Genomic DNA, 131,279 nt, shown 5'->3' on the forward strand with positions numbered 1-131,279 from the left:
TTTGTACAATATACAACAAGTGAACAGATATCGACCAATAGAAAATATCCATTTAAAGTCCAAGGACACCACTGGACTTAACATGATAATTATTGGTCTATTCCTCCGCATCCACAACACCTCCCCTTCTTTTTGAAGATCCGGAGTTGATATCCGGATTTTGAAATTTTCTGGGTTCATCCTCCCCCACGAAATAATGTTGGGTCCTCATATCCCCAAGTTAAAATTAATTTGACTTTATTTAACACATAACTGTCAGATTGAACAGAGAAGTCACTGAAAGTGATTAAATAGTGGGGATCAATGTCGCTTGATATGAGGTCATCAACGTTTGATTCTTCTGGAACATTATCATGGGATTTGTTGAAAATCTCATTTGTAAACAGTTGATCACTGAGATAATCAACATCTATCAAAATTGTATTAGATTTCTGATCATCATTTGATGCATCTAACACATTTTCTGGTACAAGAGGATCTAGATAATAAGATTCGTCAGAATCTCCTGTTGTTGAATGATGAGGACCATTTGAAACAGCTGGATTCAGTGTACTGCACGATTTGTTCCCTGTTCCGTTGTGGGCGGGTACTGCAATTAATTTATGAGCATTTAATGAGAGATCTTCCTGTGAGCTGGGTACATCACTGTCTGTACACGTTTCAGGAACAGTGGGATTTGAACCCACGACAGGGAATGTTTCCGAATTTGACATTTCTGGACAACTGGGCGGATCATGAATAACTTTCTCGTTTACATCACTGGTCGTCCGGGATTCACAGAGGCTTTTATAAGTAGCTTCATATGTTCTGCAGTTGTTTTCCAGATCAGTCTGCAGATGAGAAATGAACTTATCAACTTCTGTTGCATTTCCGAAACATGGAAAATTTACCAACAGTGTGCGTAAATTTTCTAAAAAATTTAACTGGCTATTCTTGAAGCACTGCTGTTGTTGCTCAAGTAGAAGCTGTAATTGATCGGAAAAGGTAGTCATTTTTTTTAGCACCTGCAATGAAAATTAATTGTAGGAATGATGACCAATGTTGTTCAAGGACGCTGATGACAATCTGGATGCTGATTGGTCGGAACAACTAGCCTGAATCTCGTCCAATTACAAGGTTTAAAATTTTTCTACACCCCGTTGCCAATTGTTATGGCTTTATGTTGGGGTCGATTTTTACCCTGTGTTATCGATCGATTACAGTGACACGTAAACACGAACGGACGGCCTAGAGTCTCGATTGGTCCCACTTCCCTGTCTAGCCCAGTTAGTTGAGTCCAGAACACAAGTCACAACCTCTGAGATATGAATCATTATATTTCAAACATACTTTGTTTATATACCAATCAAGCACACCACATCGTACCATAAAATAGAAAACAACATTTTGTACAATATTCAACAAGTGAACAGATATCGACCAATAGAAAATATCCATTTAAAGTCCAAGGACACCACTGGACTTAACATGATAATTATTGGTCTATTCCTCTGCATCCACAACATTGGTAAACATTTATTGCACGGCCATTTTTGTATTTTTTTTTCGAGTGAAATTTTTTTTCATCCCCATCTTCCAATAATTTTCATTCTGTTTCGTCCAATCAAATAACTAGTTTTGAGTTCCTTATAATTGGTCGTTTATTTCATAAAATCGATATAAAATATGAGGATTCGGTAAACATTTATTGCACGGCCATTTTTGTATTTTTTTCGAGTGAAATTTTTTTCATCCCCATCTTCCAATAATTTTCATTCTGTTTCGTCCAATCAAATAACTAGTTTTGAGTTCGTTATAATTGGTCGTTTATTTCATAAAATCGATATAAAATATGAGGATTCGACGACAGAGCACATTTTCCTACAATTATGGGTGGTAGTAACATGCGGAGCGCGAGCCCCGTCGTTCCTCATGTTGTCACAGAAACCGATAACCTGTTCGTTCTTGAGCACATTGTATCTCGTAACGTCTCAATCACTTGACGAGCTCCATAAGAACTTATGAAACAGCTGCGTACTGTCATTATGTGGTGAGGGATTCTCATTTGCATAGAGATCGGAAGCCGTATATTAGATTCGTATGTTGGAGAAATGGTCGTGGAACACCTAGCGGTTCTTCACAGCCGAGTAGACGAACGAGGTAATTTGATTTGTGTTATTATAATTTTTCATTAAGGACTACCGTGAACACTCAATGTCCTTCCTTCATATTTTGTAAGTTACCGACTATCAAAATAACGTCAATATGGATACAACGTTAAGCAATGAAGAGGAAGAAATTGTTTCGATTAGCTCAGAGGAGTTCACAGAACGAGACAACGACAATGACGAAGACGCGTATGACAACAGACTTCATGATATTTGCAATCTTGCGCAACCACCACATGAAACTGCTGATGGAAGTACCTTGATTTTTGTCCATGCGAAGCCATGCTTCATTTATTTTGTGCCTACGACCCATCAACACACGTCCATGGAATCCACTGTCCCGTGTACGCAGCTATAATGGAATAATAGCAACGCCTTTGTTCATGAAACTCGGAACTGTTAAGAGAACGAGTAAAGGCCCTTTTCAGGGCCACCCACAATTTGATTTAAATTCTTTTGTTTCAATTCCTTATTTCCATAGCAAAGGTCAAGTGATCAAACCATCAAAATTCATTTAAGATTAATAGTCATTATGTGATTAGCGCCTACGTATTCGTAAACGTTTTTAAGCTTTCTCAAATATAGGGTTTAAGTAAACGATTTCGTATAGGAAATGTCATCTAATGAACACTCATCTATCTAAGAATAGTACATGCAAAACTTATTCAGAATGTTTCAGTGTTGTGTCATATAGTTAGGATAGGCGAATGTAGTACTACCAGTTCACTAGTACAACGACATCATTTCTATAGGAAAGGTCAACTGAACCAACATTGATGAATTCGAATTAAGCCTTAGTGATTAAGCAATATAATCAATGGAGATTTATAGAAATTTCGTGGATTAGATCATTAAAAGAGAATTTTGGAAAAAACTTATAACTGGTTTTAATAGTTGATGATAGTAATAACTGACGTTGAAAGGTGGTCAAATGTTTAATACACAATTAGTAAAGAAATTATTCATCGAAGTATTTCCATTAGTTTTTTACTTAACACATCGTATGTTATTTTAATAAAAGTTATATGCGTAGCAACATATCCATAAATCATCATGATAAAATGATGAATAGGGCATGCATAAATCACGCTAACCGTTAGCCATCGGTAAATGAAGCAAAATAGTAATAACTTCTCTCAGAAAATAGCAAACAATATTTGTCATTGGGTATTTTTCCAAACAGTAATTCTTAGTACAAAAGAGTTGTTTAGTTTTATCTGAATAATGGTGTCATAAATAAATGCAAGATTGTCAATTGTGTTATTTTGCTAATTCAATTAAAAGCGTTAATTGTTTTTAACTGTACATTCTTTGTAGTTGAGCAGTTTAAAATTATGACAAAAAGTACTTGTCTATGTAAGTAGTCATGTGAATCGATTATTGTGCTCGTCAATTGGGCTTAACAAGTTTTGCATGTAATGTCAACAGCATATTTGCAGTTTAAAAAATCTCCATATAATATTCTATATTGTTGAATAACAAGTTTTGACAAGGATTTGAAATATTAGTTACATTAAGTGTAAAAGTACAAGCCTACGGTCTGACAAAATAAATGTCAATCTTAATTATACAGGTTAATACGAACAAAGTCAGTTGTATCAAATGACATTTGGGTATACGTACGTTTAATGTTAATGTAATAAATAAAAGTCTACATTTATTTACCAAACTTCAAAATGATCAATTTCACTATATTGAAACATGGTGCTCTATCTTCAATTCACTCATGATATAGACATTTTATAAAACGTATAAATGTATCACTTTGTTCGTATTAACCTGTGTAATTAAGATTGACATTTATTTCCTCAGACCGTAGGCTTGTACTTTTACACTTAATGTAACTAATATTTCAAGTCCTTGTCAAAACTTGTTATTCAACAATATAGAATATTATATGGAGATTTTTTAAACTGCAAATATGCTGTTGACATTACATGCAAAACTTGTTAAGCCCAATTGACGAGCACAATAATCGATTCACATGACTACTTACATAGACAAGTACTTTTTGTCATAATTTTAAACTGCTCAACTACAAAGAATGTACAGTTAAAAACAATTAACGCTTTTAATTGAATTAGCAAAATAACACAATTGACAATCTTGCATTTATTTATGACACCATTATTCAGATAAAACTAAACAACTCTTTTGTACTAAGAATTACTGTTTGGAAAAATACCCAATGACAAATATTGTTTGCTATTTTCTGAGAGAAGTTATTACTATTTTGCTTCATTTACCGATGGCTAACGGTTAGCGTGATTTATGCATGCCCTATTCATCATTTTATCATGATGATTTATGGATATGTTGCTACGCATATAACTTTTATTAAAATAACATACGATGTGTTAAGTAAAAAACTAATGGAAATACTTCGATGAATAATTTCTTTACTAATTGTGTATTAAACATTTGACCACCTTTCAACGTCAGTTATTACTATCATCAACTATTAAAACCAGTTATAAGTTTTTTCCAAAATTCTCTTTTAATGATCTAATCCACGAAATTTCTATAAATCTCCATTGATTATATTGCTTAATCACTAAGGCTTAATTCGAATTCATCAATGTTGGTTCAGTTGACCTTTCCTATAGAAATGATGTCGTTGTACTAGTGAACTGGTAGTACTACATTCGCCTATCCTAACTATATGACACAACACTGAAACATTCTGAATAAGTTTTGCATGTACTATTCTTAGATAGATGAGTGTTCATTAGATGACATTTCCTATACGAAATCGTTTACTTAAACCCTATATTTGAGAAAGCTTAAAAAACGTTTACGAATACGTAGGCGCTAATCACATAATGACTATTAATCTTAAATGAATTTTGATGGTTTGATCACTTGACCTTTGCTATGGAAATAAGGAATTGAAACAAAAGAATTTAAATCAAATTGTGGGTGGCCCTGAAAAGGGCCTTTACTCGTTCTCTTAACAGTTCCGAGTTTCATGAACAAAGGCGTTGCTATTATTCCATTATAGCTGCGTACACGGGACAGTGGATTCCATGGACGTGTGTTGATGGGTCGTAGGCACAAAATAAATGAAGCATGGCTTCGCATGGACAAAAAATCAAGGTACTTCCATCAGCAGTTTCATGTGGTGGTTGCGCAAGATTGCAAATATCATGAAGTCTGTTGTCATACGCGTCTTCGTCATTGTCGTTGTCTCGTTCTGTGAACTCCTCTGAGCTAATCGAAACAATTTCTTCCTCTTCATTGCTTAACGTTGTATCCATATTGACGTTATTTTGATAGTCGGTAACTTACAAAATATGAAGGAAGGACATTGAGTGTTCACGGTAGTCCTTAATGAAAAATTATAATAACACAAATCAAATTACCTCGTTCGTCTACTCGGCTGTGAAGAACCGCTAGGTGTTCCACGACCATTTCTCCAACATACGAATCTAATATACGGCTTCCGATCTCTATGTAAATGAGAATCCCTCACCACATAATGACAGTACGCAGCTGTTTCATAAGTTCTTATGGAGCTCGTCAAGTGATTGAGACGTTACGAGATACAATGTGCTCAAGAACGAACAGGTTATCGGTTTCTGTGACAACATGAGGAACGACGGGGCTCGCGCTCCGCATGTTACTACCACCCATAATTGTAGGAAAATGTGCTCTGTCGTCGAATCCTCATATTTTATATCGATTTTATGAAATAAACGACCAATTATAACGAACTCAAAACTAGTTATTTGATTGGACGAAACAGAATGAAAATTATTGGAAGATGGGGATGAAAAAAATTTCACTCGAAAAAAATACAAAAATGGCCGTGCAATAAATGTTTACCCACAACATTGTTTTGGTTGTGTCTCCCATTGTTTTGATTTTTGTTCTTATGTTTGTGCATGATTTTTCTGATTGGTTGATAAATTGGATTGATTTCAATATGCTTGTTGATTGCTGATTGACCTGAGTGCCAGGCTTCTAAAAATTTTTAGAACGATGAAAGCTCCACGACCAAACCATCCAGCTCAGAGAACAAAACTCCACCTGAGCTACAAATCTTCTCCACCATCTCAGGGGTGGATATTGAATAAATTCCTCAAAAAGGGGTTATCAAATGTAAAGAAAATAATAGCAATAATAATAAGTTTGGGACATAAAATGAACATTAATCAGATTACGCCACCACATTATAAGATTGATTATTAGCTAGTTGTTGTTCACAAATATATTCTACAGTTTCTCTGAGTGGGACATTTGTGAACAGTGATGCTACGTCAAAGGAAATCATCGTCTGATCTTTCGTGTTTATGCTTTTAATCCTGTCAACGAATTGGGATACGTCCTTAATACTATGTTTCACCAGGCGATTATGGAGTGGTTTCAAAACAGTTACTAGCCACTTTACTACAGTATGATATGGGTAATCGTACATGTCCAAAATTGGCTTTAATGGGATATCCAGTTTATGTATCTTTGGCAGTCCGTATAATCTAGGTAAATTATTCTTAGACTTTAGCTACTATTGGACACATGTACAGATGAGTTTGTAGAGACCATCCTAGGTTCGATCCCCACTGGAGTTTTAAATCCGAACTGCTGAGGAGTCATACTAGTACTGAACAACTATTTAGTGCTTCCAGATTTCCAGTCGTAGTCATGTGAATTATCTAAGTCAACAATCTACAAAATCCCCCTATGTTAACAAAGTAAGCTTAATTGATGTTACCAAGACATTCAGCAATTGTTTTAGTTAACCAGTTTATGTAGATTAATTTGGTTTGAAAATAGTTGATCACAGGTTTATATCATTTAGAGAATCAGAAAGAACTTGAAATTCGTTTCGTTCTAGTTCGGAAATAATCACCAGAGTTCATCAACTACCATACCTGAGATACAGAGTATAGGTCTAGTTATCGGAAAAGAAAACTATCTGCATTTATACGGATTAATTAAAAGCTTATCATGTGTTTATAGGTCATTATTAAAAAGAAACTGGTATGATGTTGTAGAGTCTTTAATGTTGGTAGAATTATATAGAATCACTTTTCGATAACTAGTCAACTGCTAACGAACTAGTCAAATATCCAAAACTAATGGTTAAAATTAAAGATTTTGTAAAAAAAATCTTAGTGATTAAGAAGACTTTTAGTCTTGTCACACAGTGCTGTTTTGGAGATGTAATCAAAGAGTTATTTAGATAATGAACCAACTTTTTATCTAGCGAAGTTAATTCCACTAATCAAATAATGTAAAGTAGCGAAGTAACTTAATATTTCGTATACGAGTGATTTGTACACAGTACATTTAATGTTTATCATTAAATATCGTACATGAATTTCAAGTTTTTTTCAGAAAAATGATACTTTATTTAAGTTGTGTATAGTTGATATAAATGCCCTGGTACGGTCGAGAGTGAGGAGAGACTGCTCTCCCTCTCGAAATGCTCTCACATGGCCACGCGTATATAGCCTCTACCAGGGAAGTCCTACTCATTGCCTTCTCGTGGTGGTGGTGTTGTCTACGAAAATGAGAAGACGAAAAGTGAATGTCCGGCGCTTTAACCGGATCCCAAACCAGTGGTACATATGGGCTCCAGTATCCTGCGGTAACAAATGGCGTATGAACCAATCGTTGGTCACCGGCTACCATGGGACTGCATCTCCTCACGATGCTCCACTGCCTTGTGGATCAGACCTTCAGGTCAAAGGCTCAAGGTGTGTCCCGCTAAGAAAACCACGTGCCTCGGTTCGGGCATCCGGGCAGTATCACAGCCCTCACACATATCGAATGAGATTTGTGTGGTGCATATGTATTTGGTGCCTCCTTGTACCAATATCTATGTGTTAAAATAAAAATAATGATATAAAAGAAGAGAAAAGGATGACAAATTAACGTTTGTTTCTAATACACTTCTAATTCTCCCTTTGGAGGTGATTACAAGTGGGTACTTGATATAAATAACAACTAATGAAAAACAGGTTAACTCCTTATAAATATTCCAAGTGTGACTTATCGGTTAGAATAAAACAATAAAGAATAATAGCCCCTAGTTTCGTTCCTAATCCTTGCTAACCTCGACTATGAATGCAAAATTGTATATACTTTTTTTCTATTTGTAATTTGATAAACAAAAATAAATGTTTATAGTAGTTCTGATTCTCATAACTAGACTGTTATCTTTCCGTTTCTACCTTTTTTAAAAATCCTAGATCTCAACTTATCTATATTGTAATTTATAATTCATAACTTCATTCATGTTAATTAAATAAATTCCAGATAGCAAAATATGTATGAAATAAGAAACAAACAACCTGGAATTAGTTTACTTGTATTTTTAGAATCAATCATATTTGTACTAGCGATACTGTTGATGTAGAGACGAAATTCTTGACTGAAACGCCAATTAATAATGGTTATTCATTTAAATTCCATAAATCTCTAGAAGGGTTACAATACGATTACACCTATGTGTTATGTTCTGGAAAGGATAGTGAATGGTAACTTTTGGGATCCATCTATGGACCAATACTATTCGTATATTTTTATCGTATAATTGTTAAATAACTAGACTATTCATATTCATGTCCTTATCATGAGCTTTATTTTGATCTATGGACTATTATACGATTTACCATTCTTGAATTATGCCCACTCTATCAATTACTACCTCCCACATTCACAGCCACATTTGGTCAAATATTGTACAAATGTTGTTTTCTATTTTATTGGTACGATGTGGTCTGTTTGATTGGTATATAAACCCCGTATGCTTGAAACAAATGATTCATATTGCAGAGGCTTGGATTGGTGTTCTGGACTTAACTGGCTGGGCTAGGCAGAAAGCAGGACCAGTCAGGACTCTAGACTGCTCGCACGTGTTTTATACGTCACTGGTACGTTTGATAAATCACTGCTCTCTAATTGGCGGTATCGTTACGTTATGCATTAACAGGGCATACAGGCCACAAGTTATAACACTATGACACTTCTGGAACCCAAAAAGTGAGTTTACATTATGTTACCATTTAGATGTGACTCATACAGTCTCATGTTGAAATGGAGACTTAAATTAGCCATCAATCGGACATTTTATGCAACCCAACTTGTCATTATTGAAAAGACAAAGTTCATGTTTCACCAAACAGTACGTAAGCGATTGTGTCTATCAATTTACGCTGGCACTAACTTCCAGCATAGTCATCGCCGATGTGCCACCTGGCGTCATCCCTCTGCATCTCAAGCCTGGACTCAGATTGATCACATCGCGATCAGCTACCGATGGCGTAGTTGTATACAAGACTGCCGCTCCTTTTGGAGTACCTATCTGGATTCTGATCATGCCCTGGTCTGCGCCAATCTTACCTTACTTCTCAGTGGCCAATAAAGTGACCGCCACCAAAGGATTGACGTCAGCAAGTTGGTTGCAGCTTCTGTTGTAACTAAGTATCAAACTGAGCTAGGTTATAGGCTAGCTACCATTCCACCGAAAAGTATAGATGAGCATTGGTCGCAATTGCATGACACCATGAAAATGGCGAGTAAAGTGAGTTGTGGGTTCGCGAAATGTCCCACTTATAAGCACTGGGTTTCTTCAGGCTCCTTACAAATCATCGAGACCCGTCGGTCTACTCCGGGTGACCGTGAGTTTGACCACAAACGAAGGATGTTACGTGATGAAATTGGGCAAAGCTTGCGTGAGGACCGAGAAGCCTGGTGGTCGGAGCGTGCTAATGAGCTGGAAGCAGCAGCTGCATCTGGTAACTGCCGGCAGCTCTTCCAACTTATCCGAGCCACTGGGAGCAAGAAGTCTGGTGTGAGCGAGATAACCTGCGAGGATGATGAGATGCCAATCACTAACATCCATCGACGTCTTAGACGATGGGCAGAGTTCTTTGTAAAAAGTGGCCATAACTTCATTAACTGAAAGGATTCTTTCTGATTGTACCTTTCTTGTTCCCTCATTATTATTGTTTCGCTACCATACAATAATTTGTGGTCGTTATTGTTCTTTTTTTCTTTTTACATGCACATTACATTATTTATCTCTTCCCATTCTCATTATTATTGTGTGGCGCATATGGATCTGGTGCCCCCTTGTACCACTATTTATGTGTTCAGCTAAATAAGTAAATTTACATATATGTGCGGAAGCACGTACATGGAAAGGAACAATCGTGATCTGCAATTAAGGGTGGCGGAGCACATACCCAAATGGCTGCAGAAGCAAATGAATTCCAATGGTCAAACAAGATCACAGTATAGCAGACATCTTCCTCCATTGTGAAACATTTAGTTGAGACTGATCATAAGGTTGATATCAAGTCAGCCTTTGTAGTTTTGTACAAAAGCTTTCAAGGACTTATACCAAGGTTTATTGAAGCCTTGGCTATACGGAAACTGAAACTCCCTTTATGTGTTCAAAAACAATTTGTTCTAACCCTTAACCTACCCTGGTAATATTGATTTATTATCCAGAGTGGTTATCACATTGTTTTTTGTGTACTTTATTTTTCTTTGTTACGGCTTACCTTTAACCTGTCTAGTTGACATTTTATTCAAATAAATGTTCTTATCATGTATATGTGTGATCAGATGGTTCGAAATGTATTGCGCAAATATATGACATAATTCTAATGACCTTCGTCTTCTCATTGTATTATCGAAGTTTATCAAAGGGACTAATTGTTTTAAAGTATTTTAGTTAGTCATATTGTATATTTTATAAGAACACTTTTGTTGCACTAAATATTACTTTAAGCCCTATCTTATCAGAAAGGATTTACTGTATTTACAACTGAAATATACCAAACTGGTTTCTTTGATGGAATATACATACTCGCTAAATGATTATCAGATCATATTCAAATTCTACTTTTGTTTGTATTGTAAATGTTAGTTATTCAATATGAAATGTACTTGATCCATAGAATATGGTTTTGTGTATGCAACTAGAAAAATATTGTCAGGTTAAACAGCTGGAATTGTTTAATTTCAATTGCTAAGATTTTTACAAGTACAACTTTATATTGATTGTTTTCTGTATACTTAGTAATTAATCCTGTGAAACTATTGATTAAAATTTTAATGAAGTTCCGCAGGAACTTGGAAAACAGTAATAATTCTAAACAACACAACAAAATCCTAAGACTAGATAGTATAAAATATTGACCATCTTGGGATATTCTAATCTGACGAGCGTTATCATAAAGCCTTTATCGTAGTTCGTGCTTACTTCAGTTAGGTTAAATTTATGGCTAAGTAGATATCTAAGTTTTTTTCTGAGCAAACTGTTCAAACATGGATAGTTTACATACATCGTTATTAGACATAATTTTTATAAATATATTCTGTATTTATTGTTGTTGTCGAAACCTGATGACATTAACAGGAGAAGTAATGATGTCTTTATTAGTTGTTATGATTACAAAGTAAGTTGAAAACTAATTATAATAAAGGACATTGATTTAGTAACCAATTTATGCTCCCTTAATAATCGCTTACTAAAAAGAACTAGTATGTAATTACTGCTTCTAGTTTAAAGTTAATTTCTTTTAGTCAATCAATATCATATTTAGTATAATCTTCTAATTGTCTTTCTTAAAAGTAAACAATAAAATCAATTAGGTGACTTATAATCAATAATAGATCAATGATGGCAAAAAGAAGTCGACCTATAGTGATTAATTAGTTTTGTTTAGAGGTTATTTTTTTTTGTTTGAAAAATATGAATTATCTTACAATAACATAAACTAATTTAAATACAACACACACACACACTCACACAACTAATGAATTGTTCATTAGTACTGAAAAATAAATAAACATAATAAACTGAGAAAGTAGTATAGTTATTAAGTTCTCTTTTAGCTGGAGTAAATAATATTGATTATGTAACGAAGTTATTCAGAAGAGAAAAACTCACCTAGTATAAATACATTTATATGAATTGTTCAAAAGTGTACAAACAACAGACTTAATAACAATCATGAAAAGAAGATACAAGATAGATGTTAGGATCAATTAAATATTCATAATAACAAGAATAAAGTAATATATCTCTTAGACTTTGAATCGTACACTCTAAATGAATATTCTAATTGATGAAGATGATTATTTTTTAAATTCAGATTCAATTACAATATATAAGTAACAATTGAATATAATCTAACTTATTCTCTATTCATTCATTGAATTTATCAACAAAACAATATGATTCATATATGTAATGAGATATTTAAGAATAATAAAGCCTTACAAGATTCTTTAATTAAATCTAAACAACTATAGAATATGAAGAAGAAAAAAAGTAATCAGGAATAAAATATTTTTAAAAAAAAAGAGAAAACATTAATACTCTTATTAAAAAATAACTTAGAAACTAGCAGTAGAATTTTATTGATTAAATCTATATTATAAAGAAAATTTTCAAAAAGAAACTTTTAATAACTCTGATGATAAGTTGATAAATCTTACTTATAAATGATCTTCAATGTATATTGAATAAATAAATGAGATAGTACGTTCATTCTTTAAAATAGACATTCTGATACAAATCGGTTGATATATATATATATAGATCATGATTACAAAGTGAATATTTGTATTAGATCAAATCTAAATTCAAGTATTGCTAATTTGATGTGCATTATTTAGGTTAGTGGAACTGTAAATACACAAACACACACATATATATTTATTTATTTATGTACACAGCAGTGAAATATATATTTTATAAAGAATTTCTATATTAAAAAAAAAAAACGGGAAAACAAGGTTTTTTTTAATTTCTGATCAAGAATAAATAATGTGAAAATTTAATTCAACAATAAAATGATCTTCTTTTCACTTTTTTTTAATCCCATTGCAAAAACATTAAAAACAAACAAAACAAGAAAAGAAAAGCACTCGAATTGAACAATAAAAACACAGAATATGCTTTTCTTTTTTTCTTTCCAGTTCAAAAGTTTATTTATTATTTAATTCAGAAAAGTAAATCTAATCATTTTGATATGAGAAAAAAAGAAGAGAAAAGTAAAGTGAAGAAAACTTCATCTCTATGATTTGAATCGTTTTTTTTTTCATTTTATTCTCTCATTTAATTGTTCAATTTTTGTTGTTGTAATAAATAGAATAATCTATATGATGGATCAGTTAAGTTGATAAAACACAAATTGTAGACTATGAATGATTCATTTATATATATAGAATATGGATATGCTATATGATAGATAGAATTTCAATACACTCTTTATCAAATGCACAAATCTCATACATAGATACATACATACATACACACACACCTACAATCATTATTTATATAAACATATGTATGAAATAATAAGAAAAAAGGTTTTAGATCATTTGTGACAAGTTAACAATGATGAATAATCATTTAATGCTAAAATTCTTTATCCCAACCTGATGTTTCATCAGGTGGGATTTCATTTTGTTGAGGATATTTATCAAAATTAGTTGTATCATCTGGGCCAAGTATCTATGGGGAAAAAGTGACGGACAATTTTTTAAAAAAAATCAATAAAATGTATGTAATTATATTTTCAGCATGATAAAAAGTGACCAATTTTTTTTCAAATTGGTGAATAACTATCATTAATTTTATTTATTTATTTGACCACATAAATATTGATACAAAGGGGCACCGAATACGTATGTGCCACACAATTCACTTGATTTGTGTGTAAGCTGTGATACTGTTCGGGTGCCCAAACCGAAGCAGGTGGTTTTCGTAGAGAGCCACACCCCGAGCCTTTGACCTATAAGTTTAATCTAAAAGACAGTGGAGCAACGTAAGGAGATGCAGTCATATGGTAGCCAGTGACCAACGATTGGTTCATACACCATTTGTTCCTTCAGGATACTAGAGCCCATATGCACCATTGGTTTGGAATGAGAGTTTTCGAACTCTCATAGGTGGATTCTCCATATCTGTCAACCCAGTTAAAGCGTCAGACATTCACTTTTCGTCCTCTTAATTTTGTAAACAACGGTAATGCTGCGAGAAAGCACTGAGTAGAACTTTCCTGTCAGTGTCTTTATACGTGTGGCCATGTGACAGCATTTCGCGAGGGAGAGTTGTCTCTCCTCACCATCGGCCGTACTATTGTTCATTCTATCAAGAGAAATATTTTTCAAGAAACCGATTCATTAATGCAGTTCAATATCCAGTCAGTTCATGTACTTGCTTCTTGGATAAAACAAACAAATGTTCAGCAGATAAAAAGAGGAAAAACAAATTCCAATAAATGCTATTTTTGTTGACATCATGAAAGGTTCGATGTTAGACAACTATTGGAAACTTGGAGGCACTGCACGGCCGTTTCGTTCTAGTACAGGACTTCTCAACAGTGTGCATCCACGATCTCACACGCGGCACTCGAACCCAGGACCTTCGGTCTCGCGCACGAACACCTGGCCTCTGGACCACTGAGACAGTATTCAACGTTGTTAATGCCTAACTTCAACCAATCGACGAAATTGCGTAAACATTTTCCATTGTCAGGGGTAGATACTTGTTTCTACCTGACACGGATTAGCTCCACTGGTCCTGGGTTGGAATTCAGTTTATGGAATCGTGGATGTGCGCTGCTGAGAAGTTCTATACTAGGACGAAACGGCCGTCCAGTGCCCCCAGGGTTTTCAATGATGGTCTAACATTAAGCGATTCATGATCTCAACCAAAAACCTAACAATCTCTACAACCCCATACTGTTAAATACCTTTTTCTCTGCTTTTCAAATCTAATCACATAAGCCAGAATAGTAATGCTTCTAGTCCTGGTAGAATGAAATCTGATCAAAGAATGTGTGACATAAGTCGATCCCATTGATTTCGAAAATAAACGTGATTCATTTGTCCATTATTGCTTTATAAAATCTCACAGGTTGAAATCATGAAGCAATTGAAGCTAGACCACCATGGAAAACCTGGAAGCACTGGACGGCCGTTTCGTCCTAGTATGGGACTCCTCAGCAATGCACATCCACGATCCAACCCCCACGGGATTCGAACACAGGATCTACTGGCTTCACGCGCGAGCACTTAACCATTAGACCACTGAGCCAGCATCCAACGGTGTTAATGTCTAACTTCAACCAATCCACGAAGTTGCGCCACCGAACACCATTGTCTTCAGTGAGCTGATATCTCACAACAAACTTGGTCTGAAGTCCAACTTCATATGTGATAACTAATTATAGAGCTAAGTTTAAACCTTCAGTCTCTTGTTGAAAACCAGGTAGTGTTTTAATTAAGCTCCCGTTCTCAATTTATCCTGAGTAACTTCGAATATAACGAATAGTATTGAAGATAGATAAAATATTTTATACGTAATATCATTTATAATGAGTGGAGACAACTTACAGTAGGTTGTATAGGAGCTGCTAACGTACCACGATGCAAACCGATCCAGTCAAATCCTTGAAAATATCTAAATGTGTCAGTAAAAAAATGTAAAAAATTAATGATATTTTCATACTTGACAAATGATTTATACAACATATAGCTAGGTATTTGTTACGTCCGATCATGTTTATGGTAACAGTTTTCAAACTGATGGTTCAAATTATAAAGAAGTGCTCAAATCTTTCATCTGTGAGTAAAAGAGATAACATTATGTGACTACTAATCACCACCTACTTTGATGAGCGATGCTTACTAGTGCAGAAAGTGGAAGAAAGCTGTGGACGTTCAAGACAAAATGTATGGTCAGTCTGTTAAGTCATTAATTGTTTGTTTTAGCCATATTGGTCGATTCAAGCTACCTTGGTTGGGTCCGTGAGGCAACCGCGATCAGTGGATGAAGACTTTAAGTGACAAGGTTCAGAAGCGTTCATAGAAGGTCGGATATATCCAATTTTTATCCCCCATTCTATCTTAAATCCCGGTATCCATTCATACAGACTTCTCCGAAATTCTCGACACACTCAGGGAGTTGCTCTGATGCTGTCCGATAAAGTACCTATGGAATGGAAATCTCATGGACCCAGGATCATCAAAGAATCTTTCAAAACAAAGAAGTAGGGAACTACAGTGAATGATATCCAGTGCCCTGCATCTACCAATGATAGCAATGAAGACGATAAATATCAGTTTTTTGAGAAGCTTTAATCGATCATAGTGAAGTGCTCACAGAAGGACTTGAGCATCTTGATAGAAGACCTAAACACCGATGTTTGAATGGACAATTCCGGGTTAAAATGACCTCCACATATGAGGGGAAGCACAGAATACAATGGACAGCGTGCATGCAACTAGGCGATTTGGACTTTTCAGACGACTTGGCCTTTCTATCCCATACACACCAACAAATGCACGTCTAAACAATCAGTGTAACAACAGGATTCGCTGCATCAGTAAGTCTCAAGTTACACAAGAGAAAGACCAAGAACCTCATATACAACATGAAGAACACTAACCCAATCACACTTAGTGGAGAAGCTCTGGAAGTTGAAGAATCTTTCACATAACTGGGGAGCATCATCGATGAACCAGAAGAGTTCGATGCAGACGTAAAGGTGAGGATTGACAAAGCAAGGGTGGCATTTGTACACTACAAGTATTTATAAACAATTGTATACATAAGATACTCATTGTCCGTTGACCGGATACCATCAGCAACAACCCACTTTGAGAGAGAACAAATCAGCTTACAGTTGAAGAGGAAATTAGGAAAACATGTTGGAGGTGGATACGACATACATTGTGGAAATCATCAAAGTACATAATGAGTCAAGTTCTCACATAGAATCGTGAAGGGAAATGAAAATGCGGGAGGCCATAGAACACACTGCGTGGATAATTGGAAGTAGATATGAAAAGAATGAATAGCGATTGAGAAGAACTGGAAAGGATTATCGAAGATAGAGTTGAATGGAGATTGTTGGTTGGCGATCTATGCTCGTCCACGAGGGATAACTGGCGTAAGTAATTATGTAAGTAAGACTGGATATTCATTTGGTACGCTACACAGACTGGGATCACCTTATGAGAAACAGAGGATTCACGACCAGATAAAGACAACCGGAATTAAGGTTAGACAATAATTTATTCAACACAATTACAGGCAGTTTTCACTCAATGAGTTCGGAGTAGACATCAGTAGTATAAAGGAAATTACACATTTAATCATCTGTAATCTAAGTTGTTGTTTGCCCACATTCAATGACCACTTACATTAGAACTTCTACTACCATACAATAAAGACCTGCTTAAATTTAATGTTAAACATTGATAGTTTGTTTTATTATTTCAGTATCATTATAGATTAATCTTGTATGTAGCTATTGTAAAACCATTCATTTATTCATAGTTTTGAAAGAAATATATATATTTTTTGATTTTTAAGTATTGAAACTTACCCTATAGACATTGACTCTCATTGCCGTTTAGATTATTATTGTTTTACCTTTTTGAACTAAGACAATTATTCCTTTTCTTTCGATTAAATATTCAATGTGTAATGACGTACTATCATTATTAGCTTATTATTAATCAATAATAGATGTAATATGAATAACATTGTACTCTTACACAATGTATCATGTAGGAAATGATGTAATAAATTGGGAAAAAATTAGAGTCAATTTATTTTTCCACTTATATTGTCTTTTATCTAGTTTAGTAATTTTCAACAGTGTAAGACTTTTTTTAACCGATATTAGACAAGAACGATATCAATATAAACTTACTTTAATATCATAATTTATAGATAAATAATGAACAAAATATTTTTATTTTAATTGTTTCTCATAGTTTTATTACATCAGTTTACTCTAAGATAAAATATCTAATATCTAATTGACTGATACTTTCTAATAGTTTATTAAACTGATTATTTTGTCCTAACAGCTAGGGATCATTAATGGGAGAGTGATTTTTTTTAGTTTACCTATCCCCAGACTATTATTATTATTTAAACACATAAACAACGGTACGAGGAAGCACCAAATATGTATGCGCCACACCTCATCATTCGATTTGTGTAAGGATTGAAATACTTCTCGAACGCCCGCACAGAAGCAGGTGCTTTTCTTGGGGTGCCACTCTCCCAGCCTTTGACCTACAAGTCTAATCAACAAGACAGTAGACCAACGTTAGTAGATTCAGTCACATGGTAGCCAGTGACCAACAATTGGTTCATACTCCATTTGTTCCTTCAGGATACTAGAGCCCACACGCACCATTGGTTTGGAATGAGGGTTTTCCAACTCCGTTAGGTGGATTCTCCATATCTGTCAACCCGGTTTAAGCACCGAACATTCGCTTTTCGTCCTCTCAATTTCGTAAATAACACCCCCATCGCGAGAAGGTAGTGATTCAGACTTCTTTGATAGTGTTTGTATGCACGTGGCCATAAGAGAGCATTTCGGGCGGGGAGAGCTAACTCTCCCCACCCTCGGCCGTACCCAAGTTAGATTGGTTTAAACCGCATAGACAGATTATTTTACACATAGATTAGCATAAACAACATAGGAATTCGGAATAGATATCCATCAGTTAGAATTATCATATTTTACCTTAACACAATCACTTATGAAATTCATAACTAGAAGAAATATATTTCACTGAAAGTAGTGACACAACTTGAAATTAAAGAGAAAATGATTATTTTATGAATTGTCTCTTATATCTATCCTCTTTAATCAGTTTATTAGTTATTTGGGTTATAAACTCCTGTACATTATAAATACTATAACATAGTCAATAAGGTGAATTAGTGATATTGATTTTTTAAATCACTGATACTATTTTCGATTGCCTATAATAAGAAAATAAACTTTGTTTTATTTGTATACAAAATGGATAATTCACAATCAATGAGAATTTTATGAACATAATTTATAATATGCTTAAAACTACATATATAATTGACATTTTATTTCATATAACTGTTAATGACATTATAACTGAACATATGTGATAATTTAGGCCTAAATATAATATAATTACCGTTGAAAAGTGTGTTTTTAACTATCCTACTTTTGTTTTTTGTATAATCATCTTCGATACAATCATTCACAGAGTACCATTATGTGAATCGCTTTAAATGAAATAATCAGGTCTAAAAAAAAACACAGTTTGAATATGTCGAAGGCGATTTTTGTCCAGAATTGATATCATTTAGAAAAAAAAACTTATGAGCGCAGTTGTTTATGACTTTTTAATTTCTGAATGTTATGTAGTTGCGGTATTACATAGAATTAGACGCAAGTACTTCAATTGTCACAGTCAGTACGATATCCTTGGTGGTAGGTGAAAATTTTCGAATGTGTCAGCAAGAAATCAATAGTGATACAATGACTCAGTGATGACATTAGGTGAAAATCTTACTATATCAAGCATTTATTGATGTTCAAAATTTACTAACTGCTAAACTTGTTGATTCTGAATTTAATTTTGCTTGGGCTGAAGAAAAAAAGTTCATTACTGAGGACTGTCAAACTAGGAACAACCATTTATTTATCATTGCTTATCCGAAATCTATTAATTAAATCAATACGATATGCTAATAAGGTGTAATTATAACCCTGGGATTAGTCAAATTATTAATTATAATTAACGTTGTAATTTTCATGATATGAAGTTGGTACACATAGTAATTGAACAGAAACAGAAATTTCATATATATTATCACTCACTTATTTTGTTTAATATCGATTATTCCCCCTCGTCCATAGCCTAACCGTTCAGCTGGATTCTGTGCACATAAACGTTTAATAAGTGTAGTTGCAGTTCGACTTATATTCGATGGATCGAATTCAACACAATCTATTCCACGCAGAACAACATTATAAATTTTCATTGGATCAGTACCAGTAAACGGTGGACTGTAAAAGGGATAAAAGGTAGAGAGAACATTAAAAATAACAAAGTAACTTGTTAACGATAGGTACAGAATTTATAAACTATATAAGGGGACACAGATAAACATTTGAGAAACAGTTGGCATAAAATTACACAATATGTTCAAAACTTAGAAATGGCAATGAAAACGTCTTTGTTTTTCTAAAGAATAAAAATTTTCACTTGTTTGGACTATAATTCCAGTGAAAAAATGTTATTCAAAGAGTAAGTAAAGTATAAGATGTACACAAAATTGGATGGTCACTGAGTATTGATTAATGTCATACTTGTCTGGTCTCTTAATTGGTAACTGAATTTCATCGATCGAGTTAACATCTAACTAAATACTAGTCTGAGTTACTCGACATCTCATGCAATACGTTTTGATTTTACACAAGAGGTAGGAAACGTTGGAACTAGGTTTTGTGTTATTTAGCAATCATCAGTAAGGCAATTCTTCAATATGGAGGGGACTGACGCCCCATGTAGGCTTTAATCAGCGTCACTTAACTTCATAGTCTGAGACGTTACGGATGAGCTATTTGTGCCGCAGCTGACCTTCTGTGAAACAGGGATGTCTACAGCTAATTGATCACTAAACAGCCGAAATATAAATAAAAGGTTTGAAGATTTTATACTCACAACCAATTTTAGCTACTCCTTTGGAAAAGATGAAATCGTTAAAGAACAGTTAGAGAAGCAAAAAGTATATGATTAAACTATCAATTATCAAAACATAACAACTCATACAACTGATGGTGAGAGCAATTTTGAATCCTGAAACTAGAGAAGAAAAGATTTCAGGTACTTACTTTTACAACTAATTTCTAAAATGAAGTGAAAACAAATTGCGAGTCATTGAAATCCAGAAGACACTACTAAACAACTGTCTTTATCTTAGTTCACAGGCCTCATTCGCAGTGAGCACCTATGATTCCAAAAAAGCAATACATGAGATGTACATCTACCAATCTTATAGGTGACGTTTCAATTTTACATTCAGTTTGCGATATGACATACAATATTCGTTCAATATCACCATCAAGTTACTGAATCGTTTTCAACGTGTGTGACAAGTACAAGTATTTATAAACAATTGTATACATAAGATACTCATTGTCCGTTGACCGGATACCATCAGCAACAACCCACTTTGAGAGAGAACAAATCAGCTTACAGTTGAAGAGGAAATTAGGAAAACATGTTGGAGGTGGATACGACATACATTGTGGAAATCATCAAAGTACATAATGAGTCAAGTTCTCACATAGAATCGTGAAGGGAAATGAAAATGCGGGAGGCCATAGAACACACTGCGTGGATAATTGGAAGTAGATATGAAAAGAATGAATAGCGATTGAGAAGAACTGGAAAGGATTATCGAAGATAGAGTTGAATGGAGATTGTTGGTTGGCGATCTATGTTCGTTCACGAGGGATAAGTAAGTAGTTAATTTACGCGTTAAATGTTAAGGTCTATTGCTTTTTTGAAATGCTTTTTTCATACTTTAAAAGTCATCCTCTAATAAAGAATCAATGAAACACTGACAGAACAAAAAACAATCTGGATTAATTCACTTACACAACGAATTATAATTCATCAAATAAGTGTCCAGATAAAAATTAAGTAATAACAGATAGCTTAAGTGAAATATACGCTCGAAATATCACTCTTTATATTAAGAATACATTATCCAAAAAAACATCTGTTTATCTGCCTATATGCCTAACCGATTTGTCTATTTTTCATAAATCAATAATAAAGCGTAAATAAATAACAAATCAAGGGACTGGAAAATAATTGTTTTTCCACACCAATTGGCATTACATTAGCGAAGTATCGAAAAATGAGGGCAATTACAACATTTAGAAATATGTAGTAAGTAGTTCACAGTTATTACAATCGTAAACTTGATTCAGTCGTATATTTTTAAGTGATAGAGAAGACATACAGCTGAGTTAAATGTTTTTAATGATATTGAATTCTCTGAGGTAGATGATTTAATTGATTAAGTTTCACCATTGTTTTGAACAACTAGATCAGTGTTTATTTCAAGTAGAAATGAATTTTCAGCTATTTCACAAGTACTATTTCAGCTTATTTATATAGCTATCTATATCATTGGTTGTCTTCATAGATTTTAATTTGTTCTTACATTTATGGTAACTAATGTTTTTTCAGTTTACTTTAGACCATATGATTTTTAAGCCTTGAATCAACAGTAGTATCTCTGAACTACCGAGTCGAGATTCAGGAGAGTTTATCTTTTTAGCAGCAGTTATTTTCTGAATTTAATTATTAAAACAATATCACAATATATAAGAACTATGGTCTACATTTAATCAGATAGTTTCACAGCATTCGGGTGTCGAGTTGATGTAACACATTAAGCAGGGAGAATGTATTTGTAAAATTTCAGAGAATGAATTCCAAGTACATCTAACATTTCACTTGACAATCTGGTTCAAGCTTTTCAACGAAATACAATCAAATATCAAGATTATCAAATATAAATATGTATATGGTTCTCTGGTTAACTGTATACTAAATAGGTTATTCAATCACGTTAACACCGTTTAAAGTAAGAATTTACTTTAATGTGTATGAAACATGTGATTTGAAACGAGAATTATGTTAAAATAATAGATTGTTTGTATTGTGTGTAAGCGGATGTGAGGTGTGTAATGTAATTTCATTGACGATTTGTCGCTTTTGACGGGTGAATTTTTAAGAAAACATACAATTTTTATACATGATATGAATCAAATATGTCACATCATATTCTTTTTCAATGATACATTCAACAAACAAGTAACCATTGAAGTTGATCTGTTGGAATACTACTGACGTATGAATATTTCGAGGTCAACTTTCATTTGGAATAACTGTGTCAGTCTAGTTATCAGTATGAGTGTATGAATCTTAATAAGCGATAAATAAATATATCATATTTCTGAATTTATATGAAAAACAATGATATTATGTACTTCAATTGTAGCCAATTGAAAGAGACTGTGTAAAGGCACAATGTAATAAAACTGACATTTATGTTAAAATGCACTGATATTTCAACATCTGTCAAGATTATAGGTGCGCCTTATTGACAAGTATCAAGTAGCACAAAATCTAGGTTTACGGTATCTTGTCGACTATCTTAAATCACCTAACATATAAGTGTAACGTTTATGATTAAACCATTCTTAATATGAACTACTCACTTATTTGTGATACTGATATAAAATTTGTTTTTGTAGAATTAGACAAGATCGATTTACAAATGATATACTGTGGTGTGAAACATCACTGAAACTACGGGTTTTGATAAAAGTAATTCGACATTATGTTGAATAAATGATAAATTTATATAATGTGAAATACTGTTAATGTGACGTTAAACTTTGTGATTTGACTGATTCTTTCATAACAAGAAAAAATATACCTCATTATACTAGCTGATAGTAGGTAGACAGAAGAGAAAAACCGTATGAATTGGCTTTAAACCCTAATATATTTTATTGCAATTTTAAATTCCTGAGTGAAATCACTTTTTCCAAAAAATCATTTTCACCTTTACAGCTTATAGAGATTTCATGATTGTCATGTCAAGTGTGAGGCAGTTATTCACTGATGGCAGTGAGAGATGGTCGCACAATATTGTGAGTTGGTCGACAAACACTGTTGGATCCCGGTTCAGTGGTTTAGAGGTTAAGCGTTCGCGCGAGACAAAGGGCCTAGGTTCGAGTCTCATGTGCGGGATTGTGGATGCGCACTGCTAGTTTAGTCTCATTTCTTCTTACTGTCGGAAAACTAGGTACTTCTCGGTATATTAAAGAACAAAATTGCTAAGTAAACTGTATAAGTAAATGAAAACATATATACGATAATCCCAACACAAGCGCATAATAGTAAGAGGTTTGCATATCAAATTATATATATATATATATATATATATATATTAATCACTTTTATTTTAGTCCTATTGTAGTGAACGTGAACTCAGGTGGGGAAAACCAATTTATTATTAAATGGAAAATTACAGAGTTCTTTCGTAAAATGTGAAAAACCATACATTAAATACTTCATTTGCAAATCTCCTATCAATTTTCTGAAACTTCATCGTTCCGTCATTGCTATTACAATTACTTTTTGTTTACATTCCCGTTCCCTTCAGTCTGATCTCCCAAACCGTATGCTTTCAGGCATTTCATAATTGATTAGTGTTACATACTACTTATGTCGACAGACATAAGTAGCATACACTACACTATTATCACGTATGATACTATCTTCGCTTATTACACCGGAATTTTTATAACTTAAGCCATACATTAAGCCCAGTGGCTAGTTTTTTATTGCTTATACCAATCTCGAACATGTAAAGTAAAGCTCGGTACGTAACAATAATTTTTAACTTTATTAATAAAATATGTAAATTAACATTCATAGAGTATTGATACGTAACAAAAATAAGTTTACCTTCCCGTAAGTAATTCATAAATAAGAATACCTAGTGACCAATAATCTGCTGAATTATCGTGTCCTTTATTTAAAATAATTTCCGGTGCAACATATTCAGGTGTGCCACAAAATGTCCAAGTCTTTTTACCATGTCCAACTCGTTTGGCGAATCCAAAGTCACACTAAAATAATTCATAACAGGTATATTTAGTAACGCATTTTATATATAAAGCGTTTAATTTTCAATATATTTATCTCTGATTTATCCAAAGGATGAATGAAAAGGATACCATGTCACAAACTGTAGTGTTTCTCTCTGTATTTTCTAGTATTTAACTTCGGAATAATATGTAACTCATTTGTAATAGTACGTAAGTACATATAGTTAGCACTCATGTTTATTGAGTTCAAAGAAAGCCAAGACCGGTAAGATAATATTATATCTTAATAAAATGATCAGTTAGAAGTTTCAAAGAATAAGTCTATATTTATCTGTTCACTAACGGTAGTTATTCATATACGACTGAGAATCTAGAATTCAAATAACAATCAATCTTATTATCTGGACAGTATACCTACAGAACAATAATACTTTTTAGTTATATATCACTCGTATGAGCTTTATTAAATCATCTATCAAAAATAAAAAAAATATTTTCTTAAAGATATTGTCTAATTAATTAATAAGAGGAAACTTTAATGGTTATAGAAGCCTATATATTTATTCAAAATTTAAAATCCAGTTAACTTCTTTTCTAAAGTACTATTTCAGAATTTCAATGGAAATATCAATATCTTCCAGGATCAGTGTGATTTATTTATTTATTTGAACAGATAAATATTGGGACAAAGGGGCATCGAATACATATGCGCCACACCTCGTCATTCGATTTGTGTGTGAGCTGTGATACTCCCCGGGTGCCCAGACCAAAGCAGGTGGTTTCCTCAGGGGGCCATGCCCCGAGCCTTTGACCTACAGGTCTAATCCACAAGAGAGTAGTTAGTAGACGCAGTCCCATGGTAGCTGGTGACCAATAATGGGTTCATACGCCATTTGTTCCTTCAGGATCCTGGAGTCCATGTGCATCATTGGTTTGGAATCAGAGTTTTCCAACTCCCTTAGGTTGATCCTTCATATCCACCAACCCGGTTTAATCACCGAACATTCACGTTTCGTCCTTTCAGTTTTGTGACCAACACCCCCGCCGCGAGGATGAAGTGAGAAGAACTTCCCTGGCAGTGGTTATATGCATGTGGCCATGTGAGAGCATTTCGAGAGGGGAGAGCTAACTCTCTCCACTCTCGGTCGTGCCAGGGCATTTGTAAAAACAAAATGCAAAATATTCAAAACTACTTCATTTTACTGCACAGTTTGATATAACCTGGATAAATTAGTTAAAAATATTCTAAAACTGATTATTTATGTATTACATTACATAATTGGTCAGTTTATCGTACTATTAAATGGATTTTTGTAAAATATTAAGCAAGAAATGTATAGATTTTAAATTTTCGTAGGCAGGTTGACTCATCGTACAAGCTGATAACTATCTGAATTCAGTAGCTAAGTGGATAACGAGATAGCGATTGAAGCGAACAATACCGGGTTGAATTCCCGGAGTAAACATTATCTCTTGGATGCAGGTACATCCCGTTGACGAGTCCCAAATAGGACGAAATGCGCGTCCTGGATTCCACTGCTAGCCATCATTCATCTCTGCTTATTTGATTGATGTTTAACTATCAAATAAAACCATCTATTTTTTCCCCTACATTTAACACAAATGAAATCATTTAAAAAAAATGATATTTATTAAATACTTTTGTTAAAAGAAAACTTTTTAGTTATTTGATTTTTCCTGCCGATCTACTACTCATTATTGATTTTCAGATGAAATTAATTGAACTAAAGAGACATACACATACACACTCAGACTCACAGAGGGAGAGAAAGAGCATGAGATTGAGCTTATTCACTTACATTTTATATGTTTGTTTTTAAAGTTTATTATCTTCATTTTAAGATGAATGAAACAATTTTTAAGTCATTTTAATGAATTTATCTCTATTTATAGCATTATTATCATTATTACTATTATCATTTATAAATGGAAAACAATTAAATTTGCATTAAATGTGATTTAACTGAAAGATATATGTGCGACAAATTGTGCAATGATCGATCAAATTAATAAGGAAGAAAATTTTGTCAAGATTATATAAGTTTACTAAAGTTTGACAGAGAAATTAGAAATTTTATCTCAGTCACAATTGATCATTATCACCAGGGGCATTAGGATTGATTTAATAGATAAAGATGTATAAAATAATTGAATACAAGATTGTTTTATAACAAGCATTATCGTCAAAAATATACACTAAATAGTAACATCAAAGTATTAAAAAAAAGTGTTTGTCGGATATTCTGTTGTTTAATTATTTTAATTTTAATAACGGCGCCTAGATGATTAATTAATGCTTAGTTTCATTGGAAACCTAATTTAACTCATAGTATAAAGTTGGAAAGAATTTTACCAACTGATTAGTTCATTTGTATCCAAAAAGTACTGATCAAGCATAATCATCGGTTGATTAAATCTAAAGAAATTAAGATTACTGGTCGATTATTTTCTTCTATTCTGTAATGTTGTATAAGTATACACTCGAAATAGTCATCCAGATTGAACTAACTACTCTTCGACTGAATAATAGTCGCATTTTCCATTATAAAATAAATATTTCCAACCGTATTAAAATAAATGGGATGAACTTGATGTTGACTATTTACCAGACAGTGATTAGTCTTTAGATAAACTCCTGATTAATTTAAGGGTCGGAGTATTATATATATATGAACGAACCAATGAGGTTTGAGACAGTAGGTGTTGAATTTTGGTACGAAACTCATCCATAAATATAACTAAATAACATTTTGGCATTATAGTTGATATCGGTTTGTAGTGAAAATCCTAACTCTAATTCCTAACCTTAACCTCCAGCTTTAACTTATAACCTTGATTCTTCACAGTATCCTAGTGCAGGTTTATTCAGAAAGGTAATTACAAATAACAAAAATAGAAATAAAATGTAGTGAATCGTATAACCTCTAACATTTATGCATCGAATATCATTTCGGGTAAATATGTTATTAGCAAAAGCGAAAAGTAGCCCAATGTTCTAACAAGTATCAGTCTAATTTTAATTCGATTTGAAGATAAAATTTAAGAATTAGAAATAATCTTCAGGGGCTGATAGATTGGAATAAGTAATTTCCAAGATGCTCTTGGTGCCATTAAGTATAGCACTCCGTTGACGTCTACATAGATTATATCTACACATTGAGTTAGTGGTAGTTAATTAATTTGAACATTCAGATTTTAACCAACGGATTGTAAATTCAGAACTCGTTTCGCCGATATAAGTTTCGACAGATTAGTATTATCTGTAACCCACAAAAAACGATATGAGTCAGAACTAACTGCATTAATATATGTATGATAAGTTGGTCAAACTGCAAACTAGTTTATCCCCATTATTATGGACTTTAAATTGAAAATAATCACCTTGCGGATTGCTAATTTACACTAAAATAAATATAGGAATTATCAATTTACTGATAAAACCTACTTTCATTAAATGATACAACATTACAAGTATGTTTATCCATTTCATTTAAGAATCATTTTGTTTACATTACCTATCCAATATTTTGATTTCGTCTTAATAATTTCTAATAATATTATAAATCGATTTGAATAGTGATACTAATTTATTCCAACTCTTGATCTGTCTGTTTATCTACTAGAATGATAACTTTTCTATGTGTCGCTCAATTTCGTGGATTAGTTGAAGTTAGACATTAACACCGTTGGATACCGGCTCAGTGGTCTAGAGGCTACGTGTCTGTGCGCGAGACCGATAGGTCGTGGGTTCGAATCTCGCAGGGCGGGATCATGGATGCGCACTGCCGAGGAGTCCCATGCTAGAACGAAATGGTCGTCCAGTGCTTCCAAGTTTTCTATGGTGGTCTAGCTTCAACTGACTCATGATCTCACCTATTGAAATTACTATAATATCCACAAAACTGCTTCTGATACTTTACTATTAGTTAAAATGTATCATCAAACTAAATACATTATAAGATATATTCGGTAAAACTGGTTATGAAAGTTAAGAAACAAAAATGTGACAATATTTACTACAATATTCATTTAATACATAAATTCAATTAAAAATGAATAACTTACTAATTTCACATAACCTTTATGGTCAAGAAGTAAATTTTCTGGTTTTAAATCTCTATATAATATGCCTTGTGTGTGTAAATAAGTGAACGCTTCCAAAACACAAGCAACCACAAAACGTGTCATAACATCATCAAATCGACCTCTTGAAGAGTTAAAAAAAACAGGAACCATTTTTTAAATTGTATGTTTATATATTTTAAATAGATTATCTTTAAGATAAATTGACAAAAATCCCTATTTGGTACATTTATGTCAGATTTTATTCATTATCAGCAAGGTTCTAGAACTTATTTGAACTCGATCCATAAAATGATGTAAATAGAGACAGTATTAGTAAGTTATTCAGCCTAGAACTATGCTTCTATGGGATTTGAAACATACGTTTGATTACAGTAATGTAAAACAGTAGAATTTCGTTAAAACAAGGAACTTGGTAATAATGACAATGATTACCTCTAGGAAACTGATTAATATAACAAGTCGTCTACGCAGGCATCAAGTGATGACAAAAAGACTGAGCAAAATGAAGATTTTATTCACAAAAGACTCGTTAGTTGTACAGGATGACATAAACACGTTCATTTATTTTCCTAAGCATATGATAACTTATTTACTTTATGTTCGAAATAATCCAGTATTGGTATACTATCTATGTTTTATTCTTAGAGATAGTAACTAAGAGATTATGTTTACAATCGTAGAAAGATGTTCTATCTTGACCATTTTACCCCTAAAACATAAATTCATATAATTTGCTTTAGTAATCAGTCCAGCTATAAGAGTAATCACTAGTTCTCATCGCCGTAGAAAGTAACATTCACTAAATAATCACTTGACAATAACTACTGTAATTCCACTATTATTAGTGTTAAGTAAAGTTGATTCATAAATAATATTGTATTCCACTAGCATCTCTCACTTGGTTCGTTAATTTGTCTTATTTATAAAATATAAGATACGAAAGTTGAGTGGGGATCCTAAAATAAGTATAAGAGTAATTATTATCACATGCTAACTAGTGGCTAATATCATGATGTAATTCCTAGAGTTCTGCTGAGCACCCATGACCAGAGTAGTCTAACTGTGTCAGGTGTGAGACACTTACCCACCAAAGACAATGGAATATCGTTGCATTATCCCGTGGATTAATTGAATTTAGACATGTAAACCATCAAGTGCCTGTTTAATGTTCTGACGGCTAAACTGTTAATTTGGGAGATGAAGATTATAGATTCTACACCCGGTGTCTAGATCGTGGATCCACACTGTTCAGGAGTCCCATAATAGAATAAAGCAGCTATCCAGTGCTTACTAGTTTCCAATGTTTACCCAAGTTAGTTTGATTTGTAATCTCAATAACGTTTTGAAACCAACAGAAAGACAAAAACTTATTTTTCTTATTTGAAAGATATAGTAAATTGTTTTTATTTTTCTGAATATTATTTTGGATTAAACTCCATAAAAAATTTAGCACCATCGCTAAAAGAATGAAGTATTACGAACTGAAAAACAAACTAAGTAAAGCAAACCCTAATAACCTTCTTTTGAAATATTATTACTATTACTACTTTTTTGTCAATTAGACTCATCCAAGTATATCACCTCAAATGAATTATTGATAATTTACTTGACGAATAATCTACGTTAAACTTGGCAAAATGGTCAAAGTGAACACTGAATCAAAATGACCATAACACGCTTTATAAAATAATTATTGAGCTAAATAGAGTTTATTAATTGAATTCACGAGTTGAATAAAGCTAGATCACTATGGAAAACTTGGAAGCACTGGACGGCTGTTTCATCTTAGTATGAGACTTCTCAGCAGTGCGCATTCACGATCTCGCCCCACGAGATTCGAACCCATGATCTATCAGTCCCGCGAGCATCCAACGGTATTAATGTCTAACTTCAACCAATTCACGAATACAGTTAATAATCAACAGTCTAGAGAATCGTTGATTTGCAAAACAAATCTTTTTCCTTATTTTACATTCATATGAAAGCGTAATCTTGAAAAACTATTTTCCAATGAGATCACATGTAGATGTATTAGAAATAGTAGTAATACCTTTACATAATACTAGAAATTTCTTTATAGTACATAATTTTCAGCATAATTTCTGCAATATTAAAATAAATATCTCTCTAACATATATTCAAATTGTACTTAGTCAAAACATTGTATACGTTTTTAATAGTCAGTATCTTTCATCAGTATTTAATTATTTATCGCTTCATTGGAAGATAATGAATTAATGAGGCGATAAATAGTGAATGAAATTGCTTCTTACAACTCAGATCCACTTACACACAATACAAACAATCTATTATTTTAACATAATTCTCGTTTCAAATCACATGTTTCATACACATTAAAGTAAATTCTTACTTTAAACGGTGTTAACGTGATTGAATAACCTATTTAGTATACAGTTAACCAGAGAACCATATACATATTTATATTTGATAATCTTGATATTTGATTGTATTTCGTTGAAAAGCTTGAACCAGATTGTCAAGTGAAATGTTAGATGTACTTGGAATTCATTCTCTGAAATTTTACAAATACATTCTCCCTGCTTAATGTGTCACATCAACTCGACACCTGAATGCTGTGAAACTATCTGACTAAATTTAGACAATAGTTCTTACATGAATTCGTTATTTCTGAACCTTTAATGGTAGATTACAATGATGATTTGTAATAATCTAAATACATTCCCATCTGTTCTGATACAAAAATTAATAAATATCTTATTTAACCTTCACCTACTTTTTTATCGCCTATTTTTCTCTTTGCATTTTGCATTATCAATTCAATTAAAAGTAATCAGTTAGTTAATAATTGATTCTATCAAATAAATTTGTACTCTTGTTAATTATTAACACTGAATATTCTTTCTACAATGTTTTCATATATAACCTACTGTGAACTTTTCACATATCTAATTAATGACAGAACAACACTAGTCATAATCAGATGAATTATCAAATAAAAATTCTTTTAATCTAATATTAATTATACCGAGTTGAAATTCAACGGATCATATTTTCAGCATCAACTAATTTGTAATATAGAATCATCATCTAATGATATCGGTGGGTAACTACTACTGCCTCACTTTCGAAAAGATGATTGAGTTGACCTAGTATTAACTACCTTTTAATAACTTCTTATCTACAATCAACCCATGATGAAATCTAACTCCAAATGGACTACTATTTAACAAGGTGTTAGAAATAAATGTGTATATACTCGTCGCTTGATCGCCGAATAGTCTGCTCTTTAGTGCTAATCTAATTCTATAGCCCATGTTTCAATGCGGCCAGTATTCTGAATGCTCTATATTTTAGTGTTAGATAGCTGAAGTCATTCAGTAGGAAACCCTAAAAATAGGTTTTGTGTTCAGAAAAGTATGTCTGTAGTCTTGAGGGAACTGGTTTTTCCTATCTGATTCGAGCGTATATCACTTAGCCATACAGTTTGAGACATTATATAAAACCGCCTAACACCAGATATAATATATGCGGTGTAGAGTCATTCAGATTTATGGATACATTGCAACCTGATCAATAGAATGCAATCTGAACTAAGGGCTAATAAAAACCCACTACTGATTACTAATAGACTATATATATGTATTTGTATTTATATGTAGTATTATCTGTTATAAAAGAGATATTAACTCATAAAGAAGACAAATTTAACAAAATATTTACTCACTTATTTCGTAAAACTGTCCATAATTCACCACCTAAACAAGCTTCCAACAGCATGTATACAAATTTATTATCTTTATATGTACAGTAAAGTCTAAAATAGTGAAAGTATAGGAAAACTATGAACAAAGATTAGAAACATTCAACATTGAAAATATATGAATAACAAATATAAAATTGTGTATATCATATTGTAATATGTTATAAGAAAGCTTGTTTGTAATGTATGGGACAGTACTGAAACAGATTGATGTCATTAATAAATAACAATGCTAATCTATTATAACCTGTAATTTTTTACCAGTAGAAATCAACTGAATGAATAAATTCAATTTCCTGGACATTTTATTTTCGAAAATTTCCAGTAGTTCAGGAGCACTTTTAAACATTCTATTTCAAAGCTAAAACTAACTTATTAAATAGTAGAAAAAATAAAACTAAACGACACATTAAAACCTGAACAATCTAATCTCAGTAATTATTGATTCCAATAGTTGGAATCATGAGTCAATTGAAGCTAGACCACCATGTAAAACCTGGAAGCACTGGACGACTGTTTCTTCCTAGTATGGGACTCCTCGGCAGTGCGCATCCACGATCCCGCCCCCCCACGAGATTCGAACCCAGGACCTAAACAAAATCCACCTGTAATATAACTTGGATTTGTTGTTTTATCTGTGATCATTAGTGAAGACGGTTCGGTTAGTGTTACTAAGTAAGATTCTGGAACAGAATTTTGAATTGATTTTATTGCTAAATGTTAGATTTGATTATATAGTTAAAAGATTATCGAGTTACTTCATACAATGAAACTAATCAAAAATGCCCAATTTTTAAAGACGTCATATCATTTGACACAACTCTTGTTATGTGAGCACTTTGACAAGTGGTAAGTAATCGATATTCAAGATGTTAGTTATGCCAAGTAATATGATCATTAAGCTACTTTTTTTGGCATTGGATATTCACAGACAATCAGCATATATTCCTGTATCTGCTTGGTAGATGTCAACAAATGACAAAATGTTTCTCCTGATAAAATCACAATCCTGACCGTGGATAAATCAAGTTAAAATTAATACATATCTTACTGTCTTGACTTATTGTTAACAGGCAGTGAAATACTGTCGTAACCAATGGTTGGAGACTCTTGGTGACATGGCTCAGAATCGACCACAATGGCGTCGGTGTATACACTCCCTGTCTTCCCTTAAACTAAGAGATTAAAATCGCTTCACATCTTTCTTTCTACGAACCAATTTTTTTCTTCTTGTACTATATCTCTATATGCAATCTTTCTCTTACATATTTACTTCTAAAGGAATGATTTTTGTGTCATAATATTTTTTAAAATGTTCTCTGCACAATTATAGTTAGTTTTTAATGTATTTTTCAAACACATCGTATCCGTCTGTATCAATTTAACATGGAACATCATACTCAGAAAGCTTTCAAAGACTATTTTTCTTTTAGTAAAGAAAGTAAGCTGTTTCTATCATTTATACCATATATATATTTAAAACAAGAAATTCTAGTTATCATACACTTGGGTAGATTGGTCAATTACAGAAGAAAAATACTGGTACATTTTGATTCAAAACCAAGAGAGAAGCAGAATGTTAATGAATCATTATTTCGTCTACTTAGTATGTTTTTTCTCTCTCTCTAAACATAGCCCCTAGTTATTTCGTTATATTCTATACGCACTGTCTTGATTTTAATTGAATTAATATGATTTTAGTTTAAATCTCAAAGGGAAATAGTTAGTATCTTGACCTTAGAAATAAATTATTAATTAAAATTTTCATTTTAATCCTCTAACTGAAAAATTGGATTTCAGAAAAATTACTACATAAATTTCGTTGTCAATGTCTATATGAATTATTCTTAGACCAGTAATATTATTTTTGATTGGGATGATGAATCGATTAGTGCTAGACCACCATTGAAAACCTGAAAGCACTGGAAGGCCGTTTCGTCCCATTGTGGGACTCCTCAGCAGCGCGCATCCACGATCCCGCTCGCGGGATTCGAACCCAGGGCCTTCAGTCTCGCGCGCGAACGCTTAACCTACTGAACCACTGAGCCGGTATCCAACGGTGTTAATGTCTAGCCTCAACCAATCCACGAATAATATTGTTATTAAAAATACATATATCAATGTGTTAATTATATTCATTTTAAATTCCCAGGCTAAATATTCGGCTAATTGTTGTTTCAACTGAAACTAGCATAACCTAATGTTTTACTTTTCTATTCATTTGGTAGTTTCATAAAGTGTATTTTGAAATCTAATACTAGTTAGTATTATATCTTATTATTAGAGATGAATGACTGTAATAAATAGTTACAGTGTATTCCGCTGTATATATACATATTGTAAGTTGATACGTGTTTTAAATTGCTGTGATATCTGTACGTTAAATGCTTCCTACACTGACTTCTTAGTTGATATCTACATTTCAAGTACTCAACTCAAGTAAGAAAAAAGGAAATTATTTGACCTGAGATTTACTTTATAGTATGCTAATTGAATGACGTATAGGTTACAACTAGTAAACGTTTATTAAAATTTTAAGCAATTTAAACAGTCATTATTAGGCTTGAACATTTGTGACATAAAAAAATAGTTTGGACCACTTAACTTCCATATCACAGTTTTAACCCTATGTCTGTTCAGAATCAATTCATCCCCACTTGCATAATGATCGATAAATGATGTGAGTGGTATGAAGCAAGGTTGATAGCTATGGGATGACTTCTCATATTGATCAACCTTTTTAATCATGCTCATTTTCGAGCTAAACATTTTGTATATATAAGTGTCATTTTTCTAATTCGTTTCTGCCCAGTTTTTCTGTCTTGAGACAACCGTTTATTGAGACTTTAAGTCAATAAATCCGTTTTCAAAAACAGCCATTACTCAGTTAATTCGTTAATATCACTTTAGGTGTAACCGATTGTAAATCTACAGTCATATAGTTTTCTACAATTACTATAAAAAACATTCGATTTGCGTTGAGTGCAAAATTATGTCTGTAGCTCTCATAAAGATACATCTAATATGCCGTCACTTTTAATTTCGAGAAAGTATGTTTTGTTATTTTGAAATGATATCATACATGGACGTACATAAATTGAATGAGTAAGAACCGAATGAAATGAATAAGAATTAACAACTATTGAATACATAACTTATAAAACTTATAGATCCATTGTTAAGAACATTCAAAACATTCAGTAGTTTTATTAAATCAACTAAAAATTTTTAAAAAGTGTTTATTTGAATAAATCATTTTCAGTAATGAATATACTGACTTCACTATATTAGATAGACTGTAATGATAGAAAATAACAAAACACTTAAATTCAACTAATTAAACTGTCTAATACATTTTCTAGTTAATAAATTATCAGTAATTTTCAGAGAAGTCATGATATAACAGTTAGAAATAACCAGTTACACGGAGTAGTAATTATACGGACTAACAAATGGCAGATGGCACAAATGATAATTGAATGTCCAATGCCGTAACTATGTTCATAAATGCATATAATACACTGTTATATTTTGTATTTTCAAAGTATGGGGAATGTTTTATGATAGAGTTATTAAATGAAACAAAATATTTCTTTCATATAAAACAGTAAACATTTTAAAATTAATGCGTAAATCCACAATTATTACTTGCAGTTGAACAAAAATTCTAACTATTGTACACAATACGTGATATTAGCTTGAAATCGATCAGAATGATAAAGATACATTCATTCTTCATCTACAACTAAATCCATAGTTTCAATATTATCTCACAATTTACGTTTTCTGGTTTAATCATTGTTTCGTGAACTAGATTTTTTATGTTCCGTTTTCACTGTCATCGACATTATTTGATGACACTGTTAGCTTTGAATTTTTTAGTCTACATTCATCGTACTAATATGAACAGCGGGATTTAGGAAGAATGTACATTTATATCACATCCTATACTACTGAAGTTAAAAGATTATTGATAAATATTAAAATAAGTCAATGTTATTTTCAAAAATGTTTTATTCATATTCTGGATGAAATTCTATAAACTAGTTTTGAAAGGCCTAACAGTCTATTTGAATAATGGTCCAGTTTTAATTAGGTCATTTGCAAAAAAATTACTCCTTGATAAACCAACACTATTTGATTGACTTCTATGACTGTAAAGTGGTCAGTATCGATTTTTATTTCAATAATTCAAACAAAACATATTTTTCAAGGGATATCAGTATAGGGGTTGTGGAGATTATTAAGTTTTTGATAATAATCTCCACAACCCTTATACTGATAATTAACATGTGCTCAATAGTAACTAGCTTCGTGAAGGAATTCTCGGAGTTCTAGTGAGAAGCCGTGACCAGTGGAGCTAATTCGTCTTGGGCAGAGACAGGTATCTACCTAGTTACAATGGAAGGTGGTGACGCAATTTCGTGGATTGGTTGAGGTTAGACATTAACATCATTGGATGCCGGCTCAGTAGGTTAGGCGTTCGCGCGCAAGACTGAAGGCCCTGAGTTTGAATCCCGCAGGCGGGATCGTGGACGCGCACTGCTGAGGAGTCCCACAATGGGACGAAACGGCCTTTCAGTGCTTCAAGGTTTTCAACAGTGGTCTAACATCAATCAGTTCATGATCTCAATCAAAAAAATTTCAAAAGATAATTAGAGAACAGAAAGTTCCATATTATTATTATTACTATTAACATTATTATTATTATTATTATTATTATTATGAATCAAATATATGACAAAAATTAAAAGATACTAACTATTAAACAAATGCTTATATTTACTTTATTGCAGAAATTCTCTAGTATAAACAAAATATGATAAAATTTCTTATAAATTAAAATTTATATTTACTTACCGACAAATAAATGGACATCGAAGTTCTAACATTATTTGTCTTTCTGAACAAATGTGCTCTTGTTGACGTGTATGGACAATATGCTGTTTTTTCATACGTTTTAATGCAAATGTTTTATTTCTGTTTTTTGTCCAAACAACCTTAATAAAATATAGTAAATAAAATATACTGTCTTGATAATTATATAATTAAATAGTCTATATACAGTGTGCGATTACTAGGGAAATTTCAAGTTGTAATTTTTTTGTTATTTAATGTTAATCCATTTGTTTGAAAGATAACCTCGATAACATTCTTCTGGTTCCTATTTCTATACTAATTTCTAATATTATCTAATCGATCGCTTCTACTGAAAGTTTGTCAATTTTATTATATTCCAATGTCATGTTTTGTTACTATCTATATAGAGTTGTTCTACCTCAAAAGTGTCTTCCTGAATATTACGTTTACTTAAATTCCCAGCTTCCTTCTGTATTTCTTCGCCAATCTGAATTAATGCTGAAATGTTGTATATCAGTTGTGTGGTACCATCATTTCACAATTAATTCCGTTTGTAGTAGAATAATTATAACTATTGTACTTATAAATTACCGTAGGCCCAACCGAACCCAAATCTCAAGTCACAACAGAAATGTGAGGATTTAACGAGGAAAATAATTTTAATGATATTTCAATACCATCATTTTATTTAGTCAAATGATTTTGTAGCTAAGACATGATTGGGAAATTACTTTAAAGGTTCAAAGTGTTCCAAAGTCTTTCGAACGAAACATATTTACGACCTATCTAACTAAATTGAGCGCTTATTTTATGAACTGAATTTAAATGCTTGTGGATTGTCTCAATGGACTTAGGCCCATACTGGATTTCTTCTGTAATTCTACAGTGTTATAAATGCTTTTTTATACACGAGACTGTTTACTCTATTTACTGAATGAACATCTATCAACCACACAGCAAATGGATCCTCTTTGCTTATGATTGACCATATTGGATCAGTCCGTGTTTTCAGTAATTAGAAACTAGATAATGATGAGATTGAATATGATGTTGATCTATCTAGTGTAACGTGTTCAAAGTTATCCAAGTTATATTGGTGATCGTTTGAGGAAACATTTAATTGAGTATTTACATCAAAAAGACTGTCACATATGGTTTTATATGATATTGTTGAAAAATGCAACATTTAATTGAAATATAGCATCTTCAGAAGTACAAGGAGAATGACACAAAGGCATAGAAAGCAAAATGAATCTATGGTAAAATACTGATCTTCACGTACAATTAACAATAAGTTCTGAATAATATAATCTAGTATTTTGTCTTGGACGCTCAAACAATGAACATACATGTTCAACACTTTATAAATGTACATAGTAAATCAGAAAATAGAAATGTTAAAATGTTAAATTTTATATACAAAATACGATACAATATTATCATAATAAATTTACCAATTCGACACATCCAAACCCTCCAACACCTAGAACTGTGATTCGTTCTAAATCATCTTTATCAATTTTAACTGAAGAGAGCAAGTCCTTTGATTCTATTTGTTCAACAGTTTGTGGAGTACTAACAATCTCTTCTTTATCTACATATCCTACTGATTGTTGATAATTTGTTGATATTATCCTATGTAATGTAAATAAAAACATACGCTGCCTTATACGGGTACTTTATCATAAAAAATTAAGATAAATACAAAAGAAGCATTAGATAAATATGTGAGATTAGAGAAACTGGGCAAAAAAAACAATTAATTCTATTGATTAGGGTAAATCAATTAACGGTAATTATACAAATATCAAGGGAAATTAATATTTGATTTTACTGACAGGATAATGAAGTAAATTTATCATACAGGTTGAGAAAAAATATGTTTCAATATGAAATAATCTATGAATAAAATGTGAATACTTCTTATTATGGTTTGGTAAATTTACATAATGATTAAAATGGATCAAGTAAGGTTTACTAATTTTGTTATTCAACCTCTACAGAAGTTTTATCGAATGTGCAATACAATCTGGTATGTAAGTATAGTAGATCAATTAAGCCAACCTTCATTTATTAGTAATATATCGAACCGAATATGCAAGAATTTGGGTCCATTTAAACATTGTAAATACTCTTAAAATATTTCGCAAATTTCTCATTGTTAGAAGAAACAAATAACTAATCTCTAGAGATCAGCATAGAACTTTGGAGAGAGAATGAATGAATGACTATGGGTGGATGAACGATGTTTGATAAAAGTAGTGAACATTCTTTAAGTGTGAAATGATCAGTCAGATAGGCATAATATGTAAATAGATATCGGCAGGTATGATAACTAATTGTGATGGAGTTTTATTCTCTGAGCTTGATGGTTTGGTCATGGAGCTTTTATCGTTATTCTGAACGACATCATCAGCATAAACTTCAGGTAGAAGTGAAGTGTTCGAATTTCTCCATATATGGTTCACAGCTTGTCCTGTAGACCTCGATGTTTTTTGGTTATTGTTGACCCTAAACCAGTCATTGTTTACTTCTTTATTTTGGTTTTATCTTCCAATGGTTTGATTTTTGGTCCTATATTTGTCCATAATTCCTATGACCAAACCATCCAGCTCAGAGAGCAAAACTCCATCAAAATCATACATCTGAGCTACAAATCTTCTCAATCATAACAACTAATTAACGTTGGGAGCTAAATAGACCATCTAAAATCCAGAGGAAGCATCAAACAGACGTTGAATTAAAAAACGGAATGAAAAGACAATAAAATGTAGCAAACATAAGAGTTATGATACAAAGATATGCAATAAAATACATGTTGGGATGTTTTCAAAGGACGTATGCCAGATAGCATAAAACAGTTGTTTCGTCCTAGTAAAAAACTTCTTAGAAGTGAGCATTCACAACCCCACCATGATTTGAACACAAGAAGTTTGTGTTTAAAAGTAAGTATTCAATCTTAAAACCACTAGTTTAAATATCTAGTTCCAATTAAATCTCAATATTGTGAAACCATCTTACATGGTCTTCAATAGGTAACTGCCTTATACCATTATTATCCTACTAGATCTTATAACGAATATAAATCTAGTTAAGTCTAAAAATAGATTCCATTCATAATATTGGTATTTATCAGATAGAATTGTGTAAATTTTTCAAAATCGTTATTCATAAAAAAAAACTGGTCAGTCATGTAAAATTCTTATTAGAGAATAGAATATTTCTATAAAATTAACTACAGTCATTTAACATCAGTTGTAATACATCATAATAGTATGTCATTTAGATGAATGATGATCTTTTACAAATAGATTGATAACATTCAATCAACAGATACTAACAATTAAACAAGATGACAAAAGGATATTGGTTATCATTAAAAAAAGTAATCAATAAGCATTACATCAATTGCCAAGTTACATATGTTTACCTTTATTATTTTTTTTAAAAAAAAGAACATTCATTTAACCAATTTACCAAAATAACATTTAATATTATAGGACAGAAATAATTTTATTTACCCAGTAGATGGACGATTGATATCATCATACGTTTTAGATTTGAATTCATTTAAATCACCAATTAGATAAATAAAATTACTATAAAGAAAAGAAAGAAAAAAATAGGAGGAAGAAATTACTTTTCTTTGTTGTCTTTCTTTTAAAATAATTAAATAAAGGATTTTATTGGGTAATGGAAACACAGATTAGACACTAGAGATTAGTCAAATTTGGAATTAGAAAGAACATTTTATTTGGTGTTATTAGTTGTGTTTACTGGATTATTAATAGGTGATTATTCTAAACTAGAATTAATTTCAAGTGTAATTGTTGATGATTCGTTTTTTTTTAAAATTTAGTCAATTGGCTAAATGCAGTAACAGTATAAGTAGTAACTCCGCCTGAAGCACCTCTGAGGCTACTGCTTGTCCCAAGCCCGGATAAAAGAGAAGGGTTTGGCAAGGGGTTAGCAACACCATCCCGTAGAAAACTAACTCGCTAAAAAAACGCTAACCAGAAAACCATTTAAACTCTGTCCTGAGAGTTAGGTTTTCATTTAGAAGAGTTATGACGCAACATAGTGAAAGCTGAGATCCTTCGGAAGTCACGAGGCTGATGCCCCTTGTGACAACCAGAGCAACGATTAATTCAGGTAAATCGAATGTTCATACAATGTGGTAAACCGGGAAAGTCATTCAAATTGCTGCAGAAATGAAAAGATACAATCTGGAGTTGCTTGGAATCAGTGAAAAATATTGGACGCAGGTTGGACAACAAAGACTAGCTTCAGGAGAGCTTCTGTTATACTCCGGCCATGAAGAAGAAAACGCCCCACATACACAAGGAGTTGCACTGACACATAACGCCGAGAAATGGAGACAGACATGAGAAGAATGAACAACAATAGGATAGAACTAAAAAGCAAGGCTCAGGACAGAGTGGGTTGGAGAATGCTGGTCGGTGACCTATGCTCCATCGGGAGTAATAGGCATAGGTAAGTGAATAAGTATAAGTAGTAAAAATTCTGAATATGTGAAGTAATAAAAAAAATTATTTTTAGGATAATTAAGAAGCCTAGAATCTAAGGGATGGTTAAAAGTGAATGTGCCTACACCAATAAGCATGATCCTGAATCATATCACCTGAAGTCTCTAATCGTTTATTATAGTTATTGCAAGGACCCTAATCTAGTAATATGCACCTATCTAGATGGCTCAGACCAATATTCAATGACTTCACGCACATTTCAGTTTAGCGGCCCCTAACTTTCTTTCAATCTACCTGTACACCTGCGAAAATTGCACGTTGAGGTAGGCACATTTTGTAAGAAGTATTTAACAAACAGTTGGTTAGTAAAAGAAAATAATAAGTTAGCGACAATTTCTCAGAAATATCAATCTATCTTTTCCATATTGAACTAATCTAGATGTACAAACTTCCTTAGAGTTTTACATAAAAACATAGTAATAAATTTGGGGATTATTTCATTAAGATTTAACTTTAAGTAATATTCAACTAAATAATTCATAGAGATCATAATAACATTTAAAACTTAAAGCTAATAAGCGTACGCTATAAAGTCACAGTAGTACTTTTTCCCATAATATTTATATATGTAATATTTCATTAATTCACTTCACTTTGATACCTTTCAAAAGAGTGTTAGAATAACAAATGAAGTTTAGTCAGACCTCACATAATGACAGGGATTAAGATTAAGAAAAATATATTGGATTATTATGGTTTAACAGTAGTATTTAAATAATCATCAACAAACTATTGTTTATTTACATTTTAGTCACTCAGTATCAGTAAAGATATGGGATAATAGCATAAAGAATGTCAGTTTAATTTTAATGTGGATGATAGTAAGATTTTCCAATACAACCGACAAAATGTAAAACTTGGTAATTTAGTGTTTAATAATATCCACCAGGATGACTGACATAAGATGGTTACACAATAACATGATTTGCGAAATCTTCGTACAGTATATACATACATAATGACCAAAAAGAGTTTCCATAAACTCATATTTACCTCCTATCCAATGAGAGTAAATGTACACCACCTTCAGCAGATATTACATTGGCGCTTCGTTTTTCACATCTAAAAACATAAAATTATATTCATCATTAACTGTCATACTTGCAATATAGATATCGTCTGTTAGTTAGATAATTTTATAACGTATGTCAATACAATTTATTTGTTTTTTCACGATCAAGGAGAATAGTAGATTAAAGATGTTGGTGATAGAATTCTTTAATGATATATCAATTTCCAACTTCAGTACGTGTTTAAAAAGAGAAAGACACTTAAGATGCTGTGATTGAACTAATAACTAGTGACTTTTGTATTTGAACTAAAAAGTATGGGTGTTTTATGTAGTAGAAAATAGCTATTAGAAATGATATATGCTACTATTTGATATTATTTGCTTTCAACTACTCATAATGTCTACTAGTATAAAACATGGGAGGTTTTATTTAAAGTCATACCACTAAAGGTATATATTAATATAAATGTTTTAATTTGATAAATGCTATTATTATATATACTTTAACTCATTTACCGAATAAAATTTAATGTATCCAGCTTTCAGCGATACTTTGTGTTACCGAGTTTATGATGATACCATTGTGTTTAAATCGAGAGATTTAAAGCACTGCTTGAACATGGTTAAAATCCAAGTCCTCTAACTACTACACGGTCTCTGTATTTTTCAATGAAGATTTTTCCTCTCTAACTCAGGAATCAAAATAATGAATTAATTGCATATAACATAAACATTAGTGACATAAATCGTTTTGATGGTTCAAATATAAAAAAATGATTAATCGGGAAATGTAAATCAAGTTTTAGAGTTCTAATTATATATATATATATATATATATATATACACATTTAATTCATGAGTCATTCGAAGCAAGACCACCATGAAAAACCTGGGAGCACTGAACGGCCATTTCGTCCTAGTATGGGACTCCTCAGTAGTACGCATCCACGATCCTGCCCAGCGAGATTTGAGCCCAGGACCTATCGGTCTAGCACACGAACGCTTAACCTCTAGACCACTGAGCCGGCATCCAACAGTGTTAATATATATATTCTTTGATTGGTGAAAATGGAACTCAGAACAGTATTTGATATGTATACAAAATAATCTTATTTGTGCGTATAATACATGTTTTATTAACCACTTCCTATAGTTTCAATTGTATTTATTAAATACCTGATCGTTCTAGATAAATTATTGTCATATACTTAATCTCCATACTTGTAACTTTTGTTTCAGTACATTATAAAGGACTTAGACTCAGTAAATGTATACTTATCTTAATTTTATATGTGCTGACTTCGTGATGAGATCCTATTCACTCATTTTATTGTTTATTTATATTTAGCTTATTTTACCTTAATGCTATTATTCATTCTTTTTCTATTGTATAAAATTACGTTGAATATTTGTTGTTCATTTGATGAATTTTCTACTAGGTAACAATACAGTTGAGTTTTGGATTTAATTTCGTTTTGCTTATTTTGTCCAATTTCACTTAAATTAAACAATTTATTTATGTATCACTTTATCTGATTTCAATAACAATCGAAAATCAGTTTTCACTTGTATAATAATTAAAATGATAAGTTTCATTGAAGGAATAAACTCACGTGTATAATGCTCTTTCTCCAAACCAATCTCCATCTGATAGTTGACGAATTTCTTTTGTTTCATCAGTTCTATCAATTGTATGTGTAACACGTACCTAATTCATATAAAATAATAATGAAGAAGAAATAAAGTTAATTCAGTTCAACTGGTGTCTTGTAAAATTATAATAGAAAGAAAATTATGAATGTTTTGTATTTCTAATCAAAGTAATCAGGACAAACTTAATGAAATGAAATATTTCTGTGTGAATGTTTTTAAATTTAATAATTGAATTCATGAGTTAATTGAAGCTAGACCACCATGGAAAACCTGGAAGTACTGGACGACCGTTTTGTTTTAGTATGGAACTCCTCAGCAGTGCGCATCCTTGATCCTGCCCAGCGAGATTCGAACCCAGGACCTATCTGTCTAATTTCAACCATTTCAATGCTTCCAGGTTTTCCATAGTAATCTAGCTTCAATTGACTTATGAATTCAACTATTAGCTTACTAAAGTTTCCACAAAACCCTCTTCTGATAAAAAATTTTTAAGTACCATTATCATCAATAGACTTCTGAATTAGTCTAGTTACATTTAATTATTAAGGTATTTTCCATAAATTCACATATACTTTTAATTTTCTAGTTAAATAATAATTACAGTATTCAATAAGAAAAATTTCTAAATTTTATTATTGGTGCAAAAAATTTTACTGAAAATAAATTATTTTATTAGTCAATTAAGGAATCTAATAAATGATAGTTTAATTTTAATTCATGTATATTGGATGTTTGGATGTTCTCGTTGATGTTTAGGATTACAATTGATCAGTCTCTTATTAGTATATAAGCATCCTGTGCAGATTGTCTAGATATTGCCTTAAGTCATAAGGATTATAAGCAGGAATGGATGGTGGATTTATTGGCAGTATTAAGGCTGTCCACAGAGGATGCATATATACCAAAATAAAACTGGTCAAGTGAAATCCTAAACATCAATAGAAACATCCAAACAACCAATATATGTGAATTAAATTTAAAAATCACAACATTGTACAAGCTAGTGGCTGTCTGAACTCAGTAGCTAAGTGGAGTGAAACGCCTGTCCTGGATTCTACATCTAACCGTCATTGATCTTTGCTTAGAATTGTAATTTAGTCTATGAAAATAAAAGTTATTTCTTAGGTTTATTTTATATTTTGTAAATTATGGGATCATCAGTGAATTTTCTTTCAAATTTGTTTCCTTTCATACATGAGCATTAAAACTAGAATTATATTTTATGTTTAAGAAAGATAGTGTTTATACTTTAATTGTAATTTAAATTGACGAAAATATTCTTACAGTTTGTTATAAATTTCAACTTTTTTGGATACCATATTTGATAGTTAAAATTTGCGGTTATTTCCAATAAATTATAATTATTATTTTTAAAAACTTTTAATTTATTTTTGCCATAATACAACGAATATACATAACTACTATACTACTAACCATTCGTCAAAATATTTTGTTAATTCCTTCTCTTTTTTTATATATTATGCAACGTAGCAACTACTTGATTTTCGAATAATTACTTTGATTATTATTAATCTACTTTATTTAAATTACTCAATGTTAATTTATAATTGATATGTCATTATATAACTATTACGTAACGTATCCACTCGATGAGTATTATTTCATTATTGTAAATCATATATATATTAGTGTAGAGCCATGATGAAAAACTAATTGAGAAGAAATTTCTTTGCTCGATGATTTCCTTCTTTATTAACCGAATATACAGTTGATTTGTGAATATGAAGTAATTAACTAATATAGTCAAATTGATGGATATAAATAAACCACCGTATAGTTTAATTAAATTAAAAAAATAATGTTGATCAATCATTTTCTATCTAACTTGTATTGGTTTAATTAAGAGTATACAGTTAAAATCATTGTAATTTATTAAATAGGTAAGTAGGTTCATACACTCGTTGCCAAATCATATTTTATATGTTTAATGGATTATGACATTACTATTATCAGATTGTTTGATTAAGGAACTCAATAATTTAGAAGTTAATTACTTTAATCAGTAACCTGGTAATTCTATGCAGTTATACAGTCATTTCTTTTTCTCAGTTTGTGTATCTATAGTCAAACGAAAATAAACATACTTTAAACTTCTACTGACATCACTAACAGTTTTTGAAAATCATATTTTATTCGTCCTTATTGACCGTGTAAAAAATATACCGGATATTTGTAATACTTGATTACTAAAGACATTAATAATGCATTTATACTATGATTAGATATTTTTTATTGCCTGTTATAGGTTTTCTTCTTAGCTAAACTCTAGTTTTTTTCTTGCAACACAATAGAATATATATATATCTTTGAGGGTTTGAAAAAGATATATATCTAGGTATATACAAACCATATGACAATGACCACACATTGTTACTGCCGTATTTTATTGATAAAAAAAGATAAGAAAATATAAAATCACGATGAGTCTGATTTTATTTTTACTTTGCTTCTATCCAAGAACAGATAAATGATATGAAAAGTGTATATTTTCAACTGATAAGTATCAGCCCGTCATCCCCATTTCAAAAGGTAGTAGCTATTCAGACGCAGTAACTAGACAGATAAAGCGATGAAGTCTGAAGAGAATGGTTTTAGGTTTCAGCCCCGGAGTGAACACCAATTTGAATGCAGGTACATACAACTGACAAGTCCCAAATAGGACTTAATATAAGTCCTGGATTTCGCTGCTAGCCACCATCCATTTCTGCTTATAATGCTTGTGATTTAAGACGATATTGAGGCAATCTGCACAGAATGTGCACACGCCAATAAAAGATTGATTAATTGCAGTCGTAAACATTACTGGGAAGATTCAGACAGGCAATATAAAAATGGATAATTATCAGCAGTCTGAATATTCTTTGAAATAGAAAATAATTCATCAAGTTAACATTTAAAAATAATTAAGTCAATAACACGCTGAGCGATAATAAATCAGCGATGATGATGACCAAACGTGTGAAAAGATTCAAACTATTATCTTCCAGACATCATATCCAATGTCTTATCGTTTAATCTATGTAATCCTACTGTTATGAAAATATAAACTGAATTACAGTCATCTGTTATTTGAGTGTAAAACATGCAACTTATTAATGGATTCAATCACACTCTAACATCCTAGTCAAGTCTAATTTCAATTCTAGTTGAATGAAATAAGTGAAACGCATTTGATTATTTGATAGTAATGTTGCAAATTTCAGCCATCATCTTTGAACAGTAAATAAACAACATAGAACCTAACATAAATATATACACTTGTCCCATATTACGGCGCCTTACGTCAATTTGATAAGAGAACATTAACAAGGCACAAAAAATGAGTTAATAAGTAGTATCAACCATATTGGAAAATTAAACATTGGGAGTATAGTTTAAGAGCAAATGTAATCAGAGAATGAAAACGTATAGGATAACATGAAAGTTGAAGTTTTATAGGAAGATTAGAAGAAACGGATGCGTTTGCGTTACTGGTAGAGTTTTTGAGTCTTTGCACTTCAGAGATTTTATCGAACATGAGATCCTAGCTAGCTAGCATTATGTGACAAGTCTCATTAATTCCCAATGACTTTGTACATTATTATTATGTTTGGCCTGACCGATTATGATTTTTTAAAAAACTAGTTTCTTTACACTTCCAGTTTAAATACGTATGGATTTTACAAAGTGAAGGGTTTCTCAGTGAGACTATAATTTATGAACGATCTTTAAGCAAAGTTAAGATGACCTTAAAATTGTCCACCTACTTGCTAGGGTTAAATGAGGGTTATAAATTAGTGCGATGAATTAGGATTTACAATTGAACGTTAGAATTAGAAATTAGATTCAATATTTTCATCACGAACTGACATCAGTTATAATGTCGTAATGGTATTTATTCAAATGAAAGAGTGAAATTCGCGCCGAAATCCAAGATCAGCCATCTTAAATCTGATTAGGTCGTTCATAAATTATAATCTCGCCGTAGGATACATTAAAAAGTCTAAAACTAAACTACATTTGGCATACAAAATAAATTGCTTTTATTTAAAGCTTGATTAAGATAATATCAATTGATTTATTTAACCCGGTAATGACATAAAAAATTTCCTAACACTTAGAATGCCTTGTTTACAAATTAACAATGACACATATCATGTAACATTTTGTCTAAACTCATATTTGACTCAGTTAAACAGTTCAACACAGTCACATGACCAATTCAAAGGTAAACCTTAAAGGTAGATATAGTTTCGATTGAAAACTAGCTTATGAATTCAATCTTTGCTTATCCGTTTTTTTTGTCTTTTTATCAATACACTTAATGCGAATAAGTTAGCAACAACAAAAAGTTTTTTTTCAGTTCTAATGATTATCTTTTTAAGGCTAAAATTAATAAATTAGATCAAGGGTATAATCGATTTAAATCTCGGATCAATATAATTCAAAACTGTGTAAATATTACAGTAAATTCAATTCCTTAGATTTATTTTATTTGATTAATTATGGATTATCACAGTATATACTAATATTGATGATGATTGATTAACTGATTGGACTCATGTACTTTCATAAGTAGCTTACAACTTATCATACATTCACTATAGTTCGATTTTTTGGTATTAAAATGTTAAATGAATGAATAATGTGAATATGGTATTAATATTTACAGAAGTTGTGCTTAGACATCGTTATTTTGATCAAAAGTATTGTATTAAGTAATAGGATTGTTACTTCTTTTTTAAAGAAAATATTATTTTTGATGTATTTTGCGTAATAGCAATATCATTTATCGACTTAGTATTAAAAAAACCTTGAAAACGGCTTTATTTTATATCTTCACTTAATTTGTAGTTTACATATCTGAAGCATAAATATACAACAGGAGTACAAAGATGAGTCTCCAAAAATTAGATTTACAAGAAGTAGAATAATGTTTAATAATTGTTGTTATTCGAGTATAAAGTTATATATTTCACATAAAAAGGAATAGACTTATCCTTTGCATACTGTAACCTATATACAGCATGAATTATGACCAAATAAACGTATCTTTGTAAGCAATGATGGATAGTGGCTAGCATTGGAATCCAGGATGCGCGTTTCGTCCTATTTGGAACTCGTCAGCTGGATGTACCTGCATCTCAGAGTTGATGTTCACTCTGTGACTCGAACCCAGTGCCATTCGCTTCAAACGCCATCGCGTTATCCACTCAGCTACTGAGTCCTGATAGCCACTTGCTTGTGCAATGAGGTGAATTTAAATTCACTTGGTATTGTTTGGCTTGTATCTTCCCATTGAGGTTTAAGACTGCAATTGATCAGTCTATTATTGGCATATGTGCGTACTGTGCGTATGCATACTGATCAACTGCAGTCTTAAACCTCAATGGGAAGATACAAGCCAAACAATACCAAGTGAAATAAACTTATCATTTTGTATTTAGATTATGAACTGATCAGTGTTAGACCACCATTAAAAACCCGGAAACATTGGACGGCTATTTAGTGATAGTATGAGACTCTTCGTCATTGCGCATCTATGATCCCGCCCCAGTAAAACAATTTTCAGTAAAAACTAGTTAGTAGATTTAGGTTTAAACACTTTTTGTAACTAATGTCTGTGAAATACTACTTTATTTTCCTATCTTTTCCAACTATTTTCTTTTTAACTCTGGGTTATTTTCAAAAAGTAGGTTTAAATTTATTTTGAAAATTAACATCCAGAGGTTTTTTTTCATGAAATCTACAGTATGAATCTGAAACAACTGAGAATAAATAGTGCCATGTATTTCCAGTTATTATAACCCTTTTTCTAAGAAAAGTAAGTTAATATATCTGAAATAAATCCTAAAACAATATAGAATTATATTATTTTGTTAATAAGCTAACAGACTTCGAAATGTTTTGATTCGAATAAAAAAAAGTAAATTTCCATTTACCGTTTTTAAAGATTAGGTAGTGTCTATTGTGATACCTTTTTCTGGGTATCTTGGTACAATGTCAAGCCGATATAACTTATTCTAGCCTCTGGACAGATCAATCTATTCATCTTTCTCAAGCCATATTTTTACTCTATCACTCACTTATCAACCTTGACTGTTTTTATGTAAGCATGTGTGTGCATTTATTATTTGACTCATCACATGTCTGTAACTTACTTTTGTTTGACTATAAATATCGCGTTATGCTTGGTTAAGACGAGTTAGCTCACATGCATTCTCCACTGCACATCATTTCGTTTCGGTTCGCTCTCTCCTCTTCGCTTTCTTCGCTTCTTTTCTATGATCATTTGTCTGGATCAACGATTGTATGAAATTTACATATTCTAAATCCATTCTGGTATATAAGTTATTTAATTCCATTATTCACTAACGCGAGTTAAGTCTTTAATTATATACGAGGGTAGCTACGATGTATATTTCGACATCAATCATTCGATAACGATCATTTGTTCGATCTAACTGGAGTCAGATATAGGGCCATTAAAATCTAAACAACATAAAACTACCTAATAATTCTGCAGAAATAGAACATTTACTAGTCCAGCCAACAATATCGCTTCATACCATATTCAACAACCATCAATTAAGGTATCAGATATATCCAGATATTTCAAAAACGGGTTTCTCTAATTATAAAGGTAGATATGAAGCTAAAGCACTTCATATATCGTTAAATTTCGTTGCTCTTAAAATGAAAAAAGTTTAACTAAGTAACCAACTTGGAAAATTCTCATCCTCACATTATGCCTGTTTAACAACATACTAGAAAAAACACGTACAAATTAACTTATTCAATCACACAACAACTATCACACTTAATCCCACTCACCTACATATAGATGCATGAATTTATGCATCGAAATAGACTCGTCTATGATATAAATGACCTAATCAAACTTCCCTTTATCTTCGAAATTTTTATGTTGATTGATTCCGTGAACTAATTAAGCTCAAGTTAGCTTAAATGAAATAAACTATTTATTCTCTAAAAAACCAACTGAAACAAAGTCACGGAAATTGGATGTGATAACTATATTAGTACTTATTTTTTATTATTACTCTTCAGTATTTTTCACTTTTACTGACCTGGAAATAGTTCATTTTAGATACAAATTTTATGCATTTATTAACATAGATATGAAATTCCACGTACAAATAAGTGTAGACTTACTTTACCAGATTTAATTATGAAAAATGTTTCACCAAGTTCTCCTTCACGTATTATATATTCACCAGTTTCATAAAACACCTTTATTTACAAAACAAAAAAATGGAATTAATAATGAAATAAATGTAAGAGGAATTTAACGAAGAGAGAAAATATGAAATATATATTGAAAAGTTTTCTTTATAATATATATATGTATCAGAAGGGGTTTTGTGGAGATTGTAGTAATTTCAATAGTTGGGATTATGAGTTCAACTGGGTCTGTTATGAGATAGTAATTCACTGCTGACAATAGTGGATGTGTTGCTCGATTTCGTGAATTATTTGAAGTTAGACGTTAACACTGTTGTATGCCGGTCCAGTGGTCTCGCGTGCGAGCGCAAGACTGGTAGGTCCTGGGTTCGAATCTCGCAGGGCGGGGTCGTGGACGCGCATTGCTGAGGAGTCCCACGATGGGACGAAACGGCCGTCCAGCGCTTCCAAGTTCTCTATGGTGATCCAGATTCAAATGACTCATGATCTCAACTATTGAAAATATACATGTATATATATATATATATATATCCCGACCGTTGTTGCTACCTTGACGTGGGAGCCGGGCTTGCCTATCGTGATGGACCAGTCGAGCTATACTGGCTGCAACAACCGTTCCTCAAGCTCCTACTATACCAGACAGGTCGGTTGAAGAGGGGCACGACTGAAAGCAGCAAACCCAAGGTCTGAGGGCGAATTCGTACAGCTGACTGTACAGAGGTGTGACAGAAGTAAGGTGTTTCCTTCAGACAACCAGAATGATAGCGATGCTGCCTTCCCACAAGGAGGGGTGGAGTTAGAAAAGGTCGACCCTAAAATGCACACCTCGCCTTATCCCACAGATATCCGTATCCGGCAGTAAGGTCTCAACAAGTACGGAGCTAACACAAAAATTACCCATAAAAAGGTCGTGTGTGACCGACTTCAGGCAGTTGTCCCTTGGGCACTGCGGTCACGCTCTCAGGTCACTAAGACCACCTCTAATCCGATTTCCTTTTCAGGTACCTCCAGAAGAACCCTTCCACGGTGTGGGCATCCGGGAAGTGTTAACCGCCCTCATACCTCTAACAGCACTCAAGACCACTGTATTCATAACCAACCTCCGTCTTCTCACTTTCTTCATATATATATCACTTAATTTTTAAAAGTAGTTACATGATGAAACATTTATTAATACAGACAGAGAACAACTGTTATACAATAAGTAGTGTCGTTTAAAAAGTATAATATATTTTCAAATGGGACAGAATAGTAAATATTTTAAAGAAAATTCGATTTGATAAATATGTAGTTTGTGAAAAAAATCCCATAATTTCTTTAAGTTGCCGTATTTATACTTTCATGAGATAATCGATTTTAGGATTTTTCTTTAAAAAAAGGATAAAGAATTTGTAGTACTATACCGTACAGATTTACACAAAACGAAGCAAATACACATTTTTTTAAAAACATTTTCATAAGACTACTAAATCTTGTTTCAATCTAAAGCATTATAGGATAACATAATATAACATCTTCTAAAGGCATTTGATTTTCTACTTGAATATTATCACTAATAGAAGAAAAATGGTTGAAATGGTAATACTAGCATGTTTAACCAATATCAATCATGCAACTGGTTCCGTTTATGAGTTTGAATAAAGGCAGAACAACAATTGACGCTGCCTCATTTGTTATTCTGGCCTTATTCAAATATCGATTAGTTATTATAAATGAATAAATATTTGCCTTTTCAATGATTCAAATTTGTTCTAATCACAGAATATATTTAAAGATTATTGTTATTATTATTATCAAGTCATCTAGGTGTAATTCTTTAACAATTTTAATCATTGCTTACAACACCCTGACGGTATCTCAAAATACTGGTACTTTCTTGTGTACTGGCGAAACTGATGGCATAATTAATATTATCCTCATCCTGAAGTGATTTTTTGTATGTAGATTATTAATCGGTGACTTATAATTTAATTTAACGCTCCGACTAAACAACTTGATATGGCATTTATACAATCGATTTTCTGTATATGGATTAATATGCTTATGAACAAAAATAACTAGTAAAAGGCTTATAATTAACTAATGTATCTTCTGTGTTATAACATTAAGTGCATAATAACAAATAGGAACACCAATGATTCTTACTCGATCTGCGTATAATCTTTATTTAGTAGATATTAATATATGAGAAATATGGAATATAGCACTAATAAAACAGAGCCTCTAACTGATAGCTTCAAAACAATTTAAAATCAAGTATAGTGGACCATGATGTTATGTTAATCAGCTTGAATAATATCAAGAAAAGTAAATGACTAAATAATAAATTTAATTATGTTACAAATGGTGAACTAAAATAGCATTTTTACCTATTTACACCTTTAGATTGGAATGTTATTTAATTGATGTAACATAAAACATAGTGGTTAGTAATTATGGCAATAATAACTAGTATTATCAATATTATCACTAACATTATAATTTAAACTTACTGGTTCTAAGACGTCAGCCAGCTTTTTCATCTTCTCTGAGGATAGATCTTTCAATGCAGGGACACTATATTAATGAAGGAAAAGCGTTAGTCAAAGTGAATAAGCAAACTTGATTAATTGAAATGAAATTACTTTGAATATGCAGTAGAAAATTAATTTGTACTCATTTCTACATAAAATGTAGAATATACACTGTTACTGGTTTATTGGTAACTTTCGATACAAATCAGTATTGACCGAATAATCCAACAACAACAAAAAACATATATGACCCACACTATCACATTTTCATTGTTCCTTATAAAACAGAATATTAAACTATCATGGTCACTTTTAGTGTACCTTAGTTTTCAATTATATAATCAGAGCTAGGTAAGATTACTGTATACACTATAAACTTGATTTGAATTTATGAATATAGAAACTGATGAGAACTTATTGAGAAAGATATTCTTTGTTCATGTATCAATGTTTTATTCTAATGGGTAATCAACATAGAAAAATCAAAATCTTAACATGAAATATTTAACAAATCATTAGATTCGTCTTGGTTTGATCTTTCACTGAAGTTTTCCAAAATATTTTCAAGTAAATACATGGGTGGTCAATATCTGTTTGTCTGTTGAGTTTTTTTCAACATTAAACAGAATTTTTCAACTATATACAATGAAAAAACATGTTAGAAATATTGATATAATAGTAGCTAAAAGTACACACCTTCATATCCTGTTGTTATCTAAACCTATCAAAAAACGTTTCATTGTTAGATTAGATTACATCACTGATCTAATAGTGAATAGGGGAGGTCTGTCAATTATAGATCTATCATAAATCTTAATCTAATGTATAAAATGACATGTATATTTGAGTAGTCAGTGCGGTTGTTTACCACTGTAGGTCAATACAAACAATTATCACGTTCATTGAAATATTCACCACCTTACCTTAATAATTTTTTTTATAAAATTCAACCCTTTTATTTAGAATAAGTAGATTTTATTTGATGTTACTGAGTTATTTGTCATTTAACAAACTTTTGAAGAGCATGGTAATCTGATCTTTTCAGTAGTAGAAACTGTTCAAATTTAGTGTTATTGCACTGTGTTTGTCTATTGTTTTCTACACTTATACCATACAGCTGACGAGAACCAACGAAATAAAATGAATTCATGCTGTTCCGCTAGAATCTTTATTCTTGCTCTTTTAAACGATAACTTTTTTAAAAGTACGAATTCTAACAACATCGGATGGTATCAGCTTATTTGAGACTGAACATACTGAATATTTTAATATTTGAATTTATGAGTCGATATAGTCAAGACCATCATGGAAAAACTTGGAAGCACTGGATGGTTATCTCGTCCTAATATGGAACTTCCTATCAGTGCGCATCAACGATCCTGCACGCGGCACTCGAAATCCAGGAGCTTCAGTCTCGCGTGCGAACACTTAACCTCTACACAACTGAGCTGTCTAACTTCAATCGATCCATGATCTTGCACAACCCTTCATCGATTGTCTGGAGTGGATAACTGTCTCCAACCGACACGGATTAGACCCCTCCATTCTGATAATTTTAAATATTATCATAAAATGAGAAGTCAACTATCGTTTGCCTTTGCAGAAATCATAATTAGTTAATATCAACACTGATTACTTTAAATATGTCCAATATATACACGTTACTGGTGTATAAGTTCACTTTCTAAAAAATCATGGGAAATTTTATAATTCGTAATTATAATTATTCTAAATTAATTACTGAACTGTGTATTCAAACTGTCTAGTGCACTGATTTTAATGTTTTTACAAATTCAATGTTATTTGCAATGGGAAAACTCCTTTAATCCTTAAGTGGTCTTGATCATTTTTGTTAAACACATAATCTATCCTGGGTTTGTCACATAATTACTAATATAAGTAATGTATGAGCATTAAAATGTTCAAAATCCTTTATTAACACTCATTGTAGGGATGGGATATACATTGCGAAAATGATAAAACAGCATCACGAGTCAATCCCTAACTTGGAATCCTGAAGGGAAAAGAAAAAGAGAATAACCAAGGAACATAATGTGTCAAGAGTTGGATATCGACATGAAAAGAATGATTAGCAACTAGAAACAACTGGAATGGATTTCTCAGGACAGAGTTAGATGAATAATGCTGTTGGGCGTCCTATGTTACTTCATGAGAGTTAACAGACGTAAGTAAGTACTGTAGGGATTTTAATAATCTATAACTGTACGAAATAGAATAAACCAAAACGATCATTTCTCATATAAGGAATAACATTAAGTCACAGTGAGTCAGCTAAGATCTCCTCATTTAACCAAAAATAATGTTTTTCCTTAGAATTATTTAGTTTAATAACTAGACAACATATAGATAGTAGAATAAATAATATTTGTTACATTTAATCAGATAAAAATAATTAATTCCCATAACGTCCACAATATTTCTAATAATAATAATAATAATAATAATAATAATAATTTGGGTGTTACTACCAAGTTTCAAATGTTTTCAAAAAAAATAAGAACTCTTACTAGTATAAATTCAAAATAGTCTAGTTGAATAGATTTCATTTTCCATGATTATTTTTAACCAAATGACTGATGTGGCTTATATTATTTTCGATACCCCTTTGTAACAATATTTATATGTTCAAATAAATAATCAAATAAAGTTTTAAACAAACACCTCTCTTCATTGAATTATCCTTCATACCTTATACTGTTTGAATTATTTTTTCTGGTTAGCGTATTGTTTAGTGAGTTAGTTTTCTACGGGATGGGGTGGCTAACTCCATGTTCAACCCTCCTCCTTTACCCGGGCTTGGGATCGACAGTAACTCTAGAAGAGCTACAGGCGGAGTAACAGGCGTAAATAAGTAAGTACCTTATACTGTACTGTCTTATAAAAACATTGATAAATGAAAACATGTTCCAAGATGAAATAAAATGAAAATTTTCTTTTAAAAAATATGTACTTTATTTCTACAAGTGAAATGAATATTTTACTACATTATTTTCTTGTTAAACATTAATTCAGTTGGAAGGTAGCTATTTATTTAGTCAAGAAAATTAAAAAAAATTTTTTTCTAAATATCATACACTTTATATATATAAAGTATAGGAAAAAAAGTAATCTACAGAGTCAAAGGAACTGGATCGAAGGGGGTTCGAATCAATATTTTATGCACTGCTGAGGTATTGGAAATCCATGAACTCAAGCCTGAACTTTGCGTGCAGAAACAACTTGTTCAACCTCTCATCCTTCCTTGGCCTTAATTCCTTTAATGGGTATGTTTCGAGGTTGTGCTTTTTTCTGCTTGTTTTTCTGCACTTTTATTTGATTATTATTGAACTTTATAAATTACTGTTTTACAGTTTGAACTCTAATCAGTTATTATTACCCCATACAAGTTTTGTTGATTATTATGACCTTTTTGTGTTTGTCGTTTTTCTTCGAATCTATCAATTGGACTATTTATCTAACCTATAAATTATTTTCTTCCTTACCCCTTGATTAGTACATAACCTTATTTGTTATTTATTCTCGAATCCATTTTTGGTGATGCAGTCTTTTTTATCCTTCTATAGACATATATTTCCCATATATAGCCATATATACGAATTAAAACATGAATTTCAGCGAAGGGATCTCTTTTCAAGGAATTTATTATTAAGCTGTACAATCGTATATATGAAAATTTTGTAACATTGATTTGAACCTTTATTATTTTTATCAAAACTAATGCACCTGTTGTCACACCATCAATTTGTACTTTTCACATTTTACTTATTATGTAATCGTTTTCATTGTTATCATTGACTTATAAACTACCTTGATTGATTTAATAATTTCGTATATGCATATAAATATTACTGTATATTAGAGTAAAGCCTGATGAAGATCTAATCGAAAACAATATTGTTCGCTTATATATGTTGTTCTAAATTTTGTTTTTGTAAAAGTACTAATTCCGTGCGGAAATGTGAACACAGTTAATAAAAAAGGGTTATAATACTAGATTACGTAATATGAATAATAACAATAGATTTAGTGAATATAATAAGATGATTAAAATGTTTTTTATCAGAAGGGGTTTGTGGAGATTTTTTAGAAATTTTCACAGATTGAAATCATGAGTCAGTTGAAGCTAGACTACCATTGAAAACCTGGAAGCACTGGACGGCCGTTTCGTCCTAGTATGGGACTCCTCAGCAGTGCGCATCCACGATCCCGCACCACGCGGGGCTCGAAACCAGGACTTACTGGCTTCGCGCGCGAGCACTTAACCATTAGACCACTGAGCCGGCATCCAACGGTGTTAATGTCTAACTTCAACCAATCCACGAAGTTGCGCCACCATATACCATTGTCTTCAGTGCTTCCAGGTTTTCAATGGTGGTCTAGCTTCAACTGACCCATGATTTCAATCTGTAAAATGTTTTTGTCATAATAATTAGAGGTCATAGAGGTGAAAAAAATAAATAAGGTGAGATGATGAGTATTTATGAATAAAACAATGAGAATTTAAGACATAAGTAAAGGGGGGAATGCAGTAATAATAATAATAATAATAATAATAATGGATGGTAAGAGTTTCGGCTATTTTTAAAAGTTAGATGCGAAGAAATCTGGGTAGATTTGAACGAATTATATAAACAACCTTAAATTCATTTTTCGGATCTGTAGAATGGTTACAGTCGATTAGGTGTTCAAGTATAGAACCCCTAACTACTTTCCTTCCCCCCTTAAAGAAACAAGCTGGGATATGTTCCCGTATCCGAGTTGAAAGCGAGCGCTGGCTACGGCCAATGTACCTTGCTCCACAAGAGCAGGTGAACTGGTAGATGCACATAGAGGCGACCAGACGCGGAAGCTTGTCTTTTATGGACACAGAAAATAAGTTCCTACTCGTGAAGGTTATTTGCAATTTAGCTGCATTAAATGTTCTTCTAATAGTTGTTGTTAGACGATTTTTGATTACGTCTGATGTTTCGTCCTGTAGTGGGGCTCTTCAGCATTGCTCATCCACGATCCCACTCGTGAGACTCGAACCCAGGGCCTTCAGTCTCGCGCGCGAACGCTTAACATACTGAACCACTGAGCCGTCATCCAATGGTGTTAATGTCTAACCTCAACCAATCCACGAATTGATATGAGTAAGAGTTAAGGAAAGAAAATATTAAGTTTCAATGACTGGTAAGTTTTAGAGAAGATATATATTATCAGTTGTTTGATTCACAAATAAATCACATATATTATTAATGATCTAATAGGTTTCTATTAGTATTTCAAAATTGTCAAAGATGTTGTATACATTGTAGAAATTTGATAGGCACCTGTGATATTTTGTCTAGTTTGGGATTTGTTTATTTGAACACATAAATATTGGTACAAAGGGGCACCGAATACAGATGCTCCAAATAAATCATTCGATTTGTGTGAGGGCTAGGATATTGTCCGGGTGCCCAAACAGAAGCAGATGGTTTTCTTAGGGGGTCACACTCGGAGCCTTCGACCTAAAGGTTTCATGCACAAGGCAGTGGAGCAACCTCAGGAAATGCAGCCACATGGCAGCTGGTGGTCAACAGTAGCTTCATGCGCCATTTATTCCGTCAGGATACTGGAGCCCATATGCAACATTGGTTTGGAATCAGAGTTTTCCAACGCCCCTACTCGGACCCTCTATATCCACCATCCCGGTTAAAGCACCAGACGTTCACTTCTCGTCCTCTCAATTGCGTAAACAACATCCCCGCCACGAGAAGGCAGTGAGTAGGACTTCCCTGTTAGTATCTGTATACTCGTGGCCATGTGAGAGCATTTCGAGCAGGGTGAACTAACTCTCTCCACCCTCGACCATACCAGGGCATTTGGGAGCGAATACAAATCTCACATTCCTGGAAATCAAAATAGAGAGTCTTGAATATTGCAGATTGTTCTGTGAAACTCCCAGTCTTAACCACATGTATTAAAATCATGTACATGTTTTAAAGAATTTTTGAAAAGAGTTGAACTAAAACCGTTTCATACTTATGAATTTTTAATATTATTTCTACTGATATCACTGATATAACAAACCAGATTATTCTTGCGTGGAAATTACCTACATTAGGTGTTCACACACATAAATCGTAAACGAATAGTGAAGGTATTCTGATTATATATATATATATATATATATATATATATATATATTTACAAGCTTGTACTTTATTGTTCTTTATTGACAGCTTATTCAAACGGTTAGTATTCCCATAAATATTATACTATGTACAAATCAATTTATTGCTGTTTCTAAGTCTAGAAATTTTTGTTCCAAACTAAATCTAATCTTTCATATTTGTTAATATATATTTAAGTAATTTATCAAATCATCAAACTATTAATTGACATAAGTCATGTGCATTCTTAGTTTGATCAATACCGTCTTGTTATTGTACAAAATGAACAAATTCATATAATTGACTTATATCAATTTTAATGAAGCAAACTATTGGACTTGTAATATATAGGAATGTATAAAAACAAAAAAATTTTTATTTGCTTTCTGGTTATTTTTAGAAGAATCACATTTTAAACTATTCACATGTCATAAAGTTTACTGAGATCATGAATTTTCGATTAAGCACTTCAAAATGTTAGAATTACGATCTATGGAAATCTGAAACTATTTATTTAAAACGAGATCATGACTATTTAACATGGGTTTGATACATAAACAGATTGTTTAACTATGTCATATGAATGATTTAGGGGAAATCGTTTGCGTCGAATGGGTAAATACTGGTTTTTTCACAATGGGGTTTTTGTGGAGATTGTAGTAGCTTGAATAGTTGAATTCATGAATTGATCTAAGCTAGACTACAACTGAAAACCTGGAAACACTGGACGGCCATTTCATTCTAGTATGGGACTCCTTATCAGTGAGAATCTATAATCCCGCACGAGGGACTCGAACCCGAGACCTTTGGTCTCGGACGAAATGGCCATCCAGTGCTTCCAGGTTTTCAACGGTGGTCTAGCTTAGATTGACTCATGAGTCCAACTACTGAAATTAATACTAGTTTTATCTGGATAAATAATATTTCAACTAATCAGATTGTTCGATTACTTTTAAGATTTCGTTACAGAGTGACAATTACTGATCGTAATGATAAGCAATATTAGCTACTAGTCATTTATTTATGTCAGTGATTTTAATAAATTCTTAAAAATTTATGATTTCAGTATTATTAGATTTCCAACTGATGTCAATCTCGGTATACTGTGATCATCATTCACACTCAGCTCGGATAGATTTTCCACTCACAATTCGGTCGAATTACATAAGTCAAAACTTCTAGCTAAATATTTTATAGTTCCCTAAATTAGTCACAAGTGAATACACTCATGTTAGTTGGTATGATTATCGAGATTTGACTTGATAATTTCAGACAAATTGAGAATTGGATATATTTGTAATATCTCAATGAGTAGAGAAATTAAATTTTCTGATGTTTCGTGACTCAATCTAAGGCATTTCAGAAAATAAACAAACAAAATAAAACTTGGGCTAATTTAATTTGTTTATTCTCCGAAGAAGTGGCTTACACTGAGTCACGAAATATCAGGACATTTAATTTCTCTACTCATTGAGATATTACAAATGTATTATTTTTGTGAATAATTATTGTTAGTAGAACACTATGTTTTGTGAACACTAACCAAGGATTGTTAAGCTATAGTTAGTATATGACGTTACTTGTGAAAAGAGATAAAAGCTGATTGAATGAAACTTGTCTTGCTATTAATAATAATTCAATAGACTCCAAACTTCGTTCATATTACTTTGGTTTCAACTTGAACTATTTTAGAAAGAATGTTTTTTGTCTATACGCACAGTTTCACATCACCTCTCTCTCTTTTCTCTCTACTGTTATGCAAGAATCTTCCATTTATTCATACATTAAACTAGTGACTCATCGTCTCGTACACATTCTACAGACAGTGTTGGTTATCAACATAAATAACGCGGTTATAATCATTATTACTATTATTTACACACATAAACATAGGTACAGGGAGGCACCAAATAGATATACGTCACATAAATCATTCGATTTGTGCGAGGACTAGAATACTGTCCGGGTGCCTAAACTGAAACAGGTGGTCTTATTAGGGAGCTATGCCCAGAACCTTAGACCTAAGAGGGTTGATCAGCAAGGCAATGGAGCAACGTAAAAAGATGCAGTCCCATGGTAGCCAGTGACCAACAATAGGTTCATACGCCATTTTTCCATCAGGATACTGGAACCCATGTGCACCATTGGTTTGGAATGAGGGTTTTCCAACTTTCCTAGGTAGACTCTTCGTATCCAAAAACCCGGTTAAAGCCCCGGACATTCACTTTTCGTTCTTTCGACTTCGTAAACAACACCCCTGCCACGAGAAGGCAGTGAGTAGGACTTCCCTGTCAGTGGCTGTATACTCGTGGCCACGTGTGAGCATTTCGAACGGGGAGAATTGTCTCTCCCCACTCTCAGCAGTACCAGGGCATTTGGGGGCACGCGGTTGTAGCCCACAATAAAATAGTTAGCTAGCACTTTAAACATGTTTAGTAGGTCTACCTGACACGAAAATGGATAGGAAAATAAATTCACTCTTTTTAATAGGAATTAACAAACTTATTTTTACACTTCCTTTGAATGTAAAAAGAAGTATCTGATTGAAGTATCCTGTGAATCATTAACAATTTATTTTACAGAGGGATAATATAGTGGACAGAAATTAAATTAGAAAGTTGATTGATACATTTAGGGATCTAATGAAATACGGTTTATTTCTACTCTTAATTGTTAATTGTTTATATGAAGAATAAAAACATTCTATTAATATTACTGTGTTTAAACTTGACGAAAATAAACAATTCTTTCTTTTAATTAATTACTGAATAACGAGTATCGTTATCGATTTGTTTTTCTGAAATTCATTTATAATTTGAGACTCGTTTTGAATTAATTCAATCAATAACATGGAAAAAAAACAAATCAGTCTTCTGAATAGCTAATACCAATCCACTTATTCACAAGATTAATTTGCTTCTCATTTACATATAATATCTGTATTACATTTTTTAAATAAAATATTGTAAGAATGCAGTGTGAAAGTCACTTTTACAAAACACTTAATAATAGATTAGATAGATAAATAGATAGATAGATAGATAGATAGATAGATAGATAGATAGATAGATAGATAGATAGATAGATAGATAGATAGATAGATAGATAGATAGATAGATAGATAGATAGATAGATAGATAGATAGATAGATAGATAGATAGATAGATAGATAGATAGATAGATAGATAGATAGATAGATAGATAGATAGATAGATAGATAGATAGATAGATAGATAGATAGATTGGAATATGCATAAGCTTTTTGACCAATGAATTAGGTGAATGAAAACAAATTTTGGAAAAAAACAAAATCATGTGACTTGTTTTGATAAATATAAATTATATTGAATTTAGCTGAACAAAATACTTGCAAACATTGGAATCTCAATCAAAATTAAAGCTAACCTATTTATTAAAAATTAGTTTTCAGAAGTGGAAAAACAATAATAAAAACCAGATGAGTAGATAACTAATAAAAGGATTTCAAACGAACCGATGTCTTGTTAACAAATGTTATGGTTTAAACTATAATCGATTGGGCAGTGTTCATAGAAAAGTGACTGATTACTTTGCATTTTCTCAAATAAATATTCTACCTTTAGTATATCATAATTTGAAGGGATACAATGAAATCCTATTGAAAGAGAGCTTTAGTGCAAGATAACTGTTGATGGAGGTTTGTTCTCTAAGCTGGATAACTCATACCTCCTAACTACCTATAAAAAAGAAACCTATTTAAAGAACTGGAATTCTATGAGATAAAACTGATGTTTGATAGTTAAGCAGTAGATTTACATGAGTAGTTTCATAGAGGAAGTTTTGGTAAATCATTTTTTAAAACAGTGAGTTGTAGACAATTTTGATAAAAATGAAAACTAAACTCTTCCACGTCGATACACCTGATACAAGACTAAGACGCTCAAAAGCCACATAGTTTTACATCATATTCCTGATATCAATGAGCAAACCTAGGTTTGACTTTAGATGAGTAGATGTTGTTGGGAAGTAACATTGGAACTAGGTTTCGCACTCACTGACACCTATTTGGAAGGCATGTCTGTAGTTTTAAAAGAACTGATTTTTCTTGTCAAACTCTAAAAAGCATCACTCAATTTCACAGTCTGAAACGTTATATCCAGCCAGGCAGTACCTAAATATAGAGCAACCAATATCGAGTCACATAGACTAGTGGTTGATAGACTTAGTTTAGCACTAAGAGCTAGACAAATATATCAGTTACCATTTAGTGATCAGTTATTAGAAACCTACATTTCTTTATCATACCCGATAGATTGCTTTTATACATGATTTTGACTGTTAAAACAAAAAAAAATCGTCCTATTAGACACATCTTTCACATACTTTAATGATTTTTAGAATTACTGATTTCATCAAGTTGTTTCACAAAAAGCCTGATTTGACAGGTTTCACTAATCATGCCTTAAGAAATAGAATATTTGAGGGCTAACGGTTATTCTGACTAAAAAGTACTACTGATGATTAGTTCCAAACATTTTCATCAAATAACTAACACGATACGGCTATAAATCATATTTCCACTTTATCTCAACTATCAAAGTATATAAAGACCAAGGGGGCATTTTAAAGCTGCTTCATCTCCTTAGTTATAGACTCTTCATTTTAATCCAGAGAGTTAATATATACTTAGTATATTGTTAATACTACTTTATAAGATAGAAAATAATATTCTAACTAATATGGTGCAAAACGATCTTTAAAAAAATGATAAACAGATGAATACATTTTCCATGTTTAATTATTATTAAAATGATTGACATATTTCTTCATCTGATTTCAAAATAAGCAAAATGTATAAAAAACTTATTGTTTGATTGATTGCATAAAATTTTAATAAGAATTACATGACAAATGATGAGAAATACTTTTAAATTCACTTGATATTGTTTACTTGTATCTTTCCATTGTTATTTAGGACTGCAACTGATCAGTCTCTTGTTGGCATATGTGCATCTTGTGCGGACTGCATCGATATTGCCTTAGGTCACAAGCTTTATGAGTAAAGATGGATGGTGGTTAGCAGTGGAATTCAGGACGCGCGTTTCGTTCTATTTGGGAATCGTCAGCTGGATGTACCAGCATCTCACAATTGATGTTCACTCTGAAACTCGAACCCAGAACCTTTGAACAAGTAAGTGGCTATCAGGACTCAGTAGCTAAGCGAACGGCACTCGGTTCGAGTCCCAGGGTGAACATCAACTCTGGGATGCAGGTACATCCAGTTGATGAATCCCAAATAGGACGAAACCTGCGTCCTAGATTCCTCACTATTACTTACCTGGTGATCCCAGCAGATGCAAGTAAAATTTCTAAAGTATTTTTGGTAAAATACTTATAGCTTACGAGTATCTTCTACTCTTAATGACCGTTTTTTGCAACCGTAAAGTAAAACAGAACAAACTGTCGCGCAATATACACGCCCCTTAATTGATAGACGGATATCTCGCCTTCATTTTAGGTGACGTAAGTTGGCAAAAGCCAAACGAGCTTTTCGAATCCGTGCTGAGATTTCGTCAGACACCAACCCATTAGGGCTGATCAGACTTCCAAGATAAGTGAAGTTGTCAACGCGTTCGACTAATTCACTCCCTATCCTTAGTTCAGGTGTTGACGCAGACTAGTTCTGAAGCAACAGCTTGCATTTAGAGGGAGAGAAGCGCATTCCAAACATTCTGGCATTGTTGCTTAGTGCTACCAGAAGACTCTACATTTTACCAGCGTCTTCACCAAACAGGACTATATCATCTGCGTATTCTAAGTCGATAAGTGGACCTCCTGGTAGGAGATCAATGCTCGGAAATTCAGTCGACGAGAATGTCATTTCCATCAATAGGTCTATGATGAAGTTCAACAAAAATGGAGAAAGTGGACAGCCTTGACGGACACCACTTGAGGTTGCAAAAGTAGATGACAGTTCACCATAAGCTCTGATTCGACTAGTAGTGTTCGAGTAAAGAGCCTTTACAAGGTTTATGTACTTCTGAGGTACGTCTTTCAGTGACAAACACTGACACCGAACCTCTCGGCCTACAGAGTCAAATGCTACTTTTAAGTCGAGAAAGACCACCATTTTCGGACGCCGATAAGTATGCCTATGTTCTAGAACCTGACGAATAGTAAATATGTGGTCGACCTAATAGAATACATAAATGTGTAAATTGTTATTGAAATGCGTATAAATAATTCATCTTATTAATTTTTTTATTTACCCAGATCTTTAGAGTTAATTATAATTTAAGCAAAAAAATATCTAAACTTAATATATCACATATTAAACAATAAAATTTGAATATAATTACTATGTTAAATCATTTATATGAAGTAATAAGAAAAACTTTTCCTGGAGAAGGTTTAGTGGTTTCTGTTTATCAGTGAGTGTTTTTTTCTGTATGGTTTATCTGATTTCAATTAATCATTGAAAACATTGTTTAAAAGAAAAGTCTTTTTTCAAAAAAGAACAACAAATCATTGAACTGTAATATTTGAACAACAACAACAAGAAGAAGAAATAGTTGACTTCAACTTCTACCAATATAAATGCAGTTTGTATTGATTCAATAATGTACAAGTTGACGAAAAATAAATTTATTTTACAGAAATGTCGAATCATTGATTTTATGCGATTAGTAACTATCTTCTAATTAAATTAAATATTTAAATAATTTGATTAGAGGGGATCTAATTTTTTTTTCCGAATTTAGAAGATTTTCCATACAGATATAATTTGGTATTGAATACAATTAATTTAATTCAATGCCAAATAAACTAATATATTCGATCTTTGAATTAATTAATTATTATTTAGTCGTAACTAAGTTTTCGTCAGTTTTATATAAACTATCTAGTATCTTAAATATTTGTTTATTCATGTGAACCTAATCGAATAATTTATATAAAAGAATATTGGAAAGAATTTTACCAACTGATTAGTTCATTTGTATCCAAAAAGTACTGATCAAGCATAATCATCGGTTGATTAAATCTAAAGAAATTAAGATTACTGGTCGATTATTTTCTTCTATTCTGAAATGTTGTATAAGTATACACTCAAAATAGTCATCCAGATTGAACAAACTACTGTTCGACTGAATAATAGTTACATTTTCCATTATAAAATAAATATTCTCAACCGTATTAAAATAAATGGGATGAACTTGATGTTGACTATTTACCAGACAGTGATTAATCTTTAGATAAACTCCTGATTAATTTAAGGGTCGGAGTATTATGTATATAGATCAATGCAACTAATTACATACGAATATTACTAACTAAGAAATCGATGAGACTATAATATATGAACGAACCAATGAGGTTTGAGACAGTAGGTGTTGAATTTTGGTACGAAACTCATCCATAAATATAACTAAATAACATTTTGGCATTAAAGTTGATATCGGCTTGTGGTGAAAACCCTAACTCTAATTCCTAACCCTAACGTACAACTATAAATCCTAATCATAATTTGATCAACAGGAGCACTAAAAAAAACTAGATAAATTTTAAATGGTAAAACTCTAGTGAAATACGGACTAGAGCAAATATTCATTCAAAGTACTAATAATTCAATTATATACACATACCTAAACTAATACATATTTTTATTAGGATGAATAAAATTTGGTGATACTCTTAATAAGTTAAGTAATTTAGACAAAATTGGTGAATGGTTATTTTGCCTAAATTAAAACAGAATCCGTCAATCTACAGATTAAAAAAAGTACTTCATTTATTGATATTTACAACTAATTTATTTTACCTTTTTAAAAATTTCATATTTTCTTGCTGTCTATGTATACATGAAGACATCATAATTTGTTGAAATGTACGTCGATCTAATGTCCATGCTGAAGCATTGGTTACAGCTAATATTTTGAAGAAAGATAAATTAAACATTAAAAAAAAGTTTTGTATTATCTCTCAAGATGATAACTAAGCATGATTAAGTTTTATTCACAAATTCATAATACAAGATAGATATTTTGTGTATATATATACTTTGATATACAGTTATTTAGACTTTCAGTACAGTGTTTGTGTACACCACTAATAGAGGTGGATGAAGGAATGACTTAATAGTTGAAATAAACGAATTTCAATCATTTGATTGAGTTCGGAGAAACCTTCCACTGCAGTATGCACCACCTATGGGAACAAGTATAAGTTGTATGTATCTGGAATCGCAAGTGGGATTCTCACTGGCAGAAGAGAAAAACTAAGGGGAAAAATAAAAACAGGGAGTGGCCGAAGTAACAACAAGAATAGAAGAATGATTAGGTTTGTAAGAGACAGCCCAAAGACAATGTGCAAATAGTGTGTTTAATGTATTGTTTCCATGTTTTACAAATTCAGTGTGTAATTTTTTATAATACAATTGTTTTTTCCGTGCTTGGGTTTTCGTTCGTTACACCTCTGTCTACTTCGATTCGGGTGGCTGGGTATAACTAGCTGTGATAACTGAGTATGTAAATCTCTGAATGTTTAAAAAAGTACAAAACACATTTTAGTGGCCCACGAATATCCGACTCTAATTGGATCTCGTGATTATCGCTATCGACTTATGCATAACGTCAATCCATGTATATAATCATCGACTTAACTCACGTTAGTGATTAACGGAATTAAATAGATTAAATACGAGAATAGATTTTGAATACGTATATTTCATATATTCGTTGGTCTAGACAGACGATCAGAGAAACGCAGTGAAGTGGATAGTAAGTAAAGCGAAACGGAACGACACTCAGTGAAGAAGGTATATGAGCCAACTCACTTGACTTAAGCGTTATTCAATATTTATAATCAAATCAAATCAAAGAGAAGGGAGGCAAAGGCTAAGCGAGGAAAAGTGAATAATTAACAAGGTTAAAATGTGACTCAAGAAGAATGAATAAATTGGCCTGTCCGGAAGCTAGAATAAGCTATTTGGGCCCGACATAGGGCTAGCCACTATAACATTAATATTTCATGAAATATGATCAACCAATCCTAAGAAGTAGATGTAAACCATTCTATAGTTTCATACTTCGATAATTTATTTTATACTGAATAGTATATTGCTATAAACCACTAAATCATTTCCACTATCTAGTAGAATGCCCAAAATTCCCTGGTACAGCCGAGAGTGGGGAGAGTCCGCTCTCCCTCTCGAAATGCTCTCACATGGCCACACGTATATAGCCTCTGCCAGGGAAGTCCTACTCACTGCCTTCTCGTGGCGGGGGTGTTGTTTACGAAAATGAGAGGACGAAAAGTGAATGTCCGGCGCTTTAACCGGATCCCAAACCAATGGTGCATATGGGCTCCAGTATCCTGCGGGAACGAATGGCGTATGAACCAATTTTCGGTCATCGGCTATCATGGGAATGCATGTCCTTACGATGCTCCACTGCCTAGTGGGTTAGACCTTTAGGTCAAAGGCTCGAGGTGTGGCCCCCTAAGATAACCACCTGCTTCGGTCTGGGCACCCGGGCAGTATCACAGCCCACACGCAAATGATGAACTCTCTATATCTATGGAAACTACATTTCTCGCTCCGAATAACAGTCAAATGATCCAAATTATTATCATTACTATTATTATCATTATTATTACTGTTAGTATTATTATTTACTACATCATTATTCACCCTCTTTTATTCCTACTCCGTTTATACTTATTTTTTCAGTTTATACAGCAGCTCGTCTTTGGTGGAAATTCGACTCTATCTAAACGTTCTCGAGTCACTGTCCGGTTGAAAATTGTATGTTACCACCGAATATGAGTACTGAAGCAGTTTTTCTGAAACCACTTGCACCATTCAAACTGGCTGCCTTCAACGTTCGCACACTTATACAGGTCGGGCAACAGATAGGGCTGGCTATGTCCTAGGAAAGTCTTAATATTGATGTTTGTTGTCTATCCGAGACCCGTGTTCAAGACTCTGGTAAAGTACTACAAATTCGATCTCCATCTGTCGCTTCAAAAGCTTGTTTTACGTGCGCTTATCCGGGGACCCTGTGGCATCTTCGTCTGGTCTTGCTGGCGTTGGTGTCTCACTAAGCGCTAGAGCTGAGGCAGCACTAATCGATTGGATCCCCATTAACAGTCGGTTGGTTATGTGCTGTTAGATTAGAGTTCCATCAAAGTGAGAAGAAATCGGCGTGAGAAACGATGTCTTTTCGTCATCTCCGAGTATGCAACGACAGATTGCAGCTCGGATGCAATCAAGGATGAGTTTTACCACCAGTTAACTGTTCTTCTCCAGAAAGTGCGTTCGACAGATATTGTAGTACTAGCCGGAGACTTGAATGCTCAGGTCGGGCGCCTAGGCACAGAAGGGAATCGTTTGGGTGGCCGATGGGGACTTGTTGGTCGCAGGTCAGATAACGGGGACCGTCTACTGCAACTATGCACAGACCACAATCTGTTTCTGGCTAGCACTAACTTTCGGCACAGTCATCGCTGATGTGCTACCTGGCGTCCTCCCTCTGAATCTCAAGCCTTGACTCAGATTGATCACATCGCAATCAGCTACCGATGGCGTAGTTGTATACAAGACTGCCGCTCCTTTTGGAGTACCTATCTGGACTCTGACCATGCCTTGGTCTGCGCCAATCTTGCCTTACTTTTCAGTGGACAACAAAGTGACCGCCATCAACGGATTGATATTAGCAAGTTGGTTGCAGCTTCTGTTGCAAGTAAATATCGAACCGAGCTAGTTTCTAGGCTAGCTACCATTCCACCGAAAAGTATAGATGAGCATTGGTCGCAATTGCATGACACCATGAAAATGTCGAGTAAAGTCAGCTGTGGGTTCGCGAAATGTCCCACTTATAAGCACTGGGTTTCTTCTGGTTCCTTACAACTCATTGAAGCCCGTCGGTCTACTCCGGGTGACCGTGAGTTTGACCACAAACGAAGGAAGTTACGTAAGGAAATTGGGCAAAGCTTGCGTAAGGACCGAGAAGCCTGGTGGTCGGTGCGTGCTAATGAGCTGGAAGCAACAGCTGCATCTGGTAATTACCGGAAGCTCTTCCAACTTATCCGAGCCACTGGGAGCAAGAAGTCTGGTGTGAGCGAAACAATCTGCGAGGATGACGGGATGCCAATCACTAACATCCATCGGCGTCTTGGACGATGGGCAGAATTTTTCGAAGGGCAGTTCAACTGGCCTGCTGCTCCGGCAACATCGGTCAGACTGTCCTGCCCTCCATGGCCGGTGACGACTGATCCACCAAACGAGGAGGAAATCCGCAAGGAACTCCAACTCTTGAAGCGTTACAAATCACCTGGCCCAGATGACTTACCTCCGGCTCTTTTTAAAGATGGTGGTGACTTTTTGACTAAGGAATTGACGACGTTGTTTAAAAAGGTTTGGGTGTTAGAGAGTGTACCAACGTCATGGAATGAGTCAATAGTTGTCCCTATCTTTAAAAAGGGTTCACGTCGTTCCTGTAAAAACTATCGAGGGATAAGTCTACTTCCGATTGCGTCCAAGCTATTGGCTTCCGTCATACTTCGTAGGTTGTTCAAAACTCGAGAAAGATTGACTCGCGAGGAGCAGGCTGGGTTTCGTTCTGGTCGAGGATGTATTGATCATATCTTCACCCTCCGCCAAATGTTAGAACATCGCCATACTTATCAAAGGCCAACAATCGTAATGTTTCTTGACATCAGGGCTGCCTTCGATTCGTTGGATAGGACTGTTCTCTGGGATTGTCTATTGAAGAAGGGTGTGCCTGAGAAGTTTATTAACATCCTAAAAGCCCTATATACAAACACCTCAGGCAGAGTGAGGGCATGCAACCATCTTTCTCCATTGTTCCATACGAGTAGTGGGGTTAGGCAGGGTTGCCCAATCTCACCATTCCTCTTCAACTTTGCCATCGATGAAATTCTGGAAACAGCTCTGATGAATGTAAGTAATGGTGGTGTGGATCTGTTGCCTGGAGAGAGACTTCTCGACCTTGAGTATGCGGATGATATTGTCTTACTGTGCGATAATGCCCAAGGCATGCAATCCGCACTTAATCAGTTGGCAATCAGTGTCCGTAGGTATGGTATGTGCTTTGCACCTTCGAAGTGCAAAGTACTTCTACAAGACTGGTAGGATTCCAATCCTGTACTCACCCTGGATGGTAAGCAGATAGACGTAGTCGAGAAGTTCGTGTATCTGGGTAGCTGTATGAGTGCTGGTGGAGGTGTGAGTGATGAGATCAATGCACGTATAGTGAAAGCCAGAGCGGCTTATGCCAATCTGGGCCATCTTTGGCGCCTTCGTGATGTTAGTCTGGCTGTAAAAGGTCGGATCTACAACGCGTCGGTGAGAGCAGTTTTGCTCTATGCTTGTGAAACCTGGCCTCTCCGAGTTGAGGACGTTAGACGACTTTCTGTGTTCGATCGTCGCTGTCACCGAAGGATTGCTGACATTCAGTGGCAACATCATGTCAGTAATGCAGAGGTTCGGCATCGTGTGTTCGGGCACAGAGATGATAATGCAATTGGTGTCACCATCTTGAAACACCGACTTCGGTGGCTTGGACATGTTTTACGAATGTCGTCCCAGAGAATTCCACGTCGTGCATTATTTGCCGACTCTGGGACTGGTTGGAGGAAGTGGAGAGGTGTTCAGTGTATGACATGGTGTCGTGGTATGAAAGAAAGCTGCAAGGACTGGCTTCTGCCGGTCCTTCACGACTCCCTGGTTGGGGTCTGAGAGATGGTGCTACACAGTGGCTAGAGACGTTATCAGATATGGCTCAGAATAGAAGCCAGTGGCGATCCTGCTGTAACCTTCTTTTACTTTCTTCATAAAAAGTGGTTGTGTCTCCCTTAACTGAAAGATTTCTTCTGATTGTACCTGTCTGTTCCGCCATTTTTACCATCATTATTATTACACCACCTTACATCAATCTCTTTTTTTTCTCCTTCCCCGTAAATTCTCATTGTTTTGTGTGGCGCATATATATTTGGCGCATTCTTGTACCAATATTTATGTGTTCAAATAAATAAATAAATAATAATCTAGTAAAATTGGAACTCTTATTACAGAATTATGAAATTTTTCAAAATTCTCACCATTTATTCACATATACACATTAAGTCACGAAATGTCAGAAATACAATTTTTCTACTCATTGAAATATAACAAAAATATATTTTCACACTTCAATAGAAAAAGGTTAATTGATTATTATAACCGCGAGAACTGATCATGAAACAGGGTGAAACTATCCTATTTTATCTAATCCTAACAATATTAACTCACAGGGTAATAGATTCATAACTAAATGAACAAAGTGTAATTTATTTATAACTAAGTATTATATGAAATAATTGTCCTCTTGACACGTATAAGAACGTTGAGAAGACAACTAATGAAGTGGTGATAATTACGAAAGAAAAGATATACAAAATTTAGAAAGGAAAATAGTTTTATGTCATGGTGAAATAATTTATGAAAAAAATGTTTAGTAACGATATTGTATCCATAGAAATCCTTTTTTTGTATATCCATTGAAGTTTAACATATGAAACATTAAATTTCTATTAATTAATTCGATGATTATAAGTTTTTCATGGAACTTAAAATGTCTTATGTTTGATGCCATGTTATCTCTTCTATATGGGTTGAAGATAAATTATAACTTGGAGCAAATCAATCCTTCAGTGCTTTCTTATTGTATAGGGATTTTTTAACTTAAAATTATCAAAAAATTCTAAAAATTTCAGAAACATAATACTTAGTTCTTAACGAAATGTGAATGAAAGCGTTATTGATAGATGATCATCCTATTGTCAAGTTACAGTAGATATTACTAAACAGAAATCAAGATCAACTGATAGTCAGAATAGCAATATAGAAGTAATTTCCCTTCTCATTATGTTATACTCACCTCGAACAGATGCAGTTCGTTTACAGTTGTAAAGTAATGCTAATTCACCAAAAGCTCGACCCACTTCCATTCGTCCAAGTAATGCATTATCTTTGTATACTTCCAATATTCCATCTAATAACAAAAATATAGACAAAAAAGATGAGGAAAATAAAGTAAATCTATATGGATATTTGTCAAGATTTGAACGGAAAATTTGATAGAATTTCAGCGTCAAGTATATAGAAGATAATTAATTCTATGTAGAAATTATATCTGGAATAATTTCTGAGGTTGATATTTAAATAACTCCAACTCTTCTCACAACAGACAGCTCTAAGATTCCTCAAGGAAGAAAGATTTAGCATACTAATGCGTTATTAACGAACATTCAAAATTCAGGGAAGTAGTTGGTGAATTTATTTATTGCCTATAAAACCTTTTATCTGCTAATGTGGAATTTTCCTGTTTTTATATTTATACAGTGTTGTGTCTAGGTTGGAATCCTTTATAACCAATAATTTAGTAATTATTATTGTGTTATATTATTATATGGAACAGGTCAAACAGGTCCCAGTATAACAAGCAAATAAGTTGAATATCACTTTTCATGGTAGAGTAAGGGAAATATGGACGATTAAAAATTATATCCTTACATATCTTGTCGATCATGTATATCATAATACCGTGTAGTCAGCTTTTATACGTATCTATGACATAGCATCTACATTACTCGGTGTTTCAAGACTTCAAGAAATTCATACGAATCCAAATGAATAAATCTGACTTACTTGTACACACAATGTTTGTAAGGCGCCTTCCTTCTGCTCGACTATCAATCGACAATGAAACACTACAAAATGGAACCCAAGACAACCCTCTTGTCAAGCTAAATACTTATATTCTTTATTCTCGTATTTAAGTAATGAACACTAGTGACTGATTAAATAACTAGCTTATTCATCCACTTTATTAATTATTACATGGCGTTACGCAACTTCCTTCAGCTTAAGTATTCTTATTATATAATGATTTTATTAGATATGCACATATATATCTGGCCCCTCAACAAAACACCTCTTATCCTTTAAAATAATTATTGTGTATTCGTATAGACCACATAGCTCAGTCACTTGTTGAAATTAGTTATCACAAGATAAATCACTCTGAATAATAATAATAATAATAATAATAATAATAATAATAATACGGGACGCACGTTTCGTACCTGCTAGCCATCGTCCATCTTTGCTTATAATGCTTGTAGATTAAGGCAATATCGAGGCAATACGCACAGTATGCACATATGCCAATAAGTGACTGATTAGTTGCAGTCCTAAACATCAATCCGAGGATTCGGACAACCAATACAAAAATGAATGATCTCGTTTAATTTCACAGTTCCTTATCAAATCCTTATAAGCTAAGCATAATAGTGACATTCGTTAAAATCACTTTACGTAATTTATATTATATTATGAAAGTTCCCATCAATAACGATTCATAAAAACAGCGATAAGTATGGAAGAACTTATATGATAAACATTATCAATGTTTATAAGTTGAATATGTGAATATTCGAGAGTGAAAACTAAGAGAACGGAACCGGAATTATTTAAAATGAGATAATTATGATGTAGTTATGTAATCCATGAAATATTAAATAAATTGAATAGACTAAATAAGTGAATATCATATAATAACTGAGAATTAATAATTAGTGTCATGAAAAGTAAAATTCCATAACAAATGTGTATGAATGAGGTCAATACAGCAAGGCGGGATTGATAGCTGAGTCTTTTTGGATGCGTAAATTAGGTTTAAATCTTTTTTATGGTATCTGCTTCAGCAAAACTTAGTAAATCCGATATTCTATGTTAAACCCTGGAGAAATTTGGGACATAAACACCATGACCACTGTCAAACCGGTTGCTTGCTATCGAAATGCTGAAAACGTGTTATCCTTTTAATCTCAGCTTCTGTGAAATATGCTCGGAAATGCAGACACTAACCCTTCTTTTTGTTCCTCCAATATACGTGCTTTGGCACGTTCATTTCAGCTGATAGACTTGTAAGTCTATATTTAATCAGTTTATTTTATTTAATGTTTCATGGATTACATAACTACATCATAATTATCTCATTTTAAATAATTCCGGTTCCGTTCTCTTAGTTTTCACTCTCGAATATTCACATATTCAACTTATAAACATTGATAATGTTTATCATATAAGTTCTTCCATACTTATCGCTGTTTTTATGAATCGTTATTGATGGGAACTTTCATAATATAATATAAATTACGTAAAGTGATTTCAACGAATATCACTATTATTCTCATACATATAATTCCCTTTATCTTAAAGAGAGAAAAATCGAAGATCGGTGCCGAATGATATGAATTTTACTTTGTTTCGCTAGGTTCTCATCAGCTGCTTACAACGTTATTACATATATCGACACATTCATTATTATGAAGGTGAATAGAAATGAATGTGTGTATCATAATGTAGCGAAGATTCTGATAGAGATAATAAGGTCATAAAAATGCTGTTTCTCGAACATTGAAATAGTGATTAGAAATCATAAAGTTAATAAACATTAGATGATTATGTAATGAAGCAACTGTAAGCAGATTAATGGCAATAAACAAAGATATGAAATGAAATCAGTTAGTTATGAATTGAAGGAGAATGACAATGATGTAATCAAACTTCAGAAAGAATTGAAACGATGAATGACACAATAAATAAATAAACGGATATAATGTTACCAAGGCGAAGAAAGATCTATTACGGCTTCGTTTTGGATACATAGATCTGGTTTTAGACGTTTGATCGCTATGGCTTCGGGAAATTTCAAAAGATTGGAGTTTGATTGTTTGTGAGTCACCTTGAAAGATTTCAGTGTATCGACTTACTGTCCTGTGTCAGTGAGATATCTTGAGATAGCACTACTGAATGCTTTTAATCTACTTGACATTAGACTTTTCGGAATATGTTTACTTTATAAAGGTTTGATGAGAAACCGTGAAATAAACGAAGTTCATGTTATTCTGTTATATTGATTGTTCTTGCTTTAGTTAAGTTTATCAATGGGGAAAATCATATGAAAGAGAAAATGTAGTTATCTAATTTATTACCTAACAGCAGAAAATTTATCTGCTTCTCCGAAGATTATAGAATAGGATAAACTTTAAAGAAATACGAGAATGCCCAGCAGTAGAATCCTGTACAACTATATCATATCATCTCCATCTACCTGGGTCCCAGCATTGATCTTTGCACCGACTCAAACCTAATATCTTTCGGTTGTGACTACAAGGTAAATTGTAAAACTCAGTTCAGGACACACATACACCAACAACAATTCATTGTGAGTAATGGTGAATATCAACAACGCGACACTACAAAATTCTATTATCATTATTAAATAAATCATTTTAAAGAATGATGAGTCATTCCAACTAACAAGGAACTATTCATGAAAGTAAAAAGGAAATTAGGGAAACGAAGCAACAAAAAAACTTGTGAAACTTTTTCACTATCAATAAAGTATTACCTGAAACAACATACAATGCATCGCCTGGTTCACCTTCACGTATAATAAAACATCCATGAGGTATTTGTTTTTTATACATACAAGCTACTATTTCTTCAATTTGTGATTGTTCTAAATGCTTCAAAAATGTATTATTACTGATAGCATCTCGAATTAAACTAGAAGACCTGTTTTGAAAAACGATGGGTTTTTCGAGTGAAAAAAAATGAAAACACAGAGAAGTTATAAGTATCATTAAAAGAATATCATCAATGAGGTTAAAAAGTTTGATCTGATTAATGTAAATAATTTTCATTTGTAAATCACTTTAAAAATCACCTGTCAATATTATTTTTCGGCTCAACTTCTTAAAGACCATTAATTATACTCAAATTAACTGATAATGTCCTATTTCAATAGTTGAAATCATGAGTCAATTGAAGCTAGACCACCATGGAAAACCTGGAAGCCCACTGAAGATAATGGTGGATGGTGACGCAATTTCGTGAATTGGTTGAAGTTAGACATTAACACCGTTGGATGCCGGCCGGGTCAGTGGTCTAATGGTTAAGCGCTCGCGCGCGAGACTGATAGGTCCTGGGTTCGCGGGAGGGGTGCGGGATCGTGGATGCGCACTGCTGAGGAGTCCCATACTAAGACAAAATGGCCGTCCAGTGCTTTCACGTTTTCTATGGTGGTCTAGCTTCAATTGACTCATGATTTCAATTATTGAACTTACTAAAATCTCCACAAAACCCCTTCTAATAATATCCTATTTGTTATTATTTCGTACTAGTTATATTTTTTCATAAATGCTAAATCTCATAACTGATTATCCAAATTTAACTATGAAAATATAAAATTATCAACTACATGTTCAGTGAAACTGAGAAGTATAAGTCTTAATAATAGGATCATGTCTCGATCTTGGTTAGATCAATCATTGAATAATGGGAGGCACTGAATAGCTGCTTTTGTTCTAGTACGAGACTCCTAATCAGTGTGCACTCATCGACATATCATGGGGTATACAACCCAGGATCTTTGGTCCTTTATGTGAGCGCCTAAACCTTAGATCATCTAAATGTGTGCACGTCTAAATTCAATCGATTCGCGATATTGTAAAACCACCTTCTATTGCTAGAGGTATATAACCGCCTCATACCCGATATGTTTGAACTCCACTAAAGTATGAACTAATGGTCTTCGCTAATATTAAACTATATAAAAATGTTAACTATGTTCAGATAGAATTTGTTACTTCTTTCTTTTACATCAGAATGACCTACAATATAAATATTTTTATAAAAATTCATTATTATTATTAACTATTAATGGCTTTATTCAATATTATGTTTTGGTACAATATAGAATTCTCAGCACAGATCGCCTGAAGGCAGGCATTTCATACTGATTAACGAACGATGTTATTCATATAATTTTTTTTGTTACCAAATAAATCTCTACAAGGACATATAACCTATAAATACTCTTTGAGTGTATCTAACACACTTATCTGGTCAAAATAGTCAAGTAATCTAAGGATGTATACAATACCAATTCCTATAATTTTAGGTATCATATAATTTAATGAACGATGCAAAAAGACTGGTGTTTTCTTTTACCTTCGACTGTAACTACAGAAATCTGTATTTTTTTGAAAAAAATATCTTTGACAATAATTTATCTCTATGTATGATAATTAGTTTAGGGAACTGCATTTTATTAAAATCAAAAAGAGAATAGATGTTAATGTTGTGTTCTATTATATAGACTGCTTCTGTTTAAAAGTATCGATCAGTTAGATTTGGGCCCATGTCATATTAATCAATTCAATATTGTAACAGATAACAAGTAAACTAACTATGAAACTACCAAACATTCATTAAATTAAAATCTTACACACAAGCACTTTATAACAAACAAATCATCTTATAATTAAACTTATGGTGTATCAAGTTTTAGAAACTTATAACATTTATGAAACATAACTTCGTTGTATAGGTTAAAAAGAAAATGGGATCATTTGAAATTTATTCGTTATGTTTTCTATTCTTAAAATTCTTAGAAATAATATCAAACTGATTGTTGGTACCGTCTGTTTATCAAGTAGAAAAATTACGAACATTATTCATTTATCAATTCATTTTGCCAGTATTGTCTATTGAGAAGTTATATACGTTCATCTGTTAAATTTTAATTGAATTCAACTATTTCTTGAATATGTGACTCATTAACTGAATCTGCATATCAACTGATGAGTCATAAATGAGATAAAACACATGTACAGTATTCCATTTTTAGTCATAATCCAAATGTACTAAGCAAAATTGTCCCAAGATTATCTGTTGAGGATGGATATTAGTCAATATAGACTGTTTAATTAAAATCCTTTATATCGGCAACAGGAAAGCCGAAGCCCTAAAACATGTTTCTATATGTTACAGACTTCCTTTAAATATTTATTAATTTTCAATATCATTTAGTAAAAATATTTGTTCTTCAAACTTGAAGAGAACCTTTATAAAAATATGTTTATAATGGTCCTTTCATTTTAAGTGATATGAATCTTTCCATTTGGCTGCATCATTGGCTGACATCATTTTTTATACTTAGGTTTTATTTATTTATTTATTTGAACACAAAAATATTGGAACAAGGGGGCACCAAACATATATGCGCCACACAAGCCACTTGATTTGGGTGTGGGCTATGATATTGCCCGGGTGCCCAAACCAAAGCAGGTGGTTTTCTTAAGGGGCTACAACCGGAGCCTTCGACCTCAAGGTTTGATCCACAACACAATGGAGCAACTTCGGAAGATGTAGTCCCATGGTAACCGGTGAACAGCGATTGGTTCATACGCGATATGTTCTTTCAGGATACTGGAGTCTATGTGCATCATTGGTTTGGAATCAGAGTTTTCCAACTCCCCTAGTTGGATCCTCCATATCTATCAACCCGGTCAAAGCGTCGTACATTCGCTTTTCGTCCTTTCAATTTCGTAGCCAACAGCCCCGCCGCGAGGATGAAGTGGGAAGACCTTCCCTGGCAGTGGTTATATGCATGTAGCCATGTGAGAGCATTTCGAGAGCGGATAGCTGACTCTCCCCACCTTCAGCCGTACCACTTATGTTACCACTACTATTGTGGTGTGCGCTAGATATAAGTAGTATATGGCAGGAATATGAAGTGGAATGGCTACCAGCAGATGATTGAAATGAAGAGAACAGGTAAGAAATGGAGAGCAGCCAAAATAACAACATAATTGGAAAAATGATGGAGTATGTAAAGGACAGCTCAAGGAAAATGTGCAAATGATGTATTTAATATCTGATTTCGATATTTTACAAAGGCATTGTGTGAGTTTGCATGAAACAACAGATTGGTATAATGCACCTGAGTTTTCATTCACTACATTATTACTATTGCTCATTCCGTACTTCTGAAGTTTATTTCCAATCATTTTTATTAAGAGTGAGGTTAAGAGTACGAGGGAAGAGGAAAAACGCTCAAAATAAAACATTTCCTATTATGAAAATGGAAATTATTCACTCTACAATTTTATTTTGTTACAAGTTATAATTCAGTAGCTTTTATATGAAGATAATATATTACTATGTCCCTTCAAATTAATATGCGATATTATGATTATAACGTGCTTTTGTGTTTACGGAAAATTAAATAGGAAATATGTACGGTAAATAACGCTACATTATTCATTTATTCAGATATATACTTGTAAGCTTTGATGATGATTTAATAAACGTCAATAGAAGCTTTTGTCTGTTCCTTTTTTCCACCAGAAAAAATACCCGGCCGCATTAGAACTCACTCAAATCTAGTGTTATAAAAAATAATAAACTTAATGACTAAAGCATAATTTGGTGATAAACTGGATATAGTCGTAGAGGCAAAAAACAATTAACTAAAATTGCCGGGTATCATTACAACTTTTAATAAAATCTAAATGATGGGTCAGATTATTTATTTTTCAAACAACATATTTTACAAAATCTGATGGATCATAGATTGAATTCATTGGTGAAATCACGAGGCCGATTCCCCTTAAAGCAATTAAAGCAAAAATTAATATAAGGACATTGAATGTTCGGACAGTGTGGGAGACGGGGAGGACTAATCAAATAGCTACGGAAATGAGGAAATACAACTTGGCAGTATTCGGAATCCGTGAAACGCACTGAGCTCACTTAAGCTGGACAGAAAAAATTAGATCCGGGAGATATGTTGCTGCACTCTGGTGACGAAGAAGAAAATGTTCCATACACTAATGTAGTTGTTCTGATGCTGTCTAAAGAAGCGCGTAATGCACCTATAGGATTGGAATCTCATGGATCCAGGATCACAAAAGCATCATTCAAAACAAAGAAGGAGGGGATTACAATGAATATTATCCAAAGTTATGCACCCACCAATGATAGCAACGACAACGATAAAGACAAGTTTTACGAGAAAATGCAGTCGATGTTAGCGAAGTACTCAGGAAAGGACCTGTTAATCCTGACGGGAGATCTAAACGCCAAAGTCGCAATGGACAACAACGGTTATGAAGATATCATGGGACAACATGAACTGATTGGGAGAAACGAATGGAAATGTGGAGAGATTTGCAAATCTATGGGCATTCAACAAATTGGTTATCGGTGGCATAATATTCCCACACGAAGCTAGCTACATGGGTCTCACCGGATCACACCACAGAGAACCAGATAGGTCATAGTTGTGTCAATAAAAACTTCATAAGGACAGTGGAAGACGTAAGGACTGGGAGAGGAGCCGACAAAGCTTCAGATCTCCACCAACTGGTAGTTGCCAACACGAAACTGAAGCTAAAGAAACACTGGACAGCTGGGGAAATAGCAGTACAAAGGTTCAATACAGCCTTCTTTCGAAATACTGACAAACTCAACGCATTCAAGATAACTCTCAATAACAGGTTCCAAGCCTTACAAGATCTACTGAAAGAAGAATAAACTAATATAGAGGACGACTGGAAAGGGATCAAGGAAACACTAACTTCAACATATCAGGAGGTGCTGGGCTTCAAGAAGCATCATCATAAGGAATGGATCTCTATCAAAACCCTGCACAAAATTCACTTATTGTTATTCTTAAGAAAAATAAGATCATCAGTGATTTAGAATAAATGAATGATGTACGCAGTAATTTCATAACATTTATAATATCATCTTGCTGACTAAACTATTTATTAATATATCATTCAAGTAAATATGTGAATAATTTGTGTTATTATAAACCTCCTTTATAGTTCTCTTTATTTATTGTAGAAACAACTTTTATCGAACAAACAATATTTTAGGCACGTAGTTTTAATTGCTAATTAACACCAACTTTAAAATTACTAGAAGAAAGTCAATTAAGAAAACTATACTATTGTTTTGCCTTAATTTCACACTCTTCATTCAGTAGTACACATGTTCAACCATACCTTCATAATACACTTTTGTAATAACCATTTTATCTAAGCAAAATGACACATTTGTTTTGATTAAATATTGTTATGATTACTTGGTCAATATCATGTGAATGTCACGTGGACAGGAAACGCATAAATTCGACTTGATTTTAATGATGAAATGTATTTTGCATTTTTACAATCAAATATACTGAATAGGTAATTAAATTCACCATAGAATAACTAATTTAATCAATCTTTCAATAATAAAAATTTAAAACATTGAGAAGATATTACCATAAAATCTGCTTAAATTTATGATAAAGATTTATCTATTAGCTAAATGGCACATAATTATATCATCAATATAGTTGCCTTGTTTTTCTGTACTATTAACTTTATATACCATCTATATTAAGTAACCTATTTTCTAAATAATGGGATAAAAAAGTGTAACCGTTATCTACAGACAAGTGAATAATCACTCATACACAGCTTGCCTGTTGAGGTATGTAAATTAAACGTCGTCTTGTTTGATTCAAACATAAGAGTGAAAGATATTTTGTTAATAGTTTAAATACATCTATATCCGTTTTAATCTTATAATGTGAAAAGAATACTTAAATATAGTTATATTTCATTATGATTCTGCTTTATTCCTGATTGGTACACACAGAAAACTTAGTGAAATTTTATTTGTGAACAGATCACGTTCATATTCCGTGATCTTGCATATATTTAAGGTTTCAAAAAAGTTTTTTTTTAAACAAAGTATCTGACTTAGAAATAATAATGAATGGGAAGAAAACGGTTACAAGTTAATAACCATTAACAGCTATCTTGACAATGTTTAAACTGCTGAATATAGTCAGCAACGTTTTCAATCTTCAATAAGTAGATTGTATTCAGTATTTTTGAATGGTTTTTTTTGTTCATTAAGCGGATGAATGCTACATATTAGAGTGTAATTTTTACTAATGACTTCATTTCAAGCCATACTTTTCGAATTATTTATGTTTACTATCGAGCGTATTGGGTTGAGCTACATTGGCAAGTTCATAGAAAACAGCTGGCGATAGCTTCAAACGCTTGCAATTGAAATTTTTTTTAATCCAGCGTATACACACTGTAAAAACGAAAATACAGTTGAGTGCTGAATACAGTGTACTTATTATACATTGAAAACTTTGCAGAAAACTTCAGCTTGATTAAACACAGAAATAAATTAAAAAGTGTTCACATAAATCAATCCAGTTTTATCAACATTCTAAATTAAAATTATTGTCAGAATACAAAGGTAGTGGTTACAAAAACTTATGAATTTTAATTAGTATAAACTCGTTTATATACAAACGTATTAATATAGAAAAAAGAAAGAATTTAAGTTAAAGCCGAATTTTTGTCTTTCACATCTAAGAGATCATTATAGAAAACGATGATTTATTAATAGCTTAGTTAAATTTATTTATGGTATACATCTTAAAAGGATCCCTTTAGTTTGACAATCTCTGGTTGTATTATTTAACTTTCTTGATACTTACATTTGTTATCTGTGCTTTCCAAGTTTTGCGAAACAAAAGTATAAAGTTTTTAAGTTGGATTTCACCCAATTCTGTTTCACTTTGTGGATCTTATGAAAGTTTACATAGCGTTTGAGTTTATTATGAAATTAATATTCAAGAATATTATTCGGTGTAAGGATAAATAGTTATACAATTAAACAAACATTACACTGTTTGGGTTTTACATTTATAATCTGTAAGAACATAAACTGCCTTCTAGGATATAATAATATACATTCACAAATTCTAGTATATTTGTTTTCTCTTAAAACCGTTCTAATTACAAGATTGGCTAGAAGATACTATCTAAACTACCGAGTTGAATAGCACGGACACCAATCTTAAAATGAGAGATAATACACTGCAAAATTCACTTTCTTAATGTGTTAAGGACTATCTAACTTAGCCTTAGGCTTTAAAGTCTATCATAAAAACCAAACTGCGTTCAGTGTAAAGTAGTTTAATTATGATAGCACATATCTCTAGTTACTAGATTCATCAATCAACTGTCATATTCTTATTAAAAATATTGATTTACATTCAACCTTCAATATTTACTCAAGTTTGTGTTATGACAAGATAGAAATATTTAGAAGTAGCGCTTCAAAAGAAGAGCTAAAATGTTAGATTCTGTATGTGACTTTCTACTGACCTACCTACATTTTACGTATATGTATCGGTACTTAAAAAAAGATTTTGAATAAAATATATGAACCATTTTCATGAACATCACTACAGTTGATTATTAGACAACATTTTTGCTTTCTAAACGTTGATTATTTTATTTCTAATTAAGTTTTAAGAAATGATCCATACTTTTGTTTAAGTCATCTTAGAACAATAATGAATAAATCGATTGATTATTCTAAGATTTAATCTACTGTCTGTAACTTATGAATTTCAACTAGTAGTTCACGTACACTGGACTGTACTCTTCCAAATGAAATCAATATTTAGACAGGTGCCTTTTATCAGAAATTTTAGTCTAAGAATTCAGGCTGACATTAGATAAACGTTATTACTGATTCATACAAGATATTAAAATCCATTCATGACAGATTACATCTAAAATAAGTTTTCATGCATCAATTAGAATGAGATTATGTAAATATCTGGTTTGAAAGTAGTTAAATATATGTAGACCAATAGTTTAATACTATTACATTCATATTTATTTCTAGAAATCGTTTGGAACTAATCAAGTGGTTAAAAAAAATCAGCGGAAATCCGAATACACAAATAGAGATGGGTGTTTGAGTTGTTGTTTTTCTAAAATTAACCTCATTAAAGAGAAGTAATTCAATTAACTCTGAACAAAATTAATTAGAAATTGACCTATATGCGTAATTAAACATTCAGAATGTACTTTTAAAAAACTATCAGTGAAAATTCAACAAAGACATGAAGATAATCATAATTAAAGACAATCAGTCAGCTACATGGAACCAGGCACATATATCCATCGGTTCAAGTTGCCACACCACATTAGCACAACAACATGAACAACAAATTCATAGAAGTAGTCACTTCAATGGTAGTAATATATATATATATTGCATATAAAGATATAATACAGGAAGAAGGAATTAGTTCGTGAAGTAATTTTAATCTTACGGATTAAGGGAAGATAAAGAGTGCATACACCTACACCATCGTGGTCGATTCTGAGCCATGTCACCCAGCCTCTCCAACCATTAGTAACGATAGTCGCTCGGACGTCAACCAAGTAGTCTGTATCTACCAACATGGCTCACGTCAGAAGTTAGTGACTTTACAGACTGATGCCATGTTTTGTGGTTTGGCCGCCCCTAACTTTCTTCCAACCATTCCCAACACTAGTCAGCATTGCGCGTCTTGGTAAACGGTGTTCGGGCATACGTAACACGTGACCCAACCGTCTCAGTCAGTAAAGATTCACAACCTCATTAACTGGTTTGCCATCATTCCCTGATACCTTCTAACCGTCTAACCTCACTATCAGATAGCCAGTGATCCCAGCAGATGCTGGCAATATTCCTAAGACTTCTGTGATCAAATACTAGTAATTTACCAGTATCTTTTACTCTTAATGGCCACGTTTCTCAACCGTAAAGTAGAACAGAACGTACTGCCGCGTAGTATACTCGTTCTTTTATTAATAGACAGATATCTCGCCTTTACCATAGGTGACGTAAGTTGGCAAAAGCCAAACGAGCTTTCGGAATCCTACTTAAAATTTACTTAGCACCTGTTTAACGCTCAAATGATTTCATAAATAATTTACATGTCAAGTACTTTGTAAATTGAAATTGTAGTTCATTGATTTAATAGTTCGAGTAAACAGTATGTTCAAGAATTCACTAATACCTTCATTCTTTGTCGGAAGTTAGACTATGTCGTTCCCTATGGCTTTTCTTGAGCATCAGTTCAGTAAAACAGTCTTTTATAAACTTTTATAAGCCTAATATGTAACCAAAACTGTTTTATTTGTCTGAATTGTCTATCAAAATGAAAAAGAATTATATTGGTTAAATATTTCACCACTTCTACTCAAAGCTAATCATGTATATGGTCATCAATGTACAAAAATGAGACCATCTAATTATAGGAAATGAAATTCTCTCCACCGAAGCATTTCAAATTACTGTGTTTAAATTTATAAACTAATTATAGGTAATTTGACCTGAGGGAAATTATTTGTTATGCACTGTACTTTTATTTAACACGGTATTATTTTTTATAATTTTTATTTAATTAATGACAACTAACGTCCTTACAACGGTATATAATCCTACATTTGAATTTGAACATAGGCATATTGTTGTATTTAGCTTCCATGACCTCATAATTATACTAATCACTCATGATGTATGCACTTGAATGACAGTTAACACAAAAGTCATCACTATGCTAAATTTTCCAATTTTTTAAATCAGTCACAATTTGATTTAGAATTTAACATTATTTCAATATATACATTATACCAATTGACCAATATTCTCTTTGTATTGATTTAATAGTCAGCTTCAAATAGTGATAAACACCGATTATAATTCTTTTTCTCTATTATCATAAAGAAAACAAAGTGATGCTATATGTAGTCACTCACCATTTACTCAGCCATAAAAATTTGGGGCAAAAATTCTCAATATCCTTGGGAAACAAAGATAAATTAAACATTGAGGAAATAATCAAGTCATATATTACCTTTATAGTAAATCTCTCAAACCATTGAATAAAAAATTTGGAAAGAGGAAATAAAGGGAAAATAGGTCTTACATAAATTTTTCTAAAAATCCGTTTTCATCTCATACAAGAGAAGGAAAGAAAAAGGTCAATTACATATATATATATATATATATATATATATATATATATATATATATATATATACATATGATTTGAAGGATATCCAAATTCAGTCAAAAGCTAGAGTATAATTCAAGAAACATAGTTTTTTTGTATTTCTCCGATTACTTCATTTAGCAGCTAAGATATTATATGGATGGGAGATTAATTTATTGAACTCGTTTTCCCGAAATCATAGTTACTAAAGAGAAAAAAACCAACTTTTAAAAAATTCTTAACTTTCAAAGTCAATTGGTTATTATGACACGTCCCAACTATTATCTACAATTCCAACTTAAATGTTACTGTTAGATGAAATGAGAACATTATAAGAAAGAAGCCATAATGATCAAATATATATGATAAAATGATATTTTTACAGCAAGAAACGTAAAAAAATGTTCATTTCAGTCGTTAATCTGAATCAATTGAAGTAATTTTAGTATATGAGATGGATAACCAAATGGCTACCTACGTCAGTGTACACTTTTGGATATCCTTCATATTTCCGAATCATGAAAGTAAAATTAAAATACACTGGAACTAACTGAACTATTTGTGATTCAATATAATACCAATGTGCAATGCAAGCTGAAATAAGGATGGAACACTGAACTAATCCTTGTTAGACACAACTGAAAATTATAAAATTTTAATATATAACCGGATACATACAAGAAAACAGTATTTATCAATGTATTTTCCAGAAACAATTGAATACAGTTATAAAGAACTTTAAGTGGCACTGCTTATTACTAGAGATAAGCTGAAAATGATTGTGAAGTAATATCACAACAATACTATTGACGTTAGTTATGAATATTCATTCAGATCCATCATTTTAGATAGGGCAAAATCAGTAGCATTAATGAGAATTCAACATTCCTTCATTTTAATACGACTAATACGTATTGTTTTGACTCTATTTCATGCCTAATTTCGCTTTGCATCATTTCACTTCCGTACAGTTACTATTAAAATCTTTCTGCAACACCTAGTTTTCCACCAGCCTAACTCGTTTCTTCTAGCTGGTTTTATTTTAGTAATTTGGAACGTTGTCCGATTGAGTCATATAGTACGCCATTTAACCTCTTTCATTTAGTCTACCTCTTTATCATCTTAGTCTATGTCGACTGGTGAAAAATATGTAATGAGTGAAGCTTCATCCGTTACGACCTTTCACAAGAACCTAGATAAATTATATTAAAGCCAGTTCTGGTGATCACACCATTAATATTTACTTCGGAGATTCAAAAGAGTTATTTTTCTTCATGAAATGTTAGCAATTAGGGAACAAAATTTTCACCAGAAGTTGTGACTGGTGGAATTCAACTACTTCTTATGCGAGACAGTTACTCAACAACATTGAATGATGCTGAAGAAATAGGGTTTTCAAACATTTAAAATGAATAGTCATATTCAGTGATATAATATACTTGAAATAAAATGGAAAGGAAACGAAGAACAAAACAAAATATAACACAATTATTCAGTAATCCAGATTATTACGTTTCATGTCAGCACAGTAAGTGTAAATCAGTCACAGAAAAATATTCTGAATGCACACGGATTTCAGAGTTAATATAACAAGAGATTTAGTAACACCAATCCTAGTTAGAATTACTTCGTACTGAACATCAGTACTACCAAATATCATCACGTCTATTCATTATAAGCAAATACGTTAACAAACATAAACTTGAAGCAATATTATTTCTATTAAATACAACTGCATAGCTTGAAAAATATTCGGCACTAAATTATTCACTCTGTCTTAATGTGATTACAAACTTAATAAACAGTTAGGAAGTTCATGATTATTTTATATAATCTGGATAAAATAATGGTAATCAACAGCTTCTCTTTACAGAAAGAAAGATTTGTATCATAGTATATACACACAATTTTCTGTTAGATAAACCCTACTGAAGTTGCACAAATAGACAATTTCATTTAGATGTAAGCTTATATCTGCACACCTAGATCAAGGTCATTTTCTAATCCTACTGAGATTCCGATCAAATGACAATCTCATTTATATTAAAAACCTGCAGATTATTTGTGATGATATAAAAGGTAGTCATGTCCTTAAAATAACCTGGTTGTCAACCATATAGTCTTAAGTTCAAATACAATTAATCTGCAGTCATGCTGTTAAAGTGCAACTGAAGAATTTAGTTTGCTAGGGGGACTACGTTTATTCATGTGAAAAAGAAACACAAATAAAGAAAATTATCAGCAGTATTTTTAAGTTAACCACATAGTCATTTGTTGACAAAAAAATTTGAAGATTTTCGTTAAAAACTCTCGATAGAAAACCACTGAAAATTTTGAAACACTAGATGGTTATTTCAATTTGGTTTAAGACTACTGACCAATGAGCACTCAATACACCATATGGGACATCAAGACCAACCATGACTTAAAGTTTGTTCAGTCGTATGATTCTTTAAGAATACATGGTCAGAATTCCATGGTTCACATTTCAAACTTCAGTTTGTTTAAGATATAGTGAAACCATTATTCGATGCCATAAATGAATAATCAGTTAAATTACATTGATAAACGGAATATACCCGATGAATATCTAAGCCATTATCTATCAATCTTTCCTTGTTTTTAAAAAAAATTTTTTCTAATACCTTTGTTTATTTAACCTCACCGTCACCATGTATATCATAAGTTTATTATCAGTATTATTATCACCCTGTATAAACAAGTATATATATTTGCGATTGTACAGCTTTGAAAATGAATTCGCCGAAAAGAGAACTCTTCGCTGAAATAATCTTTCTTCCTTATTTAAATTACATTGATCATGACTTCGGATACCAAACCCTAACCTTTCTTCTTTTACACTAATAAATAACTAAACATATAAGGGTTCATTAATCGTATCAAAAATACTTTTTTACCATAATCTTAGTGTTTTTTTTGTTAATCGTATCAAATATTGAACACTTTTCTGACTGGCTGATAGGTTGCTCAGCGTTGTCGGCATGGCTTAGTTTTACTATATATTTATCATACAAGGTATTGTAGAGCTTTAGGTTTTCTTTTTGTTCACACGGCTTTTAATATACTTCTGTCTTATTATGAAAAACTATAGACAAAGAAAAAGATGGAATAGTACCAGATGGTTTGTATTTGATAAAGTAACACCGTAAGTTCATTAGAAAAAAATTTTCATGAATATCCACAAATATAAACATAATGATGTCATAAGTAACAATCTTTAAAGTCTTACGCAAAACAGCCTAGTTTTTTTCTCTAAAATTAGAGATAGAATAACGATAAACAGTATATGAGAACAGGCATGAGCAGTAAATGTATACATTGTAAAATTAAAGGTTGAGTATGCCAAAATTAGCCAAATAATGGAAGAAAAAACGTTATTCCGAACTAACAAAACATAAGGGGACCAGATGAGACCAGGATAAAAACTTACACAAGAGACAATTGATATATGACAGAATCCTCAATGGTACAAGTGACACTTGACCTTACCTGGGTATTTAGGTAAATTGTCACAGATTAAGGTAAAGAGTTTGACATTTAAGGAGATGGCATGTGAGACCATTCTAAAGTAGTCAGAAGAGGAGAAAACTGCCATATACATAAGAAAAGTATTCTTAATATGAGAGAGCAAGTCATGCAAAAAAGAGAAAAAGGAAGAACAGCTCATTGTGGGACTCTAATATTGATGAATGCACAGTAAACTGTTGTCTTCCGGAGAAAGACATATAGAGGCGGCTAAATATCCAGTATTATGTGTTTACATCAAGAAATTAGTTTGGCAGTAGACATCTTGGAGCAAAGTCCGGCTTTAGGAGTATATACTGTAGTAAGCCCATTGAATTATTTTATGATTTGCTTGCTTGATGTAATTCAGACATTTAATCCGCTATGTAAAATTATTTGTGAGTCTGATTGAGCGCATGTCTACACATCAATATTTATCTATTCTCCCACTGTTTGTAACACATAGACAATCAATAATTTATCTACAATCGATTAACACTTATGAATATATATATGGATTTTTAATATTCACTCGTTTTCACTGTGTGTTTAATTCCTGCATACTTGTGAATTTTATTAATCTTTAACAATAAACTATCTCTACGACTGGTGTTCAGTCTTTTGAATAATCTCGAATAAATTCATAATAATACTAGGAGATTTAGCCTACGTAAATACTCACTTAACGGGATACTATTTATTGGAGCCAGATATAGAGGAATTGACCTCTACAATACACATCCCATGTATATACATGACATCGGAATATTCGCAAATTCAGCAGTGATAACAATACCATCAATAAGAGAAATTCGCTTACTTTTTTACGAATAATGAAACCTTTATCCCTTTCTACCATCTTTCGAAATGGGTCATGAAGAACAATGTGGAACTTTAATTACCGAAACCTGTTTACAACTCTTGTCAAGTACCTTGAACATACACGGGACATTTCCTCACGAATTACTCGATTATTTAGAAGTGAATGGAAAGGTGGAAAATGTCTTTATTCCAATCTCTTATAACATATATTTACTATGTATCTAGGCCCTATACCGTTACACACATGAATACATCCAGAAAGCTTTCCGAATTGATAAAATCTAAGCGCATATTGTGCTTATGTAAACTGGTCATCTTAAATAACGTGTAGTTTCCCTCTTCAATTGCTTTCACTTAGAATTCTTACAGAAAATCACAAATCGTTTTTATGTAAACCAGCTGTTTTAAGTAACGTGTGATTTGTTTCTCCAAATACAATAATCACAAAAGCTTTTATTTGAACTTGTGTTCCCTTGATAAACCAATCAAATGTCCAACTTAGTTGTCACTGTCTCATTCACTTAATTTGACGATATATAGTCCAATATATTTGACCAATTAAACAAGTATCTAGGATTAATAACAGTTATATATAATATACCCTTGTGGGTCAGGGTAATTTTACATTGGTTTTCAGGAGAACCAGACACCATCCGGACTTTCACGTGACAACCCAAACATTACAGCTCAACGCCGTTTAGCAGGGGAACCAGACACCGTATATGCTTTAACGCTACAATCTGAATAGTACAGCTCAATCCTGTGGCGCAACCACACAGGTACCAAGCACCCTGGTGGACCATAGAATTAATAAGCATCTAATTAATCACCAATTCAAAGTATATACAAAACATTTGTTTGTTTGTTTTTTTTATTTCAATCTCTACATCTATGTAAAATCCAATGTTGACATAAAAGTTTCTTGTTTCTTTTTTTAAAATCAATTTTTCATGATAAACTTGTAGTACTCTTCAGAGTATATGAAATCTATGTGAAATTCACTTTCAATTAAAGTCTACACTATTACAAAGATTTCTGTTCATTAATTTCTAAATAAATCAATACTGTTTGTTTATTTGTTTGTTTATTAATCTATTGTAAAAAAAGGAAGTATTATAACAAACAATTCAGACCATTCTATAATCAAATGAAATAATCTATTCATCATATTTGGCATATTATGAGAAAACTAACAAAATATTATTGTATTTAATTATTGATTATGTAATTAGGATCAAGTATTATGTTCAGCTCACTGAAGACAATGGTATAAGGTAGCGCAACTTCGTGGATTGGTTGTAGTTAAGCATTAGCACCATTGGATGCTGGCTCAGTGGTCTAGTTGGTTAAGCGCTTGGCACGAGACCGACAGGTCCTGGGTTCGAACCCCGCGGGGAGAGGAGTCGTGGATGCGCGCTGCTGGGGGTCCCAGCCGTCTAGTGCTTCAATTGACTCATGATTTCAATCAGTGAGATTATTGTTTTATTTATTTATTTTTTATTACAAGAAAAAATAATTCTTAATTATTCTATGGTGAAGTTAGACATTAACAATTTTGGATACCGGCTTAGTGGTTCAGAGATTAAGAGTTCGTATGCGAGACCGATAGGTCCTGAGTTTGAATCTCTCGAGGTGGAATCATGGATGCGCACTGCTGAGGAGTCCCACAATAGGACGCAATAGCTGTCCAGTACTTCCAGGTTTTCCATGATGGTCTAGCTTCAATTGACTCATGATCGCAACTATTAAAATTATTCTAATTTGATTATTTATAGAAATAGAGTTTTATTGGTGTTATTATGAAATAAATATTAAGCAGTGCTGAACTTGTGTTATTACTCTACCAGAAATTATAATTATAATTATTAAATATTTAAATTATTGTATCTTTGTATTTCTCTAGTTATCGGTTTTACATTTGATGCATGAACTATCGTTTTATGCTTTACCTTTCTCATGTTATTGTGAATTAATTTAGGAACCTAACATTTAGTTTTCATCCACTTATGGAGTAGTTATGTGTAGTCAAGAATTTACTCAATTACTGTATAAGTTGAGTCTTAAAATTGAATTGTACAATTATTTACCTGCTGTGTCGTGTTCTGGTTATTGGGTGAATTACGGTAAGAGAACTGTATTGTGGACCAATAGTTGCTAAAAGGTCATTGGTCCTATATATAGGCAGTGTAGATGAAATAATTCATACTTAGACTACATTATACAACTACTCATATATATTTAAGACAGGGTGCAACACAACACAATAAATTTATTCATTCTTGATGTGACATCAATCAGTCAAGAATCTGCTATAAAACAACTGAAGAATTTACATTTACGTGTTATTTTTCATCAGAAATCGGTAGTCTTAACTTGGTATCTGTAAGTACTTATTACAGTATGTGCTACTTATGCGTATAAATACGATTCAACTAAGTTCCCCATGAATTTCGTTTATTAGTTTATCAACTACGATAAAAAAAACTTCTTACTAAAACAAAAACAACAATTCAGGCCAACAATTAATATTTTTCTGTTTTGGTTATAACTACAAACAGTAATTGCTGCGCAGAAGAGCTTAAGTCGATAGTAAAACAATTCTTTTTCGTAATTTTCATACGCGATTTCTGAAAATTTATAGCTGCCAATTTAATTCAAGAGATTTAGAATATAACTTAAGCTAACACTGTTATAATTATTGGGCATCATGATAACATTAAACATCAAATTTAAATCATATTTATTTGAGTTTCTTAAAGTGAAATAAAACTCCAACACAATGACAAGGTGAAATGTTGGAATTTCAGCCTTTCCGAGGTATTTTCGAAAATACATCTAGTAAATAAATTAATTTGAAGCAATATAATCAATTTGATAAACAATTAGATAATTATTTTGGCCGTCTATCAACTTATCTATCTATCTATCTATCAAAACATTTAATTTAAACAATGAGCATTTATCATGGATTTTAAGATATCAATATTTTACGGTATAAATATTAGCTATCGGTATAGGATTGGTTAAGGAATACGAGACAAATCAGGATTCATTCAGCAAATGATATTTTATAAACAACAGACTTGTTGATGACCATTGTTCTGTATCTAACTGCTTGTTCAAATGAACTGCCCTTAGATACATAAATAAATAAATTGCTGAAAAAGTACTGTTGAGGAATGCATTTAAAATAATAAGGTTTCATCGTAGGCTACAAGTAGCAAATGTTGTACGATTGTTTGACTATAAAGATTACTTCTTGCTATCATCGGGATAAATATTAAGCAAAGTTGAACGTTCGGAACGGTCCTGCCTGGAGTTATTGTTTATATTTTTATTAAATACATAAACTGTCGTATTTTTATGTTCTCCAACTTGTAAGCTTTTGTTTGACGCACAAACTATTGTTATTTGTTTTACTTCTTCCAAGTTATTGTTAGTTTATTAAGGACCTATTATTCTGTCCTCGTCCACTTATAGTATAGTCAATGCTCATATTGTAATTCTTTAATTGTGTTGATGTGTAATCAGTATTTTACCATATATTACTATATAACTCATAAATTCAAGCTGTATAATTAGAAGTTCCCTGATTACTGTGTTGTGTTCTATTATGGCTGTCGAGTGAGCGTGTGGGTGAGCGTAGGAATCTATATTCTGGATCGATAGTTATTGTAATATGCTTATCTATGATCTTACTTTTATTGTGTCATCGGTTAAATGAACGTCGGTGCTACTAGACAGACAAGCTATGTGAACTAATTCATACTCGAACTAGGTCATTACAATTCTCTTTTATCTTATGGTCCGATCACACAGGCCCCAAAAATGAATGAGCGAAAATATTTGGTTTATTTTAACCACCACATCAGTTCTACAATGTATCTCTTCAGCAGATCACCAGATTGCTGATAAACTAGGAAATGTGACTCTTATATTAAACCCTCTTACATAAAAATATCTGATTCAATGAGCAGTACGTGAAATTGCATTTGGTTTATGATTTAATTAACATAGTCATTTATTTAAGTTATCTGCGAGAATTAATTCAGTTTGACTAACAGCTCACATTACAAAACAAACAGCATTTGCAGTATAATTTCACATGTATCTGCAGTTGACATCATCAGTCAGTCAACCACTGAAATAAACTACCATGATCATACATTTGTGTACTAAGCTAAAATATTTGCAACACCGATCTCAATACAGTGAACAAAACAACCTTCCCTAGTCCTCTAACTAGATAAAGAAGTCCAGTTTCATCATGAAAGCAGTGTTGATGATGACCCAATAGAATTGGAAATACATTTAAGGTTAATCAGTAAAATATCAGTTAAAGTAACTATAATTCATGAATTGAGTGATTGTCACTAAACTCCACCGAAAGTTCACAAAGTAATGTACCTAAAATATGTTGAAAGTTGACCTCATTGGGTTAAACGTAGCATTTGTATTGTTGTTTCATTGACAAACTAGAACCTTAATGAAGCATTAATATTCATGTTGAATATCATGTGATCTAATGAAGGATGTTTCCTAACAGGAAATAACATGTTCACGCTTTCACACATTTGCATAGTGGTAGTAATAGATAGTGGAAGGACATGAATGAACCATTTAGTTAATCATTCCATACTTTAAAATCTGTGTTATTAAGATTCTTTGTATTGTATGTTGTATATAATAAATATATATGTATGGATAAATGTGGTTGAGTATGTAGGTGGTTAACTGATAGCTTTGACCTTAAAAATGATTGATGTGTAGCAAAAAGTCCCTTGTGTCTAAGCCGATGTGTTTTTTGAACTCGTTGAATTTTCAACATGGTGGTATGCCAAATATTTCTTCTTTATCTAGTTTAATCAGTTTTACCTGAATCTAATTGATAGTCACGTTTTCTTGCGTGGATTTCCTACAGATACAGTAACCGGTTGTTGTATACCTACTTTTACCTTGTTTTTAAAAATAATAAACTTAGGTTAAAGCAGGAAGGTAATATGTTTGAAACAAGTGACAAATCAAATTTGTAATTAACTTATCAATCATCACAGTTATATATATATAACTCAAAGGACTGTTACATAACATGAACATGTATTTTAACAGTCATGGTATATTATTACTGGAAATATTAAATTGTCTTGAGATTATTCTCCAATACAAAGGTTGAACATTTCTAACGTTTAATTATTGTTTAATCAATATGAAATAGGAAGTAGTGTTTTTTTCTAGTGAAATAACCTAATAATATGTTGATCAGTAAGTAGGTTTACAAATATATACAATGGAAACGGGTGAGAAGTAAAAATACATACAATAACCTGTTATATTGTAGGCAGGGATTATGAAACAGATCAATAATTCACTAAAACTTTATTTCAGTATAGTAAACAGCTTAAAGTGCTCTTGTTTTCATCGGATTAAAGTCATTTCACTTTAAACCACTTAGTTTAAAGACATGAAAAACATGTGAACTTTCCTAGAGAATTACTGGAAATCATATGTGACTTAAATCAACAATTAACAAACAGTAGATGAAATCCCTTATTCTAAGAAATCATATGAAATTTCGGAATTCTAGTTCAAATAACAGACAATATTAGGCTTCAAGTCATTTATTATACTCATCATATTTACAAGTGAATAATAAATATGAAAGAACTGAAATTGTTGTTAAAAAATTTATAGATAGTTGATAGATCTTTCTAACTTAACAAGAAACATTTTGTTAGCTAATGAAAAATTGGTGTAAAAGTTACATTTCAACTGTTGTCACTGATCAGAATCAGTATATTTACAAATGAAATATGACTATATCGTCAGCTAATTGAAATTCATGATTCACAGTAGGAAATAGTTTACGAAATACTGATTTAAGTTACAATATGATTCAAAATGACCTGATTATGCATGGGATTCTTAGTAAATTCAACCGCATATTAGGTATAAACAGTGATGTTCATTGAGTGGAAAAATGTTTCATATTCCATAGCATTTAGTAGTTTACATCATTTCAAGCTGATAAATCTCATATGTAACAATAACTGCTTAATATTCAGAAGAATCGAGTGGTATTAAATCACTAAATTAAAATACACTATGTACATTTGAAGGAAGTTCATGTGAACTGTAAAAGCTAATAGTTACAACAATGCAAAGGGGAAATTTGGATATCCCTATTGTTGTACATCAAAATAAGTGGCCAATTCAAAAATGAACAAGCTGATAGGGGGGATATAAGCACGATTTTCTACTCACTTAGAAATGTCAAGAGTTTCATGTTACTACTGATACTTCAACCAAAATAAACAGATGGAAATCTTCGATCTTTAAAAACAGAACAGTTTAATATTGTTTCAATCATACTTTTATGATGAATATTTTTTTCAATTATTAGTAATTTAAAAAGTACTTAATAACTCGAATCCGGTAATGATTAGGTCATTCTCATCAATTCATTTCAGTAACAGCATACACTGACTTCCTTTAGGACTCAATTTTTCATTAGTTAATTGTTATTATTATTATTATTATTATTATTATGTTAATAGTAATTACTTATATTCCAAATGACCGTAGTTGACTGAAGTAAATAAGTAAAATGAATCCTATTCAAAATATTTGCTCATAGTTGTAGTGGAAGAATTTATTAATTGTACTTTTTCCCCAATGAAATAAACACTTGGTTAGATTATCCACTTCTTTGTACATAAAAATATAAACTTTTAGGTCATTTGTGAATTTGACCTTCGAAATTTGAAGCTAGAATAAAAGATTTCAATAGTTTTTTTCTTTTCTATATATGTAATTACAAATAATGTATGACACTAATTTTGTTAATTGTTATGTTCATGTGATGAATTTTCTATTTCTCTCTTTTGTTTTTACTTTAACAGGATAGAAAACTACAAAAGATTTGTTAAGATTGTTCATTTTAAAGACAACTAAATAGAAGAACAATCAGCAGAAAACATTAGTAATAGATTTCATTGTATTTAAGGTCAACGAAAAGTGTCCTTGTTATATATATATAATATGAATGACCGGTACAATTGCAGGAACTGTTCACCATTTATGAATATATGACATAAACGTTCAGTTCACACTAATAAATGATGGTGACATATTTGTAAAACATCTACAGAAAAACGAAGCCACTGGAGAGTCCGAAATTCAATTTTCTACAAATTGGAATACTACAAATATATTATCTTTTTTTATATAATTAACAATTTACCCAATGTTTAATTTATTTAAAATTGACAAGTCAAGCCTTGATAATGATATTTACAAGTTCAGTTCATGCATTTCAAAAGTTTGTAAAATGATAGGGGTAGAAAGTAGTTTTAATGATGTAAATTGAAAGTATGTTATATCACAATAAACTAAATATTCATTTGTAATACTTTCTGAATATGCAATAGACTGATGTTTAAAAGTACAACGTTCGATTAGGAAAAAAAATTATGATATTCATCCGCCATAGGTATATATTAACACATTTTGTTAAGCTTTCACACATGTTACAATATAAAATGGTTTCTCAGAGATTGGACTGAACTACGTAAAGAATACCTATATTAAGTTAAATATTAACTAGAACGCAATTTAAAGATTTCATCTGGATGTACAATCACAAGTAAAATGTTTTGTGATCTTATGGATCATTTTTTAAGGAAAAACCTAACAATCAATCACTCACTCTACATTTATTCTTAATAACACATTTTAAAGTATGAAATGATTAACTAAATGGTTCATTCATGTCCTTTCACTAATTATTGCTACTACTATGCAAATATGTGAAAGCGTGAACATGTTATTTCCTGTTAGGAAACATCCTTCATTAGATCACATGATATTCAACATGAATATTAATGCTTCATTAAGGTTTTAGTTTGTCAATGAAACAACAATACAACAATTTTAAAATAGTCTATTTTACTGATTGACTGACTGATGATATCAACTGTAGAACTATATGAAATCATACTGCAAGTATTGTTTATGGTCCGTAATGTGAGTTGTTAATTAAATTGAATACATATCCACAAATTTCTTAAATAAATGATTATGTCAAATAAATCATTAACCAATTACACTTTCGTGCACTAACTGTGCATTGAGTCAAAAAAAATTTGTATGTGAGAAGTACTAGTGTATATGTGGTTGCCCAAATTGAGGTAGAAGTATTGAGACTCCTATATGCAACTTAGTGGCTTATTTTTAATTCCTACAATAAAATTAGGCCACTCTCAATATTACATAGTTAAAATTATTAATGACCATCACCAGTTATAAGTACACTAAATTAGTGTCAAAATATTATTTGAAAATAGTATACATTAATTACTAATGGTTAAGGCATTAGACTTTCAATCACTTTGTCTGAGTTTCGAACCACATTTTATCTCATTTGGTTTGAGTAACCGATAGTATCACTAGCTCTTACATCTAAAGTGTGGCTCATACTCATATACTTAGTGAATGAGTCAATTTACTTTTTACTTTTAAGCTACATTATAATTGAAAACATTCAAACAACGAATAAATGAACATCCATCTTCCTTTGCCATTTCTAGTATTACATACTTTTCATAAGGTACCTGAACCTCATTTGATTGAAGGACTAAATGATGTTATTTTTGCTTTAGTTCTGAATCATGAATCAAAAGGATATTTCATCATATTTTATAGAAATTATTTAGTAACTCACATGCTCAGTAGATATTAATAATCAGTCAAAATATTTAGTAAAAGAGAACAAAAATCACCACAATATTTTGACATATTGTATAATAAGCTCAAAAATTAAAACAGGTCAGAGACTGTCTTACATAATATAATTAACTACTAATGTATCCTCAGCAGTGCGCATCCACGATCCTGCCCCCCGCTAGATTCGAACCCAGGACCTATCAGTCTAGTGAGACTGGAGTTCAACCAGGTCTGTTGTGAGATGTCAGCTCACTGAAGACAATGGTGGACGGTGGCGCAACTTCGTGGATTGGTTGAAGTTAGACATTAACACTGTTGGATAACGGCCAGTTCAGTGGTCGAATGGCTGAGCGCCCGCGCGCGAGACTGATAGGTCCTGGATTCGAATTTCGCGGGGGGCGCACTGTTGGAGTCCCATACTAGGACGAAATGGCCGTCCAGTGTTTCCACGTTTTTCACGGTGGTCTAGCTTCAATTGACTCATGATTTCAACTATTGAAATTACTAATATCTCCACAAAACCCCTTCTGATAATGAATCCTTGAAAATTCGGATTTATATTATGTTAATTATAAATTAAGTAAGCTAATATATAATTGTCAAACGGAATACTTCAAAGTCAATCAATTTATAAGTAAGCTATTTTATTAAAGCCACATGATATTTAAATATGCACAATTAATAATTAATCATTACCTTTACTGTATTATAACGAATTAAAAATAAACAATTTATGTTTAGACAATAATTATTACTATGCTAAACTAATTATACAGTCTAATTAATTTGTAACTATCATACATTCTTTAATAAATTACTATGTCAGCAATAATTGGGACAGTAATCTAAATAATAAAAAATTGATTTTTTTCAGTGGTGAATAATTTTCACTTATAATAGTGTTTTCATGTCATACTAGATTAAAATAATAGTCAAGTAAAGATAAATAAACTCCACTATTTTTGTTTTAGTCTTATGTTTGTAAATGCATACATGCTATAGTTAAATCATGACAATACATAAGATGCCCAAATGCCCTGGTATGGCCGAGGGTGGGGAGTATCAGCTCTCCCCGCTCGGAATGCTCTCGCATGGCCACGAGTGTACAGTCACTACCAGGGAAGTCCTACTCACTGACTTCTCGTGGCGGGGGTGTTGTTTACGAAGTCGAGAGGACGAAAAGCGAATGTCCGGTGCTTAAACCGGGTTGTTGGATACGAAGAGTCTACCTAGGAGAGTTGGAAAACCTTGATTCCAAACCAATGGTGCACATGGGCTCCAGTATCCTGATAGAAAAATGGCGTATGAACCTATTGTTGGTCACTGGTTACCATGGGACTGCATCTCCTGCAGTTGCTCCACTGCCTTGGGGGTCAAACGTTTAGGTCAAAGGCTCCGGTTGTGGTTCCTTAATAAAACCACCTGTTTCAGTTTGGGCAGCTGGACAGTTTGAGGATAAACTCTAACACTGAATGATATTGGTTCAACAAACATGGAATACTATATATTCACTTGGTGTTGTTTGCTTGTATCTTCCCATTGTTATTTAGAACTGCAAATGAATACAATATATATATATAATCTTTGTTTTTCATAATGTGAAACTTTCATCAAATTCTCTGATTGTAGATTATGAATTATGAGGTTACATAATGAAAGTTTCACACTATGGGAAACAAAAATTGTTAAACTAAAGGACTTTTTAATGAAAAAAGGAAACAATCAACATACAGAAGAATGAAAATAAATAAACTACTTAAGAACTTACCAAGCATCTTTATCATGATGTACAAGACCTGATAATTGATGTCCAGTAAAACTTTCACCTGAAACACCTTGTTTCTTAGTGCGTAATTTGTCTGCAAACATTTGTTGTCCAGTGTTTTGGGGCATACCAGTTGCTTTTAATGTAGGCGTTATTCCGGTTACATTTAACGTGTTTTGTTTAATTGTTTGACGTGATATATCGGATATTGGTGTAACGGGGTGGGTAGGTAGTTGTGTCATATTATTATAAAGTTTTTGGTCTAAAACTGATTTCAATTTGTCAATATCTCTTTCTCGAGCGTTTAAATTGAGTCTTGTTTGACTCAATTCTTGTTCAAGCCATCTTATGTGATCAGTGTATCCTCGAATATCTTGTCGTAATCGTTCAATTAAGTTGAGTAATTCTTCAGGTTCATAGCTTTTACCATCTAAAACTAGTGTAAGTCCAGAAGTTTCAGATTGATTTGCTTTAACGGGGCTATTAAAATTAACATTATTATTCCCAGTTCTAGAAGCGATTGGAAGCATAGATCCAAAAGTTGGCATTGTTGATGAGTGGATATAACCTACAGGGTTCGATACTTCTGTCTGTGGAAGTACTGGAGTATTTTGTACAGGTTTCATTGTGACTGAACTTATTGGTTGAGCCATCAATGGTAATTCCTGAGTTTGGGGTTCCTTATCCAAATAGTTAGCGCTTTGATCGATTATATTGTCAACAAAACTTCCAATTGGTTCTTGATTTTGTCTGAGTGTTTTAAAGTTTTTTAATAATGTTGGTTGATCAAAAGTAATGAATTGACTTGTTTCAAAATCTGTTTTTATAGTCTCAGCTGTTGTGTGCAGAGTTGTACAAGTAGTTAATGATGGAGAATTTCCACTTAGATTTGTTAGTACTGTTGCATCCAATTTCGTACACTTTTTTGTCAAACAATGTTCGCAGCTATCGGAATATAGATTATTATTATTATTATTATTATTATTATTTGTGTTAACCAGATCTATGTTTGGTTGTAGATTGATAGTCACTAGTTGTGGAGAATAATAACGAGTTGTATCGCTGACTGATTGTGATAAATATTCCAATGTATTTGTTGGATATGGACTCCATCTTTTTGCTTGTATATTATCAATTTCTTGTTGGCCTAATGTGGCCCTTCTTCGTCTATCTATATTTGACAGTGTTATTGATATTCACGTAGAGATTATTGTTATTTATGACGTTGTACTAGGGTAAGTTCAGAAATAATTGTACATATATATATATATATCTTTCTATAATTCCTGTGATAAAATCTTTTAATTATAATATGACTAATTGACAATAAGAATAATAAGATTCATTTATCAAGATCTCATCACCATTTCTAAGATTATTGGTATATGATAAAAATAGAAAAATCCAGGTTTATAATCAATTATAATTGGTTGAATTGGTTATCATAAGCAGCGTACAGATAAACATTATTATTATTATCTGGAAATATGATTTGAATTTATGCAAAAATCCAACTAGTACATTAGTGAACAAACACATAACTGTTTATGTTTATGCATATACATATACACATGATAATGAGAGTGGTTGTAAACACACACACACACACAAATAAACAAAGTGAATGAATCTTATTTAATATGTTGTTTCCAGGTTGTAGATTACTCGACATTTATATATAATTGATTCAATGATTCAAATTAGTTTTAAAGTAATAATATCATTGTAATTATAAAATAATACACCTCAACATTTCAATAGTTACTTTGTAGATACCTAAAAACAACACAAACAAACAAACAAATAGAACAAAACTTATCATAAAGGTTGGCAAAAAGAAAAAAAACACAATCTTGATAGAAAAACTAACCAACAGGTTAAATATGTCATGTGGAATGACATTTTATTGAAAGACAAAAAAATAAAATAAAATAAATTCTTAGTTATATTCTATCAACCAATCAACAATTTGTAGTGATCTAGACATATAAAACTATATAAAGATCAATAGGAATTCAATTGAATATTTAAATAACCAATCAAAATTAGGTTTATATTTAGTAAATATGCACTTAAACAAATTGTCATTTAAGTTTAAGATGATTTTAAATTTTAAATTTTTGTTTGTTTATTTGATAAATTTTAATAAATCCGGGATATTTGATTATGAATCATATTAATTCTTATCAGAATGGGTTTTGTGGAGATTTTTAGAAATTTCATCCGTTAAAATCATTAGTCAATTGAAACTAGACCATCAGTATAGTTCAACCCGGTCTATTGTGAGATATCAACTTACTGAAGACAATGTTGAACGGTGGTGCAACTTCGTGGATTGGTTGAAGTTAGACATTAACACTGTTGGATGCTGGCCGACTCAGTAGTCTAATGGTTGAGCGCTCACTCGCGAGACTCATAGGTCCATACTAGGACGAAATGGCCGTCCAGTGCTTCCATGTTTTCCATGGTGATCTAGCTTCAATGGATTCATGATCTCAACTATTGAAATTACTACAATCTCCACGAAAACCCATCTGATATTAATCAACATATACTCACTAGTGACTGGCTTCACGAGGTATATCCTGGAGCTCTAGTGAGAAGCAGTGACCAGTGGAGTTCAACCAGGTCTGTTGTAGGATAGTAACTCACTGAAGACAATGGTGAATGTGTCGCTCAGTTTCGTGGATTAGTTGAAGTTAGACATTAACACCGTTGGATGCCGGCTCAGTGGTCTAGTGGTTAAGTGCTCGGGCGTGAAACCAGCAGGTCCTGGGTTCGAATCTCGCAGGGGGCGAGGTCGTGGATGCGCACTGCTGAGGAGTCCCACAATACGACGATACGGCCGTCCAGTGCTCCCAGGTTTTCCATGGTGGTCTAGCTTCAACTTAACCATTGAAACATTCATTCATTATATAGTTACTTGAAACTATAAATAGATTCTGATTTTAAATAAAAGATAAAGCTAGTTTGAGACTAGTGAATAAATAATCCAAATACAACAATGAAAAATTTCTTCTTATAATTGAGTAAATTCATGTAAACTTGATGGACTAAATGACTATGTACACGTCATATGAATGACCTAGATTTATTTTACAACAGAAAAAACATATTGGATCAAAACGCTTTCAAAATTCTCTGGACTAATCACACGCATGCATTCATTCGGATTATGATGTATGTAATATCGATATCGCGTATTCATAAATCGAGAAAATACTGGAAGATAAAACTCATTACAATAATACAACAATAGTGTGGTGTACTTCCAGAACTGAAAACAGGTTTGAAGTAATCACTACTATTCTATGGGTTAAGCTCTTAATCCTTATTCAGTAATCAACTATATTAGTAAATGAGAGATGAATTAATTAAGCATAAAATTAAATAATTGACAAATAATTCTAATAATGATTTTTAGATCGAATTAAGGACTTATTTTGGATTTGGTAAATTTAACTAATATATACTCACGGCGAGACTATAATTTATGGATGACCTTTGAGCGACGCCAGACTGACCTTGAGAGTGTTCACGTAATAACTAGGACCAAATGCGGATTGTAAACCTGTGTACGGAATTATAATCATGATTTACAGTTGATGGTTAGTGTTATAAATTAGATTAGGGGTTTTCATCACGAACTTACGTCAGCTATAACGCCAAAACTCTATTTAACCAAATGAATAAGCGAATTTCACGCCAAAATTCAAGACCTGTTATCTTATACCTAATTGGTTCAGCAATAAATTATAGTCTCGCCTATACCAGCTGTATAGTTGTAAAATTACAACTAATATGGTAACTTTCTGGATTGCATTGAATTTAGAATTTATATTATGTGAACAATTCTCGTAGAGAATAGTGATAATTCACAGCTGAGTAAACTATAACCAGGTAGGTAGATCATTTTAGATATATGTGTAGAAGTGTATAGACTTGACATAATATGAAATTATTTTAGCAAATATTGCATTAATTATGTTATATATTGAGTTAAGCTGATCCTCGTTTAGTGTATTCTACTCCGTCTAATCAGTCAATTATATTAGTATTGTCCTTGATTCGAGAGTTAAACTAACTTTGTGCAAAGCTACACTTATCTCATTGATGAAGTGACATTGTTAACCTTGATGAATGCATAAATAAATATTAGTTTCATTATAAAATACTGCATTCTACCATCTTAATTAAAAACACTTCGGCATTTTGCATGTAGGGTCTGCCTGACATAGTATTTGACTTCAAGTGACTGACTTCAAGAGATACTCCTGGAGTTCTAGTGAGAAGCCGTTACCAGTGGAGTTCAACCAGGTCTGTTGTGAAATATCAGCTCACTGAAGACAATGGTGTACGGTGGCGCAACTTCGTGGATTGGTTGAAGTTAGACATTAACGCCGTTAGATGCCGGCTCAATGGTCTAGTTGGTTAGGCGCTCGCACGCGAGACTGATGGGTCCAGGGTTCGAATCCCACGGGGTCCGCGATCGCGGATGCGCAGTGCTGAGGAGTCCCATACTAGGACGAAACGGCTGTCCAGTGCTTCCAGGTTTCCTATAGTGGTCTAGCTTCAATTGACTCATGATTTCAATCTGTGCAATCATATTTAAATCTAATTTAAAATAATAGAATAGTTATGCAGACACATTGATGGTAATTTCATTACTTTAGGTGCGAAAAAGAGGATTTATTATAAGTACTTGATATCTTCATCAAGGTTCATTTAAACCTAAAATTTATGATAAATTCTAATAAGCAACAGCTATTTTGATTATTTTGATGAGATAATGAGATGAACTATATTTAGCAGTGTCATTCGATGACAGGAATAAATGAACACAACTTTAAGTAGTAAAAAAGAACCGATGCAAAATATTATTAGTACAATCAAAATATGTCAATGTCAAGTAATTTCTGGTCAAGGTGAATTTGTATGGCCTATCACTATATTAATTTCTATGTCAGAATATGGATATGAAAAATGTACGCATTTGTGATATGGGTTGGTTGAGATTGTGTGTCCGTGTGTGTAAAACTAATAAATAAGGTCAAATGTAGTTGTTTGGACAAACAGTTCAGATTGGATGAATGTTCAGGCCTTTTTTCGGATTGAGGGAAGAGGGATTTAGTATTATGTGGAACGATTCGGCTATATGAACCTCTTTGTAGTTGGAAAAGCTTTTCTGAATTATTTTGATATTTTTTAATATTAATTTGGTGATTATTGAAAATAGTATGTATTGCTAGTTTAAATTGTAAATTATCCAGTTCTACAGGACTATTAGGAGATCTTTTTCTGTAACTTAGGTGTTCCTTGGCATGAGTCGAGATCTTAGGGGAAAACTCTCCAATACAGAGTCGACATGACCTAATATGTAGACACAATTTCGAGTAGAAATGAACGGAAGTTCATCTTTAACTAAAGCGTTTCTTTGAATGTTGGTTATCTTATAGAAAGCTTTACTTTTGTATGTTTTTAATATTCATTGTAATTCTTCTGTCGTACCTTGGCGATAAGGAAAAACTACATTACTAATCCAAGAAACTTCATTAGGATTGTTATTTACAGAAGGAAAATTTTGTTTTAATATGTTTTTAATAATATTTTTCAGGATAATTATTAGGATGTAGGATGTTTATTATATTCCCTTTTATTTTCAGCTTATTTTCGGAGGTAATGATCTTGGTTGCTCTTCTGAAAAGGTTCGGGACTAGGTAAATTTTCGCGATGAATGGATGTGCAGAGTTTAAACCAATACACTGATATGAATGTGTCGGTTTTCGGTATATGGCTAGATCTAGACTTTCATTAGGATTCCTTTTAACTAAACAGTTTAAAAGTGGTAGTTCACTATGTTCATCTTCTTTTCGACAATGAATTTGATATGTTCCAAGAAATTTCTAAGTATTTTTACTAATAGCAAATGTGTCATGGTGCTCCACTTCTAGAACTCCTACTCGAAAAACTTGTTTGTAGCTCACGACTCACCGTCACTAACTCACTGAACCTTTTCCATATCTGCAAACTCTTCAGTTCGTCTGTTAACATCCTGATGTCAAATATACTTACGTTCTTTCCTATTAGCTTCCTATGATCGATGTCCTATGTTGTTTGTCGCAGAAGTTAGAAGGAAACTAGTGAAAGGCTGTGGTGGTCGGTATTCTATATAATCCTTAAACTTCGTATTTAGTTCGTCTTGATAACCGTCACTAGATAACGCCCCAACGGTGTATTAATCAGAAGGTGAATACGAAGTGTTGATGACGTTTATTATGCGACCACACACAGATATCCAATTTACAGGTACATTCAGTAAGCATGAAAGAGTAGTCCTGAAAAGCTAGCAGGCAAGCGAGCGAGTCGGCGAATACGAGTACGAGTAAGCGAGTAAAATGAATATGAATAAAATGTACATATATATACATAGTGAAATGGATGAATAATCGAATCAATTAAACGACTAATAGTAAGGCTAGCAGAATGAATATATGTATAGGCAGTAAACAATGTTCAGGCATACATATTCATACAAGTGCAATAATAATCAAGGTACAATGGTATAAATAAGCTGTTTTTATACACGAATGACTGTCCGTTAAATAAGTTAACAAAAAAGGCTTAAGCAAATTAAATGTGAACAAACTCAATTTCACGTGAGCTACTATAGAGCTTTCTAAGGTTTGACATCTGTTCGTAAATGTCTTAACCTAAATAAGTACACCTTTGCCATGTTATACAGGTGTGGGTTTGGAGTAACTTTCAACGGAATTTCCTTCTACAGATATTTCCAACCCAATTTTTTTAAACATAAACTTTTAAACTAAAAGCTAACAAAAACTTAGTGAAGTAAAAGTAAATTCATACTGTTCTTTTGAAACCTTAGCTTTTGCTCTCTTTAAAATAATAAAAGAAGCTATAGGTATAAAGTACATTAACTGTTATTTTGGACAGTGTTAAGAAGTAGAGACTTTCATTATAATCTTATCCAATCTTTGAAAATTGTAGAGAATATTCCTCAAAATATATCACTATGACGTAAATCCATATATTATGTATTTTTCTCTAAATGTTGAACGGAATTTTGTGGGATAGTTTTCTTCTCAAAGGGATTCCTTTAATTTTTTATATCAGAAACTTTATAAATAATCAAATTATGCTTGTACATTTCTTCTGTGTCCATATTTTTTAACATCACAGAGGTGAAAAAAAGCCATAACAACATGTGAGTTAATATTTATTTGGATTAAAGAATGACAAAGTACAGTGGAAACGTAAAACTTTAGCGTTAATTTGGCATAGTAACGTAAACTTTTTAGTTGTTGATATTTATAATTATTTTTATTGAATAGTTATTAAATAATGTCAACTCATAAAAAACAGTGCGTTTACTCTAGAGTTTTTGCATTCATTTGAAGGAGATCACAGATTAAAACAATTTAACATTTAATCTGATTAAAAGTAGATCAAAAAAAGAAATTTTTTTCGAAAAACGATTTACATAACCAAAAAAATGTATTCATTTGTTATTGTTTGCTTGTATCTTTCCATTGTTATTTTAGGACTGCAATTGATCAGTTTCTTGTTGAAATATGTGCATCCTGTGCGAGCAATACCACATGAATTTAAACTTCACCCCATTGCACAAACAGGTGGCTATCAGGACTCAGTAGCTAAGTAGATAATGCGATGGCGTTTGATGTGAACGTTACTGATTCCCAGTACCTGAATGAACATCAATTCTGGGATGCAGGCACATCCAGATGATGAGTCCAAAATAGGACAAAACCTGGGTCCTAAATTCCATTGCTAGCCACCATCCATCTTTGCTCAAAAAATTTATTGATAGAATTTTAAAAGTTATTTCATTTGGATTTAATCCAATAATATGAAACAAATTTTAGATAAAACTACATGTAAATACTTTTTTTCTTAACTGATAATTTGAATAATTTATTCATGATAAAACAAAACTGATCTATATTGAAGAATTACTTGAAGGTGAATTACTAAAGAAATATATCAATCATTACAGAACAATTCAAATTGATCAATATTAATTATTTCAAGTAAATTTTTTTACTTCCATTCTATTCCCCTCTTTGAGAGAAAAATAAAACAATCCAGAAATCAAAGTTGTCATTCCAGTAATTGATTGTAGGAACAGTTCGGTAAATGTGATCTTGATTATAAAAAATAACAATTAATTAATACAGAAAATTTCTGTATAAAAACGTTAATTAAATTTATTCGTTAAAATTTTTACTGCCTCTTTTTTTTTACAATGATGTTAAGGGTAGATGAAGTTATTTATTAATAGAGTTATCAGGTTTTTTTTCTCTATATTTTATTGACTAGCAAAATAATTGATGAAGAGAGAAAAGAAATATGAAATAGATGAAAATTTAGAGCTTAGCAACAAAATCAAAGTTATTCATTGAATATGAGTTAGTACATGTTAAATATACGTAGAATATGACTCTAGGGCAACTATTAGTTATTTCATACCAGTGATTTCAGTTTCCATACAAGATATTCTCAATAAACTATAACATATAGCGTCCTTCAACTAATGACTTGTATAAGCATATTTTTGATAATGTCATTAATAATTATAATGACCATCATCTATTGCGGTTGGTGATATTTATTTCATATTTAACTTTGAGAGATAATTCTCATAATTCTAGTGAGAAACTGTGAGTAGTGGAGCCCAGCCTTTTCAACAGTGAGATAAACATGACAAACATTATTAGTTATTGGTTATATATTATCGCAGTGATTAAAGATAGATATGTGATTAAGTGGATCCCGGCTCAAATATTTGAATTTTAGGCACCCGCCACGAGTCCTGGAAGTACTCGGTTCGTTCTCTAGTGGTATCAAGGATGCTCACTGCTGAGAAGTTGCATAATAGGATGAAATGGCTTTCCAGAAATCCCTCGTTTTTATTGGTTATACTAGGATCGGTTCATGATATGAACTGTGAAATTAAATACTTACACAACATAAGAATAAACTGCCAATGTTCGGATTTTTACACAGCATATTTTAACCTGTTACGTCCTTGGTCTGTCTACTCGATAATATATAGGAGAGAACTTGTCTCGATCTAGGTTAAGGCCTTGACACGATGGGCTAACTGGTTTAGCCTTGTGGTTACAAGCGCGTGTGACCAATGGCCTTGAGCAGAGAGACAAAAACTATCCTATCACCTGACTGGTTGACAAGCGAAAGAGAAGACGAGTCAATTGGAACACTGCTCGATTTATTCTTGATTCCCGATTCGCGATTCAAATTAGCGTAAAGGGATATGTGGATAAATAGATTACTAACACGGCTACAACTCACAAACGATTAGAAAAATACGATTATGTCCAAACTGGGTATTGGCGTAGAAAAATAGAATATCAAAGGTTACGTTTCAATGACAATAGCTTTGGAACAGAAAAGGGTACGGCAGTGAATCATGCATCAAACGAAAGCTTACGATTTGTAGAATAAACTAGGGACAAAATTAAATGTTAGTGTTTCATAAGCTATGAATTAGAAAAATAGAGTCCCGAAAATTGCTTCCGCTGTTTGTCATGACTTTTTTATTTCTCTGTTCACATAATCTTCCCGCTTGATAAAAAGATGTTATAACTTCCATTTATCTGAGTGCATAAGTAAAGGAAACTGATTAGCGTTGTGATCTTTGTAAAACTTGACCAATTTGGTTAACTGGAATCAATAAAAAAGGAGAAATGATTAGTCCCTAATTAAAGGTAATAGCTCAGATATAATCTTTGATATCTCCCTCCGGAAGCACTGTATTCTCTTCTTTTTAGGTCAAGCTGGAGAGAGTCTGGTCTCCTGTTTCATCCTAGTATTAGTTGCGCGCAATGTTGAGAATCTATTGAAGGTAGACATTTACACCGTTGAATCCCGTTTCAGTGGCCCATAGGTTATTCGTTCACTCACGAGGTTAAAAGTTCTGGGTGCGATTCCCAGTCGCAGGGTCATGGATGCGAACTGCTGGGGAGTTTCGTACCAGAATGAAATGGCTATCCAGTGCTTCCAGGTTTTCAATCGTGGTCTAACTTAAATCACTTCGTGGTTTTAATGAAATTATCACTCTTGTTTGAAAGGAAAAATGATCTAATTTTTTAAATGTAAGAGTAACAAACATATGAGACGTAAAATTAAATCATCATTCTGCTGCAAGTTTTTTGTTAGTCAAAAACAATTTAAATTTACATTTATTATGTTTAGATATAAATGTTAAATATAGTTCAGAGAAAAGGAAAGAGGCACGAAATATAACACTGAAGTTAACAGTTAAGATTTATGGAGATTTAAATATCGAAAATCTAGGCATATAAGTTGGGCAAGGGACAAGACGGATGATATTATCTCTGTATGTCTGACTCAAACACTTGACTTCATATATGAATTGCAGAACTGCCATAAATTCAATATATCAACATTTTTCCGACTTGGCGATTTGCAGTATAAAATCTGAATAACAGGTTTTTAATTAATCCACAAAAGTTTAAAAACAGAGTAAGATATAATAACAATCAATGAGTCGAATGGAAGTTTACAATTGGAAAACAATAAAAGTCTCATAAATTACGTATTTACTAAACATACATTAAAAATATAAATACTAAGATCATAAAGCATGGTTTTCCAAATTTGATACTTACTTATTTCAATGGTTAAGAGCATGAGTCAGTTGAAGCTAGATCACCATGGAAAACCTGGAAGCACTGGACAGCCATTTCGTCCTATTGTGGGACTCCTCAGCAGTGCGCATCCACGATCCCGTCCCGCGAGATCTGAACCCAGGACCTACTGGTTTCGCGCGCTAACAAATATCCTATTCGATGTCTACTATTCATTGAGTCTAAATGTTTAATAAATGTATTTAATAAATCATTTATATTAAGATACGTAGTAAATTGTTATTTATGTAAAATATTTAGTATAGATTTACCTGGGTCAAAATTATGAATATGTTGTGGATGCGGAGGAATAAACCAATAATTATCATGTTAAGTCCAATGGTGTCCTTGGACTTTAAATGGACATTTCTTATTGATCGATGTCTGTTCACTTGTTGAATATTGTACAAAATGTTGTTTTCTATTTTATGGTACGATGTGGTGTGCTTGATTGGTATATAAACAAAGTATGTTTGAAATATAATGATTCATATCTCCGAGGCTGTGGCTTGTGTTCTGGACTCAACTAACTGGGCTAGACAGGGAAGTGGGACCAATCGAGACTCTAGGCCGTCCGTTCGTGTTTACGTGTCACTGTAATCGATCGATAACACAGGGTAAAAAACGACCGCAAACTTAAAGCCATAACAATTGGCAACCTAAAGTCATAACAGAATATATACACTTGTGTTTATACGAATAATGTATTTATATTTTTGAAAAATAGTAAAGCACTCTATGTGACAATTCAAGCATTCATTATATTGACATATCTGTGTAAACATACATGACAACTTGAGTTGATATAAATACATTCCAAGTTGGGGCTTGCCTCGTGATGCCGTTTGATGATTTGCGTAATGTATGTCCTATCCATTTCCATCGTCTTTTCCTAAGTTCTTTTTCAGCTGGAAGCTTGTTTGTTCTCATTTAGAATGTGAAGTTATATAACTATTTATTTAACCGTACTCTTCTTTACAAATATAGCGCGCATATCTAAATTACATTTTGTGTGCTTGAAAAAGTACAAATAAATTAAATTTTCTTTGATAAGTTCAGTAATTCTGAAAGCAGATTAATTTAATTAGCCATGTTAATAATACTAAATGTTATTGGTTAGAGAAAACTATTTTTTGACACTAACATAATTTCGATAGAATGTACTATATATATACTAAGTGATAAAACGATAATATGGTTAACTAGCATATGTATGTGTATGTGTATGCATGCTATACTTGTAATAATATTTAAATAATTTGCTTATGGATTATTGATATATCGATACATACCAACTCATTATTCAGTGATTTGTCGCCCAGGTAAGCTATTTCTGTGAAGTTTTTCCCCATGAGCTGGGTGGTTAAGTCGTGAAACTTCTACTGTTCTCTTGAACAACATCATCAGCACAAACTTCAGGTGGAAGTGAGCTGTTTGAATTTCTCCATTTATGACTGACAGCTTAACCTGTCTACCTTGATCTTGACAGACAATTCCTGACGCTTATCCTGTCATCATTTGCATGTTTATTTTGATTGTATCCTCATTTGACCTGATTCTAGGTGATAGATCGGGTCGATTTCAGTTGGTTTATTGATTGCTGATTGACCTGAATGTTAAACTTCCAAAAATTCTCTGGTCTACTTTATATTCCTTTTATCCAAAATTCCAACATTTTCGAAATCGAACGTGTGTTCACAATTGTTCGCGTGCCATGATATAAGCGAAGATAGATAGTGGCATTATATATCTAGTTAGTATTCATACAGACGAAGATGGAGAGGGTTACCATTTTGTTCGATGCAATTTTTAACGCAGTCGGAACATTTTATTTTAAAGGTGATATTTGACATCTTTACTTCTGTCATTTCGTTATTTGATTTACTTAAGACTGCTTTAAGTGACTTGGTGGTTTACAAACTGTGCTGATTCCAAACAACTTCAAAAATATTATTGGAATATCTGATATGTCCTTTATATGTAGTGGAACGATCTGTTGGTTGGTTCCCACATTTGATTGCGTTTTTGCTAATGAGATTGATTAAGATTTTTTGATGAAGCTACGCGGCAAGTGTATGGTGTTAACCAGTGTAAACACATTGGTAAACATATAAGTTTCACAGGTTGAAATCATGAGGCAATTAAAGCTAGACCACCATGGAAAACCTGGAAGCACTGGACGGCCGTTTCGTCCTAGTATGGGACTCCTCAGCAGTGCACATCCACGATCCCGGCCGTCCAGTGCTTCCAGGCTTTCCATGGTGGTCTAGCTTCAATTGACTCATGATTTCAACCTGTGAAATTTCTAAAACTCTCCACAAAACCCATTCTGATAAACATATAAATAATTATTAAAGATCTCCAGAGATTTTTTATTTCTTACAAAAGATGAGCAACGCAACTACATCAACGACCTACTTGAATCGGTTGAAATGAGAATTCTGAATCTGCGGTTAGTCAGGTTCGTCTGAAATTCAGTGTTAAGAATCCATTCAGCAGTTTCAGCCTTCTCTACTGATTTAACACCTTAATCTGGTTTAATACTGATGTAAAGTCTTAAGTGGATTTATCTAAGTTGAGACATAGGAAACCATATTAAATGCTTATGCTTTGTAAATCATATATATATATAACCCCTAAGATTTTAAATCTGTCTCTCACATTTCGTTTTATATTTTCATAACTAATATATTTGTTTAATAAAGCTTAGTTTTTTAAGAAAACCGTATTCAAATTTATTTAAGCTCCATAGAGCAAACCCCTGTCTGAATATTAATGACTAACTTCCAGATGAATTGAAGAAGTCCCAGTGAGATGGTGACCGGTAAAGTTCACTTGTGTTTGGATAATCATTATGTACTATAGCCGTTTGTTTGACATTGGTAACATAAACCTGTAGTGATCTACTTTTATCAACAGAACGCGAGTGGTGTAATGGAAACAATTATTATTATAATCAATTGCACCAGGGACTGTTTTACCGTACTTGTTTGCTTAACTGTACCAAAATACATACATTCTTCCGTTGATTGTGACCTTGGACGAATTCGGTTACGCTCAGTAATTACACTTGTAACCTGGCACGATCTCGGTATTCTTTCGATATCACGAGATCGCCGACAAATACATCTCGACTACGGTCATCAACTGCCTTCTGATATTTGGGGATCTTATCGGTTAACTGGCACGTAATCCTCCTATAGTGGTGATCATAATCAACCGCGACTCGACGCCACACTACGAACCTATTTAGTGCTCATAAGGTAACGTGATTATCATAAGGTTCGAGAGATTTAATGACACGTGATCATGTCTGTCTATTAATGGTAAGTCAGGAATTCGGAGGAAACGGTTGTTCACAACCTTTCGACGTTCAGTGGTTCTCCAAATGACTTCAAGTTGTGCTTAACATTTTCTTCAGATGCACAGAATTACGAGCTAAAACCAATTATCAATTCAAATAATAGTGGTAAAAACAACAATGTTCATTGCTAAAAGATATGCAACCAGATCAATAAATTTTCTTTCACAACTGTACGTTGAACATACATGTTGTTATATTAATAGTTGAAAGTGTTTACAACAAAAATTGGATATTTTTGTAGATTGCTTACCTCTATGTTCATGTATCAACTTACATGTTCTCATCTATGGTAACATTTGACCAATTAAAATGTAACAAAAATACAAGTAAATAGACTGATTTTCAAACAAAAAATTTTGGTGAAAGAATAATTCAACACAAATATTTATATAAAAAAAAGGCATAGATATGAATGTTAATGACAATTAATCACGAAAACATTTTTATTGTACCGAAATATAATACTAAATAAAGCCATAAATAATAATAATAATAAACAAAAGTGAAGACAATGAAATCATCCCAAAACAATGCAAACCTGCGATAAAAACACAAGCACATCAAATTAAAACGACACAAGATTAGATAGTTATAATGTAAGAGGTGCGAGATGTTGTTGAGAGAATGTTGTGTGGTGCTGTGTGTTTGTTGTTTGTGTGAGAGTGAGAGTGGGATTGGGAGTGGGAGACGGTGTGATAGCTGGTGGAGGATGCATTCGATGTGTTAGGTGACGTGGATGCGTTGATTAGTGAGACACAGTTTAGTGTGTGCTGTGTGTGAATGCGATGATCATGGGGATTGTAGGTGGAGTGGCCGAGTGGTCTAAGGCGCTGGTTTTAGGCACCAGTCCGTAACAGGGCGTGGGTTTGAATCCCACCTCCGCCACATACTTTTAATGTGAACGACAAAAGTCACCACACACAAAATACCAACATACAAACGACCCGTCAATCGCACTCAACCAATCCATCCAGTCAACACCAATCGGCAGCGTCACTGCGGGTATCTTCACAACTCTGTCTGCGCCCATGTGCGACACACACATCGGACTAACGCTTTCCTCCAAACATCACTGTTCAGATGCGCATAATCATGCCCATTACAAACTCACTGACATCGCTTCGAATTCAAGGCTGGAATCACACATCTCCCAGAACATTCTTCAATATGCACACACAAGGCCTACATGACACCATGAATTCCGTGGTGTGCACGGGTGTGCACGGGTGTGCACGTTTGTGCACGTCTGTGTGCGCTTCCACCTACACCTAATTCTTCAAACTCTCACACACATGTACACAACACAAACGAAAACAACACCACCAACACAACCACCACCAACAACGACAACAACAACTACAACTACAACTACAACAGATAAAGCAACAGCCATACAATGATTGCACTACAATCACATTGTTCAGTCGCCTTGTTTCATCATGAACTTGATGTTGTCAATATTGACAAGGGATCGCATGTGATATGTGGACGGTGACAATTGTTCGTGATTGTTCGTGCATAAGTGAGTGGTGGGGATTGGAGCTCACAACCTTGTGACCAATTTCCGACTCGAATATACACCTCCACCGATCGCTGTCTGAATTCGTCGCCCAACTCATCTCGACAGGTCCGTGAACACATTGACCGTTTTATCAATCGCTAATTATGAACATGTTCATCTGTATATGTTGCGTATTAATGTTGAGTTGATGATCAGTTGCAGTCCTACCAACATGTGCAAGCACTCAATCGAACTGTGGCACACACTCACTATCGCGCAAACAACAATCAACACACACCGAATGCAATCACTAAACACATCATCAATTCGTTTCTATGGAACGCATCACAATGCAATGCGACGCAATGCACTGTGTGCCGTCATTATAATGACGACAAAGAAACATATTCACCAGTTGATGCTACCTCCTACAGGTTGGTCATGGTCTATGTGATTGTTTGTTGCCTGTGAGATTTGTCGATGTGGACGTTAATCTGTAGTGATTGGGACAGGAGGGAGGAGTGGTGTGGAAATGGGGACAGGGGACCTGACGAATTCGGAGACATGGAAGTGGTTGTGGGAGATGGTGATGAATCACCGTGGTGCATGAACAAGTTGTGCGTGATTATGCATTGTAAGATGTGCTAGATGTTGTTGAGAGAATGTTGTTGAGAGAATGTTGTGTGGTGCTGTGTGTTTGTTGTTTGTGTGAGAGTGAGAGTGGGATTGGGAGTGGGAGACGGTGTGATAGCTGGTGGAGGATGCATTCGATGTGTTAGGTGACGTGGATGCGTTGATTAGTGAGACACAGTTTAGTGTGTGCTGTGTGTGAATGCGATGATCATGGGGATTGTAGGTGGAGTGGCCGAGTGGTCTAAGGCGCTGGTTTAAGGCACCAGTCCGTAACAGGGCGTGGGTTCGAATCCCACCTCCGCCACATACTTTTAATGTGAACGACAAAAGTCACCACACACAAAATACCAACATACAAACGACCCGTCAATCGCACTCAACCAATCCATCCAGTCAACACCAATCGGCAGCGTCACTGCGGGTATCTTCACAACTCTGTCTGCGCCCATGTGCGACACACACATCGGACTAACGCTTTCCTCCAAACATCACTGTTCAGATGCGCATAATCATGCCCATTACAAACTCACTGACATCGCTTCGAATTCAAGGCTGGAATCACACATCTCCCAGAACATTCTTCAATATGCACACACAAGGCCTACATGACACCATGAATTCCGTGGTGTGCACGGGTGTGCACGGGTGTGCACGTTTGTGCACGTCTGTGTGCGCTTCCACCTACACCTAATTCTTCAAACTCTCACACACATGTACACAACACAAATGAAAACAACACCACCAACAACACCAACACCACCAACACAACCACCACAAACACCACCACCACCAACAACAACAACAACTACAACTACAACAGATAAAGCAACAGCCATACAATGATTGCACTACAATCACATTGTTCAGTCGCCTTGTTTCATCATGAACTTGATGTTGTCAATATTGACAAGGGATCGCATGTGATATGTGGACGGTGACAATTGTTCGTGATTGTTCGTGCATAAGTGAGTGGTGGGGATTGGAGCTCACAACCTTGTGACCAATTTCCGACTCGAATATACACCTCCACCGATCGCTGTCTGAATTCGTCGCCCAACTCATCTCGACAGGTCCGTGAACACATTGACCGTTTTATCAATCGCTAATTATGAACATGTTCATCTGTATATGTTGCGTATTAATGTTGAGTTGATGATCAGTTGCAGTCCTACCAACATGTGCAAGCACTCAATCGAACTGTGGCACACACTCACTATCGCGCAAACAACAATCAACGCACACCGAATGCAATCACTAAACACATCATCAATTCGTTTCTATGGAACGCATCACAATGCAATGCGACGCAATGCACTGTGTGCCGTCATTATAATGACGACAAAGAAACATATTCACCAGTTGATGCTACCTCCTACAGGTTGGTCATGGTCTATGTGATTGTTTGTTGCCTGTGAGATTTGTCGATGTGGACGTTAATCTGTAGTGATTGGGACAGGAGGGAGGAGTGGTGTGGAAATGGAGACAGGGGACCTGACGAATTCGGAGACATGGAAGTGGTTGTGGGAGATGGTGATGAATCACCGTGGTGCATGAACAAGTTGTGCGTGATTATGCATTGTAAGATGTGCTAGATGTTGTTGAGAGAATGTTGTGTGGTGCTGTGTGTTTGTTGTTTGTGTGAGAGTGAGAGTGGGATTGGGAGTGGGAGACGGTGTGATAGCTGGTGGAGGATGCATTCGATGTGTTAGGTGACGTGGATGCGTTGATTAGTGAGACACAGTTTAGTGTGTGCTGTGTGTGAATGCGATGATCATGGGGATTGTAGGTGGAGTGGCCGAGTGGTCTAAGGCGCTGGTTTTAGGCACCAGTCCGTAACAGGGCGTGGGTTCGAATCCAACCTCCGCCACATACTTTTAATGTGAACGACAAAAGTCACCACACACAAAATACCAACATACAAACGACCCGTCAATCGCACTCAACCAATCCATCCAGTCAACACCAATCGGCAGCGTCACTGCGGGTATCTTCACAACTCTGTCTGCGCCCATGTGCGACACACACATCGGACTAACGCTTTCCTCCAAACATCACTGTTCAGATGCGCATAATCATGCCCATTACAAACTCACTGACATCGCTTCGAATTCAAGGCTGGAATCACACATCTCCCAGAACATTCTTCAATATGCACACACAAGGCCTACATGACACCATGAATTCCGTGGTGTGCACGGGTGTGCACGGGTGTGCACGTTTGTGCACGTCTGTGTGCGCTTCCACCTACACCTAATTCTTCAAACTCTCACACACATGTACACAACACAAATGAAAACAACACCACAACAACACCAACACCACCAACACAACCACCACAAACACCACCACCACCAACAACAACAACAACAACTACAACTACAACAGATAAAGCAACAGCCATACAATGATTGCACTACAATCACATTGTTCAGTCGCCTTGTTTCATCATAAACTTGATGTTGTCAATATTGACAAGGGATCGCATGTGATATGTGGACGGTGACAATTGTTCGTGATTGTTCGTGCATAAGTGAGTGGTGGGGATTGGAGCTCACAACCTTGTGACCAATTTCCGACTCGAATATACACCTCCACCGATCGCTGTCTGAATTCGTCGCCCAACTCATCTCGACAGGTCCGTGAACACATTGACCGTTTTATCAATCGCTAATTATGAACATGTTCATCTGTATATGTTGCGTATTAATGTTGAGTTGATGATCAGTTGCAGTCCTACCAACATGTGCAAGCACTCAATCGAACTGTGGCACACACTCACTATCGCGCAAACAACAATCAACGCACACCGAATGCAATCACTAAACACATCATCAATTCGTTTCTATGGAACGCATCACAATGCAATGCGACGCAATGCACTGTGTGCCGTCATTATAATGACGACAAAGAAACATATTCACCAGTTGATGCTACCTCCTACAGGTTGGTCATGGTCTATGTGATTGTTTGTTGCCTGTGAGATTTGTCGATGTGGACGTTAATCTGTAGTGATTGGGACAGGAGGGAGGAGTGGTGTGGAAATGGAGACAGGGGACCTGACGAATTCGGAGACATGGAAGTGGTTGTGGGAGATGGTGATGAATCACCGTGGTGCATGAACAAGTTGTGCGTGATTATGCATTGTAAGATGTGCTAGATGTTGTTGAGAGAATGTTGTTGAGAGAATGTTGTGTGGTGCTGTGTGTTTGTTGTTTGTGTGAGAGTGAGAGTGGGATTGGGAGTGGGAGACGGTGTGATAGCTGGTGGAGGATGCATTCGATGTGTTAGGTGACGTGGATGCGTTGATTAGTGAGACACAGTTTAGTGTGTGCTGTGTGTGAATGCGATGATCATGGGGATTGTAGGTGGAGTGGCCGAGTGGTCTAAGGCGCTGGTTTTAGGCACCAGTCCGTAACAGGGCGTGGGTTCGAATCCCACCTCCGCCACATACTTTTAATGTGAACGACAAAAGTCACCACACACAAAATACCAACATACAAACGACCCGTCAATCGCACTCAACCAATCCATCCAGTCAACACCAATCGGCAGCGTCACTGCGGGTATCTTCACAACTCTGTCTGCGCCCATGTGCGACACACACATCGGACTAACGCTTTCCTCCAAACATCACTGTTCAGATGCGCATAATCATGCCCATTACAAACTCACTGACATCGCTTCGAATTCAAGGCTGGAATCACACATCTCCCAGAACATTCTTCAATATGCACACACAAGGCCTACATGACACCATGAATTCCGTGGTGTGCACGGGTGTGCACGGGTGTGCACGTTTGTGCACGTCTGTGTGCGCTTCCACCTACACCTAATTCTTCAAACTCTCACACACATGTACACAACACAAACGAAAACAACACCACCGACAACACCAACACAACCACCACCACCAACAACAAGAACAACTGCATCTATATCAGTTAAAGCAAGGGACGCACATTCATTGCACTATGATCACTTCTTCATCATTTTATCTTTATTTTTTGCACTTTTATGTTTATGTATGCTTGGGCCTTGTGTACTACATATGGATGGTTTTATTCTTCTATCTCTACTATTAGTCGCTTAATTGATTCGATGATTCATTCTTTTCACGATGCATATCTATGAACATTTTAATCGTGTTCACTCATTCGACTCGTACGCTCACTCGCTTGTCGACTTGCTTTTCGGCACCACTCTTTCTTTTTTGCTTAACGTACCTGTAAATTTGGTTATTTGTGCGTGGTGCAATAATAAACTCAATCAACGCTTCATATCCGCCTTCTGATTAATACCTCTCTGGGGCATTATCTAGTAACGGTTACCAGGATGAACTGTATACGAAGTTTAAGGATTATATTGAATACTGACCACCACAAACTAATCGCATTTCGTAATGCACTTAGGTGGAACGGATACCCCTGAAAGTTTACAAACAAATATATGATCACGAAGATTAGAATAGGCATAATACAAGCAGTGCATATGAAATCCTTGTTCATGAGTCTACAGTTCAGATGGGATGCAGCTAGTAAAATATTAATCCAAAGTTTACGTAGAACAATCCAAAAACCACTCAAAGTTGCAGAACTACAACTAGGACAGTGGTATTTTTCTTCGTTCAGTTAAATTAACTGTTTTGATCGTAAATTACGCATCAAAACTACTGTTTACATTTTAATTAAATCTATTCCAGTTAAAGTGATATTGTATTGAGTGTTTTGATTTTGCTTTTGTGTATTTATTGCATCGAAGCATACTTGGTCGACTTTTACTTGACTTATTTAGTTAAGGTTTGAGAATTCTTTTACATATCCTGTTTGTGTCACCGTTGTAGTTGATTTTCAAGATGGCCAGCTCTGCTCATAGATGTGGACAACCATACTGCTCAAAGCCCAACTCTCATTGGCTTTGTATGTTTTGTTGCTCGAGCAAAACATTACTCATCTAGGAAGCAATTAGCCTCCTGGCGTTGGCTGATAAGAAGGTTGACGAGGGCTGTACTGGTAACATGGGTACTGATGGCGAAGATTGCGTCAGTGTTGTAAGTGCTGTCATGGCAAAAGTCAGACATTTAACTGTGCAACCCGCAATTGAGCCTTTTACGCCAAAACAATCAATGAGCGACACGTCATTAGATATTGGTGGCCAAGTTGCTACACCAGCGACCGGTGATCCAGACAAAACAATTACTGTCCCGAGTAGTTCTAATGTAGATGCTACGACTGATCTAAGATGGATGACGCGGAAACGCAGAAAAGTAGGAAAGTCCCAAAGTAAAGCCTCGTTAAACATTGTCTTGAGTCACTCGCTCGACTACCACGACTCTGTTACAATAAAAACTAATCGTAAGATACCAGTAGTTAATATGCAGGGTCTAACATCACGATCGAAATCCATGAACACGATTTCAAAAGAAACTAAACCCCTTCCTAGTTCAATTATCTGGAATCTAGAGTAGTCGAAAGACAATGACCCTGCTAAAAGACATGCACACGATCTGCAGTTAGTGGAATCTGTGATAAGAAATGTACTACCTGAAGAGGTTTCAGGGGTACATATCACGAAAGTAATACGACTTGGTAAATGGGTTGGAGGCGAGACACAATCAAGAAGGATCTTGAAGCTGGTTCTCGGTCATTTTGAAGAAAGAGATATATTATTAAAAAACACAAAAAAACTCGTGATTCAAATATTCGTATCCGACCAGATTTGTCGCTTGAGGATCGAATGAAGTGGAAGAATGCTCCTTCGGGGTTAAAAACTCGCAATTTAAATGGCGAAACTAAACTTACCACTAGTGGTTTTCAGGTAGTCAGGTCTTGGAATCCAATACTTCCGAGACCCGTATGGGTACAACGATTGATTCCCAAAACACCTTAAGTGTGTGCTACACGAACGCTCGTAGTCTTAGAAATAAAACGTTTTAGCTAACTCTGTTGATGGATGAATTAAGTCCCGATATAATTGTTGTTACCCAAAATTGGTTTACAGTAAATATGGAATGTTCTCCCATCATTGCAGGCTATATCTGTATTAGAAGTGGTAGAGTTTTAAGTCGCAAGGGGGAGGCATAATGTTATACGTTAGGGATCACTTTCGTATACAATCAATCACATCAGAGGCTCATGTTAGTGGTACATGTGAGGTAGCATGTTGTAAGATTGAATCTAGAAATGGGTTAGTGATGGTATTCCCTCGTTAATGTTACACGAAAATTCAGATTTATTAGCTGGATAAGATCGGGCAAAAGCTGAGACTTTCTCAAACTATTTTAGCGAAGTCTACTCTACGTAAAAATCTGGAGAACAATAAAAAGTGCAGCTGATCATCTGGATCTCCGAATGACTTAGATGATTTAGTTAAATGGGCTCGAGAGTGGGGCTTAAAAATCAATGCTAGGAAGAGTGTACTAATGCACATCGGTCACGGTAATAGTTACCGTTACACTATTGAGGGTGAACCTCTTCCATGCGTTCAAGAGCATAAAGACTTAGGAGTAGTATTAAGTCATGATTTAAAAACAACTACGCACTGCAAAGCAGCCGCTGTCAAAGGTTTTCGAGCGTTATGGTCACTTCGCCGAGCGTTCAAATATTTTGACGAGGAAACGTTTCGAATTTTATATCCCACCTATGTAAGACCACACTTAGAGTACTGTATCCAAGCAGCTAACCCATGTCTGGTAAAGGATACTAACTCCCTTGAGCGTGTCCAGCGTGTGGGAACGAAATTAGTGAAGGGTCTTTCTAGACTCTCTTACGATGAGCGTTTAAAACTCCTAAATCTTTTCCCCTTGTCGTATCGTAGGACACGAGGTGACCTTATACTGGCATTTCGTATCTTTAATTATGATTTGGGTGTTAATATGTCTTATCTTTTTGCTCCCTCCAGCACTAATAATCTCCGAGGTCATAGCAAGAAGGTTCATAAACCACGATCTAATAAACTTAAAGTGGGGTTCCGTTTTTCTCATCGAGTAGTCAATTATTGGAACGCCTTACCCGAACAAGTGGTATCAGCCCCATCATTGAATACCTTCAAGGAGAAGCTGGACCTTCAGGATTAACACAGGTTCACCAACCTACTATCCTTATTACTGAAGACTGAGACTGAAGGAAGGAAGACTCCTTTTGAGCAACTTTTCCAGAGACGATTAAGTGCTCCTGTTTCAAAATGGTGGTTGCTTTACATTCTTCTTTTAAAGGCCGCATCGTGTAGTGTTATGAGATGCGTTTAGAAAGTGGTCGCTTTGTGCAGCCGATTTAACTCACATTGGGCTTAAACATAATTACTGATTTCACTTGATTCGCTCTTCATAATTATACTTCAAAAGTCTACTACTATGTATTAGTAAGTAGTATGATTTTCACTCATAAACTTTCTAATTAATACGTCTTTAAAAACCCCATGTATTCAGGTTCACAATGTTATGTATAAACCCAATGTATCCAACAATTTGATCATATAGAATTACTAAGGCATTTTCATATAAAAATAAGGAAGGTCAAATAGATACCTAGTGATAGCTGAAAATATAGTAATGAGAATCGATATTGTAAATTTCTTCGACATTTTTTTACTTTGCAGATAAACATAAATACAGCTGTACACTTTATAAGAGATTGTTCGAAATAGTTTGAACAAGAGCATTGTGTTTCCAGTTTATATCGATTTCGTCACAACGCTATCGAAAATGAGTCAAGTGTTCAAGAATCATTTTCTGCCTAAATACATAAATCGTTGTATAAAGAAAATACCTCCCGACAAATTTTCAGGTTCTACAAGTTCATTAAAGTAGCATACGAATACAAAGCACATAGTCACTGATTCATGTTTTTCGATAGTTCTTTAACGATGAAAATCATTTTCCTATTGTAAAACAGTCTTATACATATGAATTGGGGAAAAAGTTGAGGAAATTGAAAAGTATATTAAGAACAGAAAACTGCTATATTATAATATACAGTTAATAATCTATTAAACTTAAAGTTTTCCAAAATAGTAAAGCATTAAAACCTCATTGTTTTTGGTTCACGATTGTTGTATTTTAATTTGGATAACTTTTACTTTATAAATTTTGAGGTTACAGAGCTTGATCGATTTTAGTAGGTTTGTTATAACACTACATATGTGTAAAAGTAAACGATCAGTTGATTTGGATAAGTTGAAATAAGAATGGCATGGTTATATTCCCAACTTCATATAGGAAATTAATTATGATAGACTGTAATACTGATTAGAAAACAGCTACCAAATCCGACTAGGTGAGAAATTTTAATCTTTTTATTTAGAGATAATATATGTAGGTTAGGTCTGTATATAAAGTGGCACAGAAAACGATTTCACACTGATAAAATTATCAACAATACTTGTGAGATAATATTCACAAAATCTAACGCCTGAAAACTTTATTCATATAAATATATGAGTTCTGGCCACATTACAACACTGAGAGAAGTTAGAATAAATGTTAATAAGGTCAGATACTTGAAGTCTCAAAAAAACAGTCGTAGTAAACAAGTGGTATTCTGCTTAACCAAACTATAAAGATAAACCTAATTTGATCAATATTATTAGAAAACATTGTAGAAGTTTTATTATTAGTGAAATAAACCTTTATTTTGACTAACGTTTTTCTTAGCAAGGTTGTTTTCTACGGGATGGAGTTGCTGACCCCATGCCCAACCATCCTTCTTTATCCGGGTTAGGGACCGGAGAATACTCGTAGGAGATCCATGTTCCTCCACGAGGAGTAATATGAGTAAGTGAGTAAAGAAATAAACCTTACGTTTCGATGAAATATCAGTCAATTTATTACATATTTTGACCAATAGTTCGATCCATGACGTGATTTTTGATCATGCTTGGTTCATTTAGATGGATGTTTTTGCATTCATGTTGATGTATAGACTGAGAGTGAAACTCATTACCTAATTTATCAAACACCAACATATTATGCAACAGAATATATCAAATTACAGTAAATACCAACATGTTCAGTGATTATGATATTTATTATTACCATGTATGAGGATGTGTATTTTTGGTCGATGCTTAATGATATTTCCCGAATTGTCTGCAACAAGAGTCCTTGAATCTACCTTTAAGCATTGTCTAAGCCATAATCGACTTGTAAATACAGGCGAAATTGAGGGACCCAGGTATACATCAACAAAGAGAATGAACATATTCAGTACTAAATGTTAGGAAAGGAAAAATATAAACTCGTGAAAATAATCATATTCTATCAGATATATGATTTATTATTTTTTAAATGTAACTTGGCAAATATTGATTTGTGCATTCGCTTGTTTATGCCAAAAGTTTTAGCATAAGGACCAGCGATACTCCTGAGTTACATTAACGGAAGTAGACAAATCAGGATTCTGAGCTGCAGCCCGACTGTTTTAAGTTTAGTATCTTAATCAGTTCCAATTGTCATAACTTATTTAAGTATTCTATAGAAAGACCGAAATAATATGCTATTTCCTTTAATTAACAGCTGACATATTTGTACATATGCATGTACAACTGTAAACTGTTATATATTTATCAGCAATCGACAAGTGCTTTTAGAGATTGTTAAATTTCATTGAAATCATGAACCGATCCATGTAAGACCGTAATTAAAAACCTGGGAGCACTGGACGGTCGTTTTGTCCTAGTATGGGACTCCTCAGCAGTGCACATTCACGATCCCGCACGTGGGAATTACATTAAGGACCTTCGGTCTTGCACGTGAACGCTTAATCTTTAAACCACTGAGCCAAGGTTCAGTAGTGCTGATGTCCAGTTTCAATCAAACCACATATAAGATCTCACCCACCCCAAACTGAAAATTTTACCTCCAAACCTATGAAATGTTTCAGAGATTAACGAATGTTAGAAATCTCGTTTTATTTCATACATAAGCTGTAAAACTACACTCTCTGTACTAAGGTTTTTATGTACTTCCTCATCAAAACAAAGATTCTGAACTGAATTTTGACAAATGAGAATACTTTTCATTTGTTCTGGCGGAATGATAATGATCATTACCATTATGTTAGTCAAAATAAAGGTTTATTTCACTAATAATAAAACTTCTACAATGTTTTCTAATAATATTGATCAAATTAGGTTTATCCTTATAGTTTGGTTAGGTAGAATACCATTTGTTTACTACAACTGTTTTTTTAAATTTTGAGATAATGTTAGATGTACTTTAGACTTCAAGTATTTGAACTTGCATGGTTATTATATATATAGTTTTGTTGACTTTGTTTCTTTGATTAGTTTATATTCGGGTATTAGTGATAGAACTTTGATGTGTCGAAATATCTTTATACATTAAAGATTAATTATCCAATATAGCACATTTTGTGCGTACTTCGGCTGGCTATTTGAAAAATATCATAAGGCGATTCTATCGTTGTTTTGTGAACTTAATTTTGTTAGATTCAATCACCGATTGATTTTAATTAAGCATCCATTGAAAACTAGGAAACGGTGTGTAGCTGTCCTGTTTTACTGTGAGATTCCTTAGTAGTGAGTATTCACAACCCTACCGGGAATCTAAATTAATATATCTGGGTCTCGAGGTGTTGTGTTTAACCGCTTTTCACTAACATGTTTAACTTTAATCAATTCGCGGTATTGCGAAACCATATTCAATGTCATCTGTGGGTAACTGCTTCACACGCATATGCTCAATAGTAACTGATTTTGAGAAATAATCCACAAAGTTTTGATAAGAAGCCTTGACTTGTGGAGTTCAACCATTTTGAGTGTGAAGCACATACCTACCAATGACACTGGGAGATAGTTGAGTGATATAAAAAATAACTAAAGTTAAACATATAAACTAATGGATGAATTATCAGTGGTGTAGAAGTTAAGGTCTTGGGTTTGATCACCGGTATGGTTATGGATGTACACTGGTGAAGAGTCACAAACTAGGATGAAACAGTTGTCCAGTGCATTCTGGTTTTCAGTGGTTGTTTACCTATAGTCAATCAGTGATGCGATTTATAAAATTCAACGATCTCCACAACTCTTCCCCTTACAGTAACTTCATTTTTCATGGTTAGGTTTGAAATATTAGTAAGCGATTTATGTGTAAACAGCAATACGTCATAATTAACACGTATACAATAAGTCGTATTTAAATGAATTTTCCCGGTTATGAAAAACTATAGGTTGATATAACTAGTGCGTTCCGTAATTATCACAATAGTTGCTTTTATTTAAGACTATTTTAGTGGTCATCGTTACGAATCAATATTACATATTTCATGCTAGAAAATATGTTTTATGTTTAGTTAAGGCATTTCGTTGTGCGGGATGTATATTGTCATAGTAACGAAAAAAATAATAAAAAGCAAACCCTTATTGCTTAAATTCATTGTTGATTGTAACTACCTTGTTCTGACAACAAACCAGATTTTTTTCTTGTATGCTAAATTCATAGTAACTTGTAATTCTACCTGTTTAGATGAAAAATACACTGTTATAGACTCACAAAACAATACAGTAAGGGAGAAGAAACATCAGTTACATCCATCTGTTATTCTATCGTTAGCTTCTTCTCTGAGGTCATTTTCTCACGGAAGTTAATATGGTCATTATCGAAAAGACAAGGTATATGTTTCACCAAAAGCCCAAACAGCACGAAAACGATTGTGTCACATCCCATTGTGTCTATAAATTCACATGTAGGTGTGGAAACACGTACGTAGGGAGGAGCAATCGTGATTTGCAATTAAGGGTGGGTGAACATATACCAAAATGGTTGCAGAACCAGATGAATTCCAATGGTGAAATAAGATCACAGGATAGACAGACATCATCATCCATTGCGAAACATTTGATTGAGACGGGTCATAAGGTTGATATCAAATCAGCATTTGTTGTGTTGTACAAAAGCCTTCAAGGACGTATACTAAGGTTTATTGAAGCCTTGGCTATACGAAAATTGAAACCCCCTTTGTGTTCAAAAACAATTTGTACTTACACTTAACCTACCCTGGTAGTACTGATTTACTATCCAGAGTGGTAATCACATTTGTTTTTGTGTACTTTAATA

General features: G+C 33.2%; 1 protein-coding gene across 2 annotated transcripts; it reads right to left on the reverse strand.

The window, feature by feature from the left end:
* Window positions 1–6,004: 6,004 nt before the first annotated feature.
* On the reverse strand, window positions 6,005–104,827 carry PRKG2_1 (cGMP-dependent protein kinase 2; the record flags this gene model as incomplete). Of its 2 annotated transcripts, XM_012943999.3 has the most annotated exons (17): window positions 103,006–104,827; window positions 77,868–78,034; window positions 74,328–74,441; window positions 68,210–68,315; window positions 54,233–54,296; window positions 51,711–51,788; window positions 44,495–44,589; window positions 42,863–42,931; window positions 40,844–40,921; window positions 38,777–38,957; window positions 37,323–37,462; window positions 32,427–32,516; window positions 28,700–28,841; window positions 24,471–24,634; window positions 19,790–19,978; window positions 15,513–15,579; window positions 13,531–13,626 (listed from the first exon to the last, which is right to left on the reverse strand). In XM_012943999.3, the coding sequence occupies exons 1-17, from the start codon at window positions 103,653–103,655 to the stop codon at window positions 13,531–13,533; spliced, it is 2,490 nt and encodes an 829-aa protein (XP_012799453.2). In that variant the 5' UTR covers window positions 103,656–104,827. The 2 variants fall into 2 exon arrangements, with proteins under 2 accessions (XP_051072487.1, XP_012799453.2); XM_051212317.1 differs by having other exon boundaries at window positions 6,005–15,579; window positions 19,790–24,634; window positions 28,700–32,516.
* Window positions 104,828–131,279: the final 26,452 nt, after the last annotated feature.

The sequence above is a fragment of the Schistosoma haematobium genome, chromosome ZW, assembly GCF_000699445.3.
Source record: "Schistosoma haematobium chromosome ZW, whole genome shotgun sequence".
NCBI lineage: Eukaryota > Metazoa > Platyhelminthes > Trematoda > Strigeidida > Schistosomatidae > Schistosoma > Schistosoma haematobium.